This window comes from Mustela nigripes, chromosome 7 (assembly GCF_022355385.1).
Source record: "Mustela nigripes isolate SB6536 chromosome 7, MUSNIG.SB6536, whole genome shotgun sequence".
Classification (NCBI taxonomy): domain Eukaryota; kingdom Metazoa; phylum Chordata; class Mammalia; order Carnivora; family Mustelidae; genus Mustela; species Mustela nigripes.
Window position 1 is genome coordinate 122,749,121 of NC_081563.1, and position 132,256 is coordinate 122,881,376.

At 45.7% G+C, this 132,256-nt stretch overlaps 1 long non-coding RNA gene across 2 annotated transcripts; it reads left to right on the forward strand.

Moving 5' to 3' along the window:
- The first annotated feature begins 14,027 nt into the window (after window positions 1-14,027).
- Window positions 14,028-117,139, forward strand: LOC132022758 (uncharacterized). 2 transcript variants are annotated; one of them, XR_009405697.1, is made up of 5 exons: window positions 14,028-14,325; window positions 16,696-16,829; window positions 24,494-24,553; window positions 25,230-25,295; window positions 115,497-117,139. It is a non-coding gene; the product is annotated as an uncharacterized LOC132022758 (long non-coding RNA). The 2 variants fall into 2 exon arrangements; XR_009405698.1 differs by having other exon boundaries at window positions 14,028-14,141.
- The last annotated feature ends 15,117 nt before the right edge of the window (window positions 117,140-132,256 follow it).

The window sequence follows — 132,256 nt, forward strand, 5'->3', positions numbered from 1 at the left end:
TCGTCTTCCCCTCCTGGTCTTCTGGTCTGCACTGCAGCATCGCTTTCCAAACAGCATTTTTTTTTTTTTTTTTTCCCACTAGATCGCCTGCTCCAGACATCACACCCACGGGGGTGGGAGGAAGCGGCGTGCGGAGCCTTCGTGGAAGGCTTGGTGCAACAGAGGTTTCCTATGGCTGTGCCGTTTGGGCCCTGCTGCTCAGGGCCTGCTGTGCCTCAAGCTCCCAGCCTCCTGTCCTCCGTGCCCTTCCGAAGCCCAGTTCTCTCGCTTCCACGTAAAGAAACAATTCTACAGCCTTCCCTCATCTAAGGTTTACCTTTCCACAACTGCGGCAAAGCCACTGTGCTTTCTAAACAAAGGGCTACCCCGTCTTTCCATTTTTAGTAGCGAACAAACAGTGAGGACTCTGAAATAGGAGAAACTCTCAGCTTGAGTTTCCAGAAGCAGACTTGGAGAAGAGGATTCATAGGAAAAAATTTTTTTTTAAGATTTTATTTATTTATTTGAGAGAGATCACGAGTCGGCAGAGAGGCAGGCAGAGAGAGAGAGAGAGAGAGGGAAGCAGGCTCCCTGCTGAGCAGAGAGCCCGATGCAGGTCTCGACCCCAGGACTCTGGGATCATGACCTGAGCTGAAAGCAGAGGCTTTAACCCACTGAGCCACCCAGGCGCACCTCATAGGAAAAATTATTTATTTAAGCATTCTCAGAAAAAACCGGGTGGTGGTGGGGGGGGGTGCAGGCCTGGAAAGGAAGCCGAGCCAAGACGTGACAGCAAGCAACCTCTAAGGAGGGTGGCCCTGGCTCGGTCCCTCACTCTGGGGACACCTTAACATTGCCCCCACCAGGGAGCTGGAGAGCAGGAGGACTATTCCCTGAGTTTGTCAGTCCGTGGGTGACGGCCGGGCCTAGGGGCACATGCATTCTCTGGCTCTCTACCAAGAGCTGCAGGTGCAGACGTGGGGAGAGAAAGCACAGGAGCGGGAGAGCCAGCCTGCATCAAACACAGCCCAGGGGCGCAGGCTCAGCGGGCAGAGCACCAGCAGCAGCTGCTGCCCAGCCTCTCCGCCCCTCCCTCACCCACCTGCATGCAGGGAGTTGTGTGGAGAATAATCTCCTCGCTGATGTGAGTCACCGCACCCGCACCCGGTGGAAAGCGGAAGCAGCTATCCCTGCAGACGAGGGATCAGCCCACATGCTGCCGTAAAAAATACATTTGGTCTCCATCCGCAGTTCCTTGCCCAGAGCTCCTAAAACTCTTGTAATTTCCTAAGAGATAGGTGTACCTTTTGTTATTTATAACAAGGCCTTTTTTTTCAAAAAAGATTTTATTTATTTATTTGAGAGAGAGAGACTGGGAGTGTGAGAGAGAGGGGGGGAGAGAGAGAGAGAGAGAGAGAGACCAAACACGAGCAGGGTGGGGGAAGGGCAGAGGAAAAAGGAGAAGCAGGTTCCCTGCCAAACAGAGAGCCCCACACAGGGCTGGATCCTAGACTCCAGGATCATGACCCAAGCCTAAGGCAGGTGATTAACTGGCTGAGCCATCTGGGTGCCCCTATGACAAGGCCTTTTAATCACAGCTGAGTTTATGCTAATAAGGTGACTTAGGGTGGGGCCTGTCCCTAGTGAACTTGTCACCAGAAAGACTGTGGATTACAGGACTGAAACTTTCAGCTCCGCCCACCGATTCAAGGAATGGGGTCGCTGCAAATTAAGTTTCATAAAAACTCTTCAACAGGGAGATTTGATGAGCTTCTGGGCTGGCGAACACATCCATGTGCCAGGAGGGTGTTGAACCCTAGATCCATGAGGACAGGAGTTCCTGAGCTCTGGAGGTTTCCTCAACTTGGCCCCGTGTACCTGTTCATGTGTATCCTTTGTCACATCCTTTACCATAAACTGGGAGACGTAAGTAGCTGTTCCCGGAGCTTTATGAGCTGTTCTAGCAAACCAGTCACACCCGGGGAGGAGGTTGTGGAAACTTTCAATTTATAGTCAGTTGGCCAGGAGTCCAGGTGACAGCCTGGACTTACAGTGTCTGAACTGGGGGACGTGTTGTCGGACTGAGCCGCTAGCCTGTGGGATCTGCTGCTCTCTCCACGTAGACAGCGTCAGAATTGAGTTCAAGGGTGGGAGGCCCAGTTAGTGTCCACTAAGTGGAGAACTGCTTGGTGGTGTTGGAAAACGGTCCAGAGCATGCTTTTTCTTCCAGGCCCTTCTCCCATTTTCCCACCTCTTTTAGGCCTTTCTTCACTTCAGCCTAACTGCAGGGCACTCACAGCCAGAAGACTAGAGTGAGCAATCACACCTTGTCCCGGGATCTGCCTGTTGGAATTTGCACCGGCAACTACTCAGCTGTCTCTGAGACAATGTCCCCACCCCAGGCTGCTGAGCCTGGGCCACAGGGGAGAGCTGCAATCCCCTCTTTCAGACTCACCCCCATCTGAATGCAAGGGGCAGGTTAGCATCTCTCTGGTCTGTGGCCATTTGTTTCATGTGGGAAGCAAGGTAGCCAGTGTTGTTACCCAGGTTCTGGGGTTCAGGGGTGCTCTGGGGATGAGAAAGGTGCTGTTTTCCCACTTTAGGGATCTGGCCTTGGGTGCTGGAGTCATACCAGTATTCCTTGGGTCTGAGCAGGGGCTGCTAGTGGCCTCGGCTCTCCTGGGCCATTCCTTACGAGCACCAAGTATTGCCTCCCCTGGAATGAACGCTCCTGACACGGAGCACGGGATGGGGGAGATTCATCCAGATCTGGCCGTCTGTACTTTTCCAGTGGACTTTTGCTCCTGCTGAGTCTGATTCCATGTCTTCAGTTCAGCATCTCCTTTCTCTGCGGCCCTTTGCAAGAAATGCCACTGGTCTGAACATACCTGTGGAGAATTCCTCTCTATTCATCATACAACTGAATATCGCGTCTGGCAGTCAGCTAGCCATGGGGAGGCCTCTGAAACCCAGAGTCTCGTATCTAAGAAAACAGAAGAGTAAGCTATAAAAAGAAACATCCAGAGAATAAGAACTTTTAAAAATTCAGAATATGAGGGGTGCCTGGGTGGCTCAGTGGGTTAAAGCCTCTGCCTTCAGCTCAGGTCATGATCTCAGGGTCCTGGGATTGAGCCCCCGAGTTGGGCTCTCTGCTCAGCAGGGAGCCTGCTTCCCCCTCTCTCTCTGCCTGCCTCTCTGCCTACTTGTGATCTCCGTCTGTCAAATAAATAAATAAAATCTTTTTTAAAAAATTCAGAATATGATAGTAGAAATGTAAGAAGTTCGATAGATGAATTAGGATACAATTTGAAGAATTCTCTGAGACTGTGTAAAAAAAAAATACAAAGCAACAGAAAACAGGAAAGAAGAGGTAAAAATATTTAAGGCTCAGCCCAGAGGATCCCACAATTAATGTAAATTTCAGAGAGAAAATGAGGGAAAGAAATGATCACACCAGAGACATGATAGAAAATAAAAACAAACACAAATAAACCAACAAAAGGAAATAACCTAATGTCTATACCTGGAGAAGAGAGAAAGAAACTGGGGTATCTTCACTCAAGAGAATGCTAGATTACAATGTCAAGTCAATGAACAATAGCCATGTGCATAAATGGCTCTTAGGAACAATGTTGAATGAGATGCAAGCCACAGAAGAATGTCATTTCTGTGTGTGATGTCATTTCTACGGTGTTCCAAAGTCAGCAAAAGTAAGCAAGGTGTAGTTTAGCAACACATACATATACAGTAAACAATAAAGAAAAGTGAATTAGAAAAAAAAGCACATGAGATTGGTTCTGTGGTTGGTGAGCAGTGAGAGCATGGGGGCGGCAGAGGAAGGTAGGGACTGGCATCAGAGGAGAACATCCTCTATGCTCTCTTCTGAGGTTCAAAAAAGTGGGAATATTCTATTTCCTGAATTGGATGGTGAGTTTATGGGTATTCTTTTTCACTACTATGTTTCATGGTTTATATCAGTCATATTCTTTTATATAGTTCTCTTTTTCATAGGCACACACACACACACAAGATATGAGAAAATTTCCCTGAACTAACAATATGAGTTTCCCAATTAAAAGGCCTAACAGTCCAGGGACACCTGGCCATCTAAGCATCCAGATGTTGGTTTCAGCTCAGGTCATGATCTTGGGGTGGCAAGGTCGAACCTTGTGTCAGGCTCCCTGCTCAGCGAGGAGTCTGCTTTTCTCCCTCTCCCTCTGCCCCTCCCCACCTTGTGCTCTCTCTCTCACTCTCTCTAAAATAAATAAACAAAATTTTTTTAAAGGCCCTTGCAGTCCAATGCAACAAGGGGAATAATCTATATCAAAGCATGTTTTTATGAAATTTCGGAGCATCAGAAGTGAAGAGACTATCACAAAAGCAGTAAGACAGGGAAAAACACCTCATGTACAAAAAAACTGAGAATCAGAACTGTTTGGTCTTCTCATTGACAAGACTGAAAGTAAAAGACTACGTAGCTTCTAGCTTCTGAAGGAAGATGATTCCTATTTAGAATTCCACACCAATCCATGCAAGAAATGAGAGAGCAGAATTAAGATAAACTCAGACAAGTTAGGCCTCAAAAGTTTATCTTCCATGTACCCCATCTCTAAATGAAAGATTGTGTTCCACCAAAATGAGCCAGTAAATCAAGAAAGAGGAAACCTTGGAAACCAGGACACAGGATTCTATTTTATTTTATTTACTTTTTTAAAAGTAGGCTTCATTCCCAGGAAGAATCCCAGTGTGGGGTTTGAACTCACGATCCTAAGATTAAGAGACCTGAGCCAAGATCGAGAGTTGGATGCTTAATCACCTGAGCCACTCAGGCGCCCCCAGGATACAAGGATTCTAATACAGAAATAAGACAAAAAGAGTATAAAGGGGGTTAGTCCCCAAAACAGCCGGGAGCAGGCACAGAGGACAGGGCAGTTTAGAGCAAAAGAATAAGAGAACTCCAGGAGATCTCCAGGAGAACAAAAAACATGCAATTGTTCACTTACCTAATATTTAGGTGAATTGAGAGATTTGCAGTACTATGCAATAGTTTCGGGAAGGATTATTGATTGGCACATAGAAAACTAAGCCAAAACAAACAAACAGGCAAAAAGAAGCCATTTATTTACTCTAGGGAAAACAAAAAGTTGTATAGGAAAGGATAAGTAAATATAATCTACACAGCTCATTAGTATATAATATTTACATAATCCTGATAATGCTGAATATTGACTGGACCAAAAATTATGATATAATTATATAGGGAGGATGAGGGCAGTAGAAGTGTTTTTGTAGGCAAGCGTGTATGGAATTTAAGAAAAGTGAATCTCTATCTTTTGTAGTTGTACATAAATGCTTGATTTCCAAAATAAAAAGAATCAACCAAAATAAGAGGATAGGGAACATTCCCAACTCAATTTGTGAGCATATCGAACCCTGAACCAAAACCAGACAAGGATAGCAGAAGGTAGGAATTTAAAGCCAATTTCACTCATAAGCATAGATGCAAAAATTTTGGTTAAAATGTTGGCAATGGATGGGAACCAAGCTGGTTCTGTCTCAGTAAAGCGAAGTTGATCTAACTTAAAAAAAAAAAAAAAGTGTTCAAGTGTTCATCTAAATCATCACAATAATAGATTAAGGAGAAAATCTACATGATTACCTTGATAGGCACAGAAAAAACACTTGATAACATTTGGCACTCATTTATGTTAAAGATAATCTTAGCCAAGGGTCCCTGGGTGGCTCAGTTGGTTAAGTGTTCATCTCATGATGTCAGCTCAGGTCTTGACCTCAGGGTAGTGAGTTCAAGGCCCACACTGGGTTCCACAGTAAGTGCGGCGCCTACTTAAAAAATAATAATCTTAGGGCGCCTGGGTGGCTCAGTGGGTTAGGCCGCTGCCTTCGGCTCAGGTCATGATCTCAGGATCCTGGGATCGAGTCCCGCATGGGGCTCTCTGCTCGGCGGGGAGCCTGCTTCCTCCTCTCTCTCTCTCTGTCTGCCTCTCCAACTACTTGTGATTTCTCTCTGTCAAATAAATAAATAAAATCTTTAAAAAAAAATCTTAGCCAATGGGGAGAAGGAAATGTCTTTAATTTGATGAAACTCTCTACCAATATTTTATAGCAAATACTTTTTTCCCCCAATAGAATACTTTTATGGTGAAGTATTAGAAATATTCCCTTTAAAATCAGCAAGATGTGGGGCATGTGGCTGGCACAGTCAGTGGAGCCTGCTATTCTTGATCTCAGGGTCATGAGTTTGAGCCCCATGTTAGGTGTAGAGATTACTTTAAAAAATATATCATTTAGGGGCGCCTGGTGGCTCAGTCGGTTAAATGTCTGCCTTCAGCTCAGGTCATCATCTCAGGGTCCTGGGATCAAGTCCCACATTGGACTTCCCTACTCAGTGGGGAGTCTGCTTGTCCCTCCTCCTCTGTCCCTTGCCCTACTCATGCTCTCTTCTCTCTCTCAAATAAATAGAATCTTTAAAAATATATTATTTAAAATCAGGAAGATGACAAGGGGGTCCTCTAACACCTTTCTGTTCAGCATTGTATCTGGGGAGACTTCCCAGGCAGAAAAGGAAGAAAAGAGAAAGAAATAAATGATACAAAGATTGTAAAGGGAGAAAAGAGCTTCTGTCTTGTTCTGAGGAACCAAGATTCCTGTTTACAGGTCTAAAACCACCAAACTCACACATGACAGAACAGAATTAGAATGAGTTCAGACCAGATAGGTCTCATAAAGTTTATCTCTGACACGTCTGTATTAGTTTCTCTGTTGCTGCTGTAACAAATTGCCGTAAACATTGAAGCTTGAAACAACACAGATTTATTCTCTTGCAGTCTGGATATCTGAAGTTAGTCTTAGGGGGTTAAAAATCAAGGTGTCAGAGGGGCTGTGTTCCCTCTGGAGGCTCTAGAGAGTCTGTTTCTTTGTTTTTTCAGCTTCTGGGCACAGCCCACATTTTTTTTTTTTTTTTTTTTTGGCCAGGGGCCCCGTCCTCCATCATCAAGGTGCATCACTGCAACATTTGTTTCCACCGTCACATGGTCTCTCTCCACCACTGTCATCACATAGCCTTCACCTTCCTTCTGCCTCCCTCTCAGAAGGACCCTTGTGAGGACTTTGGGCCCACCTGGGTAATTCAGGCAACTCTCCCATCTCAAGACACTTACTTCAGTCACCTTTACGAAGTACATTTTGTCATGTGAGGTAGTATATTCGCAGGTTTGGGGGGTTGGGATGTGGACAGCTTTGCGAGCTCAATATTCTGTCAATTGCATATCACTTCCATATAATCATTTGCAGGTTATGTGATTGTTTACATTGAAAAAGCCAAGATAATTTACAGATCATTAGGATTAATATGAGACTTTAGCAAGGCAGTTCTATGGTTTTACTATGGTTTAGACACAAAGAGTTGGAAAGTATAATTTTAAAAAGATGTCATTTACCAAAAAAAAAAAAAAAAAGATGTCATTTACAACTTTAAAAAAGAAATTATACCTCAACAAATCTAGAAAAAATTGAATTCTAAAGAAAATAACATTTAAAAGGACTCTAATAAAAAGTATAAAATACTTTCCAATAAATCTACAAAATGTTTAAAACCTTATGAAGAAAATTATAAAAATGATAGAAAAAATCTTAAAGATGAATTAAATAAACAGGAAAATATATTGGGACATGGGCAGAAAAAGTGAATATGATAAAGAGGTCAATTCTCCACAGGAACATGTGGATTTTCTTGAACTCCAGTAGAAATCCTGACACGTTTCTTCGGGAATGGGATAGGACAAGCTGAATCTAAAACGGGAGCGGAGGGGCGCCTGGGTGTCTCAGTTGGTTGAGCACCTGCCTTCAGCTCAGGTCATGATCTTGGACTCCCGGGATCAAGTCCCGCATCAGGCTCCCTGCTTGGCGGGGAATCTGCTTCTCCCTCTGACCTCTCGCCTCTCATTCTCTCTCTCAAGTAAATGAATAAAATCTTTAAAAAAAATAAATAAAATGGGAATGGAAGGGTCCAAGAATAGTAAAACACACAAACACACATGAAAAAGCAGCAGAGGATGGCAGACTCATTGTAGCACACAAGACTTATAACATGTGGCCATTAAGACTGTGGCATTGAAACTGGGGCAGAAATTGAGACCACTGGAGCAGAACAGAGCTCAGGAACACAGCCATAGATGGACCGCAGATACAAATGACAGAGTGGCTTTGCAGATCAGTGGAGAAAAGACAGTTAAAACAATGGTAATGAGTGATTGGTTATTCACAGAGGAAAGAATAAAACAAAATTGGAACTCTTGGGGCACCTGGGTGGCTCGGTTGGGTGTCTGCTTTTGGCTTGGGTCTTGGTCCCAGGGTCCCGGGATTGGGACCCACGTTGGGCTGCCTGCTGGGGGTGGGTTGCTGCTTCTCCCTCTCCCTCTGTCCCTCTCTGCATTCATTCTCTGTATCTCTCTGTCTCTCAAGTAAATAAATGGAATCTTTACAAATAAAATAAAATAAAATTGGAGCTCTTTTTGAGTGAAATTAAGAAAAAGAAAAAAAAAACCCAAGTGGAATTCAAGAACCTAGAAAGAAAGGAAAACTTCTAGAAGAAAATATGAGAGCATATCATATGATCTTTGGCTACAGCACAGATGTAATAAAATACAAAAGGCACAACCTTAAAAAAAAAAAAAAAGAAGCACAACCTAGGGAAGGAAAAATAAAATAAGATGAAAACAGAAAGGGACAGGACGGGAGGCAAACCATAAGAGACTCTTAAGCCTCAGAAACAAACTGAGGGTTGCTGGAGGGGAGGCAGGTGAGGGGATTGGGTGATAGGCATTAAGGAGGGCACTTGAAGTAATGAGCACCGGGTGTCGTATGCAACTGATGAGTCACTAAATTCTATCTCTGAAACTAATAATACAGTATATGCTAATTAAATTGAATTTTTTAAAAAAGTACAACCTATACAGAAAAAAGCCGATAAAGTCAACATTATTTAAAATTAAAAATGTCCGAGTTTGAGAGGGAAAGTGGGGGTTTGGGGGGATAGGGAAGGAAAAAATGAAACAAGATGGGATTGGGAGGGAGACAAACCATAAGAGACTCCTCATCTCACAAAACAAACTGAGGGTTGCTGGTGGGGCAGAGGGAGAGGGTGGTTGGGTTATGGACATTGGGGAGGGTATGTGCTATGGTGAGTGCTACGAAGTGTGTAAGCCTGATGATTCACAGACCTGTACCCCTGGGGCTAATAATACATTAAATGTTAATAAACGTAAGTCCTTATACAAGCAGAAAAAAAATTAAAAATGCCCAGGTATCAAAAGACATTATGAAAAAGGTGAAAAGACAAAGTGCAGACTGGGGGGAAATTTTTTGCAAAAATACATAATTGACAAAGGATTCAAATACAGAATATAAAAATAGCTAATAAGTCAATAATTTAAAAATTCAATAGAAAAATGAATAAAAAATAAACAGGTAAATCACAGAATAAGACACCAGAATGGCTAATACATGCATGAAAGGTTGCTCAACCTCATCATTAATCAGAGAAATGCAAACAAAACCATAATGAGGTACCATTTCAAATCCATCAGGTTGGGAAATTAAAGTCGACAGTTTCAAATGTCGGTGGTCTTATGGAGAAATGGGAACTCTCCGACCCTGATGAAATAAGTGTGAATTGGACAAGCACTTCAGAGACCAAGTAGACAATATTTAAAGGTGGAGATGTATAAAGATGCATATACCCTTCGACTCAGGATTTCACTCACCAGTATATGAATCACATAGGTTGACATAGGTCTATATCCTAGGTTCCCGCACTTGTGTTTGAGGAGATATTTATAAGAATGTTCATTGCAACCCTGTAATGATGAAAATGGGAAACAATCTAAATTTCTATCAACAAGAACAGGGGTAGATACATTTAGGTATATTCAAATAATGAGCTCCAGGACATCAGAAGAAATTAATGAACTGCAGCAGTGCATGTTATTGTGGACGATTTTTTAAAAAGAATTTTTAAAATTTTTATTTATTTGACAGAGAGAGATCACAAGTAGGCAGAGAGGCAGGCAGAGAGAAAGGGGGAATCAGGCTCCCCGCTGAGCGGAGAGCCAGATACAGGGCTTGCTCACAGGACCCCGAGGTTATGACCTGAGCAGAAGGCAGAGGCTTTAACCTACTAAGCCAACCCAGGCGCCCCTGTGGATGATTTCCAAAAACATAATCTTACGAAAAAAAGTTTTAGGAAGTATTGTGCCATTTTTATAAAACTTAAAAACATGAGAAGGCAATATATTTGGGAATACTAGATATGTCTATATCTAGTAACAATATTAAAAAATGCATGGGAATAATAAACACTGATAAAAAACACATATGTTGGGGTGCCTAAGTGGCTCAGTGGGTTAAAGCCTCTGCCTTCGGCTCAGGTCATGATTCCAGAGTCCTGGGATTGAGCCCCCCATTGGGCTCTCTGCTCAGCAGGGAGCCTGCTTCCCTTCCTCTCTCTCTGCCTGCCTCTCTGCCTACTTGGGATCTCTGTCTGTCAAATAAATAAATAAATAAATAATCTTTAAAAAAATGTTTTTTCTCTGGCAGGGGAAGTGAAATCAGGGAAGGTAACACAGAGCTTCAGCTGTAAATGCGATGCTTTATTTCTTAAGGTGGGTGATGGCTATTCACTATCAGTTATCTTAGATTGAAATACGTCACTTAAGTAGCACTGTATGCTTACTGTTCAGAAATATGGACAAAGAGGGAACAGGAATTGGGAGGAGGAGGTGAAGGAAGGTACAGAAGACTTGTTTTTTTTTTTTAAACCTTGCACTCCTGGTTGACCTTTTAAACCATACACAGTTGTGGCTTCTATAAGAGTTGACATTAAAAAATAAAAACAGTTTGAGTCAGGGAGTGATATGTGATATATCTCTGTAAGATTTTCATTTGTAGATGCTTTATCTCAGTGCTATTCAAATATGGTCCTTAGACAAGTGTGGGTTGGTGATCTAGTCTGCCATGAACTAAATATAAAATCAAGCCTAAGTATTTGGAAGCTATTACAGCAATTTTATTTTGTTTTATTTTTATTTTTTATTTTGTTTCATTTTTTAAAGTAGGCTCCATACTCAGTGTGGAGCCCAATGTGGGGCTTGAACTCATGACCCTGAGATCAAAACCTGAGCTGAGATCAAGTGTCAGATACTTAACTGACTGAGCTACCCAGGTGCCAGCTTTTACATCAATTTTACGGAGATTTTATGTATGTTAAATATAATGATTAAAAATGGGATTATATTCTATATTGCACTATAATTTCTTTTTTTATTTCTAGAAATAAACTCTTATTTTACAGAAGTGTTGGAGGGCAGTGAAGTGAAAACAAACCGGTCCTGCACAAATAATTGAAGATCCATTGCTCTGCCTTAATGAAAATTGATATCTACATGATTTCTTTTTCTATAATGTGTAACTTTTCTTGTTCATTGGGGATCTTGTGCTCTCCTCGTGAAATATTAATGTTCAGTGTGGGAGTCCAGAATTGTTTGGTTTGGTTCTGGATATGTGCCTTGCATATAAAGATGTGGCTATTCTCTGCATGCATTTCCCCCAGAGGCACACATATATATAGTTGTAACTTCCTGTTAGTAAACAGTAAGTCTTTAAATTTAGAATTAGGTGGGGAGGCTGGCAGGCAGAAGGGTAACAAACTGGATGGCTTTCAAAGTCGTGTCTTTTCTGGTTAATTGTTAACTCCCCCCTGGGCTGCTTTTCTTTTATCAAATATCACACGGTGTGTGAAAACACTACAGATAGGGTTTATGGCAGTTCATGGAGTTTTTGCATGACAAATGGACCTTATACTACAGGGGAATGAAAGATATACATTAATAAAACATTATCAGAAGAGAACAACACGAAACCAAATCTCTTCACCAGTGCTTGACAGCAAACCTCCAGAGAACTTTCAGGCTGTGTGTGGCCTCTAGCCTGGGATCCAAAATCTGCATAATGGCTTGTGTAGACAATAGGAATCCAGTCTCCATGGGATTCTGTCTGCAAGGTGCGGCCGGGAGTCCGGGGTGGGGTTGTGAAATGTCCAAATATACCTGGTTTAGATCTCCTTTTCCCCTCAAGAAAGACTCCTTTTTTAAAAAATTACTTTTTCTGAAGCCAGATTACTCACTTCCAGGGTTCTCTTACACCTGCCACCTTCCAAGGGAATTTTTTGGGTATAAGCCCTTAATCTTTCTGGAAGGCTAACAAAACATTGCATACAACTGACTTTCGCCTCCGAAACACCCTATTCTTTTCCATCATAAGGGTTTTTAAAGGACATTATTGTTCTGAGTTCATTTAACTCTATTAACATATCCATTTAGCATCTTTGCTCTGTTTTCTTGTTATTTCTCATTGCATTCTTTACATGTTACTTAGGACTTCAGTGTGAGTATAATATCTTCCACTCTCATACCAAAGTGCCATTCTAGGATTCTCATAATTAATATTTAGCTTGGCTTTGCATTTCATTCTCATGCTCTCTTAATTTTTTCCTAAAGCTCATTTGTTTGTTCCTACACCCAAGGTGGGACTTAAACTTGGGACCCCAGCTCAAGAGTCGCATGCTCCACGGACTGAGCCAGCCAGGCACCCCTTTCTCCCCCTTTTAGAAGGAGGAAAATAAGGTGGAAATCAACAAAGATAGACCATCGAAAGCTTTGTACTACCAGAGGTCTCGGCAGCAGATTCCCTGCTTCTGCTTTTTCAAAGCCTCCTCCCCTCAGGGCTATCCCAACCCACGGAGTTTAGAGTTTAACTGAGATGGGAGACGTTGATGATGGTGTCACCAACCCGAAAGGTTAGGGGATGTAGCCCCCCTCCCACATCATGTTTCTGAGGCGACACGGTCATGGGTGAGGACCAGGTGGCAGAGGGAGAACAGGTAGTGGAAAACGTTCCCAAAGATGATGAGTTCCAATAGCCGATTCATGGCTTATTCACTAAAGCTCTGGAGCAACTCGAGTGGCTCAGCTGGGCGGCTGCAGAGGCCAGGGTAGAAGAGCAGGATGACGTCCTACAGCGCCTGCAAGTTGACACGAGGTCACGGAGAGCCAGGACGAGTTTAAGTATATGCAAACATGCTGGCGGCGCCGCGTCGGGCCAACGAGGACAGCTCAGGACCTGAGGAAGCCAGTCCAGAGGTCGAGACCAGGGGCTAGCAGGAAAGCCTGCCCACAGCTCGGAATCCCTCCTCGAGCAGGTGAGAAACGAAGCCCCAGAACGGCTGACAGCAAAGGTCACGTGACGGACCCCAGTTCGACTCTAATTGGCTGTAGTGGCTCACGGCTTCTCCCGCGGCTGTCACGGTCCCTTCGGAAACTACATTTCCCAGAAGGCCCCGCAGGGCTTAGCTCTCCCTAGCTGGTTAGATGCGGGCCGTACCCGGTGTGCCCAGCCTCTACGGGGCTTTGAGAGGCAAGGAAGAAGGAGCCCGGGAGGCGAAACCTTTTGGATTAGAAGAGCCCGCACGCTGGAGGCAGGGAGCAGAGTCGCGGCTCGGCCCCCCTCCTTTTGCGCACAGACCTTTGGGAAATGTAGTAACACCTAGGTTTCTGGGGCTTGTGGCTCTCCCCTCTCCCCGGGGTCGTTCCTAATGGAGCGGAAACCAGTGGGGAAGCGGAGGGTCGCGGCGAGCCTTCCACACTGGCTCTTCCTTCTCCACCAGGTGGCACAGCGCGCGAACGTCTGCCCATCCACCTCCTGGTTATCCCATGCTGGGATACCCTTCTACACTATCGCCCTGAGAATTCTGCAAGCTTAGATTCCCACGAAGTACTGTTTAGAGGGATCTGCTGAGCAATGGGAAGACTATTTTAAAAAGAAACAAATGATGGCGGTCCTACATTACTCCCCCCCCTCTGTGTTGCTCCCCGGACGCTTTATGAGGGGACGCTGAACCATGGCGCTTCGCGTATGGGGGATCCATTTTATGTTTGGACTTCCCATCGGGCGCTGATTTCCGCTCCCCGGGGAGGGTCAGCTGGTCCTGCCGGTGTTCTCAACTCCGGGCTGCCCTCTTTTGGGCCACCACGACCGTCGGCTGTAGCCCAAGCCTGCCTTGGAGGGCATTCGTTCTGCCAGCTGCGGGGGTGACGGTCTTATTTTACTGAAGGGAAGCCTGAGGGTGTGGTGGGTAAAAGGTCGTTGACGGGTCCGTACGGCGAGTCGTGCCGTCCGCTCGCTGCGGCTGGAACGAATTCTGACTCCTGCCTCACGCCTGTCCTGTCCGCCTCGCGTGGTGGTGATCCCCTTTTCTCGGTTTTGCTGCCTCAGGTTAAGTCATAATCACGCCGGCCATTCGAACGGTCCCATCCCGCCAGTGTTTATTGGGAGTGTGCTTAGTGCCGGGCATTGCGCCTGGGGACCCGGGGTTGAAAGGGGGTGGGGTGGGGTGGGGTGGGGGGTCGCGGCCCCACCGATGGGGGAGGGGGACACGCGGCCCCACCCTCACGGAGTTTACCGTCTAATGGGGAAGACACTGGTCACAGCACACAGATAGGAGTAAAATGTCAAATTGTGGTAAGTAGAAAAAAGAAACAGGGTGCTACAAGAGAGAATGATGGAGGGAGCCCTAAGTCAGACTGGGAGATTCCGGAGAGGAAGAAATACCCGATCTGAGACCTGGAAGCCGAGAAACAGGAAGCTCTGTGACACCCAAGGGACGAGTAATGTAGGCGGAGGGAACTGCAAGTGCAAAGGCCCTGGGGTAGAACTTAGTGTTTTGTGATTTGGGGAACTGAGAGGGGGGCACCTCTCAGTTGGCTTAGTTGGTTAAGCATCTGCCTTTGGCTCAGGTCATGATCCCAGGGTCCAGGGATGGGGCCACGGGGGGGGGGGGGGGCTGGGTGTGGGGTCTCTGCTCAGGGAGGAGCCCATTTCTTCCCTATTTTTGCCCCTCCCTCCTTCCCCTCCGTCTGCTCTCTCTCTCAAATAAATTATAAAAATAAAATCTTTTTAAAAAGGGACGAGAGAAGCCTTTTGTGACTGGAGCACCGTGAAGTAGGGAGCGAGTAGAGCAAATAAAGGCTGGCCTCCCTTCCTCCAGTCTTGCCTCTTTGAAGGCAAGCATTGGCAATATAGAAAAATTCTCAAAATTCAAATACGGTTTTACTCCCTTTTGGAGGCTTCATTTCCCCTGCAAGTCAAACTCCTTGGGCCCGGTGCTCAAGGACCCGCATCACTAGATCTACCTTGCTCTCCAGTCTCCCTTTTTTGTCTCTGCTTGGTATGGTTCTCCCACGTGCTTGCTGAGCAGGCTGACTTCCATTCGCCCTTCCTGTCCTGGTCACAGAATTGCTTCCTCCATGCTCTTCTCTGGTGCGTGCCCCACACTAGCTATCTAGTGACTGGTTTGCCTACTAATCTCTAAGCTGCTGCTCTCAGGAACTTGTTTTCTTTGTCTGTATGAAGCAGAAGATGAGGCCAAGCAGTTGGCATTTTTATAACAAATTTCCACGGAGAGACTGAGTGGGACAGGTAGCCATCACTAGCCTCCACGTGATACCCGATGAGAAGGCGATGTGGGGCTCCTGTCCACAGCAGAGTAGAAAGCATCCAAAGGGGGCAGAAGACATGAGTAAGAAATCTGCACGTTTCATGGCCAGGCACTGTCTCATCCACTGTCTCATTTAACCCTCAGACAATTGTGGGTCTTAGATTCTTTTTGCAGGCAAGAAAGCTGGTGAGCAGAGGCTTGCCCAGAGTTCACCCAACTGGTAATGAGGAACCTTGGATAGCACCCTAGATCTTTCTGACCTCAAAACTTGAGGCCCTTCATGCTCCCTTTTCTTCTTTTGCCCCTATTCTGGGTCCTTTCACCAGCACAGGAGCCTGAGAAGTTTTGTTTTTTTTTTTTTTAAGATTTTATTTATTTATTTGACAGATAGAGATTGCAAGTAGGCAGAGAGGCAGGCATAGAGAGAGAGAGAGAGAAGGAAGCAGGCTCCCTGCTGAGCAGAGAGCCCGATGTGGGGGGCTCGATCCCAGGACCTCGGGATCATGACTCGAGCTGAAGGCAGAGGCATTAACCCACTGAGCCACCCAGGTGCCCCTAGGAGCCTGAGAAGTTCAAGGAACTGACCTCCAGGTGTCTTCTATCTTAAGTAAGTCATTTTCCCCCAAGAATATCAGATCTGGAACAGCCATTGCAGTGGGGCTCCAGCCCTTCCAGAAACCAGTGACTCATTTCAGTCTCTGCTTTTATTAGTATTTACAGGGCTTAGAAGAACTGGTAAGACTCAGATGCAGAAAATCCAGGAAAGAACACTCTTGGATTTGCTATCCTGTAGAATTCTGCCCTGTGGAATTCTCTGAGATGATTAAAATGTTCTACAACTATGCTGTCCAGTGTGATAGGGTTCCTACTTAGATAGTAGCTCGATGTCCTCACTCCCCTGGAAGTCTCTGACTCCAGGGTGTCCGAGACAGCTCAGTCTGAGACTACAGACCCATGGGCTAGATCTCCAAGGGCCCTCCAGATCCAAGCTCTCTACCTTAGCTGTCATGTCTAAGAACACACATCGGGGTACAAATGGATATGGCCAGTGCATTGTTGATCTCGCCACTGCAGCATCCTCCAAGAGACTGGCCCAGAGCGGATGCCAGGTTTACACTGGATGAATGAATTTACTTTCTCTGCCCCAGGCTTCTACAATCCCTCCCTATTATGTGGACGAAGGGCTTCCGCCTTCCAGGGAAGGTGAATGAAACCAGTGTTTCATCACCATCTCCTCCATCCTGACTTCCTGGGGTGTGTGCCAAGGTGCAGCTGAAAACCAGTGAGTAATAATTCCTTGGAAACCTGCTGGATGCAGCATTTTTATGTGACCATCTGATTTTTATTTTGAAACTATGCAAAATGAAAGCCCATATAAGCATCTGCTTTGTATGATTAGAGGCAGTGTGGTTCTGGGGAAAGAGGGCTAATCTCAGAATCACCCAGGACCTAACAGGCTCTGTTGAACAAGGGGCTCAGTGCCTCTTGAGCCCCAGTTTTCTCATGAGTAAAACCAAAACATCAGACTTGACTCTTCTTCCTACTGTTAATGTGAAGGCTTAAAAAATGGCTCACGCCCGCAGTGAGCCCACATGAAGTACCTTTCAAGTGATCATTTGCCTGAATCCGGTCTATTTTCATGGTTTCGTTTTTCTAACACCTTTCGCTTAACCCTTCTACCACCGGTGCCTTTCTCATTTGCAACGTTTTCACTAGTTTTTGGCTTCTTTGGATTCCAGTAGATCGTATTGGATGCTAGCCATTGAATCACCTGCTCCTTTGCCCTACCTGGAGCCTCTTAAATGCCCAGCATTCTGAACTCCCCGACAAAGCACTGAGAGAGGTTTCCGGTTTCCTTCCTCTTCCATTCCTCCCATTCCTACTTCCCCGGAAAAAAACCCCAACAAATCAGGAAAAATCCCTGTTTCTATTTTGGCAGTTAGCACTCTTACCACTAGATGGCGCATGTGTGCAAGTCATCAGTCTTAAGACAAAGACCTTTTTTTTTTTTAATGTTTTTATACTCCACCTCAATCCACAAAAGCTTTGAGAGGAATTATACAAGTACAAAATATGCAAAAGGATAAAATGAAAAGTTGAAGGGATTGGAGAAAACAGAGAAGAAGTGGGAGAGGTAACTCCAGGATGGGTCCTCGGAGGAAGGAGGACACTGAACAGCGAAACAAAACCCAGTGACTTCCCTGGATCTGTTTCCGTGGGTCCTTCCATGCAGGCCTATGATGGGATGGCACATGAGGGAACACAGTTCTCTGCGACGCGGACACCAGGTTACCAGGACCCGGTGAATTGACTGCTGCATGCCTTTGTATTTTCAAAAAGTGAAATCTGTACTTGTCCCCCACTGAGGTTTGGGTGGAGTTTGGGACCAGGAGGCTCTCCTTGAGGCTGTGGTCACAGTCCCCAGGATGGCACCCCATGACCACCCTGGCCTCCTGGTTTTCACACCCGGTGGGAGTCCTGTCCTCTTCCCCTCCGCCGGCCACATACCAGGGGGTGGTTTGTGTGACCAAAAGAATATAAGAGGAGTGATGGCATGTTGTTTCTGAGGTTGGGTTATAGAAGACATCAGACATCTCTTGGTGTCTCTGTGTCTTTCTTTGTCTCTGTCTTTCTATCAGATCATTTGCTCTGGGGAAAGCTAGCTGGTATGTCATGAGGAGCTCTCTGGAGAGACCCACGTAGCAAAGAACTGAGGCCTTCTGGCAATAGCCAGCATTCATTCGCTAGTCATGTGTGCAAGCCACCTTGGAAGCAGATCCTTCAGCCCAACAGACACCTTGACTGAAATCCTATGAGAGACCCCGAGCCAGACCATCTGGCTAAATCCATCCTTAGTTCTGCGAGATCTTAAGTGTCCTTTTCAAGGGCTAAGTTTTAGTGGTAGTTTGTTACACAGCAATAGCTAACTAATGCAGAGGCCCATGGAAACCCAAGGTTGCACTGGAGGTAATTTTGCATGGGTGGGTCAACTTGGTTTTAGAGGCAAGGAAATATTTCAGAAGCAATGTGTATGGGCTTTAAATCTGATAGACGTGGGCACCAATTCAGGCTGTGTCTGTGGAAAGACAGAAGTAGAAGTCCCCACGTGAAATGTCTGCAAAGGTTTCTTTGCAGGGTGATAAGGGCAAGGACCTCAATTGTCTTATTCACTGGGGCACCGTCATGGCCTAGTGCAGGGCCTGGCACGTGATGGTCATCCTACAAAGAAATTTTTTTTAAGATTTTATTTATTTATCAGAGAGAGAGACAGAGAGGGCATATGTGCAGAGGGAGAGGGAGAAGCGGATTCCCTGCCAAGCCGGGAGCCTGATATGGGGCTCAATCCCAGAACACTGGGATCATGACCTGGGCCGAAGGCAGACGCTTAACAACTGAGCCACCCAGGTGCCCCTCTATGACTCTTTCTTTAATGGATACATGAATGGTGAGCTATAACTCTGACTGAGCCATTTAATTTTCTGGAAGACTCATTCATTAAGCTCCTACTGTGTGCAAAGTACATAATGTTGGTTAAGCTTCCATGGAACTTTTGTGTCCTCTGCAGATGACATGCACTTTTCCCTCCATCATGTCTCCCCTCACTCTGTATTTTCTCCTCGGAATTCTTTATTATTTTTGTAGAGCCTTGCATGGGCTTTGGATTGCACTCTAAAAACATTCTCATGAGAGTAGTGTTCTTAGGCCGTCATGACAAGTAATTTCTGGTTAGGAGAAATTTTTCCAACAGGAGATATATCAACCCAAGTTACTGGATTTATTTTGTGTAGTTGTGTTTTAGGGCCTGCCCTAATTTTTTTCTTCTTCCTCCCACCCCTTTCTTAAAAAAAAAAAGGATCTGAAATGGCTAATGCTAAGTTATAGTAGTTCAGTTTCCCTGTAATAACTTTCTAGAGTCTATTTTCCCCCTTTCATCTGACTTGGGCACTGATTTTAACCGGATCTTCCCGTAACAGAAACATTCTGGGGGTGAAGGAGAATCAGTGATTTGCCTCAGACCCGTGTCCACCCTGCCCCCTCCCAAGTATAAACAGTCCTTCCTCGGTAGCTAGCTCTGCAGGACTTCCCTGTGCCCCCTCCGCCGCCCCCGCCCTGTCCCCACACAGCTATTATTTATTGAGTGCCCGCCACACGCCCATTCCTGTGTCATGCAGGTGTTACAAGCCTTATTGAATCTGCGCTGGAGACTGTGAATTGCCTTGCCGGTTTTGTTAGTCCAGGTCCTTCGAGGAGCAGACACCAGGATGGGATTAATTGTGTAAGGATTTTACTAGGGGAAAAAAATGCCTTTCAAAGGAAATAGCGAGACGGCTTAAAGGCCAAGAGAGCCATCAGACCCCAAAGGAAGGGGGCACAGGGAGACAATTGGGTACAAGTGTCCCAGTGTACCCTGCATTTTCAGGAAAATTCGGTCTCACGAAGTTCTGGGAAAGCTGTCAGGGAGTCCTTGAGCCAAAGCCAGTCAGCAAAGGAGTCGGGGCCTTGTGTCTCGAGACTGGGTCTGACTTTGCCGCCAACCATATTCAGTCACCGGTGGGGTACAGTGCATGGGAGGTGTGGCCAATGAATGTCAAAGCACAACAGCTGGTGTCCTCAGCTCCAAGCAGTAGAAGTCTGTGGGAGCCCACTTCTGTGGCTGCCCCCTCTCCCCGCACTTATTCTCCTTTCTTTTTAAGTAACAGAAGCCTGATTTGTTTGGGTGGCCAAGATGTGATGCCGAACTGGGAGATCTTAGGTCTCTGCCTTCCTTGCAACAGGTTGTGGCTCTATGAGTGTATATACGAGCAGCAGTGTTGGGATGACCTACCAGTAACGCTCCTCGAGGGGATCTGAGTCAGCCGGGAGGTGCCTGCCATCTCCCCTTCTCTCTGCCAGGACTAATGACAGAATGGCTGCTGCCTCGGCGGTCATTTTGTGCCAAGAGGCAGTTTGTTAATAATGGAAGGACAAATACACAAATAGCAAGAGTCTATGTCGCTAACGAATAGAGACCTCACGCGCACTCTGGATGGCCTGGTTCCAGACTTTAGCCTGAGAGAAACACCCCCCTTTTTAAAGGTCATTGTTACCTTGTGTTATAAGCAGGTAAATCTAATCCCAGTTGGTACAGTATCTAATCTTCACCATGCCTCTGCCATGCAGGCATATTTATGCCCATTTTACAGATGAGGAAAATGAAGTTTAGAATGAGTAAGTGTTAGATTTAGAGCCCGGGGTGGTATTGAGGATCCTTTGAGCTGCGAATAACAGAACAGTGTTGGTCGGTCTTTCCAGAAGACAAGAACTGCCTGGGAACTTGCTGAACACACAGATAGCCAGTCCTCTCCCCTGGACGTCCTCGTTCGACAGGTCCAGGTTAAGGTCTGAGAAGCTATTTTATCTGCGATGGACAGCCCGGCCCATCATTACCCTCTGGCAACAGGGTGAATCCCCTTGTGGGTGAGGACCGACACCAGGTAGCTCAAACAGCGAGGAGGCAAACGCTTCCTGTAAGAAGACTTCTGTGAGCCCAAGAGTTGTGTGGGGAGCTTGACAGAAATACAGATTCTGGGTTTTCCTTTCATAGGCTGGGAATCAGTAGATCTTTGTGGAACCTGGGAGCTGGCCCTTTTCAGATGCTTCCCCAGGGGATCCTGATGCTTCTGGTCCAGGGACTCTGGTTTCACTGCCGGGAGCACAGCCCTGGAGTAGGATGGGGCTGGGTTTGAGTCCTGAGGCTGCCCTTTATTGGCTGGGTGACCTGTGTGTCATTGGTTTTGTCATTTTGGATTTGAAGAAAATGGTAAGGGATACCTCACCGGCTGGTTGTGAGGACTCAGTGACATTGAATTCCAGTCTGTTAACTTGCAGTGTTATAGAAATTGACAGAGGGTTCAGTTATGGTGGGCAAGTTACACAAATCCCCAGGGAACCAAGGTTCCCAGGAGGGTGATCCTGGAGCTGGGACTCCCCCTTTCTCTGTGCAGCTACTTCTGGCCTTGAGAGCGACCGTTGTGCCTGTGTATGAAGAAGCTGAGTAAAGGTCTTCTAGAACATGCTCCTGTGTTCCCCCGGCTGCCACCTCCCTCCCTCTGGTCCCCTTCTCTGAAAGTCTGCCCAAGAGTCATCTGCACTCAATGGATCTGTCTTCTCCCCTCTGGCTCCCTCCTCAGCCCACTTCAATCCAGATGCTGACATCACTGCTCTGCTGAAGTGGTTCTCAGGGCTTCTGTGTTGCCAAATCGGAAGACAATTTTCATTAATTTTTTTTAAAGATTTGTTTATTTATTTTAGAGAGAGCAAGCGAGCACACCTGTGAGTCAGGGAGGGGGCAGAGGGACAAGAAGAGAATCTCAAGCAGACTCTGCACTGAGCACCAGAGTCTGAAGTGGGGCTCCACCCCATGACTCCGAGATCACGACCTGAGCCAAAACCAAGAGTCGGCCGCTCAGCCCTCCCAGCCACCTGGGCACCCCCACCAGTGGACATTTTAAAGTCCTCATGTCATTTGAGCATTTATTGCTGCTGTGTCCTTGTTCCTTCTTGGAACTTTGCTTTCTTGGCTCCTGGCACTTTCTTGTTCTATTTCTCCTTCTGTTTTGTGGTTAGTGCTTCTAGCTTCTGGGGAGCTCTGCCTCAGTCTTTGTCTTACACGCTCTACTCTTTGCTCTTTTAATCCTCTATTTGCCTCTAATTCTTTCCCTGGTATTCTTTCCCTGATCAGAGCCCAGTCATTGAGTTCTTCTAAGTCCCAGTGAGTCATCTCCCTTCATGGTCTCATGTAACCGTTTCCTTCCTTTCTCCACGGGATGGCTAAAATCAGGCCCAAAGAGTGCTCCCAGGTCTCCTTCACATATCATCCTACAAGGCCTAGTAATATCCTGGAAAATGGAAAAATGAGACCGGATTTGTTGTGGATCAGGACCCAGGAGGACCCTGAGATACACTTAATTGTTCCAACTTATACTGGTATTAGAGACAGAATCACTCTGCAGGCTGAGTACATAACCCTTCATGGCCTTAGCTGGGATTCTGAGGCTTTCTGTCCAGGTCATTACTCCTTTCAGGAATGGGAGCCATTCCCTTCTATCAGGGACTTGTTTGACTTTGGACCTAGCTTGTACCTTTCTGGTTTCAGTTTTCTCATCAAAGAAATGCAGGAGATGGACTAATTTTCTCCGAGGTTTCTTCCAACCACTAGCACCATCACAACCAGCTTTTTTATTTCACTCTCAGGAATCTATACAGAAAAAGTCTTCCAAGGGCTTAAAGACGTATGTATGCTCCCTCGTAATAACCCAAGGGCCTATCAAGAAGGGATTGTTTGGGCGCCTGGGTGGCTCAGTCTGTTGAGCGTCTGTCTTTTGATTTCGGCTCAGGTCATCATCTAGGGTCGTGAGATCCAGCCTCTCTTTGAGCCCTCTGCTCTTTCCCTCTTTTCCCTCCCCGACTTGTGCTCTCTCTCTCTCTCAAAGTAAATAAATGAATCTTTCAAAAAACCAAGGGATTGGTTAAATAACTTATGGTGTATACACTCAACGATGGCATTGCTCAAAGTAGGCATTCTGTTTGTTATTAGTCTCCTGGGAGATAAGGCGTGTGAGCCAGAATGTCAAGCAATGACTTTTATCAAGAAGGTCTTACTAACAATAACAATATGTATATATGTAAAGGCAGCTGAAGTGAATAGTGTGTTTAGAGACATAGTTGCTTTGCATTCTGGTACAAGGTCTCCCTTACTTTTCTCAGGCCAGAACACATAGGTCCTGGATTAGCACTGGTACACAGACCACACACTGAGTAGTGCTGGGGAGAAAAAAAAATTCCCCTCAAGTCTTCTAAGTTCTTTGACTGGTTTACTAATTAAATCGACACAGGGCAGACTAACAGAGCAAAATGAACCAAAAAGTGTTATAATGTGCATACCTCCTCTATCCGTGGAAGAGACTCAGCAAGACTGAGTAATCTGCTGAAATGTCCAAAGCCATCGTCTTAAATACCATCTTCAGTTAGAGACAAAAGAAGATGATGGGGTTGGGGAGTCAGATATGGGAGGTCACCAAGAGAAGTAGAGTGAGTAAGGGTAGGGTTGTCATCCAGATTTAAATCCATGTCTTCTCCATTGATAAGAGCTTCTAGAGATCTAGGCTCACTGCCTGTCCCCCACCCCCCATTTCTTGGTACAGCTAGGGAGCCATCCTTACAAAAGGAGGTTTCCCTTATATAAAAAGGTAACTTCTATTTGGTTTCAGAACTTCTCTTGTGTCTGCATTTTCTTAAAAATAACCAGTTTAGGGCACCTGGGTGGCTCAGTGGGTTAAGCCTCTGCCTTTAGCTCAGGTCATGATCTTGGGGTCCTGGGATTGAGCCCCGCATTGGGCTCTCTGCTCAGCGGGGAGCCTGCTTCCTCCTCTCCCTCTGCCTGCCTCTCTGCCTACTTGTGATCTGTCTCTGTCAAATAAATAAATAAATAAACAAATCTTTAGAAAAAATAACCAGCTTAAAATAATCAGTATGCTAAAGAGACAGATCTTGGGGTGACAAAATTTGCTCCCCTGCAGCATCATCACTCAAGCTTCACAAAAATAAAGTAGCCCCACTTTTGCAGGTACATAAAGATGTCTCAGATGCATTGTTTAAAAAAATATGCTGCAGAGCAGTATGGTGTTTTCAGAAACAGGGATCTATACAAAAAGGGATACCTAAGTGCACAGATGGGCCAATAGATGCATAAAGCATTTCTGAAAGAAGTTTTGAGGAATTAACTGTACTTCCATCTGAGGAGTGAAGCTGGGATTCTGGGGTGAAAAATCTCTTTTTTGTCATATATCCAGACTGCTCTTTAGTGGGTCATCTCTGGTACAGTGTCTAGAATCTGTTCCGATTGTTCTGTGCCCTTCTTGACACAGTTGTTAAACATTTTTGTCTTTTATCTTTTTTTTTTTTAAGTGAAATCTACACCCAGCGTGGGGCTCAAACTTACAAACCTGAGATCAAGCTTTCTACCAAGTGAGTCAGCCAGCCACCCCAGTTGTCAAACATTTTGAATGTAAATCCTCTTTTACCCTTTTTTTTAACCTATGTGTGTATCACTATCATATTTTTAAAAGATTTTATTTATTTATTTACGTATTTATGTCTTTATTGAGAGAGTGTGTGCATGAGTGGGGGGAGGGGCAGAGGAAGAGGGAGCGAGGATCTCAAGCAGACTCCTTGCTGACCATGGAGCCCCATGTGGGACTTGATCTCATAACCCCAAGATCATGACCTGAGCCAGAATCAAGAGTTGGTCCCTTAACCGAGCCTCCCAAGTACCCTTCACTTTCACATTTTTTTTTTTATTTTTATAGATTGATTTATTTATTTTGTGTGAGAGAGAAAGAGCACATGGTGAGGGAGTGTGGAGAGAGAAAGTGAGAGAATCTCGAGCAGACCCCCCCGATCCCCGCCACTGAGTGTGGCGCTCAGCTCGGGGTTCATCCTCACGACCCTGACATCATGACCTGACCTGAAAGCAAGAGTCGGTGCTTTAACCAACTAAGCCACCCAGGCGCTCCCCTCACTTTTGTACTTTTAAAACAAATTAGTTACAGAGCAAATCCAGATGCTTCTTGAGTCTCTATTTGCTGATGACAAGTCTCCATTTTTCATTTTTTATGAACATTCTATCTGTTCTCACCACTAGGCCCATGAACAAGGCAGTTCTCTCCGTCCTGTGCCTCGGAGCTCTTCTCCCACAGCTATGTTCACAGTAAGTCATTTTGGTTCACAGCTTAGAGATGAAGATGGCCCAGGGGCCAGAGAACTGATTACAGTTCTAATTTACAATTATACAGTGATTTTTCACACTGCTCATGGAAGTCTTACTTCCTCTCTGTTTGCGTTGGATAGTTAGAAGGGTCCGATTTGATTGAAGTAGTCTAGGCTGTGATTAGCGCAAGACTGTGGCAGCTTCAGTTGAACTGGGAAGGATGGGGCAACAAATGCAAATTATTTCCTCAACCCACACAACTGTGTACTTACTGTGTGCAGCCGACCCTGTGTGGAAAAGGGAACTGACTTTTCCTTTCCTTTGGAATGGGAACTGTTGGGACATCTAAGTGGCCTCATTAAACTCAAGATGCAAACAGCCGGTGCCGCTGTAGGAGTCTGGGGGGACCTGAGACAATGTCCCTGGAGTCTGAGAGTTTTTGATTCAAATGCTCAAGGCCTGTTTACTGTGGTTTTTGATGGAATTAAAAAAAAAAAAAAAGGTTTGCTTTTAAATATATTTTGTCTTATTTCTGTGTTAGAGAGAATGTGGTTGGCTCTTGCCCCTGGTTCCTGGGGAACAGCCTCTCAATCCTTAGAAAGTCCTCTGAGTAATGAAAGACCCTTTGTTATCTGTTGTAGGTCCTGGGAATTTATACTTGTAAGGTGACTCAGAGTGGGGACGGGCCAACCCAGAAAGACCAATGCTGTGATTAGAGGGTGGGGCTTTGAGCCCTGTGATATCAGCTTGACCCAGGGAAGAAAAAAGGGGTGTGGCCAATGAGCCAAACAATCATGGCTACGTAATGGAACAGGACACTGAATTTTGGCTGAACGTCCCTGGTGGAAATGCTCTGTGTATGGTCACACATACACAGAGTGTAGGAGAGGGGTAACGGGTCCTGACTCCAGGGGGAGAGAACATGCGATCCTCCCAGAGGCACCCCCTCTCCTGTATGTTTCTTCCTTTGGCTGGTTCTGATTTATCCTTCTCCTGTATAAAACTACTTATAACTATGGAAGTTTCCCGAGTTTTGTGAGATGTTCTAGTGAGTTATCAGATCTGAGGGTGTAGTGGGAGCTCCTGAATTTGTAGCCAGCAGGTTAAGATGTGAGGGTGGCCTGAGGACCCCCAAACTTGTGGTTGGTTCTGAAGTGAAGGCAGTCTTATGGAGCGCTGTGCCCTTGTAAATTCTGGCCCAAGTCTGGTAGTGGGCCTTAGAAGTCATTGCAATTTTCCTATGTATTTTAAGAAATTTAAAAATTAAGATTTGTAAGAGTAGTGCAATGAATACTCATAAAGCCTTCACTTAGAGTCTCCAGTTGGTTTTTCATTCCAATATTTGCTTTATTTCTCTCCCTTCTTACATTAAACTTACCCCCCCCCATCAACCAGTAAAAAGTTATAGACATAACATCCCCAGACACTTCGTGGCATATACTTCCTGAGAACCAGGATATTGTCCCACATAACTCCAGTGTCATGATCACACTTAAGAAATTTAGCATTGATATCATAAATACTCTCTAATATATCGTATTTGTTTTCCTATTGTCCCCCAAATATTATAATAATGCTTTTTCTCCAGACTTATGATCCTATCAAGGGTACATATTATATTTGATTGTCATTTTTCCCTCCTTTAATCTAGATTCTAGAACTGCCCTCTAGATGTATTTTATTTTTGTCTTTCAGGACATATTTTTGAAGGGGCCAGGCTACTTGTCTTGTATATTATCCCATGATCTTGATCAGTCTGACTGTTTCCTCATGATTAGACTCAGACTATATATCCTTGGCAAGAATACAAACTTGGTGCGGGCCGGGTGTGCCCAACGACCCAGAGGGTGTCCCATAGGATGAGCCAAGAGGGTCCTTGGCTTTGCACAGGATAGAAAGCAAACATGAGCCAAGAGGAAGTGGGAGCAGAGTTTACTGAAGATTGAGAGAGAGAGCAGATACAGACAAAGCATCTGGGAGACTTGGAAAGGATAGACGAGTGGGTGTCATCTTTGCTTGGGACCTGGGGTTTTTGTTGAGGATGGTGGTCTGATACACCTGTCCTTTCAGGCATCTAGGAACTGGTCAAAACACAGACAAGTGCTCGGATGTCCTCCTTAACTCACACCCTGCAACCAGGAGTTGTAGTGTCCAGGTGTCTGGAGTTGGTGGTAGAATGTTCAGGATGACCTCAACCAGTTGCTCCTTAGTTGTTATCTACTGGGCTGGAAGACTCCAAAGAGATCGGTAACTCCTTGACCTTTCCGAGGAGAACCTACATCATAGGTGTGATAAGGCATGTGTGAGATGCGGGTGCATGTCCTGGCAAGAATAGAGGCAGGAAAACGAGCAAGAAGTAGTCCTTTGTGGGGTCCCTTCAGTTTTCCTGTCTCAAAGTTACGTAGATGATGAAAGGTTTGGGCTGGAAAAGGGATAAAGTACATCAGCAGATATGCCCCACCGGGCACGTGGGAGAGCTGCGTGGGCCCAGTGGTGCGGATGTCACGGAGCAGGAATGTTGGGCGGTCGCCGGAAGCTCCTCCTGTCTTCTCACTCTTCTGACATCATCTCATCCCTGCCCACCCCACGGTTTAGCAGGTTCTCACATGTCCACCTCCAGCACAGACCGCCTCCCCAAACCCAGTCCCCTGTGTTCATCTCAAAGCTGTCTCTAAGGTCCCTCAAACCCAACATGTTCAACACCGAACTCTAGAGTTTGTACACCAGCCCCTCACTACGTGTGCTCCTTCTCTGCTCTCTGCTGTCTCCAGGAACGGCCGCACCCCCACTCAGTTACCTGAGGTGGAAACCTGAGCCTTGTCCATGACGCACGCTTCTCTTTCCCCTCCTCCTGTAGCCAGCCCAGCGCCCACTCCTGCTGTTTTGGCCACTTAAATTCCTGTCTGATCCATCCACTCTCTCTGTCTTCTGTGCCACTGCCTTAGTCTGAGCCCCTACCCCCCTACAGTCCCCTAACTGCTTCTCAGGTTTCCACTGAGGCTCCCTTCTGAATTTGCTCTCCACAGAGCAGCCAGAGTATCTTATTAAAATGTAAATTAAAAAAAAGACTTTATTTATTTGAGAGAGAGAGAGGTAGAGAGAGAGCATGAGAGCGCACGCACAAGCGCACAAGTGCGTGGGGGCGAGGGAGAACTAGAATCCCCACTGAGCGGGGGGCACCCTTGGGGCTCCATCCCAGGACCCCAAGATCATGATCTGACCCGAAGTCAGATGCCTAACCCACTGAGCCACCCAGGCGCCCCAAAATGTAAATTTTCTGATTCATTCCCTTGCTTAGAATCCTTCATTGTGTTGAAGAACAAAAATTCAACCCAGTGAATTTGAAGATGTAATTGGCTTTATTAAGTGGTTCATGAACGATCTCCTCTAGCAAGTACGGCCTTGTTTCAAGGAGTCGTACAAAAGGAACCTTTTCATAGATAGGAGGATGGGGCAAGAAGGTTATTAGCCAAAGAAAAGAAAGGATTATTTCTGATGAGCACATCTTTTGAGGGAGAGGGGAAGGGCATGACCGGGTTGTTTATCCTGCAGTTGACCTCACTGGTACTGATCAGGAAATTTCCCATTGAGGCTAGAAGGTCTCATTCCTGGGATGGGTTGAAACTGTAATGAAGTCTTGGCTTGCTTTTGGGAGGTGGGGGCCTGGGTGGGCACAGATGAACCCACTTGAGCTTGTTTCTTTTTTGAACCAAATGGATCCTCATTGCTCTTTCAACAAAGACCGAAATCTTTGCTAAGCCCTCTGGCCCCTATGTGCCCTGTTCTTCCTGGTGCTCTCTGCTCTGTGGCCGTACTGCCCCCCTTTTCAGTCTCTTTGACCCCAAACAACTTGTCTCCTGTTCCCTGGGATGCACACCCATGTGTCTCACATGTGTTTTCCCTTCACATCTTGTCTCATTAGCCCTTTCCCTCTGGGAGTCTTCCCTGTTATACAATCTTAGAGCACTCTGTTTTTCTCCCCTTTTAGCCCGCATTATAGATCGTGTTTCTGCGGTCCTTCCGTGTTTCTTTAGGATCTGTCTTCCCCACTGCCAAGTGCTCACGGGCAATGCCCGTATCTGACCTCTCGGTCGCCCCAGCATGGAGGGCACAGTGCTGCAGTCGATAAACACCTGGGTGTGCGGGTGTGCAACCGGCCTGCCAGTGGGCCTCCCGAGAATTCCAAAGGGTATGCGTGCTCATGCAAATGCGAGAGAATTCATTCCACACTCTCTTACAGTCTTGGTAAGTTTGATAAAATATTATCTATTTTATCTGCTCAGCCTGACTTCAAATGTCCATGGGGAAATTTTTATTTCAAAGCAGTTCCTATATTTAAACTTTGAAAAGGAAGAACGAAGAGCGTTTCTCCCATCTTCCCACTACGTCTTGAGCCATCTAAGCTCGGAGGGGGGCCAAGGCAGCAAACGAAGTAAGAGGCCATTGATATGCAAATATGCCATTAAGATCGGAGGCCCCACCCCAGAACTCCATCTCCGTTCTTTCCAAGTCAAAGCCAATTTGCATTTAAAAAAAATGAATCTCCCAAATTTGAAATTATTCTTCAAAGCTAAAATGCATGGAAATTAAACTATTGAAAATATTGAGCTTTCAATATAACACATTGCTATTTTGGGGGGAGAAAGCTGACTGTCTTTCAGAAATTAGGTTCTCTCTTGGCTTGTGATGGGCTACTGGGTTAGGGATGGACACTCTTGACCTAGGACGGCCCACAGTTTCTCTGGAGCATAGACACACCGAGCAGTTAAGGGAGGGGCTGCTGGAGACATGGTCACACTGGACTCTTCTCTTTCGAGTTATGGAAACTGAGACTCAGAAGATCACTTGATGTATTTGAAATACAATCTAGTCTTCAGATCACACGTACCGAGCACCTCTCTCAACGCTTCTTAAGCTGTCAAAGGGCTGTCATTCTCTGTAGAGCAGAGACCAGACCTGCCAAGGCTACTCAGGCCCGCTCTGCCCAACAGATTTCACAGGAGCTTTGGAATGTATTTCTAATCTCATAGAAAGGAAGCAAAGCAAATTCCTTCCAGGTAATAGCAAGAAGGTGGGGGAGCCCTTCATCTGTCCGGGTGCCGAAACCGGGCTTTACACAAAAGCCCCCAGGTGCCATAAAATCACTCCGGTGGCTGGACGCCAGGGTCAGAATTGATGACTTGAGAGTCAGAGGAGTAAGTAGAGCTGCTGTGATGAGCTTAGAAAAATGGGATGTGGCCGCGGAAGCCCAGAGCCTGCTCACTGCAAACCTCCGCTCTGGTCGCCAGCACTTTCCCCTCCTGCTGACGGATGATGGGCCGGGGGCTCCCACACCAGCGGACAGCTCCCATCTCTGCTTTGAGCTTGAAGCCATGTCACTTTTGGGATTAGAATGTTGTTCTCTGATTCAAATGATTGCTTTCTTCTCTGCAACAGGCTCACGGCAAGGAAGCATGTGGTAGGCAGGACAGTAAGTTATGCTGTGCACCAGCTCTGTGGTCTTTAGCAAAAGACTCCTCTGACCCTCAGTTTCCCCATCTGTAACCACAGACCCTATCTCATAGGGTTCCCATGAGAATCAAAATGAAATACTGTAATGGGAAATCTTTAGCTTGGTACCTGGTGTCAAAGATGAACAAAGCTGGGCACTGGTTGAAAGTGGTGGGCGCCTGGGTGACTCAGTGGGTTAAGCCTCTGCCTTCAGCTCAGGTCATGATCTCAGGGTCCTGGGATCGAGCCCCGCATCGGGCTCTCTGCTCATCAGGGAGTCTGTTTCTCTCTCTCTCTGCCTGCCTCTCTGCCTACTTGTGATCTCTCTCTCTCTCTGTCAAATAAATAAATAAAATCTAAAAAAAAAAAAAAAAAAAGTGGTAAGGACTGATTTTAATCAGTAACATACTATTGCAAAAGAGAAGAGTCCAGTGTGACCTAAACTCAAACTTTGGTTTGTGCAACCATGACTGGGTGTTTTCAAGGGAGAATGAGGGGTTAAGGAGAGGGATAAGCAGGGGTGGGGTGGGGGGCTCAGTAGAGTAAAGACAGTGAAAATTTACAAAAAGTTGGGGGTGGGGTTGATCCATGTGAAACCTGTTTGCTCCTCCACTCCAACTAAGGCTGGAGACCAGAGCCCTGTCTTCAGGTGTCCTCTGGAAGAAAGGGTCATTTCTTTTTGAAGCCTTGGATTTTCTCAGGCAGGCAGTTTAAGGGGATCTAGGGTCATCTCAGGGCTGCAGCCCTGATGGTGTTAGTGTTTGCTCAAGTCTTTATAGGCCCAGCCAAGGGCCTCGCCGACAAGAGGGCTCAGCTGGAGTTGGGTCGGGGAGAGAGTCTGTCACTGCTGGGCAGCGGTAAAGAGAGAAGGTAGTTATTATTCATCTGTAAGTAAGTTAGAAGAGGGACCACGTGCGGGAACACTGAATGGGGACACTGCATGGGACAGGGTCTGGAGATGCTGTGTGAGTCACTGCATGTCGCTGTGGGGGACACCGCGTGGAGACACAGTGTGGACTTTTGCCCGAGGGTGCTGTGCGGGGAACGCTGCCTAGGGATGGTTTGTGGCAAACAGCACCTTGAAAGTAGAAGCCCAAGAAGCTGGGGCCGACTCTGCTTTTGTAACCTCGGGGAAAATGTTCAAGCAAAAATATGAAAGGGACCAACGTTACAGGACAGCTTCTGATGGCCTGTCCACATCCTGGCTGAGCGGGCTCTCGGATCCAGGTGTGGCTGACTCCAGGGCTAGTGAGCGACCATCGCCGCAGTCCTGCGGGACGTCCTTCACAGTGGAAGGTGGGAAGTCCTGGGCAGTCCAGGGATACACTTCCTGATTCAGCGGAGGAGTGGGCAGGGGAGAGTTAAGGTGAAGGAGTTCTGGCCCAAGCTATGGCAGTTGCTCTGAAGGCACATGCCGCTTCCCGGGAGTGGCTCTGACTCTTCACTGTGCCCAGGCTACCAAGCACTGGGACCCAGGAAAGCCTGCATTCGAGCTTTAGAAATAAATAGATGCACACATTGTCCTACCCAAAATCTCTCTACCCCATGGTCAGCAATTTTCGGCCACTGCTTCTAGTCCTTCTTCGGAAAGCCTGATATCCTCTGGGAGGAGCATAATGAAGTCCTTTTATAGCTCTTTCCATGTCCCAGGCCCTGTTCCAAGAGAATTATATTTATTAACCCATTAACTCCCCCCAGGAGTCCCAGAGCTGAGAGCGGTTGGTATCTTTGTCTTAAGAGTGTGGCAACAGAGGCACAGGGAGGCCTACTAACCTGGCCAGGGTCACACCTTTGTGACAGGAAGTCAGCTCCTTATCCCTGCTTTAGGCCATGGTGTGCATGACGGCTGTTGTTCTCCCCATCATGAAGTCGAAGGGTCCCAGCCCTTCTGTGAGCCAAACCCTGCCCCTCGAATCCCTGTAGAGCCAGAGTGGGCAGGTGGTGCCAGTTAGCCAAGGGACTCTAACCTAGGATGTGGGGCAGAGAGGATGTGAGGTTGTGGCCACGGGCTGCCCTCTTGGAACCCGGAGGGTCAGGTGTGCCTGGGAAGGCAGCTGGAAGGGGCAGGTGAATAGAGCCCAGCAGGGGTGACCATGAGAGGTGGGTCCTGACTGTATTCTTTCCCTGTGGGTCCAGGTGTGGCTGACTCCAGGGCTAGTGAGCGACCATCGCCGCAATCCTGCGGGACATCTTTCACAGTGGAAGGTGGGAAGTCCTTGTAACCAGTCTCCATAAGCTTCGTGGCTTTAATCAACACGAATCCATGGTCTGAGAGTCGTGGAGATCAGAAGTCCAAAATGAGTTTCACGTCGCTGAAACTGAGGTGTTGGCAGGGTTATACTCCCTCTGGAGGCTCTGGGGAGGGTGACCCTTTCAGCTTCTAGAATTCCATGCCAGGGCTCCTGGCTCCTTCTGTCTTCAAAGCCAGAAGCGTAGCATCTTCAGCTCTCTCTCTGCTTCCCCCTGTGCCCTGCTTTCTTCTCTGACTCAGAGCCTCCCATGAACCTCTTTCTGAGGTCTGTTGTGATTACCCTGGGCCCACCCAGCTAACCCCGAATAACCTCCCCATCTCAAGAGCTTACACTCAGTCCCAGCTCTATCAGGTAACATCCATAGGTTCCAGGGTTTGGGATGCAGATGCATTTGGGGGGGCCCTTATTCAGCCTCCCACACTGACTGTCTCCTTGGTGGGCCATGCCCGGCTGGCAGGGCGGCCGCCCTGGGGAGGAGACGTTCTCATCCAGCGTCCCCTCCTTGTGCTGGGGCCATGCGGTGGAACACACAGCAGGGATGACAGTGATGCAATTGACTACAAATTCTGGAGTCCTGGCTACCGTTCAAGGACAGGCGTTGCCCTGAGAGCCACCTCCATCTGCTGGAGTCATCGTGTTGCCACATTCCCAGCCCCTCTAAGCCTAACCTCACACCTTCTCCTGAGAGGCGGTCCGGGCTATGCTGGCTTGCAGACTGTGGCCAGGTGGAACTGTTTTTGTTGCACAGAATTGAAAACGGGAATTTGGTCTCCATAGTTTCCTGATTCTCCTGCTCCTTACAGAAATGGGGTGAGGGCAAGGAGGTAGGATACAGGCTTTTCAAGGGAGCCAGAGGCAGAAAACTGGTTAGCCCAAAGAAATCAGTACTAATGCATTACAATAACATTCTCCACAACGACATAATACTGAACACTCATTGGTATTGAGTGATAAGCCCTTTATTTACATTGTTACTTATTTTCTCAAAACTGATGAAGGTAAAATTGAAACAGGACAAGAAAATATACAGTAAAATATAAGTTCCTCTCCCACCTGTCTTTGTTTCCTTCCTTAGAAGCAAACGTTGTTTCTTATATGTTGCGTCTAGAATTTTTTTAAATCCGGGAGCAACCACACGTGGGCACGCCCTTCAAATAACAAAAAATGGTTGCATCTCATACATTTTCTACAGCTCCTTGCTTTTTTGCATGTAACAGTATATCTTGGTGATTTGTCCATGTTAGCCCAAATAGATTTATTTTATTTATTTATTTTTAGAGCTGCATGGCATTCCGTTTTATGGATGCGTCATAATTTCTTAAATCACTTTCCTTTTAAGGGATTTTTATGTCGTTCCCAAGTCTTTTGTTCTTACAGAGAACAGGGCAATGAAAACCTTTCTGTGTATTTCTTTGGGTGCAAGTGTGAGTTTATCTGTAGAAGAAATTCCTTAAAGTAAAATTGCGACGTCTTGTCTCTTTAGTCCTCACAGCAACCCTGGGAAGCAGGCACTCTTGTTATTTGCACTTAATATACAGGGAATCAGACATACAGAGAAGTTAAGTAACTTGTTCAATAAATTACTAGCAGAGATCAGATTAAAACTAATTCTGTTGAGCACTGTGGAGACTACAAAAGGTATCAAGAACCTGAGTCTTCTAGAGACTCTAGACTTTTCTCTCCTTTTTTTAAAAGTAAGCTCAACACCCATCGTGGGACTTGAACTCACAACCCTGATTTGCATGCTCTACTGACTAAGCCAGTCAGGCGTCCCTAGACTTTTTGATATTAGAAATTTGTCTTTTTTTTTTCTTTATTTTTTTAAAAAAAGATTTATTTATTTGACACAGAGAGAAAGAGATCACAAGTAGGCAGAGAGGCAGGCAGAAGGAGAGGGGGAAGCAGGCTCCCTGCTGAGCAGAGAGCCCAGTGTGGGGCTTGATCCCATGACCCTGGGATCATCACCTGAGCCAAAGGCAGAGGGTTAACCCACTGAGCCAACCAGGCGCTCCTAGAATTTTTTTTTTTTTTTTAAAGAAAGCATTCTATTTTCTTTGCTTAGGACCATATTAATTATATTAATCATGATAGGAGAGGTTATGCTGCTATAACAAATCAGTTTTCAAATCTGAGTATTTTAACGAGACAAAAGTTTATTTTTTGCTCTTGCAAAGTCTGATGGAGCCTATGGTTGCTGTCCTGCATCGGATGATTCAGGGACCCAGGCTCTCTGAAATATTCCCAAATCCACATACAACTGTCAGTTTCCCTCAGGAGGGAAAGAAAACTAAGAGGTATGTAGGAGGCACACCAGCTCCCACTTACCTACGGGCTTCAAGTGATGCAAGTCACATTTGTTCATGTTCCATTTACTAAAACCATTCATATGGCCCCAACCCAACTGCAAGGGAGACTGGGAAGTAGTCTTCCCTTGTGTCCAGGAAGAAGAAAAGGTACGGTGAGCCTTAGTTCAATCATATTTGTAAATAACCCATCCACCTTGAACAAGGAATTAAGGAATTTTAAGATGCTTTGCTGTACAATGTGCATAAAACTCCCATTTCCGTTTCCTAAGGAAACTTAAGGAAGGATTCATTTGTCTTTCAATGTCTTGAGAATCAGAACCATAGACATAAATTTTTTTCTGATGTGACACGGGTCTGAGACTAGAAAAAAATGTCCTAGCATCATTTGAGTTTCATTAACAATATTAAAAATATCAACGTATTAAGTGATTTACTTAAATTGGGACAGACTCAAGATTATTCATCCAATGTGTTTCTCACTTACTTGATCCCACAATGCTTTTTTAAGAAGGAGGCAAAGAAAGTGAGGTAACTGCAGGAGTTCTAGCTTCCTTTGTGCCTAATTCGCTTCCATCTTGTTTTTGCTATAATCATACTAAATGAGGTACTTACAGGTTCTTAATCAATAGCTTTGGAAATTACAAATTATTTTAGTGTTTTGGTTCTCTGAAAATTGTTTGTTGCTAACATTTCAGGGTCTAGCCTTCGGAGTGTGTTGGAAATGTGCATGTCTCCCATGGGACCAAGGATAGTGCAAATGGTTCCCAGGAAGCTGGGAATCTGTTGCTTGAGGGATGTATTGTTTCTTTCAGTTGCATTGTGTTCTCTGGGAGGATGAGTGAGCAAAGATGAGAGTTGAACTGAGATGAGAGTTGAACTGATTGAAGGCTGGGGTTCTCTTGGGTAGAAGAACTAAGGGGGTAGATGTTAAAGAGTTAGCAAGGATGGAGGAAGGCATGCTTCAAGGGGTCCAGACTGAAGAGGGAAGAAGATGAGGTGGAAATTTTGTAAGAAAAGCAGGAGTCCTGGGGCCAAGGAGTGTCAGTGAGATTCAAGAAGAAGTATCATGGGGATAGGGAATGGGGTGAGAATGGAACATGGGCAAATATTGTTGAAGTCAAGGAGCAGAGTCAACATGGAGGGCTCGATGGGTCTTCTCTGCGAATATTGAATTCTCCCAAGATTTTTTCAGGAGCGCTAAAGATAACCAAACTGTAGAGGCATGAGCCTCAAAGCAGAATAGTGAAAATGTGGTGATCTGCTAAACTGTTCACAGTGGGGTTTTTTTTTTTGTTTGTTTGTTTGGTGGGCAGAGAGCTATTGTTGGCTATTTATTTATATACTTCTCCATTAATTGGCTTGTCATAATGACCAGAATTAGCTTTTGTGGTCTGAAAGCAAATCTATAAAGGTCTAGAAAAAAAAAATTGAAGATGACTAGAAAAAATTAAAAAAGAAAATTGATGGTCTGAAAGAAGTGCTTGCCACATCGTAATTGGTAATTAGCAACATTACCACTATTGTCTTGGTTAATGGCAACACTCTTCCTGCTAGCATCTAGAGCAGACTCCGTCTCCTGATAGAATTCCTGCAGCACCTTCTCCTCTGTCTCCCAAATTCCATGCTGGTGGTGGGGAACGGAACTCCGCCATGCAAGTGTTCCCCCTCCATGCTCGCTTCATCACGCTTCGTACTGAGTTGTGCGCCTGTACTGTGCAGTGATAAGATCCTGATATTTGGATCTGGGCTCGGGGGAGAGAGAAGACGCCCTGTAGGTCCCATAAGCAGCTGTCCCTCCTCTTCGTTAGCAGACGTGTGTTGTCACTGGTAGATAGCCCTGGTTTTCTACCCAATGTCCGTTCTCTGATTCTTCTCTGCTAACAGAGTCTTGATTTTGATCAGGTGGCAATGTGCCCAGGTTCTGTCCTCTTACCTTCTGACAGGGATTGGTCTGGAGGTGGACCCTGGGACTCAGCTCTGGTGAATGAGATAAAGGGATGTCTGCCCAGGCTTCTGGAAAACTACCTCTCTGGTGAGATAGAGCGGGCATTTAGCTGTGAGCCCCCTGGGTTCTTGCTTTTGTGCTTTAGCCTGAGAGGATGATGAGGATGTGATGGCTTGTCGCAGCCCTCCCAATAGCATGACTCGAGGATGGCAGAGTGGAAGGATTCCAGGAGCATTGCTTCTTGGGGACATTGAGTTGCCCCTCCTCCAAACCACTTTTGAATTCCTTTAGTAAACCATAAACATTCTCATGGTTTAAGCTATTGTTGGGTGGGCTTTCTGTTCCTGCAGCTGAAAACATTTCCAGTGGTGCGGGACCCTGTGCTGGAGGGGCTGGAGGGGAGGTATCCAGCTGAACTGGATACTCCTCCTGCCCTCCGGGAGCTCACGTTCCAGTGGAGAAGCACCTCTTTGTGCTGCATCTGGTCCTGAATGGAGCGCATGGTCAGTGCTGAGCAGGGAGGTTTGCTGGTGCAGAAGGGTCAGGCGCCTGGCCAGTGGGACATGCAGGGGCCCACTCACCCTTGTGTCCCATCACTTGTAATCCTACCCGACTCTCAGGACGCGAGCCGTGATTGCCAAGAACTAGGTAGCTCTCTTTTTGAAGGCAGACGTTCAGTTTTCAGAGAAACATTCAGATTACACTAGGGCTACAAATTAACACATTATTTTAGGCCATTTCTGGGCCATAATTTTATCCTCCCCTTAGCTATTTACTGCAAGCAAATTTTCCACTCCATGCAAATCACTCACTTTATGCAAATCTTTTACCGTATGTTCCCCAGCCCCAGCACCTGCGCCGGGCAGAATCGAATGCTTCAGGCCTTGGAGCATTAAAGTGCAAACACTTAACTCAAGTAATCTCTCAGGGGGTGCGGTGGGGGGAGAGTCATTGAGCATCGGAGGCTGGGGACAGCAACCTTTGCAAACAGCCTGCTTCCCTTCCAGGGTGTGCTGAACTCTGCTGCCTCCCCCACTGCCTCCCCTAGTTATCTGCAAGCCCATTCCAGGTGGTAATGACTATTTGGAGTAAATATTTTGATGTGAATGGAATGATTAAGTCCCGGCTGGCTCTGCACAAACCTTAAGGCAATTAGGTTTCCCAATCAGTGCAGGCGAGAGCATCATTGTGCCTGGCTGGGCTCAGCGAGGTGCATGGGGGAGACAGCTGCTCTGCGGAAGGCCTCCTGGGGGAGGGCGTCACGCAGTGACCACCTAACCTTGGATGCATGTTGCAATCACGTAGGGAGCGTGAGAAAATACTCCTGCCTGGGTCCCATCTTTAAGAATTCTGATTGAATTGATCTAAGTTGTTATTATGCCTTAGGTTTTATTTTCTGTGGCCGCATCATACAGGACACAGGAAAACGTCACCCAAGACACTTGACTGTTGTTTCTCTGGTGTTCCTCCCTGCCCTCCAGTGGCCCCAGCACACAGAGCCTCACAATGTTGGCCCCTTCTGTGGGCACTGGGCAGGAAGAACTCCCGAAACTCTTCTGTACAGCCTGTAATTTATTCACCCCAAGGAAGATAGTTTCATTTTATTGGTGAGGAGATGGGCTCAGGAAAGTGGCTCACCTCAAGCATCCCAGCTAGCAAGCTGCAAAGACGCGTCTGGCAGTCAGAATTCCTGCTCCCATGTAGACATTCTGTCCGTCAGTCCGGAGACTCTGCTTTTTCTAAGATTTAAACCCCGTGACAGCCTTCCTAGGCATGTTGCACATTAAAATCTTGCTTCTCAGGCTGTTGCCTTGACTCTCTGTAGATGGGGGTTCTGGGGCTCCTCTCCCCGGTCCTGCGGCCATCAGGAGGCTCAGCAGTACCTGAGGGCCAAGCCAGTGGGACGGAAAATGCCTTCCCATCAGCCCCAGGAACGGTTCCTGCAAACAGCAGAGCTGCCCGCCCGAGGAAAGGCCATGGAATCAAGGGGTCCTGTTATTGGGGGGGGGGTGCTCTGAGTTGAGGGGATTAACAAAGACAGTGGAGGAGGACGACCTTGGAAAGAGAGTTCCAATCCTTCGTATGACCCTGGAGAAGTCTCTTTACCTCTCTGAGCTTCAGGTTCCTAACTGGTAAGGTGAGGATTATGACTGCATCTTCCCTTCGGGACTGTGGGAGGTTAACCCAAGACTATGGATGTTATGCCCCTAGAATAGCACCTGGTGCCCAGTAGGTGTTCACCTTATGTTAATTGCCTTCTCTTCCTCTTTCCCCTTTCCCTTGATTTCCTTCGGTACAGATGACACAGACTATAATTTTTAGAAAGCTTATAACTATGTAGCAAGCAGGACACAAAGGACGTAATCACAGAGAAGCTGAAATGGGGACATTATTGATTTAATTCTTTAATGTTAAAAAAATTAAGCTCCTAAAAGAGCCTTTCAATCAAGCACATTGTACGGTTCTGAAAACCCCAGCAGGATGAGCACAGTGCCTGCTGTTCCATCCCACATCACAAATCTGCCTCCGCTGTGTTGTTCTTAGGACAGCAGTGAGCGAGCAGCTCAGGAAACCCCCAGCTAGGCATCGCCCCACCCCCAGGAGGCCCCACAGCCCCTTTCTTCTTTGCCTGTCCTGGGGTGTGGCCTGTGAACGTTTTGTGACCATGCTGGTGGTGGCCACTGAAAGGCCTCCGCAAGCCTGACCTCACAATACTGGCTCCAGGAAGGGATGATGGAGGGAATGCATGCTTCTCAGGTCTTGGAGCCAGAGGGGCGTTTCCCCATTTCCAGAAAGACTAGGGTCCGGTGGTTTTCCGATCACAGGGACTGGCTGGGTTTGCTAAGCGTTGACATGTTCTGTGTGGGATGCAGAGGGCAGCCCCTCTCAGCCAGCCTGTGCTGGGGCCGTGCAAACAGGAGCTGCTCTCAATCCTTGCCTTCTCCAGATTCCTCTAGTCTACAGTCCTTTGTCTGTCTGGTCTTACTTGTATTTCCTTGAGCACACAGAAGTCCCTTAGGGCCCTACATCTTCCCAAATGGCCCAAGTGCCCCAGTGGCAGATCTCTAAATGACATTCTCCAGGGGCCCAGGAAATACTCGCCTGACTCTGATTTACATTGCAAGGCCAACTTTGCTTTCCTCTGTAGAGATGGGTGCCATTTGGGCAACTTCTCCGAGGCTTTGGCATTTTCCGATGACTGGGAACGGTCACCCGGGTGTTATGGGGTGGTCATGTAGCCAGGAATTGCCACAGCCATTTGCCCCCGTGAAGGCAACAGTCTCAAAATAAAGCCAACGTACAGACGTGGGCGTGGTTTAGGGGGTTATGAAGGAATATAGCTTCAGCACCACATTAAGCTGGTCCTGGATTTCTTCATCGACCAGGCCAGCTTGAGCTGGTTTTTCTGTAACATGCAGCCGAAGGCATTCTAAATGACACAATGATGAGGAACTTCTGGCTAAGGACAGTGGATTCTTGATCTGTATTTATCTCTTTTCCCTTCGGGAACCCCATTATGGAAAAAGGAATAAAGTTCCAATGACTCAAAGAATGGGAGAAAGGGCATTCATTGGGAAGAGATTTCAAGAAAGTTCTAGTAGTTGGGAAGGAGATGGCGAATGGTGCCTCAAGCTGTTGCTTGAGTCCGTGAGCCCTGAGCATGCCAGCTACAGTGGAGGGTAAGAAGGTGTGTGGCTGAAAATAGGAATTAAGCAAAATTTCATATATATGGAAATACACTCTCCTCCCTCTACTCAGAAAGGCCAAGGGGCAAAATGGATGTTCTTTTCTTGAAAAACTGGATGGTCTCAGAGAGACGGCCACTGGCATCTGGGTTGGGTAGGCTTATCCCCTAGGCATAGTGTCTAGAGCTATAGAAAAATATTATGTTAATATTTTTAGAGGTTCCCAGAAATGTTTTATTTTAAAAATCAGAAAAAAATAAGTATAAAAAGAATGACTACAAAAATAATGAATCCATTAAATAATAAATCCACCAAAATAAAGATGAATTATTTTATCTTTATACCAACATAGTCATACATTTTAAAATAATATTTTATGGAGGAAGAGACTGGGTAGGCAAAAGTGCCTAAGGCCCATGAAAATCATAATGTGGCCCCGATCCTGGGTCCCCTTGCCTGAGGACCAGTTCCCAACCCATCACTCAAAACTAAGCCCACGCCGATGTTTCATGTCACACTATTGAAAACTGAGATCAAAGTCTCAGTGCACAGTGATGCACAGTGACACGCAATGCATCAGCACAAATAGTAGTCACTGTGGACAAGGCTGGGTTCAAAGTCTTCAAGAAAAAAATAGTCAAAGTACTATTTTCAGGATTAATAAAATATGCATCCTGGAATAAAAGAAGTGCTGTATAAATGTTACCTATAATTATTAGCTCCACGTGTTTGGACTATGGACGGCCGTTTCTTCCACCTCCACTGGTGAGCTGTGAGCTATGCCCCTCTCGCCTCTGTGTCTCCCAGGACCTTACACCATGTAGGTGCTCACTAAAGGCATATTGGATTGCACAGACCTCTGAAAGGATGGTACATATAATCAGTTAGGCATTTTCTTTTCTTGGTTCTGAGAGAAGGAAATTGAGTTCCTTCCCTGGGGTGATGTCTCTTGTTGCCTGAGATGCAGGTGAGATGAAGATGAGCAGTATCTGCAGAGTTCTTCCTGGGGCCTGGTCCCCTTGCTAGGTACAGTCACACCCCTGTTTCATTTGCTCCTCCCTATAGAAGAGTGGCAGAAGTTTTCATATCCACTTAATAAAGAAGGAAACTGGGGCTCAGAGAAGCGGAGAGACTTGCCTGAGGTCACTGAGTTAAGTGGCAGAGTCAGAATTCAAATTCTAGGCTTATCTATTCCAAAGCCTGTGGGCCTCTGTGGTGGGACCTAGTATTCAAAGGCTATTCGTGGGCACAGCTTCAGTAGTCCTTCTTGTTCTTGCTTCATCTGTGCTCAAAAGACCGTGTTTAAAGATGGTCTCAGAGCTCATCAGCCCATCAGCTCTGGTCCTTTCTCAAGCTGATGAGTGTCCACTGTGGTTCACATTCCTTTCGGCCACGTTTGTTGGGCTGTCCATCTTCTCTCGACTGTGGCTTGGTTTAATTACTGCAGACTGAAAGTGGACAGGGGGCATTAGTTGTGTGCATTGTTATATGCAGATGGGATGAGGCTGCCTGGGTCGGCTGAGTCTTTATGCCCACCGGGACTATGTTAGTCAAGAGCCTCCTGGGTTTGGGGGCGCCTGGGTGGCTCAGTGGGTTAAGCCACTGCCTTCGGCTCAGGTCATGATCTCAGGGTCCTGGGATCGAGTCCCGCATCGGGCTCTCTGCTCAGCAGGGAGCCTGCTTCCCTCTCTGCCTGCCTCTCCGACTACTTGTGATTTCTCTCTGTCAAATAAATAAATAAAATCTTAAAAAAAAAAAAGAGCCTCCTGGGTTTGGATGGAGAGATTGTTGGGATTAATAGCTCTGGACATAGTTATGGAAAAAGGAACAAATACAGGGACAGAGGCTCCTCCACCTACCAGGAGAAGTGTCCTCAGGGAGTAGGGAAGCGTGGCTGGAGACAAGACAAAGGCTCCAACCTGGCTGGCCGCTCGACTAAAGAATAATTGTGAGAAAGACTCAGAATGGTGTCTATTAAAAACATTCTTTTTTTCTTCCATGGCAATCCACCCAAGTTCTTTGGCATGGAGGATTAAACAGAAAGAACCCCCGTCACTCCTTTGGAAAGTGAGACAAAATTGCCAATGCAATTTCTGGAGGGACACAGCCCTATCCCTTTGAACGTTGCCGTTCTGTGGGGAAGCTGCAGTTTCCGACGATAGCCACCAGATGGCAGAGTGAAGAGTAGCGCTGGTTACAGGATAGATGGAATTCACCTGTAAAAGAAAAGGGGCGGGGCTTGGGCTTCCAGGGACGCTCTACTGAGGCCCCAAGTGTGGTCTGCTGGCCGAGTGTGGTCTGCTCAAGCAGAGAGGAGCACTTAGTTGTTCCTCTGTCCCCGGATCAGGGACTTGCCTCAGAATTCCGGGGGTTGGATTCTGGGAGACCAGCATCCCTGGGAATTTCATGGGTCCTGGTTGCCCTCCCTTCTCCCACCTCCACTGGGCTCAGTCCATTCACCAGAAGCCTCAATCGGATGAGAAAGGAGGAGCAGTTTAGCTTTGGATATGTGTGTCCACGTTGCTTGGAAACGTGTACCAGCATCTACACTCAGGCCAGCCTGTCCCTCAGCTGTCCACTAGCTCACGACTAGGGGTCTCAATTAACTGCTTTCTGATCTCTCAGAGAAGGGTTTGGCAGCCCTCTGAAGACCAGATCAACCAGACTATTTGCTTTTGTAATTTCATCAAATAAAAGGGCACGGGATGCACAGCAACAAAATTCACTCTTTCTTTCATTCGTAGAATAATGTGTCTGGAAATGAATTAGAAACTGATTTGACATGGATTTTGAAGGGAAAGGTCAAAGGCATCGCAACACAAAACTTTTCCCTGTTTAGTCAGGCCTGACAGTCTGTGTCTCGAGGGCTTCCTGCCAAGAGGGAGGAGGAGACACTGGTGCTTATGGGTCAGGCAGGGGGCAGGTGTTTCATCTGTTTTTCTCTCTGTGAAGTGGGCATTATTATTATGATCATTCCTGGAGAGTGGGGCCCGGAGAGTGTATTAGTTATCTATTGCTGTGTAACAAATCACCCTGAAACTTAGTAAGTATTTATTATCTCATACAGTTTCTGAGCATCAGGAATCTGAGAGTGGTTTACTTGCATAGTTCTAATTTAGGGTCTCTTCTGAGGTTGTAGTCAAGATCTTGGCTTGGACAGCAGTCATTTGAATGCCTGACTGGGGCTCGATAATCTGCTGTCACGATGGCTCTTCACATGGCTGTTGGCAGGAGGCCTTAACTCCTTGTCATGCGAGACGGATGAGTCTTCTGTAGAGATCCTGAGTCTTGGTTTAACATGGCAGTGGGCTTCCACCAGGGCTAATGCCTTTTTATGAATGAATCTCAGAAACCACATCCTGTCACTTCTACCATATTCAATTGGTCGTGCAGACCAACCATAGTACAGTGTGGGAGGGACCCTACAAGGACTTGTATGCCAATAGACAGGGATTGTTGGGGGCCATCCTGGAGACTGAGAACTTAAGTAACTCGGCCACTGAGTGTAGAGGCTGAACGTTACTCAAGTTCTTCAAAGTTCCCTCTCCAGTATGAGCAGAGGTCTTAGAATGGCATTCAGATGGGCTAAAGATTTAATAACTCATGTTTTGTCCATTCTAAAGAAAAAATTGAAAAATGTTAGTAGTTCTTATTTGTCAGGATGTGGGTAAATGGTCACTTTCATTCACTGTTGGCAGAAATATGATCAAAACGTGAACTTTCCGTGTCCTTTGACTCAACTACCCTCCTTCTAAGACTATATTTGTCTATTTCAGAACCTATCGACCGATCGATTGATCTATGGCAGGATGCCACACATACAACACACAAGTTTTTATAAAGGTATCATTTATAATAGGGAAAAATTGGAGACAAATCTGGTATTGGTTAGATAAATATTTGTATATTATTATAATGGAATGTCATAACCACTAATGTCCTTTTTGGACTCAGACTCAGAATCCAACCTAGGACCCTGCATTTAGTTGTCATGTTTTCTGAATCTTCTCTAGTCTATGAGAGGGTTGTTTTTTTTTCCCTCTTTTTTGCCTTTTATAACTTTGATACTTTTGAAAAGTACTGGCCAATTATTTTGTAGAAACAGACCCTTAATTTGGGTTTTGTCTAGTGTTTTCTCATTGAAGTTATGCTTTTCTGGCAAGAATACTGCGCAAGTGCTGTGCCCCCTTCTCAAGGCATCCTATCACTGATGTTGATATGTCTTATTATTTGGGGTATTAACGTGGGTCTGCCAGGTTTCTTCACTGCAAAGTTACCATTTTCCTGTTTGTATTTAATAAGCATCTCGTAGGGGAGATACTTTGAAGTTATGCTCATATACTATTTCTGATTGTACTTCCAGTGGTACTTGCATGTGACTGTTGTTTTTTTAAATTTAATTTAATTTTTTCAGTGTTCCAAGATTTTTATGTGCTACACCTAGTGCTCCATGCAATATGTGCCCTCCTTAATACCCACCCCCGGGCTCACCAAAGCTCCCATTCACCTCTGCTTTCAAAACCCTCAGTTTATTTCTCAGAGTCCACAGTCTCTCAAGGTTCATATCCCCCTCCAATTTCCCTCCCTTCACTTTCCCCTTCCTTCTCCTAATGTCCTCCATGTTATTCCTTATGCTCCATGAGTAAGTGAAACTGTATGATAATTGACTCTCTCTGCTTGACTTATTTCACTCAGCATAATCTCCAGTCCTGTCTATGTTGTCATAGAAGTTGGGTATTCATCCTTTCTGATGAAGGCATAATCCTCCATTGTATATATGGACCATATCTTTTTTTTTTTTTACCATATCTTCTTCTTTTTTTTTTTTTAAGATTTTATTTATTTATTTGACAGACAGAGATTATAAGTAGACAAAGAGGCAGGCAGAGAGAGAAAGAGAGAGAGGAAGAGAAGCAGGCTCCCTGCCGAGCAGAGAGACTGATGTGGGGCTCGATCCCAGGACCCTGGGATCATAACCTGAGCCGAAGGCAGAGGCTTTAACCCACTGAGCCACCCAGGCGCCCCTGACCATATCTTCTTTATCCATTCATCTGCTAAAGGGCATCTTGGCTCTTTCCACAGTTTGGCAACCATAGCCATTGCTGCTATGAACATTGGGGTACAGATGGCCCTTCTTGTGTGACCATTATCACCATGAAGTTTGCCTACTGGTGAATTTCTCTCTCTCTCTCTCTCTCTTTTTTTTTTTTAAATTTTATTTGTTTATTTGACAGAGATCACAAGTAGGCAGAGAGGCAGGCAGAGAGAGAGGAGGAAACCGGCTTCCTGCTGAGCAGAGAGCCCGATGCGGGGCTTGATCCCAGGACCCTGGGATCATGACCTGAGCCAAAGGCAGAGGCTTTAACCCACTGAGCCATCCAGGTGCCCCTACTGGTGAATTTCTATTTCCATCATTCCTTCTATATTTACTAACTAGTATTCTTCAGTAAAGAAGAGCTCTTTCCCCTAATTTATTTATTCAGTGATGTACTTATGCCAATATGGAAAAGAAACATGTTTTAAAAATCTATTCTCGTGACACTTGGCTGGCTCAGTCAGTAGAGTATGTGACTCTTGATCTTGAGGACATGAGTTCAAGCCCCACACTGGACATAGAGTACAGTTAAAAAAATCTATCTTTGTAACATTAGTACAAATTTCAAATCTTGAATTTTGAGTTTCTAGAACCAATAATATTTGGTAAAGCAATCCCCTGTCATCCAGGGCAAGACAGAGCAGGGGCTTTGGGTAAGAGTCTAGCCCTGAGGGCCAGAACAGAGCACGGGCCTCCTTCCAGCATACCGATTCTTAATTTCATTTTACAGATCTTCAAATCTGTAGAAGTTAATTTGGAAACCATGCTGGAGCCAGGGTTAGAACCCATGTCTGTCTGATTCCAAGACTCTCACCCTTTCCACTATCCTCCTGTAAACATCAGAAGGAGGTGAGCTGGAAGGTCCCCAAATTTCTGCACCTGGGAAGTCTCCCAGCTATGTTTGCTGTAACCCCTTCTCTTCCGCAAGAGACTCAGGCTAAAGACTCACCATTTAGCTGTTGTTCCTTTTTTTTTTTTTTTTAAAGATTTTATTTATTTGAGAAAAAGAGAGAGCATTTGCATGAATGAGGGAAGGGGCAGAGGGAGAGGGAGAAGCAGACTCTCTGCTGAGCAGGGAGCCCACATGGAGCTCCATCCCAGGACCCTGAGATCATGACCTGAGCTGAAGGCAGAAGCCAAACTCACTGAGCTACTCAGGCGGCCCGTCCAGTTGTTGTTCTATGGACTTACCTTGTCTTAACCTCAGAGACTGGTTTCTTTCAAACAGCTTTTCCATTCTTCCACCTGAGCATGACTCCATCCAACTGCAGTTCTCATCCACACATAAATTAATTCCTCTTCAACACCAGGAGGTGAGAAATCAATTGCGCACCATGTGTGCAGGTGCATTGCATATGTGTGTGTTGTGTGGCGGTTATGGTGGCGGGGGTGGGTGGGGGACAGGGAATCAGACAAAACACCCCCCAGTATGGAGGGCAGTTCAAATCCTCTTGTGCCCAGCAGTCATCGCCCATCAGGCTTGTTGAAATAATGCACAGAAAGCTTATGTCCTCTCTGCGTTTCCTGGAAGCCAATGCAGACTTCCAGTCCTTGGCTTGGACATCATAGAGGAAGCCTCACTTGGGCCCCCAGGATGACATCGCTCTCCCCACCCCGTCACACTGGCTCATGGTGCCGGTGTCCTTCTTCACAGCACTGTCACAGGGAACTGTTTCAGGGATTGACTTCAGCCTGACATCCCTATGAGACAATAAGCTTCACGGAGGACAACTACCGTATTTCCTCTTTATGAGCAAGAAACGCGTGCCTCCACAAGCAGAGAATGCACGACTTGAGAAGCGCCGTCTTTCTCTGGATCGCACCTGAGAATTGCATCCCAGTGAGCTCAGCGAATGTGGATTTACTGTGGGAAGCTCTGAAAATTTTCTGGAAACACAATGGTCACGTGGCATCGAATCCACACCAAATTCGGAGATTTTTTGTTTTGTTTTGATTTTTTTTTTTGATATTTGCAAAGGGTGAGAAGTGGGTCAGATTGTTAAATAGCAGGGCAGACATTCTTATGGAGAGATCCCAAAGCGGTAAATTCTCAGAAACCTTGTGTTTGACACACCCAGACAGGTGAAGGGACTGGAACAGCCCTGGAGCATTCTCAAAAGAGCCACAAGATGGCACTGCGGTTGCTCCTCAGACCTGACCGAGAGAGAGACCCAGCAAGTCGCCGCCGCAATAATTATAGTGAAGAGTGCTCTACAAGTTAGAAGTGATTGCCTAATGGAAAGCCTGCTTGATTGGCCTTGAAGTTTGACTAGTGATGGAGACATCCTCACGATGAAGACTTTTGGAGAAGGTTTCAGTGAAAGGCCAGTCTTGGCTGTTTGCTAAAGCCTGAGTCTTTGGTAAGAGGAGATGCATGGCTGTCTCCCCTGGAACCGTTAGGAGCAGCGAGCCTTCTAGCAATGGAGCTCCCTCCTGTTCTCTCCAGCCCAAACCTGTATCCAATGTGTTTGCCCACCCTGGCTCTTTGCATCTTCTGCTGTGGGTCCCACTTGCGTGTTAGGGGTTGTAACACTGGGCAGGGTCCCGTTGGTGCTGTGAGGGTCTGCTCTCATGTCTGAAGTCTGCATGCCTGTGTCCATTCATTCATTCTTTCATTCAGTTTGCACTGAGTTCTTGCTGTGTGCTGGGCACCATCCTAGAAACCAGAGTTACAGCTGCAAATAAGACAGCCAGGGGTTGGGACTGAAGGCTCCCCTTTGGCTCCTGCCCTTCCCCGGTCCAGCCTGATTTGGCCAACCCTTGCCCATAGGGGAGACTCCTTTCTCTCGGCTCCAGTTTCTAGCTGGGGTCTTGCTGTGCCTGAATGGATGTCTTGCCCAGTTTGATCATCTGAATGAGAGCTTTAATCTTGTCTTTGAGCTAATCCCCAGGGGCCTTGCCTATCCTTGGGCACTCATCTGGTAGACAAGAAAGCTGACCTGAGCTAGGGAGATTATGTGACCCCATTGCTCGGGACTGGGAGTGGGTATTCCAAGATGTAGAACTTTCATTTTTAAAACAAGGACTGAGGGGTTTCCTGGGATGTGAGACTTCCAGGGCTAAAACCTGGAAAGTCCTGGGTAAATTCTGGTGAGTCGGTCACCCTACACCAGTTTACCCAGTCATGGCTGGCAGGGCGGCCTTCCCTTTCCTCCTACCAGACAGGGTTTCCGAGGTCCCAGCTACTAGGCTGGGAGAAGCATGTTAGACCATGGTGGAAGGCTTAAGGGAGCTGAGAGAGTGGCCTAGACTGTGGGAAGGCCCCTGCCTTCCCTGAACTGCAGTCTCTCTCCATCAGGCGAGCCCTGAGCACATGCCTTGTTGATCATTGGTCCCGAGACTCTAGAACACCCCCCAACCTCTGCTTCTGAGTCCTGCTCTTCCACGTTTTTGATGATGATCCCTGCTCCAGGACATGCTCCTGGGGTCCGACCTGGGGACTACAGTGGGAAAAAGATAGTTCTAGCAGTGGGGTGGGGCACGGGTACACTCAGACATTGGGACACTCCAGGCGGAGTCAAGGGCTTATACTTCCTGTCCCCGGTGCCCCCTGCTCCTGTCACCAAACCCTGGCTCTGTCCTGACAGCTGGCAGGTCTCTCCCATGCCTCCTACGCCCACTGGCCCATGAAACATGGGTGATGTCTGTGGCCTGTACTCAGTCTCCCCGCCTCCTTCCCTGCTCTGACCTGGTTCTGTTCCTTCCACTTCCTCTTTGTTTCCATGACCCTGCCTTGAGTGCAGACCAGGGTTTGTTTGTATTTGCCACCCCCCCAGTGTTTGAACCTCCAGATGTCTTTTATTCCTCCTGCTGTCTTGGATAGGGCTTGCTGCTCAAGATCTGTTCCTGGTGGCTGGTGGTCACCTAGGACAGCCAGTTCCATGTAATCTATATGTGTGTATGGGAAGGGGTCTTGGGGTGTTTGTGGGCAGCACAGGACTTGGTAGAAGCAGAATCAAGGTTGGGTCAGGTCAGCATGAGGGGTCCTGGTGGAGAGCCAAGCTATAATTAATCTCTGACTGTCAGCCCAGGGAAAACTGGTGGGGCGAGGATCCTAGCAGGAATTTATCCCACAAGGGCACTCCAGGGCCAGTCAGAAACTCCCAAGTTCAAGATTTAGCCAAGTTAGGAAGCAGTGAGATGCCTGGCTGTCAGCGGTGAGGGTAGGTGACTAGTTAAAGTGACGCAGTGAGCAGGGAGGGATTTTATCAAATGCTTTGGTTCAACAGCATCTTTTCCCCTTGGACATGATGCTGGAAGGATATTAAATGGTGCCAACTCCAAAGTCCTACCTGACCCAGCTGCAAGGAATGAACGAATACTCTTGTTGTTTGAGCCTAATGAGAGAGCCGTAGCCTCAGTGGGGAGAAGCCCCAGTCTACAGCCATAAACAAAGCTCCGGGGTGCAGCTGCATGGGGCCCCTGGGAGGGGCAGCAGGGGTCAGCATCACTTTGAGATGAGATCAGGGATGATTAATGTGGAGAGCTTGAGAGCTGCCGTCAGTGGCCTGCCAGGGAGAGGGACGGACGGAGGGGCTATTTGCTGCTGGAAGGAAATGGAGAACAGAGAACCACAGAGAGGAAGGCGGGAGCTTGCGGTCCCCCACCCCCCGGATGCGCCGCCTGCTAGCCAGACCCACTCCCACCAGGCAGCCTGCGACCCCTGGGTGGGCTGCAGCCAGGCGGAGCTGCTGTGGTCATATTTCTATGGAACCACAGCTCTGCCCTTTCAGATGCTGAATGTTATGCATTATTGGAAAAGGACAGAAGTCAGCGTGGGTCCCCCGGATTCCCACCGAGGAGGCTAATTAACCTCCAAGAGCCTCAAATGTTCTCATCTGCAAAGTCCTTTCTTTTCTTTTCTTTCTTTCTTTCTTTCTTTCTTTTTTTTTTTTTAAATAAAAATGTCCTTGCAAGTTTGCTCTGAGGGTTAAATGAGATAATAGGTCTAATAGGTCTGGCCCAGTGTCTGGCTCACAGCGAGTGCCCAGATTCTAGATGTGCTGAGCTCACAACTCCCAGATTGGTTTCATCAACCTTAGGGTCACACTCATGTTGGCCTGCTGGGCAGAGTCAGCCTCACTGCCCCTCTACCCCACCCCGCCCAGCACCACAGACTCAGTCTCTGAACTCACAGGTGTTTGTGAAGGTGTCGGTGCTAACAATGGATGGGAATATCTCACATCTCTGGGGGCTTTCCAGGGTTTCCACATCTTTGATTTTAACTTAAGAAGCATTAAATCTTTTTTTTTTTTTTTTTTTTTTGGAACAAGGATGGGGTATAAGTGAACTTTAAAGCAACCCCACTTATATCATCTTTGGAAAAACCTGATTTGGTACTATTCTCATTTTATGTATAAAAAAACATTTACCTAGTTGTAAGACTGGGGGTGGTTTTGTATATCCCCCCCGCCCCCCACTCCCCTTAGTTTCTCTTCCTGAGAACAAGATTCTCTGCTCCCCTTGCCACTGCTGGGTCAGTCGTCCTTGCCTCTCCTTTGGAGCATTTTATAGTCTCTGTTCTCCCAACTTCAGATTTTCATCCCTCCATCCTACTGCCCCCCGCCCCCCGCCTCCTGCCAAGCATTTGCCCCGGAGTAAAAAGTAATCACGTAACTCCTGTTCGCAGAGACACAAACCAGTCCCAAACACCCACTGGACAGAATCCACATTCTTTTTTTTTTTTTTTTAAGATATTATTTATTTATTTTACAGACAGAGATCACAAGTAGGCAGAGAGGAGGAAGCAGGCTCCCTGCTGAGCAGAGAGCCCAATGCGGGGCTCGATCCTAGGACCTGAACCGAAGGCAGAGGCTTTAACCCACTGAGCCACCCAGGCGCCCCCAGAATCCACATTCTTTAGTATGGCACACAAGACTCTCCATGATATGGCACCTGGCTACCTTTCCAGCCTTATCTCTCATCACACCTTGCCTGGCTGCCCATTTCATCCTAGATGCTAGGGTAGACTCTGCACAGCCTGGTAGCATACTGGTTTATCTATTTTATTATTAATGACTTTTGAAATAGGAGCTCTTACAGCTTTTAAAATATAACTAGTTGAGCTCTCTGTTTTCAAGTGAATTAATTCCTGTTATCTTTAGTTATTTCTCCTGTCCCCTCTAGTTAGGATTTCTTGGCTGTGTCTGCTCTCTGTTCTGCTCCCTACTTCAGGTGGGCTCGGTTTCCCTTGGCAACAGTGGGAGTGGGAAGGGCATCCTAGTAGAAGTCTTCTCTCCTTGTTTTGATCTTAGTGTTTGCCCCCCCTGTGCATGGTTACTTCTCTGCAACCACAATGCCAGGTAGAACGTCACAGCTGTGTTTATGTGAATTTTTACGTGCTTTGACTGGTGGGAGCCAGTAAGACAAAGTCCGTATGTAGTGTCCCCAGAGTTCTGAAACCTATAGATTTGGCTTCACACATTTATAAAACCCCAAATCTTCCCATTCCCCCCCTCCATTCAGGTCTCCATTTGTATTGCTCTTGGGGAGTTTTCCGTTGCCACTTATCCTGAAACCATATTAGGCAGGTCCTTCTGGTTTCTCTTATCTTGCTATTTTTGAAATGGGGTTTGTGGTCCTAGACAACATTATTTGTGGCTCTTGGCAACCTTGTTTGGCATCTGTACAACAACAATGAGAATGCTCTAAATCCTATTTGTGTAGGATTTGGTAACAATATGGTAACAATATGGTAAAATATATGGTAACAATAACTTGGACAGGTGTACAGGGATGCATGCTTGAGAATGTTCCTTGGAGCAGGGTCTGTCATACCTGAGGGTGGAAGCAACTGAAACATCAGTGGCTAGTTGACTTCTTAAATGCATATGACTGCACCCTAACATTATGTCACCACTGAGAACAGCCTATATTCATTAATAGGGAAAATTGTTATTTACGTGATTAAGTGAAAACAATGAATTTTATGTCAAGTATGAAAATGTGATTCCATTTCAGTTAACAGAAGATTATTACATACATACATACTCTTGTGACTAGCCTAGAAAAAACTGGAAGGAATGTTTAAACTGTAACATTAGTTAAGGGAGTGGGAGGTGTGGTGGGGGTGGAATTACAGATAGAGGACTTTCTCATCTAACTCATACATTATGGAATGTATACTTTTTTACTTATAAAATATAATATGTTGCTTTCAAAATCAGGAAAAAAGTTTTAGGTCTTCAGGAATGCAACCAAAGCTATTATTAGTGGAAAATTCATTGCCTTTAATAGTAGAATTACTAAGCAGAAAGAATGAAAACAAGTTCTAGATAAATAAACACAATATAAAAGTAGGACTCACAGTGGAAATGAATGGACACAAGGGGCTCCTGGAGGGCTCCGTTCGTTGAGAGTCCCACTTTTTATTTTGGTTCAGGACATGATCGCGGGGTCATCAGATAAGAGTCCTGTGTCAGGCTGCACACTTGTTGGGGAATCTGCTTGAGATTCTCTCCCTCTCCTTCTACCCCTCCCTCCCACTTTCTCTTTCTCAAGTAAATAAATACATCTTTAGAAAAGAGAAGTAGGTGGACATAAGCAAAAGGCAATAAAGAAAGTGCAATTACACATATGAGGACAAGTAAAAGGACCCGGGAGAAACTAGAGTCCGCAACACAAAACAAGAAGGAAATCTCACATCTATCTAGTTATGCTGCTGTGCAAAAAAGGGGTTTGTAATAGACTTAAGAGGAACAAGCAGGTCTTAGAATTTGTGGAGCATATAGCCTAGCTTGCACCACTGCAGTTAAAGAAAAACAATCTGAGGGTCTTGAAGGGGCGGGGGGTGGGAGGTTGGGGTACCAGGTGGTGGGTATTAGAGAGGGCACAGATTGCATGGAGCACTGGGTGTGGTGCAAAAATAATGAATACTGTTATGCTGAAAAAAAATTATTTATTTATTTGGGGAGAGAGAGAGTGGGGAAAGGGGCAGAGGGAGAGAATATCCACACAGACTCCCACTGAGTGTGGAGCCTGACCCAGGGCTCAATCTCATGAGCCATGGGATCATTACCTAAGTTGCATCCAAGAGTCTGATGCTCAACTGACTGAGCCACCCTGGTACCCCAGCACAATTTCAGTTTTGATTTTTGTTTGAAATAAAAATTTTCTGAGAGAGTTTATTTCTTAATTATTTGGCTTTTTTTCTTTGCTTTGCTTGTGTCAACTTTTGTGTTAGTTTTTATTAGGTTTTACTGTATTATATGTGAAAAATATGCCAAGTGCAATTTCTACTTTTGTGAATTTACTAAGATTTTTTTTTTTTTTTTTTTTTTTTTTAGAATTCTGTAAATGCTCCATGTACTTAAAAAAAGAATATGCTTGTTTGGAGGGTGTAGAGTTTGAAACTTACCAATGGATCCATCTTACCAATTTGGTTAATCGGGTTGTGTATAGTTCCACATTTTTTAGTTCCTCTGATCTGTCTTAGGATAAACACTCTGAGTCCCTTTTCTCCCACCAGGTTCTCCTTGTATTTACAACAATTTCTGTGTTGTGTATTTTGATGACACCTGCTACTTAGTATGTAAAATTTCAAAATGTCTACATTTTCATTACTGGATAAAACTCATTATAATTGGCCTCATTCTTACAGCTTCTTATCTTTTAACTTTGGATTAAATTTTGATCTTATTATGGACAGCATTGATTTTTGAAAAAATATCACAGCCTCACTGAGATATACTTCATGCACTATACAATCCACCCATGAAAAGTATAAAACTTGATGGGGTTTAGTGTATCTAGAGAGTCATGTAACCATCGTCACAATCCGTTTTAGAATATTTTCTTCACCCCAAAAAGAAACCCTGAACCCTAATTAGCAGTCACTCTTCCTTTTCCCCAATCCTTGAAGCCTTATGCAATCACTAATCTGTTTTTTGCCTCTATAGATTTGTTCATTCTGTACATTTCATGTAAATGGAATAATACAAGATGTGGTCTTCTGTGATTTTTCACTTAGGATGATCTCAAGGTCTATCCCTGTTAGAGTCATAAAGTGATGACACTTTATTTTCTTACTGATGAACAATGTTCCATTGTATGCATATATCACATTGTGTTTATAGACACTTGGGTTGTGCCCACTCTTGGGCCATCAGAAACAATCCAGCTAAGAGCATTCTTGGACAGGTTTTTGTGTGGACATATGTTTTCTTTTCTCTTGGATATATACCTAGGAATGAAATGTGAAATGCTAGGTCATGTGGAACTCCTTTTTTTTTTTTTTCCTGGTGTTGTTCATTCTCCCCCTTACTTTTGGATAAGAGTTTTCTGTCTTTATGAGTAATGGTAACCTTTTTTCTGTAACACATGTTGAAAGTATTTTTCTAAGTTTATTTATTGGTCACACAGAAGGTTTACATTTTTATGTAGTACAATCTGCCAGTCTTTCCTGTTTGGTTTCTGTTCTTGATTTGATGTTTGAAAAAAATGCCCTCGCCATCCTGGAGCCATAAAACTATTTATCTAAATGTTCTTCTGGTTTTCTTCTGCATACCCTTTCTATGTTTATGTCTTTGATTCATTTGGTTTCTATTTCGGTGTACGAGTGGGATCGGCATCCAGCTTAATTTTTTCCCCAAAGGACTAGTCAGCTGGGAGAATTTTAGCAAAGCTGTTTTCCTTTATCTTTTCCTGCATCTTGGTCCTGTGATGGTAGCAGCTTTAGCTCATTTCTGGCTGCTCTTTCTTGCATCCTGGGGCCTGAGGAATCACCCCAGATGCAGATTGGAGTGCCCTAAAATGTTCACAACCCCCTAGCTGGGCAGTGAGCCTAGCTTGTCAAGGAGGGTGCACCAAGGTTTGGCAAACCCTCTAGGGTACTTGGGTTTCAGTGGGCAGGTGACAGTGGGGCTGTCAGTATCCTACTTCCTCTCTGCCTGGATCAAGGTGAGATGGGACTGGGTGGCACTTGTATTCCATTGTGTAAATTTCAGAGAGGTCTATCAGCACCTTGCTTTTTTATTTCTTTTTATATCAATTTTTTTTTCTTGCCTTCCACAAGGCCACAGATCTCAGCATCGCCTCCCTGCCCCACATCTTTCCAGACCTCTAGTAAGGTCTGCACAGCCTGCTAACACCTGTTTCCTGCCTCAGACTATAGGGGGAATATTAGACTGTTCAATACAATGAGGCCGGGTGACTGCCAGAGAGAGGAAGTGACTTATCTACAGTCATTCAGCAAATGTGTGGCAGACATAGGGATACAGCTTAGATGCATAAATTCCTGCAGACCTAGGGCTAAAGGTTGGGTGCTTTAACTCCTAGATAAAGGGTTTCTTCTACCATGTGACACAAGCCACCATTTATGAACACACATTCTAGAACAAGTGTGCCTGGGTTCATATTCCATCTCTGTTGCTTCCTAGCTATGTGAATTTAAGTAAGTTACTTCCCTTTCCTGAGCCCCATTTTTTTTTTTTAATCTGTCTAGTGAGGGTAAAATAGTACCCATAGTATTGTTGTGAGGATTATAAACTACCTGGAAGTCACTTAGAACATTGCCTGTCCATGATCGATGTAAGTGTTAGCTCCCCCCTCTTTTTTTTAAGATTTTATTTATTTATTTGACAGAGATTACAATCAGGCAGAGAGCAGGCAGAGAGAGAGAGGGGGAAGCAGACTCCCTGCTGAGCAGGGAGCCTGATGCAGGGCTCAATCCCAGGACCCTGGGACCATGACCTGAGCCGAAGGCAGAGGCTTTAACCCACTGAGCCACCCAGGCACCACAAATGTTAGCCCTTTTATTATGTGGCTCTGGATACAAAGTATACAGCAGTGGGAGTTCTTGTCTTCCTCCTGTCCATTGTTATGAAGTTTTGATGGTTTGCAGAGTTCCTTAATTAAAAATCAACAAATATTTGTATAACTTTGAATGCCCTCAAAACAAACAAATAAAAAAAAAAAGAGTAGACACTGGCTATTTCACATGCCCATCTGGAAATATTGGGAGCAAGAGATATGGATCTACACGGTTCCCTTGACTATAAATTGCAAAAGCCAAGAGAACTCATGAATAGATCCAATCAACACTACTCCTTGCTCAATTCCAAATGCAAATTGCGAAAAGAACTGGGTTGGAAAACCCTCAAGCATATGCTCAGATAATTTTCAAAGTTTGTTTTCGGTCTGCCTCCTAGAGGACTAAGCTTGACAAGAGAGGGAATACATTCCAGAGGGGTGGGGGTGGTGGGAGGGTTGGGGGTGTGTCTTCAGGGATTAGAGGTGTCGATGTTTCCTTTTTTGTACATATGCAGCCTACTGACTGTTTAATAATTGATTATTCAACACACTTCCTATTGGCTTCCTTTCATTTTGAAATGTCCCCAATTTCGTGCGTGAACACACGCTTCCTACCTCAAAGAGCCGAATCTGTCACTCTCCTATTAATGTCACACTGAAGTTAAGACAGAGTTCATCTTCTTACCACAGTGTAAGATCAGCTCAGGGAGAGGGGGCTGGTCTTTGTAGTATGTTTTAGGGTAATTCTAAGACAGTCAGGGGTTCTCTTCCCATTGAGGCAGGAATGGATACGGTGCAGTAGAGCCTGCCTCAGCCTGGAACTGGAGGGGCCTGTTGTAAGTGAGTTGGCATGGCGTTCCCTTACCAACGTGTATTGTGGTTGTGTACTGTGAGTCCCCAGTGAAGATGCTGTAAAGAGGTGTGATGTGAGCTGGAGGCTGGGAGGAAATGGGGGATGTGGTTTGTGTACAAATAAAGAGAGAGGTTGATAAACAGGGGAATGATAAATGATAAAACAAACAAATGGCAAGAGGAAGTCAAGGTTCTAGGAGTTAGTCTAGCGTGGACGAGTGGGGGCAGGGTGTGGGGACGGTGGGGCTCAAGAACCCTGTGTGGGTATAGGTACAAGGGCAGCCTGGGTCAAGGGTGCGGACTCTTAGAACGCTCTTCTTTCCTTCCTTCTCCAGGACCTGAGGGGAATGGGTATTGACTGGGTCAATATGGGATTATGGTAGGGACTCTTTTTTTTTTTTTAATTTTAATTTTTTTTTTTTTTAAAGATTTTATTTATTTATTTGACAGAGAGAGATCACAAGTAGGTAGAAAGGCAGGCAGAGAGAGAGAGGAGGAGGAAACAGGCTCCCTGCCGAGCAGAGAGCCCGATGTGGGACTCGATCCCAGGACCCTGAGATCATGACCCGAGCCGAAGGCAGCGGCTTAACCCACTGAGCCACCCAGGCGCCCTTAATTTTAATTTTTTAAAAGATTTTATTTTTATTTATTTGAGACAGAGAAAGCATGAGACAGAGCATGAGAGAGACAGAGACAGAGAGAGAGCACAAGCAGGGGGGAGAAGTAGAGGGAGAAGAAGACCCTGGGATCATCACCTGAGCCAAAGGCAGATGCTTAACCAACTGAGCCACCCAGGTGCCCTCTTTTTTTTTTTAAAGATAGAAAGAAAGAGAGAGTGTATATGTATGGGGGTGGTGGGGGTGGTGATGAGGAGGGGCAGAGGGAGAGAGAGAGAATCTTTTTTTTTTTTTTTTTTCAAAGATTTTATTTATTTATTTGACAGACAGAGATTGCAAGTAGGCAGAGAGGCAGGCAGAGAGAGACAGAGAAGGAAGCAGGCTCCCCGCCGAACAGAGAGCCTGATGCAGGACTCGATCCCAGTACCCTGAGATCATGACCTGAGCCAAAGGCAGAGGCTTAACCCACTGAGCCACCCAGGTGCCCAGAGAGAGAGAATCTTAAGCAGACTCTGAGCTGAGTGTGGAGTCTGATATGGAGCTCGATCTCATAACCCTGAGATCATGACCTGAGCCGAAATCAAGAGTTGGATGCTTAAGTCACAGGATAGGGGTCCTTAACTTGGTGTTCACCAAAGGTTCTTAGATAAACCTAATGGGAATCTGTGAACATATGTGGGATAAAACATTTTTGTTTTCACTAACATCTAAATGAAATTTACCATTTCCTTCAATTACTGAATATAGACAACAAACTTCCATAGTATTAGCACTATTTGTGACTTTGCTACCAAAAATAATCTCTGATATCTTAATTTAATTTCACATTGAAGCTGTTACAGATGTCTCAAACATTATTCATGCTCATCACTACTTTCAAATTATTTAAGTTATTAGATAGATCTCATTGTTTAATGCATTAATAAAGGAACACATACATTTCTACACCCAATTTTAAAAATACATTGATAACTGTATTTCAACATCTTTGGATTTTTTTTTTATTCACTGTGTTTTATTTTATGCATTTAAAGATATTATTCTGAGGGGCACCTGGGTGGCTTAGTTGGTTAAGTGACTGCCTTCGGCTCAGGTCATGATCCCGGAGTCCTGGGATCGAGTCCCACATCGGGCTCCCAGTTCCATGGGGAGTCTGCTTGTCCCTCTGACCTTCTCCCCTCTCATGCTCTCTCTCTCTCACTCTCTCTCTCAAATAAATAAATAAAAAATATTAAAAAAAAGATATTATTCTGAGAAATAATGTACAGGCTTCAACAGATTGCCAACATAGTCTTTGGACAGAAAAGGTCAAGGAAGTGTGTTAGGTGGTTCAGAAAGGGGGCAGATCTGGAGTTACTGTTACTGTTACAGATACTTACTGTTGAGCCTGGGGGGAGAGGTTCTGGTCAGAGAGAAAAACAAGAATCCACCCTGGGATGCTACAACCCACGTGTCTGCACACTGGACCAGCCACTGCTGGTACACTCTGTTCCTGGGTACCCCTCAGGCCTGCCCTAGCCCCCCGAGCAGAAGATGGAGCTGGAAGGATGTAGGTCCTGGGGCCGTTGTTCAAGGCTGGTGGGCCTGGGTCTGGGAGACTGAGCTGGGGTGCTGACTATCTCATTGGTCCCAGAGTCTCCTTTTGGTGATTGAGCTGGCAAGTCTGAGATCAGAGCCAGGCTTTGGCCTGGACTGACTGCATCCCAGCTGTGGGACTCCTGAGCCTGGATTGCTATCTCTGGATTGCCATTCATTCAACTCACTTTGATTAAGCTCCACGCACTGTGTAGGAGGACAATGCCTCTTTCGTCGCCGAGGCGATTAGATGAGATGCCACGTCTGACAGCACTCTGAAAATGGATCTTCTCCTTGAAGAAGTTTTCCTAAAAAAAATTATCCATCTCTTTTCATTCTCAGTCAAGTCGCCCTTTGAAGAGAAGAGACTTGAGCCCATCCAAAAAGGGTCCAGGCTTGGGAGTTTGGTGCGCTGCTGGGCTGACCCTTCCAGTCTTTCTGATGGTGCAGTGTCAAGTGTCAGGACCAAATTCCAGTGGTTTCTACCAGATGAGACCAGTCTGCTGGATTCAATTAGGGCTGTCAGCCTGGCTAACAGGGTGTGCATTTTTATTTATGCACTGAAGTACCCTGATAATTAAACTCATTCAAAGTCATGATGATTGGTTACTTAAGAGGCCCGAGTGATCACAAGTGAGGACTGTAATTTGAATGTACATCACACTGTTTGGCTTAGCAGTGCAGCACGGTTTGTCTATTGCAAAAAGGACAAAGGGAAAAAAACGTTCACATGTAGGAGGCCGAGCAGGAATGTTAGGGCAAGTGGGGCAAACCCTGCTGTGATCCAAAAGTCACCTCGAAGCATAAAGATAGCTCATTCTCTTGGTAGAACAAAGAGGGCACACCAACCCCTAAGAGCCAATAGAGTTCCAGCTCCCCTAGGCGAAGACCTCCAGGAGCCTAGATGCTAGGACATCGCTGATGATGGAAACCCTTGCTGGACAGCACCTCTTACGCGCCTACCTTCCAGCCCTGGCCACCAGCCCCACCAGCTGTGGAGATGGACGAAGGTGATGCTCTGGGACCAGATTCCTCAGATCCCACCTCTTCCACTGGCTGGGTCACCAATGGCTAGTTGCTTAGCCTCTCTGGGCCTCAGTTTCTTTATCTGCAAAAATGGGGATATCAGGTCAATTTTATTGAAAATTAAGAAAGGGAATGATGATAAAGCACCTGGCCTACAGCAAATGCTAAATCTGTCTGAGTGGTTATTGATGTCATTGGAGGGGGTTGTAGGGTGAAAGCAAACTCATCAGGCCCTCTCTGGTTGGGCGATAGTCCCCTTCCTCTTTCTTCTCAGGCAGCCCATCTTCTGCACCTATTGGCTCCCTCTCTCCATTCATGGCAAAATTTGAGCACATTCCTTTCTTGCCCGTCAGCTTAAAAACTTGGCTTCCATCCTCCCCAGGAACAGAACAAATAGATCTCTGCTTATGAGCGCTACAGGATTCTGATAGGAAAGTTGTCGGAATCTTGGGGCAAGATCAGGAAATGCCACCTACTTATCTCAGTGCTTGGAAATTAGCATCAGTGAGAACAGGGGAGAGGAGGGACTTGGCCACTTTTTAAATTGAAGGGACCGTTGTACCTCTTGTGAGTGGTGAAGTTCTTGGATGACATGGCTAAACCTTTCTGAGCCCTGGGCTGACGTGGTTGGGCTAGCTCTTTGTCCACCACAAACTCACTGTCCCCTTTCCACAGTGTGTCACTGAGCGGTGCCTGTCCAGCCAGAAATTCCTCATCCCAGTGTACTTATATGGAAATGGAGCCATATGACTCCTTCTCTCCAAAGGATTTTGAGTGGTAGTGAGGTGTGTCCCTTCTGAGCTGACGCTCTCTTTCTGCTTCTCCTGGCAGGAGACAAAGGACTCCCAGGCCCCGAGGGATGACGGGGCCACAAAACAGAAGGTACCTGGGTCCCTAATCAACGAGTAAAGGAAAGCCATCTGTCAACTGGGAACACTTGCGTTGGCCTTTTAGGTGAGGGAGGAGTACCTTCCTAGTGGGCAAAGATGGTGACAATGTTGGGTTTGTTTGTTATAGCAGCTGGTGTCACAAGGACTAATAAAGCTGTCACGGGTAAGGTGGTTGTCCTGGTTTGAAGCGCTCCACAAACTCAGGCTGCAAATACCCTATTCGTTGATTTGTTCACCTGCCCATTTGTATAAATGAATATTTATCGAGCACCTATTCTCAGGCCCTGTTCTGAGAGCTGGCAGGTGCAATGATGGACAAGACCAACAATGACGAGGAGCAGGGCAGACAAAGGCCCTGCCCTTATAAGGAATTTATAGGCTGTTCAGAGAGAATGCAAACAAATAAACTCATGGAAGTCACTTTAGAAAATGTTCAGGGCAACGAAGAAAGCCAAAGAGGGCAAGGTGATAGGAAATGGCCATATTTTGGTAGCAGGTCAGGGAAGGGCTGTTGGAGGAGGTGGCATTGGAGCTGGGACCTGGCTGGGGGGAAGCATCTCCTTCCTCTCTTCCCATCCTGATGATGCTTCAGCCTCAGCAAATTACTTGCTCTTCTAGACCTTCCCTGGCACTTCCCTGCCTCCATGCTACTGGACCATCCTTCTCATACTGTGAACTGCGCCAGCTCATAGGCCCTACTCCCCTTCGGCAGCTCCCAAGAAGAGGGGGACTCCTCTGGCAGAAGTAACAGCTCCCATCTGTGTGCCTACCTCTACGACAACCCCTGTGTTGTCTTCTATTTTTTTTTTATTCATCAATTCCTCCTAGCAGCCTGTGACCTCTTACTCATTTGTCTTTGTATTCTAGACTGTTGCACAGTGCTGGGCACACAGTGGGGGCTCACTGAGTATTCGTGGTGTTGATTTGACAGGAAACCCACCAGAAATGATTATTTAGTTCTATCAGGAGCCTGTGCAATGCACTGTGTTTTGAAAGTGGCTTTTGTTCAGACTCGGTGTCTAGAACAGCAGCCCCTTTAACTGTGTGCATATGGCGGCTGAGCCAATTTCAATTAGTATGTGCATAAATACTCATATTTCTCAGACACAAGGCAGAATCTCTGTTTTCTTGTTTCTTTCATTTTCTTTTTTTCTGGTTGCAAAATACATCCTCTCTAGTTCATGGTAAACCTGACAACACTTCTTCAGGTTGATTAAACCATCCATTAGATCCTCTACAAGGGGGGGTGGGCGTGAGGGTTTGGGATAGAGGTAGGATGAGATGCATTTCTATCTGTGAAGGCCTAGCCTTCCCCCCGCCCCCGTTAAGTTTCTAAAAATTCTGGTTAACATACAGTGCACTATTGGTTTCTGGAGTAGAATTCAGTGATTTGTCACTTACATAGAACTCCCAGGGCTCAGCATAACAAGTGCCCTCCTTAATGCCCATCCCCCATCCACCTCCAGCCGTCACCCCTCAGTTTATTCTTTATCATTAAGAGTCTGTCATGGTTTGTTTTCCTCTTTCTTTTTCCTTCCTCCTCGTCTCATATGTTCATCTGTTTTGTTTCTTGAATTCCACATGTAAGTGGAATCATATGGTATTTGTCTTTCTCTGACTTGTTTTGCTTAGCCTAATATACTGTAGCTCCATCCATGTCATTGCAAATGGCAAGGTTTCCTTCTTTTTGATGGCTAAGTAATATTCCCTTGTAGATGTACACACCACATCTTCTTTATCCATTCTTCTCTCAAAGGATATTTGGGCTCTCTCCACAGTTTGGTTATAGTGGACATTGCTGCTATAAACATCAGGGTGCATGTGCCCTTTCAAATCTGTATTTTTGTATCCTTCTGGTAAATACCCAGTAGTGCAATTGCCGGATCACAGAGTAGCTCTAATTTCAACTTTCTGAGGAACCTCCATGCTGTTTTCCAGAGTGGCTGCACCAGTTTGTGTTCCTATCAACAGTGTAAGAGGGTTCCCCTTTCTGCTTGTCCTTGAAGGCCTAAACTTTGATCTTCCCTCTTCAGACTCAAGTCAGACCGGCAACCAGAGGTACATGGGTGAAGATAAAATCATACTTGAGAAATCTTCTCTTTTTCTGATAAAGATCGATCTGTTGTCATTGCCTGGGGAACCTGCTGCAGGAAGGTGGGGAGGAAGAAGTGGGAGCTCTTATCTGGTGAGAACTCCAATCTCTAAAACTTCCCAGGTGTACAGAATGTCAACAAGATAGGTCACTGCTGTGGTGTAATTTATGCTTCTAGCCCCCATGGATCAGGGCAAGGCTAGACTTGACCCCAAACCCTATCTTTCCTGGGGTCTTCTTCTTCCCTCTCTGCCTTCCAGGTTTCTCCTGAGTGCATTCCCTCAATGGGTCCTATTCATCTGAATCCCTGGCATGGGTCCCACTCCCAGGGGCACTCACCCCCAGATATCTGCTTTGTGCCAGGTGCCATGGTAGGTCCTCACAGCCAAGGCTTAAGGAGGGAATGCCCCCCCTTGCCTCCTGGCCACAGAGAGGGCTTCCAGGCTCCTCTGAACCCCTTCGATGGTTTGGAAACTCAACTTGCCAGACTTAATATTCACTGGGCTATCTCTTGCTAGTGAGTGAGCTTACTGCGTGGCAGTGAGTCAGGTCTCTGCTTTGCCTGCGATGGGCAGGTAGGGACTGGTCATCCAGGCCCATATGACTGCCTGGTGGGTTTCATGGCCCTGGGTCTGTTCTGAAGACTTGGTCATGTAGCTTTCTTCCTATGGGAAGCATACTCATTCCAAGATAGAAATCTGGGTGCAGGAGGTAGGGGGTCTTACTTGGAACTCTGGACTTCTCTGTGTTCTCCAGTATCTCCTTTTCTAGAGATCTTTGCCCTGGACTCTACACGTTTATTGCAGCCAGGACTCTGTCTCTTGCCTGTTTGTGGATTCTCTAGCAGTTTGTGGATTTCTCAGCAGAAAGCCAGAGGGAGAAGAGGAATGAGTGGTAGGGTTTAAGCAACCAAGCCCTATCCTGAACGCCTAACAAAACCCTACAAAATAAATATGATTTCCCATTTGATGGCCAATAAGCCTGACTCACTGAAGCTTAGGAAGTTTAGATGGCCCAAGGACGCAATTAATATTGTCTGAGCTGGGATTTGAACCTTGGATGGTCTGACTCCTAAGTTCAGGCTTTTTCACCCACCACAGAGGCTGACAAATTACAGGTAAAATTCTGAGTTATTAGATGACAGCCCTGCTTCCTCAGTTTATGTTGTGTTATGGCCGTCCATGTGCTGTGGCAGTGGAGATGAGAGGTGCGACAGGGACCATTTGGCTTATGAAGCCTAAAGTATCTGCTACCAGGAACATTCCAGATTGCTGACCCCTCGTCGACACTCTACTCCCTTAGGGAGTGTTCTTTTTATAATCCAGGGACCTCAAGACAATGAGGGATGGAAAGATATGTGATCTTAAAATCAGAAGACCTGGGTACCATTCTGGCTGTGCAACCCTAGTCAGGTCTTGATCATCTCTTAACCTTGACTTATTCGTGGAGATAAGAATAGCTGTGATATAGTTTCGTCTTGAGGGTCAAATCAACTAACAATGATAATGATTTCAGTTAAGGCTTACTGAGTGCTTACTATATGCCAACAGTGTACATGGCGGACACACAGCAAGAACTTGTTGGACAGATAAGTACTGTTATTTCCACTTCTCAGATGAGGAAGCTGAGGTCCAGAGAAATGAAGTGACTTCCTCAGAGCTTGGCTGCTTGTGACAGTAGAAGCTTGGGTTCACAACAGGCATGAGGCAGGAAGGATCATGAAGGGCCGTGTTTTTGTGCTGGGGACAGGGTTTTTCCTCCTCCTGAGAAGACCTGTGACTTGGGGGAGGGCTGGTTTCCACTGGAGGTGATGAAGATTGCTTCCTCTCAGCTTCTCCTCCTTGGTGGAAATTCCGCAACTTAATCAGATTCTATTCTGTCCTCTCAGTTCCCCCTGCATTTTCTAGTGACTGGGCTTGTCAGCAAACCCATCATCTTCTTGTTGATGTGCGTCAGCAAAACAAAGATTAGCTGCTTCAGAAAAGTGAACACTTGGGAGTCATAATTACGAGACTCGCTTTTAGTTTTGGGTCCGTTTGAATGAGTTTGAGCCACATGCATGACAGACAGCGGCTTGAAAACCTTTCTCGTTGAGGCACTGGTTCTTTTGGTCATAGGAAACGAGGTGGAACAGTGACTCCACCTTCACAGGGCAGGCAAAGCCACCCCTACTCACCTGCTGCCCCTTACCTCTGTGGACACTTAGAGATAGATAAGCTGAATTCCCGAGAACGGCTCAGGAATGTTGTCACTTCCATGAGAAAAGCATTTTGGTTCTAGGAGAAGGGGAAAGAATTGAGTTGATTGGGGGAAAGATCATTGCCTTGGTCTCCCTGGAAGCAGGCTCTGAGACATGGGTTGGAAAGCAAGTGCCCTGTTTGGGATGGGATTCCAGGAAACACTGGCAGGAAACAGTGGGAAGTGAGACAGGAGGGAAGGAAGCCTATAGAGGGTGCCTTCTCAAGCACATTATCACCTTGGGCAAATGAAGATGAATTCCACTGGGAGCTCGGAAAGCCGGAGCAGAAACACATTTCAGAGTTACCTTCTCAAAGGATGAGGGAGCTGGGGTTTTCACAGACTAAATCCCATCAGTCACTAGTTGAGGTCTGACATTTTTAGGTTGCTTTGCTGGTAGACCACAAAGATAGAAGTTGGTTGCTATGTCCTAAGAGGGTAGAGCTCAAGGAGATGTGGTGGGCCACCTACAGAATCTGCCACAATGTCTGGATCTGAAATCAGACTGCCTGAGTTCTGACCTCAGATTCTCCTTCCTATTTGCTGTGTGACCTTGGGCAAGTTACTTAACCTCTCTAGTCTTTATCTGTGAGTTAAGAAATATTCATTTGCGGGGTGCCTGGGTGGCTCAGTGGGTTAAAGCCTCAGCCTTTGGCTCAGGTCATGATCCCAGGGTCCTGGGATTAAGCCCTACATCGGGCTCTCTGCTCAGCGGGGAGCCGGCTTCCTCCTCTCTCTCTCTCTGCCTGCCTCTCTGCCTACTTGTGATCTCTGTCTGTCAAATAAATAAATAAAATCTTAAAAAAATATATTCATTTGCTAGGTTATGGTGAAGATGGAAGGAGATAAGGCATGCAAAACACAGGGCACGTGGCATAAAGCAAACACCCAATAGATCTTAGCTATTATTATTATTAATTAGTATATTTGTTCTATGAAAATTGGTTGAGGATCCTTCAGGCCTAGAAGATGTTATTGGGTGAAAGGGTCAAGGAACAATGACCAAGAGCTATGTGATGTGATATAGAATAAAACCATGAATAGATAAAGCCCCTGGGGGTCAGTCCTTATAGAAGTAGGTTGTTTTGAGAATGGTAAACAGGAAGCAGCCATGGAAGAAAGGGTAGTGGAGGCAGGCCACATTCAGCTCAAATGTATTTTCTTTCCTGCCTACAGTGTGGAGATCTATGCACCCCCTTCTTTCATAGGGATGAAGAACCCCACCTCTGGAATCTTTTGGGTTGCAAGGAGCCACAGTGGTAGTTAGGGATAGAATTAGTTGCAGTAGCAATTGGAACATAGAAGTCATATTACTCAAGATATGAAATTGAACTCCAAAGACAACGATCTGTCGGCGGGAGCTAGCATTGCCTATTGAGGGTGAACTTGTAAACTCTTGAGCTGCCTTTCAGATCTTAGCTTGCTCGTAGTCTTCTATACAGTTAATGGTGCCCATTTAGCTTGCATTAAGAGCTTCTGTACCCATGGGCTGAACTTGTAGGTGTAGCAAACTGAGTCGTGTACTAGGGCGTGATGTTCAAGATGAGGGAAAAGAGCTGGGACGAAGGTCATTACCATGGTAACAATGGGTCACACTTACTGAAAGCTTTCTAGGTGCCAAACCACATGCAAAATGCTTCACAAAATTTTTCCTTCTCTTCATAATCAAAGGAGGTGTCTCTACTATGACACTCTGCATGTCTTCCTTCCACAGGGCATATTAAAATGCCCTTTCTTTGTACCCAGTGGCTTTCTCAAGGGCCTTTTCTCCAGCTGGCCTTTCATCACAGACCCCCCAGGAGCATTCAGAGGTGCTAGGCTGGAGAAGGAGGAGGCATTCTCTTCACCCAGCTTTGGGTCCTGCTCTCTTTCCCAAAGAGTCAATGTGCCCTACCGGGGTGGGAAGCACTAACTCATTGTCATGGGCAAATCTGAGGCAGGGGGAGGGCCGTTTTGTTTCTGGGTTCAGCAACCCTCCTAGTGGTTAGCAGACAGCAGCATAATGGCCAGCCAGTGTGAAACTGTGCAAATTGCTTCATAAATAACTCGTAATGCACAGGCAACAGGGAGAGACCATAGCTTATGGATAAATGACTCCCTGCCATTTCGGGGTATTAAACCAGGGCTAATCCAGACCTCTCCATGGGGATTCATTAACTGCTATGGGTTTCCTGCATGCAGACCTGCTGGGACGTGGGCACCTCACTTGGCACTTCTCTCGGCATTGCGGTGGGGGCAACAGACTTCTGATCGGGGCCATTAGGAGGGGAGAGTAAGTACCTTTAACAAACAAGCTGGGGGGAGCCCTGCGGGAGCAGCACATTTTCTCCAGAGAACTCACTTTCTGAGGAAGTCTCTTTGTGGGGTAGAGGAAAACATAACAATAACAGCTAACATTTATTGGGTGCTTACTCTGTGCCAGACACTGTACTAAGTCTTCTCACACATTAGCTCATGTAATTCCCACAAAAATCCCATTAAGTAGATACTATTATTTGTCTGTTTTTATAGAGGAAGGAGCTAAGGCTCGAGGAGGCTTAGTTAACTCGCTTTAGGTAATGCAGCCAGTGTCTGGTGGGTGGGTTAGTTAGCTTTGCTATGTTGTGTTAACAAATGAGCCTTAAAGCTCAGTGGTTTAAAATAATAGGATTTTTTTTTCACTCCAGTCCTAATGCCACTCATAGATCAGGTGTCCTACTCTATATGTCTTTGTCCTAGCATTTAGGCTGAAAGTGTAGCCCCTTTTTGGGACCAGCTATTACTGTGGGAGATGAAAAGCAAAAGAAAACTGGTAGAGCCAGCCGGGGGCTGTTAACGCTTCTGCTCAGAATGGACACAAATCACGTCTCCCATTTCATTGGCTACAGAAGGTCACGTGACCCTGGACGTTTACTCCTCCCATGGGGAGGTACTGCTTAATGAGGAGGGGGGAGATACTTGATTCTCTTACAGGGAGGCAGAGAATAGAGAATCATGTAATCCACACAGGTGGTTGAATTGGGATCTCTGTGAGTATTTATTTTGTGCTTTTTAAAAGAATTAAAAAAAATTTTTTTAAAATTTCTTTTCAGTGTTCCAGAATTCATTTTTTATGCACCACATCCAGGGCTCCATGCAATACGTACCCCCCATAATACCCCCCACCAGGCTCACCCAACCTCCCACCCTCCCCTCCCCTCCAAAAACCTCAGCGAGCTTGTAATCTCTGACTTCATGGATTTGGAGTTGAGAGGCCTGGACTTGGGTTGTGGCTCAGCACTGAGAAGCTGTGTGACTAAGAGCAGGTCTCCTCCCCTCGCTGGTGTCCCTGTTAGTTAGACACCTTCAGAAGTAGACCCGGAGACAAAGACTTGAGTGCCAGTAGTTTATTTGGGGAGGTCCCAAATAAGGTCCCAGAAAGCCCCAGTGAGGGTGGGAAAGTAAGACAGGAAAAGAAGGGAAGTCAGTAAGGGTGTGTTATGGAGCAGGCGACCCTCAGAGCAGCCGAGACCCAATTCTGCTGAGAGACACACACCTGGTGGGTGGGTGAGGGAACTCATTCCTCTGAGTTATCTCACCTGAGGCGGGGAGAGCTGGGCTGTTGATGGGCTAGCTCCCCGGCTGTCATTGGTTGAGGGCTATTTCTGGGGGGCATTTTGGCTCTCCTGCCACCTGAATAAAGCCTTTGGGCAGAATTCTGTGTTTGGAATAAGCATCCCTTTGTGTGCCGAGGTGAGCTAAAATCCCTGTCTAAACAGTGAGCAGTGGTGCCTAGAAAAGCTTTAAGGTTTTTGCTTTTAGTCACCTGTGCGCACAGCCCTGTCCAGCCCTGGTCCAGGACCTTGGTGGTCTGGCTGAATGTGGGGGCGATGGGCATCTGCATTTCCCCTGCAGCCTCCCGCGACTTACCCTGACCCCCTAGGGCTCTCCTTCTCCCCTTTCCACTGTGAAACACTCTTTGCTTGGCAGGATGCTCTGTCTCCTGCCCTTCTGTCACCCTGTGTGCTGCGACTCTTGGTGCCTCCTTGCGCGGAGGGAGCTCTTTTCCCCCACATACCATGCTTTCCGTGGTCACAGGGAGGCAGCAGCCATGATCTGCCTGGTTCCGGCTGCCCGCTTGCAAACCAGGCTCTCCCATTCTATGCAAGATGCCCTTTGGCTTTGAAGCCCTTGGGTAGCACTCTCCCACCCCTTTGGCTCTCCTCCTCCATTAGCCAACCCCCCTCTCCTGCCCCCAAGCTCCATCCACCTAAGGCTGGCTCCCAGCCTTTCTTCCCCATCTGAACCATCACCCTGGGCATCCCCGGTCTACAAGGTTAATGCCTTCCACACTTGGAGTTTTTGCACCCATGCCCTGCCTAGCTCAGGCCGCCTACACCTCCCACCAGGACGACGCAAATAGCCCCCTTACCGGTCTCCTTCTGCATGAAGCCCTGCCTCAGTGTTTGCCTTCCTGTTCATCCCCACTTTGGTTAGAATGACCTCTCTAAAAGTAGGTAGGGAAGTGAGCAAAGGATAGTGGTTAAGAGTGGGGACTCCAGAGATGGACTGACTGGGTTAAAATCCTCTATCTGCCACTTAGGGAGTTTGGGCAAGCCACTGACCCAGTCTGTGCCTCAGTTTCCTCATCTGCCAGCTGGACCTACTTACAGGATTGTTGCAGTCATAGGTGACTTGACATCCCTTACGTGCTTAGACCACCACTGGGCTTGCTAAATAAATCAAGTCTGAGGATGATGCCTTCTCCCTGCCTCAAAGCCTCCAGCCTCCCTCCCAGTCACCACAGAGCAGAGTCTGAGCTGACCAGACTCTTGGGGCTCTGGGTGATCGGCCTCCCTTTTCAAAATCAACCCCCTCAGTGCTTTAAACCCACATTTTATGATCTAACTGTTTATCATGTAAGTCTTTGGGCATGCTGATCCCTGCCTTGTCCACTTGCCCATTTCCTACACTCTCAGACCCACCTCAGGCTTTGTCTCCCTTAGAAAGCTACCAAGTATGTTCTAATAGAGAGATAATTGCTTTCCTCCTGGTAGTGACTGGGCCATACCCCTATTTTAGGGCCAGGACCAGGGCAAGGAAGGTGGGAAACTTGCCTCACGGGAAAAATTGAAGGGAGTTTCAAAAAACTCAATAATCAAGATAGAGAATATTTGAATATTGGACAAAAATTGAAATGGCTGCCGTAGATCTATGTTGAACAAAATATCAAAATTTAAAATAAATAAATGATTTTTAAAAAAGATTTTAGTTATTTATTTGACAGAGAGCACATGCGGCAGGCAGAGGGAGAGGGAGAAGCAGGCTCTTGGCTGAGCAGGGAGCCTGATACGGGGCTCGATCCCAGGATCCTGGGATCATGACCTGAGCCAAAGGCAGATGTTTAATTGACTGAGCCACCCAGGTGTCCCTTGAATTTTTTTTTTTTTTTTTAATATAGCATTCAAGAGGGCCTCGTGATTTCTCTGGTTTTTTTTTCTCCCCCCTATGGTATAGCAGGTAAAACAGACCGTGATGCACAGGCTAATGCCCCTCTTCTGGGCCCCCCTCAGTCTTGTGGCCCTGGAGGCCTTGTGGGTATCTCCCTGAGCATGGGATCTGCTCCTGGTTTCCTGACTTCACAGACTGTGATGGCTAACTCGTTCTTAATTCTCAGTCTGGCAAGGCAGTATAGGTGAAGACGGCTGCCAGGGTTCAAATCCCAGGGGTATCTCTCACTTGCCACACAACTTTGGGCAAGGAACTTAACCTCTCTGTGCCTCGGTTCTCCGGTTGTAAGATGGGCCTGGAGCTAGGTTGGTAGAGGGCTGCACTGGGCCAGAGCGCAGGAAGGCACGGTGGTGTGTGCTGCACGTGAGCGCGGTATCAGTGTTCTTCTCCTTCCTTTCATTTTGGCTGCCCGAGGCCCTGATGCGAGGCTGGCTGTCGCAGCACCTGCACCCAGGCTGAGCCTCCTGCTTCTTGTCCGCGAGCACCGTGCAGCTCCCAGCTCCTTCTCTGTTCTTCAAAGGGCTTGCTGTGCTGGAGAAATGTCCTCGGGCAGGAAGCAGGTCTGCCGACTCCATCCCCCATGCTCTGCCCTCCCCCCTGACCAGGGCTCTCTCTGAGCCTTTCGCTCCTCGTTCAGCCTCATCAACGCTGTATTATAAAATCCTTCTCCAGCTCTCTGTCCAGAGTCATCATAATTATAATCACTGCTGTAATCACATCCAACTTCTTAGCCCCCTACCGAGGTGTGAAAGCATCGTCACCGGCCTAAGAGGCCCGTCTGTCCCACCTCGGCACCCTGGGAACAGTATGGCTGTCCCCTGCCCCCTATCCTTCCTCCTGTGGTCGTGTTTGTGGGGCCTTGCCCTCACCCTCCGAGATGCCTCCTTTCTTCACATTCTCTGTCCCCAACCTCGGTCCCCTGGGACAGCAGTGCCCGTAGGGCCTGGCGCTGCACTGTCAAACCCTCTGCCCTCTGGGTGGGCCTGCGCTGAGGAATGTGGACGGGTGTCACACCAGGTTTTCTCATCCTTCTGTGACGATCTTAGGGCGTTTCTCCTGCTGTTCCTGACATGGGTGCTGACTGGAGATGTGAAAAGCAGACAGGGCTGCTGATGGGGGGGATAGGGTGGGTCTCCCTTGGGTCCCGGGGTGGAGGTGAGATCCCTGTGGCGGGAGAACATGTTCTGCCTTCACGCCACAGAATGGGGTGTGCTGGCATTTCCGGGGTGTCCGGACAGTGCTGCATCTCCAGGGTCTCTGCCCTTTGAAGGACTTTGCCTGCTATTAGGGGCTGAACTGTGTCCCCTCCCAATTCATGTGCTGAATTCCAGACTCCCAGGACCTCAGAATGTGGCTGTTTGGAGATAGGGCCTTAAAGAGGTAACGGAGTTAAAATATGGCTCATGGCGGGGGGGGGGGGCCCTCCTCTGGGGACTGGTGTGTTTATAAGAGGCAGTTAGGACACGGCACCAAAACACTTGGCCTTCATTTCAGACTCCTAGTGCCCAGAACTGGCTGGAACACAGATTTCTATTGTGTAAGCCCCCTGGTCTCTGGTACATTGTAATGGCAGCCCTAGTGACAAATACACCTGCTTTTTGCCCATTTCCCTTTGGGCAGGTAGGAGCAAGGGGCCAAGTGGGTTAAGTGTTGGCTGCAGGGAGATTTTTCCACTGGCCGGCCCACCCACACCACTCAGGATGCCCTCTTGTGGCAGAGGGTTATCTGGGAGGCAAATCAGCCATTTCTTGCTTGTAGAGCTCATTAGCAATTCTTTTTCAATTCTATTCTTTGTGCAGGGCACTGGCGCCCTCCTGACCAGCGTTGTCTGTTTCATATTAACGATCCAGTGAGGCAAGTTCTATTTACGGCCTCATTTTCTGGAGAAGGTAACTGAAGCTTACAGAGATTCAATAGCATCCCCAAGACCACCTTGGCAGGGAGTGGCAGGGCTGGTATGTGAAGCCAGCGTTGTGTCCTGCTGAGCAGGGACTACATTATTGGCACTTGGAGAAGTCCTGGAGGTCACTCCTGCTTCCCACAAAAAACTCCTTTCTGATGTTCTGTCTATGTAACTTTGCTTTTCTTTCACGGGCCCCCTGAAGGGGAAATCTCACCGAAACCCTGGAAGATGCTGGGAACAAGAGGTGGGTGGCTCAGGGGCCTGTGTATTGGCATGTGGCCAGCGGTCAGGGACCAAGGTTCTCCCCCATTTGTAGACCGTGCTATGCTGGTGGCTTTAGCTGTGTGGGGCCCTTCCATATGCAGTGGCTCGAATCCAGTGTGGCTTCTGGCCAAGGACAGAGGTCAGTGTCCGTGGCTTTGCCAGCCTAGAAGTCTCTAGAGCAGACCCTGTCCTGCGGCTGGGACAGAGGCAGGAGGTCACTGGGACAGCTGGGTGTGATGTCCGGGGTGGTGAGATTGTCACCCATTTTTATGCTTAGCCTGCTGTGGCCTGGAATTTTGGCAAATATTAATAACGCTGTAAAAACAGCTCCTTGAGCATTTGCTCCGTACTTAGCATGCCCCCAGGCAATGTGTTAATGTTTCTGGTACTAAGTCATTTAATCCTAACAGTGCTGTGCTGGGAGAGTTATTACCAGCCTCCTTTCAGAGGAGCTTAGAGAGATTTAAGTAACTTGTACAAGGTCACTGACCCGAGAAGTGAGGAAACGTCCCCATAAAACCAGTGTCTATCCTGAAAGTTCATGGGTGCAGCTGCCGGCCACACCTGTCTGTGACTATGAACCTGAATGCTGGACTCCGGGTGTGGGTGGGCTCATGGCTCCAACGATAGGAATACACCTACTGTGGGCCATATCATGCGGTTCATGCAGTCTAATCATTATAACAAGGCTCACAAAAGCTAACGAGAGGCAGGTAGTGACAGCCTCATTTTGCAGAGGAAGAAACTAAGACAGGACGCGCCACTTGCTCATAATTACGTGCGGTGACCAGCACAGCTGGCGTTCTGACTCAAAAGCCTCTTTTCCTCTCAGCCTCATGTGATGGAAACAGCAGGGAGGGCATCCTCGGGGAGGTTTGCCAGGAGCCCCCCATCACCCGATTTCTTTCAGCTGCTTTCTAAAAGACCCAAGGCAGGGTCCGGGCATCCTGCCTGTGCCGTGGGCAGAGGGCTTCCCATGGCAGCCCTGAGCCCCTACACCCAGCCCACACGTGGGAGGGCTGAGCTGCTTCCCTCTCCGCTTTATTGATGTGGAGTGAGTTGAAGGTTATTGCAATGAATAATAAATGAGCTATCATAGCGAAGCCGATTATTCCGAAGTGTTACCGATGTTTGTGCTGATAAAAATGAATAAATGGCTAAGTGTTTGCAGGGAATGGAAGAGAAAAGGCATAAAGAGGAAATTCATATGTGCCTCTGATAGTTAGAAACAATGAGTCTTGAAACAGAGGCAATCAAGGAATGGGATAAAGCAGCTTTGTGATTTGTTATGTAGGGAAAATAATGACAGAATCTTTCATCTTTGGCCATGTTGGCTGCAAAGTGGAAATAGACATTGGCTTTGAACAGAGAAGATAAGAGACCAAGAGGAAAATAAAGTTCAGAACAGTGAACACGAGAGCCAAATTGTTGCTTCGTTTTTCTCATAGACCAAAGACATATAGAGGAAGGACACAGATGTGGCCGTGACGTCTTTGCACATAGAGAAGAGGGCTCCTCTGGCCCTGAATGTGACGGAGGGTTACTTTCAGGTTGAGGAGCCAAGGTCCTCCATAAGGCAGGGGGATTGTGAGAAGTCAGACTCAGTGGATGGGGTCAGTCAGCCACGGAAAGTCTTTTTGTACTGATCGCCCTTGTCCAACTGTTTGCACCTTTTCCCTCTACTGAGACACCTTCCCGGGGTCACTCCTGTCAAGCTGGCCACAGCTCTTTTTCTTTCTTTACCGCTCAGAAAAGCGTACCAGAATCTAGGAGAGTGTGGATGGGGCTATGTCTGCAGTCCCCAAACTGTGTGCCAAGGTGCCACGGAGCCCCACCGCAAGCCCAGAGGGGTGTCTGGTGGATATTTTAAACATGTTGAGGGAAACTTCAGTGTCCTTTGGACATCGTGCTACCAGCTCAAGGTAATTCACAGTTTCAACAATAGGTCGCGCTACTCTCCTTTTGATGACATCATATCTTTGCAAAACTGGGTTTGCAGTTATTACTGTGATAAGAATCGGGTCTGGTGTGGAAATCAGTGTGAGTGGTCAATGAGGGTGGTGGGTGTCCAGTTTGATCCCAAGGTTGGAGAAGTCATACAGTGCTCAACAGGTACACACACCCCGTTGCTAAATAATTATAGTTATTTAGAGTAAAATAAAAAATGTGTTTTCTGTCCATTTTTGTGGATTATTAAAAAAAAAAATTACTTACTGGGGTGCATGGGTGGCTCCGTGGGTTAAAGCCTCTGCCTTTGGCTCAGGTCATGATTCCGGGGTCCTGGGATCAGGCCTCACATCTGGCTCTCTGCTCAGGGGGAGCCTGCTTCCCTCCACCACCACTCCCCCCACCCCCCCGCCTGCCTCTCTGCCTACTTGTGATCTTTGTCAAATAAATAATAAAATTTAAAAAATCTTAAAAAAATCACTTACTAACACAGTAACGTGAGGACATAAATACTTATTAATTTATTAGAACCTAACTACTCGGTAAACTTGATTGGTAGGTACTTCTGTTGGCTTGGCCGTCTCATGGAAAAGACTGCAGAGACACTAAGAATTCTGCAGACAGACACTTTGGGGACATGTGTGTTAAGTATCAGTCAGGTCCTAGTGGGAAGCCAATGGTACCCTCCAGCTGGGTAATTTGAAGAGTTTAAGAAAATAATTCTTTCTGGGGCGCCTGGGTGGCTCAGTGGGTTAAGCCGCTGCCTTCAGCTCAGGTCATGATCCCAGAGTTCTGGGATCGAGTCCCACATCGGGCTCTCTGCTCAGTAGGGAGCCTGCTTCCTCCTCCTCTCTCTCTGCCTGCCTCTCTGCCTACATGTAATCTCTCTCTGACAAATAAATAAATAAAATTTAAAAAATAAAAAAGAAAATAATTCTTTCTGAAGGTGTGGACAACATATGGAGAGATCACAAGGAAGAGGCCGTATCTTGGGGTTAGTGTGGGGGGGGGGGAAGGGGGGGGGGTGAAGGTGTAGGAGGAAGAACTACAACCTGTAGAGAGAGCTGTGGGGACAGTGAACATGAACTTCAGCCGAGCAACATGGTCAGCTTCAGCCCTCTGCGTGGAGGAACCACCAATGTGCTACGTCTCACAGAACTCAATCGGTAATGCTGGTCTGGCAAAGCCTCCTTGTGCCAGCGGTCCTCAAACTATGCCTGTAGGGAATCTCAGCTGATCACATCCTTTTGACACTAAAATCACCTCACAGTGGTCTTTTCTAAGCTCACCAATAACATCAAGGTCTCGGACTAGAACTTGCTCCGTTTTAAGTTTTTCCTCCCATACATTTTCTATAAACTGAGCCCCAAATGAATGAACAATAAATATTAATGAGAAATTTTAAAATGGGTTTTTTTAAAGGAGCATTTTATGTATTGTTATTTTTTTGAGATGCAGAAACCTGCATGCATATAATATAGTCATATTTTCTGCCAGTAAAATTGTTCCTGACTCGTGTGACAGAATTAAGTACATCCGTTTTTTGTTTTTTTTTTTTTTCCATGGGGTTATGCAGAAAGCATACCCTCTTCCCCATGTCTGGATGAATGTGAAACTGTTTTGATAGAAAATGTGCATATGGTATAAGATTTAAGTTCTAGAACACTGTATCACTACTAACGTTGTCTTCCCCCTCCTCATCATTATTGTATCATCTCTTTGCAAGGGAATCCTTATGTGTCCTCTCCATATTCTTCATTACATTAGTTTAAACGGTGGTTTTTATAGTGAGGCCCCTGGACCAGGAGCAAATGCAAAAGCATTCCTTGCTTGCAGGCTATAAAAAAAACAGGTGGCAGGACAGATTGGGCCTGTGAGCTTTTGTTTTCTGACCCCTGTACTAGACCATGACCTCTTGAAGGCAGAGGGAATCTGTTTTGCTCACTAGTATACACTCAGCACCCAGCACAGTGCCTGATACATGGTGGCCACACAAAAAAAAAAAGATCTGTTGAGGGGTGCCTGGTGGCTCAGTTGGTTAAGCCTCTGACTCTCGATTTCGGCTCGGGTCATGATCTCAGGGTGGTGGGGTCCAGCCCCATGTTGGACTCCGTGCTCAGGGTGGAGTCTGAGGCTTTCTCTCCCTCTCTCTCTGTCCCCCCCCCTCCCTGCCCCATTCTCTCTCTCTCTAAAGTAAATAAATAAATCTTAAAAAAATGTCTGTCGAATGTTTGAAAAATGGCTAAATGAATATGATCTGTTCTCCTTTGTTTCCTCTTTTCTAAATTTGTGCAGAAAAACTGAAGCAAGGAAGTTAAGAAGGTGTAATCAGAAGGTATTCAATGCCTTCTCTTATCTACATTTTAAGTAGAAACTTAATTTTAATTCTTCTTATTTTAGTGAAAGGAAAGATTAAATAGGAGTTTCCTATAAGGGAGCGCCTGGGTGGCTCAGTTGGTTAAGTGTCTGTCTTCAGCTCAGGTGATGATCACAGGATCCTGGGATCAAGTCCTGTGTTGGGCTCCCTGCTCAGCAGGGAGTCTGCTTCTCCCTCTCCCTCTGCCCCTCCCTCCACTTGTGCTCTCTCTCACTCTCTCTCAAATAAATGAAATCTTTAAAAAAGTTTCCTGTAAAGATTTTATTGTCAATCTGCTTAGGAAGCTCTGAAACGCTAGATCCAGAGCTCAAATATGCCAGTGTCTTTAAAAACCTAATAGTGCATCCAAAATTATAAAATTGTTTTGTATTTAAACCCAGAGGCAATTTTAAGGTTAGATTAAGCATGATGGTTTATCTTTGAAAGTTTGTAAAAGTGTGTTCATAATACTAAGAATTCTGTGGTTTTACATGTTCTAAGTTGTGAATTTTTTTTTTTTTAAGATTTTTATTTATTTGAGAGAGAGACGGTGAGAGAGAGAGCAGGAGAGGCAAGAAGATCAGAGGGAGAAGCAGACACCCCGTGGAGCTGGGACTCCCCCATGGATGCGGGACTTGATCCCAGGACTCCGGGACGGTGACCTGAGCAGAAAGCAGTTGCTTAACCAACTGAGCCACCCAGGCGCCCTGTGAATTATTTTTTAAGTGTATGATAACTCGATATGAGTAGTTGGTATTGGGATGGGATTGCAGTTTCCCTAAAAGGTTATTTTAGGCTGTGCACTCCAGCCGTAAAAGGAAATAGTGGCCGGGCTGGAGGCTAGAGCTGAGCTGGTGCTGAGCCTTCTGGGAGCGAGTGACATCAATGAGCTCTAACCAATGAAGCATCCTGGAGAGGCATTTCTGAGAAATTGAAAAAAAAAAAGAGAGAGAGAGAGAGAGTTTCAAAGAGTGATTACAGACATGGGAAGAGTAAATAGGAAAGAGCCTCAAATGTTGATTTCCTTCCTGGGATAGGACCCGTGTCCTAACTCACCTATGGGAAGGGAACAGAACAACCATGGCCCCTGAGATCAGGGTTGTGGGTGTTAATAAATGTGTGCTTGTTGTAGCTTCCCACTGCTCCATGCTTTCCCTTTCTGGCTCATTCTTTTTTTTATTTTTTAAAAGATTTTATTTATTTACTTGACAGAGATCACAAGTAGGCAGAGAGGCAGGCAGAGAGAGAGGGGGAAGCAGGCTCCCTGCTGAACAAAGAGCCCATTGGGGGGCTCCTTGCAGGGCTCGATGCTGGGCTCGATGCCGGGCTGGATACGGGGCTCGATAGGGGGCTGGATACAGGGCTGGATACAGGTCTCCATTCCAGGATCCTGGGATCATGACCCCAGACGAAGGCAGAGGCTTTAACCCACTGAGCCACCCAGGCGCCCCATTTTTGGAGGCTCATTTCTTAACTACTATTATTACATTTAAAAAAAAAAAAAGATTTTATTTATTTGAGAGGACGTGCACAAGCAGGGGGAGGGGGAAAGGCAGAGGGAGAGGGAGAGGGAGAAAGGACCCTGGGATCATGATCTGAGCCAAAGGCAAGACAGACATTTAACCAACTGAGCCACCCAGGCGCCCTTACTATTACATTTTAATAATTCAATGCCGTGTGTGTGTAGAAAGAGCTTAGCCAGGCAGAAGAAGGAGATAGTCACGGTGCTTATGGGATTCCCTTCTGTTCAGATCATCATTCCGCAATCCAAGGGCAGTGGGAATCCTGACTCTTTCTCCAGCACCGCCCCCTTCCTCCCTCATGTAACTGAGGGGGCTCCCACCCCCTGGGCCAGGCCAGGACACATGATCTGGCTTAGCCAATCAAAGCGTTTCACCGTCCTGGCCCTAGTGATTGGTTTAAGGGTGAGCATGTGACCTCGGCTTGACCAATGAGCACCATTCCCAGGGCTTTGGCGCACAGACTGAGGAAGCGGGGTTCATTCAGCGGCTGGGGTGGTGAGAGGATGGGGCTGCTGATAGGAGATGGTACGCCGGTGGTCTTGCGGTGATGGGGGAAGGGCCTCCTGAGAGAGGGGGCACCCCTGACGGTGGTCGTTGTCAATTTGTTTTACCACGTGGAGCTTTCCCTTCCCAGTCTTTAAAGTGGCGGAGGATACAGCCTGTTTCACAGAGTGGTTTTGTGGATCAAATACCAAATACTGAGTAGCGGAAAGGCGTTTCTGTCTTCCTTTCCATCCCCTTCTCTCTTCCTCCTCCCCTCTCCTTCCTCGCCTCCTTCCTCTTTTCTTTCTTCCTTCCCTCCCTACCCGCCTCCTTCTGTTTGACCCGGAAAGGGAGGTTATGGGGGCACAGACTCAACACCTTTTCTTAGTCACTGCTCTCCCATGGGGCCGGGGCAGCCGTGGAACTGTCACTTTGGAGGCCTCGGCGAAGGGGGCGTTTGCAGGGCTGGCGTGGCCACCCCGAGGGTGCGTGGCTGAAATAGGTGCAGGGTGGAGGTTAAGGGGAGTCTTTGTTGATCAGAGGGAAGAAACTTCTAGCCTAAGGGCTTTACAATAAAGACACGGGCATCTTGGAGGTGGTGAGTTTCCGTTCCCGGGGGCATCCAGCGGAAGCCGGTTGGCCCTTTATCAGCGATGCAACCGAGGGGACTTAGGCGAAAGGGGCTGTTCGGACTAAGTTTCCAAGATGTCTTATGAGTTGTGAACTGTCATGTATGACTTCCTCATCTAATGTTGGAACAAGGTGTTCCCTTCAAGCTGGATTGAGAAAAATTCAGGTGGTAAGGGTATTATTTCCCTACGGGCAGTGCTGCCCAGACTCTACAGGGCATCAGAGTCACCTGGAAGACTTGTTAAGACACAAACGGTTGGACTAGGACCCCAGGATTTCTGATTTAGCAACTCTGTGCTAAAGTTGCGGGGGCGGGGGGGAGGGAGAGATGCAAATTTGAATTCCTAACAGGTTCCCTGGGGATGTTCATGCTGCTGGTCCAGGGACCACACTTTGAGAGTTACTCTCCCGTGGGGTCACTAGTTTTATGGATGAAAGCTGGTGAATTATTGAGAGAGCACCAGGCTAGAAGTAGGAGGAATAAGTTCTTGCAGCTTGCTTCTCCATCTGTCTGTGCATCTTTGGGCAAGTCACCTGCTCTCTCTGGGCCTCACTTTGCTCGTCGCTGAAAATGAGACTTGTTCATCTAGGTCATTGGTGTCCACCTTTTCAGTACAGTGTGCCTCCTGCAGCGAGCTTTCCTTTTTTGTGGGCACCACGGGTTCACAGAAGATTTTTCCCCCAGAAAAATGTAATGTGTAATTAAAGAACAGCGTGGTTAACCTTATTTCTTGGCAAATCTGATTTTTTTTTAGGGGGGGACCTTTTTGACCAAAGACAGTTCCTCTTGGATAGTAGCTCAGGCATCTGTGTCCATAACACTGAGTTAAATGACATTTCTAGTTTCTTCTCACAGTTCCAAGTGTGACATTCCAGAATCTTCAGGACACAATGCCAAATCTTGAGTTCCCTTTTGGGAGGGTAGTGAGCCTCGCTCTGGCTGTTGGCCCACTGCTGGTTGAGAATATAGCTGGAAACTTTCAGGCATTAGTGGGAAGTATGAGTGGTTGGCTTCGAAAGCCTCCTCCGCTGTTCTCAGGCTGTGGTTTTAGGTCCCCCATGACCTCTTACGGGTCATCTTTTGAGGTCCCACAATTGAGAGCTTGGGACTGGTACAGATGCAAAGGTTTTTGGGTTCATGAGCTGAGCCTGTTCTCCAGGAAAGCTGCTAGTTTTCAAAAGTGATGAAAGAATTAAATGGGGTTAGATGTTTTCTGTGAGGGTTGATTTTGCTTCTTGTTAATGTGAATGAGAGCAGACGTGTCTTATGTTGATAAGCATATCACCTGTGCCTTCACACACCCGGAAGGGATGGCTGCTGAACACGGCGGCCTCTGCTAGCTCTGCAAACCCTGACTCCACCACTTGGCAACACCTCCATACCCACATCTTTTCCAGCTAAGTGAACTGTTAGCTTACGCGGAAAACATGTGCGAGCCTGGTCATTTGCATGCAGGGCTTGGAGCCGAACTGCTACTCTCTGTTGGTAGAGAGAGGGAGGGCTTCTGCTCTGAATATCTTTCTCTCTTTGGGAGCGTGTAAGACCAGATGTGTCTGTGAACTGGCTTCCAGGCATTCCCCATACACTCGAATTGGTAAGATTCTTTTTTATGCCCTGGTTTCCTAAGCACTAACTCCCTCCCAGGCTCTGTGTGAGGTCTTGAGAAGAGCCTGTTCCCTCCTCCACGCTATGCGGCCATCCCTCAGAGCTGAGCAGGGCAGCCAGTCTCTAAGCAGACATAAGGGAAAGGCTAAGCAGGGCCTGATGAAGAGCATGGCCTCCCCGGGGCTCTCAGGAAAGGCTGCTCCTCAGATAAGCAGAGGAGCGAACTTGGACGATGATGCGAGCAAAGTAGAATGTTGGCTCTTCTCATGGGAAAATGAATTGACACCTTAATGCTGCATCTTTGAAGGAGGTGGCGTTCGCCAAGCAAGAAGCGGGAGGCTTTCCCAGCGGAGGGAGTGGCCTGGGCAAACCCACAGTCTGCTCCAAGTGGGTCAGAAGGCTGCGTGCTGGGGTGCAGATGGAAGGCGGGGAGGTGGGAGTGTGGGTGCAAAGCTCAGGACCAGACTGCAACGTTTCCTTTGTGGCATATGCCTTAGAGCAGCGGTTCTCAAACTTGAATGGGCCTCAGAATCACCTAGAGGTTAAAACTCAGATTGATGGGCCCCTCCTCGAGAGGTTCTGATTCAGTAGGGCTGGGTGGGGCCTGGAAACGTGCATTTCTAACAAGTGCCCGGGTAAGGCTCTTGGTCTAGGGGCCTCACTTTTGAAAATCGCTGCTATAGAGTTTGCATCTTTGAGCAGTTGGATGCTTCTAGAAATGTAGGGAGTGCAACCATGGGAGACTCGCATTTTAGAAGGGGCATTCTGACAGCAATTGTGGAGGCCATGTTGAGTGGGTGGTTAGGGGACAAGAAGATCAATGAGATGGTGATGGAGGTAGTTGAAGCAACAGATGAAGGGTGAGGCCTGAGGTCGGCTTCAGGGAGTGGACATGGGGAGGTGGGATGGGGCTCTCAGCTTGGAATTCGGGATCTTGCTGGCATCCAGTTTACTTCCTTGCTGGTGAGTCATTCTGCAGATGGGATCATTGAGGCTCTGAGTCGTGTACCGGGTCCATGAAGGGCTGCACGGAGGGCACAGCACTGCCTCTCAGTGACAGGAAATAGATATTATTTTTAGCCAAAATCTGCAGGATGATCTATTGAGGTTTTCATTTTCTCAGCACATTTTATTCAATTTTATTAGGTCATTTAACAAATAATTTTAATTTTCTGCTTAGATCAGAATTTCAGAAAGTAATGTACTGTTGTACTGTTAATGAGTCCCCTAATAGGCTCTAGGAGAATGCGATTTGCAAATCATTCTCGAATATAACTGTCACTCAGCCTGGTTGCCAATTAGCACAGTCCTCAGCCGTTCTCCCTGAGAGGGCCTGGAGAGTTCTGGAAGATTCTTATACCTGACTGAGCCTCCCAGGAGGCCTCTGCAGGAGGGGAAGCAGATAAGGGAGCTGGAGCTTACTTCAGTGCTGAGCTGTGACACCTGCTGTATTCTTGTTCCCTCCACAGACACTTGGTTCATAATATCAAAACTGAATGGCACTCCGGCTTTGGGGGGATCAAGTAATTGTAACAGCTTGGCAGGTTAACCATGAAGGCATCCTGGGATTTTAGCTGCGGGATGATGGTGGACAGAAAAAGGGACAAGACATAAAACATATTGAACACTGTTTTATGCTGGATGCTGGTGTGGGATACTCTGTTGACTAATATTATTTTAAATGAAAATAATACATAAAAATGTTTTTTTGCTGTAAATGATTTTTAGCAGTAAACGATTCATTTCTCACTCTGCTAACAGGGTTAAGAGGAGCAAGGTCGGCAAACTATAGCCCACCGGCCAAATCTATTCTGCAGACATTTTTTGTGAATTAAGTTTTATTGGAACACAGCCGCACCCATTCGGTTATATATTGTCTGTAGCAGTTTTCATGGTCCAAGGGTAGAGTTGAATGGTTGTGGCAAAGACTGGATGGCCCACAGCTGAAAATATTTCCTATCTGGCCCTAATAGAATTTTGTTCAATTCCTACTTTAAAATATGGACTCCCTGCTTTTCTCTATTGATTTATATGCCGGGTATGTTAATAAACTCTATTTAATTGTGCATATAGGGGCGCCTGGGTGGATCATCAGTCTGTTAAGCGTCTGCCTTTGGCTCAGATGGTGATCCCAGGGTCCTGGGATTGAGTCCCTCTTTGGACTCCCGGCTGCACGGGGGAGCCTGCTTCTTCCTCTGCCTCTCTCTTTCTCTGTCTCTCATGAATAAATGAGTAAAAGCTTAAAAAAATAATTGTCCACATAACTGAGGTTGTACCATAGGCATTGTTATGATACTTGACTTTTTTTTTCCTTGATTATGTATCTTGGGAATCATTTCATGGCAGAATATCATTTTATTGATTTGAATTTTGTGGCTGCATAGTAATCTATAATAAAAATATCTTGTAATTTATTTACACTTTCTTTTTTTTTTTTTTTTGTATTTCAGGCAATTATCTTCACCAGTTTTCTTAAATATACTTTATTTTGGAACAATTTTAGATTTTCCGGAAAAGTTGCAAAGATAGTACAGAGCTCCTGTATACTTGTTACCTGGCTTCCCCTCTTGTTAGCATCTTATACTACCCTGGTATATTTGTCAAAATAAGAAATCACCAGTGGTACTATTTTTTGTTTTTTGTTTTTTTTTTGAAGTTAAGTTGACACACAATGTTATGTTAGGTATACAACATAGCGAATCCACAACTCAGAGCTTAACGCGGTTCTCCCCACAAGTATAGATACCATCTGTTGCCACACAATACTATTACAATAGCAACACTGGTACTATTTTTTTCAATTTTAATCCAATTGCCTTTTAATTTTTAATCTTTTATTCTGCTCAGTTAGCCAGCAGGTAGTACATCATTAGTTTTTTTTGTCGTGTTCAGCAATTCATTAGAGACTCTGGACTCCGGGAAACAAACTGAGGGTTACAGAAGGGAGGGGGGTGGGGAGATGGGGTAACCAACATTGGTCTTATTTATTAATTTTTAGTTACACCAGTAATGCATCAAACCCCTTCTTGTTATAAAATAAAACAGGATAGGTTAGGCTAAAGTTCTCTTTGACCTTCATCCTAACCTCAGGACCCTCACCCCATTCTCTGCGGCAACCCTGGTGTTTATCCTTGAAGACTTCTCTATGCAGTCACTATACACACAAACACATGGGTGATATTGAAGTGCAATACTGCTTTGTGGTTTAAAAATAGAAATAGTATCATGTGCCTGCTTATCATTCGCCAACCTTTATTTTCTCGAAAGGTCTTAGACATCTGTTCATGGTCATGTACAGAGATTGGCCTCCTTCTTTTACTGGCTGCATAATATGAATACAACATAGCCTGTTGAGCCATTTTCCTATTGATAGCCATTTGGGCTGTTTCTTTTTTCTTTCTCTCTCTTTTTTTTTTAACTGTTATGAACAATGCTGCAATCAGCATCCTGTACATTCAGCTTTTTTTTGCACGTGTGTAATTATTTTTTTTTGAGGGATAGATTCCTGTAATTAAAATTACTGGGTCAATGGGCATGTATGTACATTTTTCAGTAGATACTACAAAATTGTCATCTGAAAAGCTTTAGTTTCATGTATCTCCACCACTATGTGTTTAGGGTACCTTCTTCTAATAATTGTCACCAATTAAAAAAATTTTTTTTCCAGGTTGAGTGATGCTATATTAGTAATACAGGTAAATTAGACTTCAGAATGAAGAAAATTACCAGAGGCGGGGAGGGACATTACAGAATGGTACAAGGGTCAGTCCAATGAGAACACATAGCAGAGGGCACAGTCATGTTATATGGACAGAGGGCACAGTCATGTATATGGAAAATTTACAAAAATGTAAATTTTCCAAGCCTGGATAGAGACCTCAGAGAGATGGGTGTGTACGTCCACCATACACCAAAGGCAAAGACACGTAGGAGTATGTTCACAGCAGCACTCTTTACAATAGCCAGAAAACAAAAAATCACCCAACACTGAATGGATATATAGACCACAGAATTTTCATGCATTGGAATACTACATAATGATGAAAAAGAATGAATCACCATTACACACAGTGACACGGTCGGATATCAGATGTTACGCTGATGAAAAATGCTAGTACCAAAGGGCATATACCAAAGAGTAATTTTGAACTTATGCGAAAGCTTATGCGAAAACTTATGCAAAAACAAGGCAGGAATATTAATCTATGGTGTAAAAGCCAGTATGGTGGTTCCTTTGTTTTTTTAAAGGTTTTATTTATTTATCTGGCAGAGCGAGAGAGGGAACACAAGCAGGGGGAGTGGGAAAGGGAGAAGCAGGCTTCCTACTGATCAGGGGCCCCATGTGGAGCTGGATCCCAGGACCCTGGCATCATGACCTGAGCTGAAGGCAGACTCTTAACCAACTGAGCCAGCCAGGTGTCCCAACATTGTTAATTATTTACTTTATGCAGACAGTCCTGACCTATAGTCCTCTGCATTTCATCTCCTGAGTGGCAGTTTCCCCTCCTCCATAACCCTGAGCACACCTGCCTCAGTTTCTTTTCTGCATTCTAACTCCTTGCTGGATCTGAGTGTGTTTCTGAATTTCAGCCACGTGACTGGGCTCAGATACTCAGCCCCTGGCAGTGTCCCAAACCTGGGAGGCTCTTTGTGTCTGCATGTCCAGTCATTGCTTGGTCAGTGCTTCGAGGACATCCCATTTGTTCCTGTCTGACCATGAACATTCTTTCTGTTTGAGAGGCTTGCTGCTGATCACAGCTGTGGAAGGAGGCTTCTCAGCAATCCACTAGCTTGCATATAACACCTGGTCTAAGAGGAACTGGCCCCTTTGCTGAGGACCCCCAGCCCAGCTTACTGTTCCCACCATCTCTGCTCTCCACCTTCTCTGCTGCTGGACCCTCTCTGCCCAGTGCCTGCACACACCGTTGCAGGACGCCGCTCTCAGTGATGATAAACCCCTCTCCGTGGTGCTTCACAGAGCTGCTATCTCAGTCACAGGCGTCAGCTCGAGTACAGCTGAGAGCTAAGATGGTCCCACTCATGTCCCCACTAACGTCCCTTCTAATGAGCCTCCTGATTTTAGGGGCGCTGTTTCCTGTGGGGCTAAAGAAAGATGAGATCTTTACCAAGAGATGTGCCTGAGCCTTATCATTGCTAGGGAAGCCCCCTGGGAGTCTTTGCTGCAAATGTGCCCATTGGTTATTTCACACCTTTCTTGGAGCCCCAGCTTTGCTGCCGGGAATGATCAAATCTCTTCTTGCAAAGCTGTTGCTGGAACAGGTAGCTGGAGAAATGACCCCACTGACAGCCCATTACTGTACAAATTAAAAAATGAGGGGCGCCTGGGTGGCTCAGTGGGTTGGGCCGCTGCCTTCGGCTCAGGTCATGATCTCAGAGTCCTGGGATCGAGTCCCGCATCGGGCTCTCTGCTCAGCAGAGAGCCTGCTTCCCTCTCTCTCTCTCTCTGCCTGCCTCTCCATCTACTTGTGATTTCTCTCTGTCAAATAAATAAATAAAATCTTAAAAAAAAAAAAAGATTCAGCAGTTTGGGGATGAGAGCTCCATGGGGGCACAAAGTGTTTTCGGCCTTGGCTGTGGGGTGGGGTGGGAACCTTGGTCACTGGCAGGTAGTGCCAGGTGCTTTATTCCCGTGTTCCCAATGTCCAACAAAAGACTAGCCGGGGGACCCCTGGGTGGCTCAGTGGGTTAAGCCTCTGCCTTCAGCTCGGGTCATGATCTCAGGGTCCTGGGATCGAGCCCCGCATGGGGCTCTCTGCTTGGCAGGGAGCCTGCTTTCTTCTCTCTCCCTGCCTGCCTCTCTGTCTATCAAATAAATAAATAAAATGTAAAAAAAAAAAAAAAAAAGACTAGCCAGACCCACATGCGGGCCAGCCCTGCTGTCTCTGGGCTGGTGGACCCAGGTTCCTTGTTCTTAATTGCTTTCTCTTGCTTTTTTCTTGGGAAGAGGAGTGGTTTAGTAGCTAGTTCATTTTGACCAGTTTCCTTTTCTTCACTACCCTGCAATAATGTGTAGTATTTCTGGAACAGAAGCAGCAGAGGGCTCCTCTGGAATGACTACTGGTGAATCAAGTTTCCAAAACAGAATGGTTATCAGTGAGGCAGGGTAAGAGGTACGTCTGTGTGCTACAGGACGTTGGTTATGCAGAGCTGTCTTTGCGGGGTGGGGGTGGCCAATGAATGCCTATATCCTGGCAGTAATCTGCCACCAAGACACCAGTGTGCTGGGCCTGGCTGGACAAGACCAGGGGACCAATTTCTAGCCTTTCAATCTTCAGTAAGTCACAGAAAGACATGTTTGCTGAGCTGGAAGGGCTCAGCTATGGCTCGTCCCTTCTGCATTTGCTTTGCTTCTCCATCTTATATCTATTTGGGTGTTTCTAAGACTGGAGCCCTCATTACCTCTTTAGAGGAGCCTAATTCTATGGCCAGAAAGTCTGAATATTACACATAATGGAGTTCATTCATTCCTCTGTTGAGTGGGTGTTGACTGCTTTTGCAACCACATCTCTAGGTTCACTGACTTGATTTGAGAACATGGGTGGGCATGAGATTTGAGGAGGAGGAGGGCTCACGTTCCTGGTAGCTCCAGCCTACCTTGTTCCCAGCAAAGGCAGCAGATGGAACAACTGGCCAAGATCAGTTCACGCCCCAGCTCTGCCCGACACTCCCCGCCGGTTCTCATCTTCTCTCTAGAAACTACCATTTCCAAATCTGAGTCCAGGAAGAATGAAACTCAAATCCATCCCAAGAGACTGAGGAGACTGGCGTCATGGACGACGTGGCATGGGACCACGCAGTGGGCACAGATGGGATAATCTGGGGCTTGTCGACTCCACGGAAGGAATCAAACTCTGCTGGCCTCGTGCCCTCCTCCATTCCACCGCACTCCTCCATTCTTGTTCACCTTGTTGTTAAAGTCCGGGTCAGGACTCCTAGAGGCACTGGCCACAGGTGGCCAGGAGGCTGTGGGACTTATTCAAGGGGATCCTAAAGCAGAGATGCCAGAGAGAGAATCTGAAGGTTAGATAGAGAGGAGGCAGAGCCTGTGGCTGGGAGAGAGGGTGCAGGTCAAGTGGCCAGAATTTGGCAGACTTGAAAGCAGGCTGGGCAGTGGGGGACAGAGCTTGTCGGGACGAGCAGTCCAGGACTCAGAACAGCAAAGAGGGCAAGGTTGTGTTGGAGGCTTCTTGTCATGCTCTGTGACCGGGAGTCTGGGTTGGCCTGAATGGTAACTAGAGCCACGGAGGGATGGACGCTTTCATTCGATAACGTACCAATCTGTCGGGTTTGATTTTGTATGTTTCTAAAGATCAGTGGGACATCCCCACACATACATCCCATATCCCTACATAACCATGTCTCCGCATAGCCCCTTCAGTCTCACATTCCAACAGAAGCCATTACTCCCTTCCTCGCGTTTCCTGCCCTGGGAAGGGCACTGCCATTTACCTAATTCCCCAAGGTGGGAATCTTTTCCTTTCTTACTTCTTGTGATCTCTTGCTAAGTCTGTTTTCCCTCCTAAATATCCTTTGAAGACCATCTCCTGCCCTCCCTGCTTTGTGTCCTCCACTTCCAATGTTTCTCTCCTGGGGCAAATCAACCCCTGAGATTTTTCTGTTCCTGCTGTCTCTCTTGCAGATCTGCCTTTTAGGTGGTCACCTTTCTGTGCCCAAACCTTAAGCATGTCACTTTCGCACCCAGGATGAATCCTTGCTGGTAACATCCAGACCTTGCAGGACTCACGAAACACTCCCAGAGTTGCCAAAGTCTCTGGCTCCATCTGCCTCAACGTCCCCCTAAGCACTCCTATTCCTCCTCCCCGCTAAAATTTATTGAGCACTTTATGCCTGTGGAGTCCTGTGCTGAGAACTCTACATACATTTTATCACTGACATCAGTAGGTCTGCCTGAGCCTGACCACCGCAGGGCGTGGCTTCCTCTCTGGCTCAGACTCCTCCCAATAAGCCATGTCTTTTGGAAAGCAAACATGGACACAGACTTTATACCAGGCCGAGTGGATTTGAATCCTGCCTTTTTCACTTAGAAGCTGGGTTACCGTGTGCATGGGATTTAATTTACCAGTGTCTCCGTTTCTCCATCTGTGTGATAGGACCGATGGTGGTCCCTTCCTTGGAATGGAGCGCCCAGCACAGTACTGTCGTGAGGACTGAAGGAGAACATACCTGCAAAGTGCTTAGCACGATGCCTGGAACACCAGAAGGACCCAGCAAATGCTAGGTGTGACTCTGTGTGCTCTCTAGACCCATTCCTCCTTCGGGGCATCATAGGCCCCCTGGCCAGTGTGGTTCACTTTCTGCTCATTCCTCAAACCCATTCCCTTCCCTTGAAGACCTTGTGCAACCTCCTTAATGGCCTCAGAGGGTCCTGTGCTTACCTCCTGCACCATACTTCTTTCCCTGGGGCAGCTGTGGTTTTTTTGGTTTCTCTGATGTTTGAGTCTCTCGAGGGTAGGTTCTGTCCTTGGTCATTGCATGCCAGGGGGCCAAGCACAGAGCCTGACACAGAGCAGGCCTTGGAGAGTGCTTGCCAATGGACAGAAGGAACTAGCAAGCACTCTCCAGACTGCAGACAGAGGAGGAATGCCTTCTGTGTCCGCTGTTTCATTGAGTGCCTTGTCCTACAAACTGACGTGTGACAAAACTTGAGAGGCCTGTCACACCTCTTATTGTCAAATGTAAGGTAAGTTTAGGGCTGTCTTTATCCTGGATCCCCCCCCCCCCCACCCACCCAGCTCCTAGATGTCGAGCCACATTTGCATACTGCAGCCATGATCAAGTTAAAAGAATAGTGGAGATGAAAGGAGCCAAAAGCCAGGTCTCTTGGGCAATTTCCCTGGTAATGCAGGAACAGAATTATCCAAGGAGTGATTGACAAATTAGAAGCACTTTGCACCTAATTTTAATGCATTTGGCTCCTTGAGAGGAGGAATATGTTAAACTTAAAATTATTCACCTTGCAGTAGCTTCTGTCTTTCAAATCAAAATCAATCTTCATGTGGGGTACTAAATCTTAAGGAAACAAATTGCTTTCTATGGTACATTGCACTCTTTAAATGGCTTTATTTGGAGGGCCAGCTGAACAAGTTAATTTCAGCAGCACAGCTGGCTGGCGATTGTGGAGTGGGCACATTCACATGTCGTTGGAGAGGGCCTGGTCTGGTGCTCATTAACCACCCTTGGATTAAAGAAACCATGAGAGTAATTGGCACATGCACTGGACCATGGGGTGGAGGTTAAGATGGAGTTTCAAGACCCAAGTCGGCGTGTTGATATACAAGATTGTGAACTTGATCTTCAGGACATCTCTTTGCTCTCCAGTTCTGTGGCTCCTGGACATGGCTGCTTTCCTAGCTCAGGACCGTTTTATTCCCCCATGTCAATCACCGCGGAAACCCATCCTTGGGAAAGGATCTGGTAGACGCATTCACATGAAGTTGATTATATCTGATAACAGCTTTAAGGATCTTTTAAAAAAAATATCAGTTGATAATTTAGTATCGTAAGAAGATGAAACCAGAGGAGTTCATCTCTAATTTCTCTAATTAGGGAATTTTTGGCAAGAATTGGTGAGTAGAGACTGGTGCTAGCTCCTGTGGGGTTCTCTACTGCAGAATCATTTTTGAGTAGGAAGGAAACATCAGGGTTTTTCTAGTCCAATTTCCCACAGAATGCAGAAATTCCATTATAGAATACTTCAATAGTTACCTATTTTTTGTTTGAATGTCTTCAGTGATGGATAACTCACGGCGGCATAAGATAGCCTATTCCGCTGTTGGGTAGTCTTAATTAAAAAAAAAAAAAAACCCACCTTCTTTTCAACTAAATTTGGTCTCCCCCAAACTTCCACCCATTTGATCTAGTTCTGCACTCTGGGCCAAATGTCTTCTGAATGACAGTCCTTCAGATGTTTAAGGGTGATTTCCGTGTCCCTTTCCCATCCCTCACTTGTCACCTCTCTGGGTAAAACACCCCCTTTCCTCCAGCCGTCTCTCTCACTACACATCTCCCAGCTGTCTTTGGGTCCTGGCCCTTTTCCTTAGGACACATTCCAGTGTGTTCCTGTTCTCCGTCAAATGCAGTTAATGTAATTTCTGTAACTGTAGCCCGACTTGGGGGGCGATCATCACATCCACGAAGCTTTGAAGCTGAGCCTGCCCATTCTGGAACAGGGCAGATAGGTTTCATGGTAGATCTTTGTCCTTATGCCTGTTATTTTTTGATTCGGTCTGTCCTGGTCATCATTCCCTGCCACTCCATGACTGCTCTTCCTCTCAGCGACTTGCCATCCTCACGGTTGATGAGCTTTCTTCCTGCCAGTCTCTCTGATGAAATATGAAAGGCCATTAAGGATAATTTACTTGGTAATAGGAGGAGGTGGCAGCTGCAGCAGCAATTAAAAAAAAAAAACCAACAAACCTTCTTTTAAAAGTCATGTATGTTTACTTAAAACAGAAACACAAAGAAAATAACAATTATAAAAAAGCCATTTCTGTGCATATCCTTTCATAACACATTCATCCAATGGGTTTGTATATATTTTGCTTTTTCACTGAATCGTGACTATTTTCCCCATGTTGTATGTATATGTGTTTTTAATGATTTTATTTATTTATTTGAGAGAGAGAGAGAGAGAGAGAAAGAGCACGAGCTGGGGGAGCTACAGAGGGAGAGGGGGAAGCAGACTTCTAGCCGAGCCCAGAGCCTGACGCCCTGCCATTATGACCTGAGCTGAAGGCAGATATTTAACCGACTGAGCCAGCCAGGGGCCCCTTTTCCCATGTTGTTAAGCAATCTTCTACAAGACCATTTTAAACGCCCTCATTGTATGGGTACACTATAATTTAATGAATCCCCTATTGCTGGGCACTTAGGTTGTTTTATAATTTGTCCCTCTTGTGACCTGTGTGCTGCTAGGGTCTTTCACTCATCTGCGATAAATTCCTAGAAACAAAATCGCCAAGGACGATGGGTAGGCAAAATTTTTGACACCTGTTGCCAAACTGAACTTCAGAAATATTGTTTAAAAGTACTATTTTATATTCCAAGAAGGAGGAGCAGAACTAAACGCTCATCCTAAAATTCTTGCTTTAAGTATATATATTTTACTTTGTTCTAGAATATCTTTAGTATTTTAGGCTGCCATTTTAGTAAAGTTTATTTCTTTAAAATGAAAAAAGACGGTGGGGACTTTAGAACTAACATTTGAAGATAACGTTTCTCCTTCAGGCCACATGGATGTGATGGGCAATGATACGATCAGTATTTCAATCTTCAGACCCTGGATCCTAGGGGTTTTGAGGAAGTAACCTGGAAGATTCACCTTTTCTAAAACAAACCAAAATATCCAGTTTTACTCAAAATGGGTCGTACTAATTTCTGGGTCCTCCAAACTGGAATCCGCTTTTTTATCACTTTTGCAAAACACAGGGAATACAGTGATTCCAACTAAATATAGTAGATCTAATCTTTCAAAGAATGAGTATAAGGTAGTCAGACAGCTGCTGATGGTCCAGGGAACTGGAATTTCTCAAGTTCCAAAGTAAGTTGCTAAAATGCAAATCACTTCTTTACACACATATGAAAACTATTAAATTCCACAGGGAAACAAATCTTTGTTTTAGCCATAAAACTCAGAAGATGTTTCTAACTTGTGGTCCATCTGACCACAGAGAGCATGGTCCAGCAGCTGGGATTGCCGGTGGCATGTAACAGAACCCTGGTCAGAGTGGTTTAACCAGCTGGAGTTCATTTTGTTCCCAAGGCAAGAAGTCTGGGGCTGGTATAGCTGGCTGAAGAGGTTGCCAGGAATCTAAACGCCACCTAACTGTTTGGTCCACCCTCTCTGCTGGGAGATTTTTATCATCTGGGTTGCAAGATGTCAGGAGAATGGGGAAAAGTCAAAACTGTGAGTAAGCTAGTTATGTCTCTTTGGATTAGAAAACTAATCTGTTTCTGGGGCACTTGGATAGCTCGGTGGGTTAAGCAACTGACTCTTGATTTCCGCTCAGGTCATGATTTCAGGGTTGTGAGACTGAGCCCTGCTTTGGACTCCACACTGGGCGTGAAGCCTACTTATGCTTCTCTATCTCCCTCTGCCCCTCCCCACCACCTGCCCCCCCATGCTCTCTCTCTCTCTCTTTCTCTAAAAGAAAGAAAAAGAAAAAGAAAAATGATCAAATAATCTGTTCCATCTCATTGCCTCAAATAGGGTCTACATGGCCACTCTCTAGCTGCAAGGGAGTCTGGAAATAAGAAATGGGTCTCCCTTGTGTTATGTCCTTCTCTGTTTCTCTCTGCCTTTCCTTTGTGATTTTTTCCCCCTTCTCAGCTCCTTCTTTCAGTGACCATGTTAGGAAATTTAGAAACCAATCTATTTGCTAAGATTATACACCAGACTTCTGTGTTTCTCATTGTAAAATGACATTGACGTGTTTTTATTTTTTATTTTTATTTTGTATTTATTTTTTGACATGTTTTTAAATCTGAATATGTAAAACACAAACCCATTCCTTTTTTTTCTACTATTACAAGTTGACTTTTACTCAAGTACAATTCTGAATCACTTTTTCTTGTCTAGTGCTTTAAAAAAACCATGAAGAACAACTTTTAATGATCTGCTAATCAACAACTCAATTAGATACTTTTTCAATCTCGTTAAAAGTACAGTATTGGAAACTGTGACTTACCAAAGGATCAGTTTCTACTCATTAGAGTCATTCACTTTTTTATTGTGGGTTTTTAAAATTAAGCCTTTTATTTTGACATGATTATAGATTCACATTCATTTGTAAGAAATAATACAGAGAAATAGAGTTTTAGGAATAATACAGGGTTACTATAGTACAATATCATAACAAAGATATTGACAATGGCATTCCTAATGCATTGAAAAATTTCAGCCAGATATCCAACATTTCATAGCTTTTTTTTTAGATATGAAGGGGAGGATACTTTTTCCATTATTAAAGTTAAGGAAACAGTTATTGGGCCCAAAGCAGATATGAGAATCCCTGCCAATTCCTGTTTCTCTTTAAATCTGTCCCCACCTTTTGTCTTCCTAGCACTTCCACAGCTGGGTCCTTTCTTTTTCTTTCTTTCTTTCTTTCTTTTTTTTTTTTTTTTAAAGATTTTATTTATTTATTTGACAGACAGAGATGGCAAGCAGGCAGAGAAGCAGGCAGAGAGAGGAGGAAGCAGACTTTCCACTGAGCAGAGAGCCTGACGTGCGGCTCGATCCCAGGACCCTGGGATCATGACCTGAGCTGAAGGCAGATGCTTTAACCCACTGAGCCACCCAGGTGCCCCAGTTGGGTCGTTTCTTGTTTGAGTAGAATGAAAAAGACAAGGAAGGTCTAATATCTTGCTCCTCAAAAATGTGGTTTTTGAACTATCAACACGGGTATCACCATGGAGCATGTTCAAAAAGCTGGGCCATGAGAGGCCCCTGGGTGGCCTGATGTGTGGGACAACCTGGCTGAGCCCTGAAAACGCTTTGTGAAACAATGAAAAAAGCCAACTACTACAGACCCCATGTTGTATGATTCCATTTATAGGAAATGTCCATTCTAGGCAAAATAGACCCAGAAAGTAGATTAGTGGAAGGAGCATTGGGAAGAGTGAGGGAGAGTGAACGCTAAGAGATGTAGGTTTTGTTGTTGTTGTTTTGGGGGGGGGGTGGGTTGGATAATGAAATGTTCTTTAAAACTGACTGTGGTGATGGTGGCATGTAGTGAAAGTCATTGAATTATATATTGTAAGTGAGCAATTTTTATGGCAAGTGAATGTCTCTACAAAACTGTAAAAAAACAGGGGTGCCTGTGTGGCTCATTCAGTTAAGTGGCTGCCTCTTGCTTGATTTCAGCTGAGGTCCAGATCTCTGGGTCCTGGGATCGAGCCCCGCATCAGGCTCCCTGCTCAGCACGGAGTCTGCTTGAGTATTCTTTCTCTCCCTTGCCCTCTGCCCCTCCTCCCTGCCTCGCTCAACTCTCTTTCTCTCTAAAAAGAAATAAATCTTTAAAAAACTGTAAAAAACACACAAAACAAATAAAAGAAACCTACAAACCTATGTGAGCTAGTCAGCAGTCCAAAGCAGGCATTCCCTGTGTAGGTTCTGTACCACCTTCTGCCACGCCCCACCAAACTTTGAAATCAGAGGCTCTCACCACAGGCTCTGATGCCCAGCACCCCACACCAGTTACGTTCGGTGCTCTGGAGTGGCGCTGGGCATCAGCGGATTGTAAAGCTCCCAAGTGATTCCCAGTGTGCGGCCATGTTTTGGATGGAGAAACTTTTCCCAGGCTTGGCTCTGTGGGCTCTGCTGCCACGTATCTCTGGTCACAGGCTGTGATCTACGTGGAGCCTAAAAGATTTGGCATGAAATTTTGATCAAAGCAATTACCTATATGCTTTTCCAGGGGAGGTTGTCTGAGGCGTAGCAGTCAGAGAAATTGAACTGTCAGAAACTAATATAAGAGTAATAAGGGAATATTTCTTCTTCATTGGACACCCAAGATGAATAGCAGGTAAAATAAAAATTTAAATTAAATTGAATATGTATATGACTTTACTTTTTTGTTAAAGGACTATAACATGAATAATGAACATATTAAAAGGAGACGACCAGACCCTCAATTTCTTTCAATAATGTTAGTGTTGTATATCCTAGCTTGAATAAAACACATTTCATACAACACCTACACAGTTCTGCAATGCATTATGGACGGCCTCTCTGGAGAAATCTTACATGCCTTTCGATTTTGACATAGTGATATGGTAATAATAGAAGTCTTTGGCATATAATTCTGGAGGCATTTTTATAACTTTTAGCTTTACTGATTGAAAGCTACGGCTTACTTCACCTTCACCTGGGTACTCACCTGCAGTCGTTTTGGAGAGGTGAATGGAGTAGAAATGACCCTCTTCTGCTCCCCGTATTGGTGGGATTGTGGTCAAAAGCTAAATGGAAATGTATTTGAAATCGTACTAGTCGGGTTGGAGTTTCAGCTGATTGAAGAGAAACCCAGAAAGGCAGTGGCTTAATAAATGAGTTTATTTTTCTGTCACGTGAAAAGCCACGATGGTGTGGCTGCTTTGTCCTTTTCTAGTGCTCAGGGACTCAGGCTGCTTCGACACTTGCTGCTCCTCCATTTCTAGGAAATTGCTTGTCTTTGTATGATCTAATGTAACCCCCCCCGCTCCCCCACTGTCTGCTGAGGGAGGCAAGCTAGGACAGAGCACAGGTGCCTCTTCCTTCTGCACAGGGAGAGGGACTGGAAGTCGCATACACTTCTGCTCACGTCCTGTGGGTTAGAACGTAAGCATCTTAGCCCTATGTCTACATCTAGCTACAAGATGGGCTAGGAATTGTCATATTTATTTTGGTTGGCCAATTATATGTCCAGCTGATTCCAGGGTTTCTATTACTATATAAAAAAAGAGAAAATGGATATTAGGGCATAACTAGCAGTTTCTGATAAAGGGAGACTTCAGGGCTTGAAATCATTTTGTAAGGGTACCACGAGTCATCTAGTGTCATCTCTCCATCATCAAAGGAGGAAAAGGATCCAGTTAGCTCCCTCCTTTCTCCACTCCCCTCACTGAAAACCTGTTGAGGGCACAGTCTGTGATGTGCCCTTAGGACAATTCCTTAGGACAATTCCATGAAATCGTTGTTATATCTGTGGGCCAACAAAGGGCGGGTGATGTTCCCAAAGTCACACAGCTGGCTGAGATTCTAACTGGAGCATCTAGGTTAGGGAGTTCCTAACTTGCTCTGAGGCAGGAGGAGGACTGGGAAGGGCTTCCCAGATGAGAATGAGGTCGATCTTTAAGGAGACCACAACTGGGGGGTTGGGGGAACATGGGGTTCCAGAAGAGGTACTAAGAGCAGGGGTAGTAAGACAGCAGAGCTAAAAGAACTTCCATAGAGCAGACATCTAGGGTGTGTGTGTGAGAGCAATGGGATATGAAGCAGGACACCCAGATGGCCTTTTAGAAACCCGCTTGAGGAGCCAGGAGGCCATATGGGACCTGGAGAAAAAAACCTGAGCAAGATATGATCTAACAGCTTACCAGCACAAGTGGAAACTTAGGGATGAGGCGACAGATACCAAAGAGGTCAGATTACAGCGCTGATGTAATGCAGGGGTGAGGGAGGAAGAGAATTGCAGGATGCGTAGTAGGATGACCTAGGTCTATGGTGTGGATGACTGGGCTAGGGGTGGTTCCATTCATGAAGAAGGCTTCACTGGTTTGTCTCCAGCTGCAAAAATCATGGTTCCAAACCCCCTCCTGGCAGGACATTATACAATTATACAATTATACATTATACATTATACAATTGAGAAACTCATGGGAAAAATAGGACCAGGGACCGGGGCAGAGGCCAATTTAGGAAAACGCCTATGAATGCCTTTTCTTCTCACAAAATGAAGGCAATAATAGCACCCTGAATAAAGGTGACATCAATGACATTTTTCGCATCTCGAGTCGGTCACATAGCCACGATAGGTACCGTACCATTGAGTCCCATTTAGCGCAGCTCCCTGGAAATCTTCGGTACCGTCCTTCCCTGCCGTTTGAGCGGAATGTGTGCCCATCCGTTTTGCTGCATTGGAGATAATAAGCATATTCAAAGACATCTTCTTTTAGTGTCCAATCCTCTATTCCAATGCTTAAAGAGCTTCTGATTTTATGATTTGGACTAAGTCTGCCTATCTAGCTGAAGAGACTCAGAGGTAACGACTAGTAATTCGTGCGCAAACTTGATCCAGATATCTTTTTTTTTTTAATAAATTAATTTATTTTCAGAAAAACAGTATTCATTATTTTTTGACCACACCCAGTGCTCCATGCAATCCGTGCCCTCTCTCACCCCCCCGCCACTTCAAATATCTTACAGCCACAGTAGAGGCCTATAGAAAGAAGTCCATCTACAAAGGCCAGGATTTGGAGTAAGGGAGGGATTGTCACATTTTGAAGATTGTTCAGAGGACCCTAGCCCGTCCAAGTAGGCATCATTTGTTTGTTCCCCTCTGGTTCCTTGCCCTTCAGGCACCTGCTTCTGTCCCCTTGACTCCAGCTGCGGGCTCAGCCTTAGTGCAGTCCTTCAACAAGGCATTGGGAGATTGCTGGCCTGAGATCCACGTTCTGGGTTTCCACTGCCAATCCTATTACAGCCAAGCTGCCCTTGACTTTACAATCAAGCTCTGATAATGGCTTGTCTGCCTTGTTCCTGAGAAAGAGAGAGAAGAACTCAGGCTCTGCCCTCTGTTGACCTGGGGACCCTGAGTAAGCTGTCCACCACCACAAAGTCTCAGTTTAGGGGGGTCAGGGAGAGCTGTAACTGCAGCATCTCTATTAAGTCAGGGATGAAATCTGCTGGAAGCTTGGGCACAGGGAAGAGTGGGCTCGTCTTGGAGCTGCATTGATGTGGTGAACTCTCTGTTTTTAGTTTCCTTATATGTTCAGCTCAGATAAAACCACCGAAGTTTTCTAAAGGTGCATTTGTTCATACTTCATATAAGACTGAGAAACATACATTTGTCTGTACCCAACAATGAGAAAATCATATGAAATTATATCAATAGACAATTCAGCAAAATAGCGATGTTCATCTCGGTTCCCTGATGGAATGATACATGGTGATAAATACCATATATTTATCTCACCTTCAAAAGGCCCACAGAGGCTGAAAAGTTGCAAAAGTGTGATGCTTCAGTTATGGTTGGAAGCAAATGCTTCAGTGATCCCTGTGCAAGCTCTTCTCTCTTTTTGAATTTATAACTACATCAGTTTGTTCTGGCATGACTACTGCTACCCTTTAAGAAATTTTCTCATAATCGCAGGCAGGAAGAAAATGGTTTCACGTGCCGTGGAAGTAATTGACAAAGTCACGCCAATGCAGGATGGCAGAAAGGAGGTGAAGTGGGGTGGGTGCATGGGGGAACACTCATCCCGAACAAGATGATGCCTGTGGAATGTCCAACATCATACACAGTAGTGGCTCATCTAATCTATAATTAGAATTAATTTTCATGACCCGTTCCTCACTCATTCCCCAATTCAGTACTTACTCTTGTCTCATATTGATAGAAATAGACATCCCCAAGATCCCAAACCCCACATTCTTGACCAATTTCTTAGGAAACCATGCTTCATCTGAATCATAAAGGCTCTGAGAAGTCCCGCAGGAAAGAAAATCATGGATCTTTGTTTAACGCAGTGTTTTCCAATCTTTTTGGACCCCAAATCCATCTATCATGTCTTATTGTTTTGTGATGCACCCCTGGTTAGGTTAGCATTTTCTAGGAGAAGAGTTCTATGGAACATTTGATGGCAAAATAATAATTTTACCATCAGCAGTTCATCAACCTAGGGAATCCTAGGGAATGAGTCATTGTAAACTTTTTACGAGAAAAATTAAGTTCTCTTTTCTTCATCAATCAAATGAAGGTCGCCTGACTTTGTGAATTGTATTTTATGACAGATGAAGTGGCGTAGTCTGACTTGATGGATGGTACTGATTTCCAGCCCTGGAGGTCAAGGGGGGAGGCAAGGTGATGAAACAGCAGGCTGCACGTTGGTCTTGGCATTGCTCTGCAATTATCCTCTCATCATCCTTCACACCTGAACAGAGTTCCAAGGTTCTCAGTCCCATTTACTCTGATTCATCTTCTTTGACCCTAACAACAGCCTTAGGGAGGAGGAAGGTGTTAGGTCCTGAATGTTTGTGTCCTCTCAAAATTCATGTAGTGAAGACTTAACTCCCAGTTTTATGGTATTTGGAAGTGGGGCCTTTGGGATTTAGCTGAGGTCATCAGGGTGCAGCCCTCATGATGCAATTGGTACTCTTAAAAGAAGAGGAAGACAGATCTTGCTCTCTCCCGGTCTACACACTGAGATGAGGCCAAGTGAGCGCACCATGAGAAGACATCCATCTACAAACTAGCAGGAGAACTCTTACCAGGAGCTGAATCTGCTGGCACACTGATCTTGGACTTCCCAGTGTCCAGACCTGTGAGGCAGAGTGTGTGTTAAACCATCCAGCCTATGGTATTTTGTAATAACAGCCAGAGATGACGAAGATAGCCGGGTAGGAAATGGTTGATCGCTTCTTCTACGCAAGGAAGCTGAGATGCCAGGAGAGGAAGCTATGGAAGGTTAAAGAGCTAGAACCAGAACCTAAGTAAGCCCCTTGATTCAGTTGAAGTTGACAAGCATTTATTTAGTACCTACTGTGTGCCAGGTGCTGTGCTAGGTTCTGGGAGTACAGAATGACAAAGTCAGAGACTCCGCGGAGTTTAGAAGGAATAGATGTGAATAAAAGTACAAGAATAGACTCAGAGGGGATGAGACGGTTGGGGGAAAACACAAAGAAAAAGCAGCTTATGAATTGGGTTTTGAAGGATAAATAAGAGTTTTTTCAAGGGACACAAGCAGGGAGAGGCTATTTCTATAATTTTGCTATAGTCTTCCTCCTCTCCACCAACCACACCAGGGGGCTGGGTCTCAGGGGGTGTGGGTTGTGTCTGTGTTGCTGGGTGGGTGTGTTGTATGTGGAGTCTCTGAGATAAAATTCAGAGGATTTCTTCATTCCTTTCTACTTATTTTTGGACAAAATTGGAGGCCTGAGTGCTTTGTGAGAGTCACAACCCATTAAAGCATGATGACGGATGGGGGAAATTCATCAATGTTGGCTGAGAAATTCATCTATGAGGTTAAAGTTTAAAAACTTTAATAAATCAAATCTCGTAAACCTGGGATTGAAAAGCCAGTGAAAGGGACAGATTCTGACTCTGGGCTGTGCACGGTTCCACTTCATTTGGTGAGGGGCAGGCCTTTTCCTTGGGGCTGACTTTGCTGTTCCAAAGTTCCAGCTTCTGGAACTTTCCATCCAAAGCCCCCATTTCCTTGCTTAAAGTGATTATCTTGTTTTCTTGGTAACTCAGGACCAGTATGGAACAATGGTCTGCGAAAACACCCCCTGCAGCGCTTTTTGACAGGGACCTCGTTGGGACAGACCAGCTAACTGTGGCTGGCACTCAGGGAGGCCACTTTTAACAGCAGCCATGGCAGCCGCCACGGCAGCTGGTAGCATCTCCACCTGCCCTTCTGACAACACGGGAGGCCATACAAACTCAGGGTGGCTGGACCAGACAGACCCAGATGGTCCTGGGCCTGAGTGGCATGGCTTTTGTAAGCCTACATGGAAAGGGCCTGATTTTAAGGATGCCTCCTGGGTGGAGTCAGAGAAGGTCCAGACACTGGGAAAATGATCAGTGGATCTAGGGATGAATAAAGGTGATGCGTGCAAGCTTGAGTTGCTCACGGATATTTCTGTTTCTTCCCCCAAGGAGGCAGGAGGGTGGGTAAGAAGAGGTCTGCAGGTACCAGGTGGCATGAGCCGTGATTTGCTTCCCTATGAGTGGAAGGCATTCTGTGACTCGGGGAGGCAGCCAGAGACCAAAGGACTGGTTGAAGCCTGCCAGTGGCCCGGGAAGAACTGCTTTTAATTAAAGCTCTTTCTGTTTCATTGCAGTGGCTAAGAAGTCAACTTCTAAGAATTCCCACCATCTAGCTTGTTAGGACTCTGTCTCGGCTGGCTATAAGAAATGTTTCCTTCCAAGAACCTCTTCCTTTGCAAACTTTGGAAGGGGGGGATTTGTTCCACCTTTGAAAGAAACTGGTCACAATTTGGTCAGACCTTGTCGGCCAGCCTGGATGTGCTGGTTATTCCGTGTTTGTCTCACCCCCCCCCTTCTCTCCCCCTCACAGTCCACCTTGCACACATTTCAATCCTGCTCTGGGCCATGTGAGGCTATGTGACCTGTAGGTTGTACTTTCCGGCTTCTGCTTGGCTTTGGCCAATGAGACGAGATCAGAGGGAGGTGAGGCAGACACCTGGGTCTTTGTGGTCCCTTGGTGTGTGGGTGCCATGGCTTTGATGTTAGCTGCCCCTTTCGTGTCTGTGGCTCATGGGCCATCCCTCCTCCATGGTTCTGTTTCTTACTGGGCTTTACTGCTGCTATACCTGTACCCTCCCCTTCTGTCTTCAGGCCTTGGGTAGTGAGACTTCCTGGGATGCTGGTTGCTGGGTGTCTTTCCATCCTCTTCCCCCTCCCTCCCTTTTGGTTGGCATGAAAGCCACGTAACATATAATGAGCCATTTAGAAGTATACAATTCAGTGGCCTTTAGTGCATTCGCAAGGTGGGGCAAACACCACCTCTCTCTAGTTTCAAAACCTTCTCATCACCAGAAGAATACCCATGAATTAATCACTCCCCATTCCATTCAGCATTTCCCCATCTCCTGGTAACCATGAGTCTGCTTTCGGTCCTTATAGATTTTCCCATTTGGATATTCCATTGGATATGAAAGGAATCTTCTGGTATATGACCTTTTCTGTCCGGTTTCTTTCCCTTTGCATAATGTCTTCAGTATTCACCTACATTGTAGCATGTGTCAGCACCCTGTTTGTTTTTACTGCTGAATAATATTCCATCGTGTAGGGAGACCACAGTCCCTGAATTCTGAGCTCTGTGAACCGGGGGTTGCCAAAATGTAGTCCCCGGACAGGCAGCATCAGCATCCTGTGGAATTTGAGGGGAGAGCAAATTCTCAGGCCCCACCCTATCGGGGAAGCCAGCAACCTAGTTTTTAATAAGTCCTCCAGGTTTTTCTGATGGTGTTTCTGAGCCCTGCTGCTGTAAATGGTCTCTTTACTGAGGTCTTCATTTGAATGGTCTGGGGGTGCGTCCATGTCCTGGGGAGACCCTGACTGATAGACTCTTCTCCCTCAGCTGGGGTCACTGGCAGCATTCCTTATGTTTGGTTCTGGGGACCTCCTGAGCATGGCAATGAGGTATCAACAACCTCGGTCTTAGAAGTAGACTTGAGCCACTTGGATTTCCTCTTCCTGTTGGGTGTGTTCAGGGGGCCCATGGGCCTCTGTTTGCCCAAGACCAGCCCCTCCAGGTGGTAAGCTGTAGGCATTGCTCTGGGGATTCCCTTGTTTTCAGGGCCCAGAAGCACAAGCCAGAGCCAACCATATGGCCAGATGCTGGACTTGATGCCTGGAGAGGGAAGACCCTCCTTCCCTAGAGACCAAAAGGAGGCTGGAGTGGGAGGATGGAGGTCAGGGTTTCTGCCTGGTCAGAAAAACTACCCTGAAGAAAACTGCTCTTATGCGATGGGCAACAATTCACAGAGAAACCACCTCCTCTGCTCATGCATTTTGGAGTAACCGTGGCCCCAGCTCTATCAGAGCTGAGGCTGAAACATCATAGACTTGCAGAAATAAGGATCCAAGACCATTCTACACTCTCTTGTACTCATCTCCACTGAGGTAGATTTCAGGAGTCTCCTGCAAAAGAAAGTGAACATGGTTCACATTTGGGGTTCAAGTGCATCGAATGATCCTGAGGCAGGACCATCAGAAGCTGAATTTTCCCAGCAGGGACATCTGGTCTCCTGGGAGAGAACTCATCATGGGAGGAGAAAGCACAGAGCAAATGTGGTAGTCTCTGCCATAGGACAGGGAACTGGGGACCTCAGTCCCAACACTCTCCCAATCACACTGTGAGCATGTATGTTTTCTGGAAGAGGAGAAGGCTATGCGTGTAAAAAAAACATACTTAGAAGAATGCTAGCCCCTCAGAGTCCAACTGACTCTGGTGTGGGATACCAATAAGAGGAGGGAATAAAGAAAGAGAAAGAGTGTCCCTGCTGGCAGGTTGAAGGAGGGGCACCCATGAAACCCGAAACATCAGAGAAATCTGGGGTCATGTCTGCAGCAGGCAAATGTGACCTGAGCGTCATTCAAGTCAGTGTCTAGGCTAAAGCCAGGGGGCAGAAGGGGCAGGTGGGGATCTAGGATGACATGGGACTTTTTGTGAGATGCTCCTTGGGAAGTGTCCAAGAGGGATGTCATTGTGTGTGTATGTTTGTGTGTGTGTGTGTGTGTGTGTGTGTGTGTGTGTAAGGGTGGGGATAAGGGCCTGATTTCATATAGGGGAGGACAGTGGAATTCTGAGTTTGCTGCTACAGTGACCTCCTTTGTACCCTCCAAATGTGGAGGAGTGGAGAGCATTTGAATTACACATGAAATAATATATAACCTCACTAGAAATCAATGAAATGCAGGTTAAAGCAAGTGTGAGATGTTTGTACATTGGACTGGCAAATAGTAAAAGAATCATGTATTAATTAAAGTAATGCCACCTGCTGTAACAAACACACCAAACACCTCTCATGGCTCAGAAATTAGTTTCAGTTCTGGGTGTCACAAAGACCAGAATGGGCATTCCCAGTGGGTGGGGAGTTCTTCTTTTTTTTTTTTTTTTTTTTTTTTTTTTTGATTTTTATTTATTTATTTGTCAGAGAGCGAGCATAGGCAGACAGAGTGGAAGGCAGAGTCAGGGAGAAGCAGGCTCCCCGCGGAGCAAGGAGCCCGATGTGGGACTCGATCCCAGGACGCTGGGATCATGACCTGAGCCGAAGGCAGCTGCTTAACCAACTGAGCCACCCAGGCGTCCCGGGGAGTTCTTCTTTAACAAACAATTCGGGGAGCCCAGGTTCCTTTCATCTTGAGGTTCTTCCTTCTTCAACTTACGACCTCTGTGATCACTGGGAATTACTTTCCTTTGAGACACCTGGAGAAGAGAAAGTGTGCGGAGAATAGTCCGTGTGAGGAGTTCATGGGCTGAGCTGGAAATGATGCGCGTCTCTTGCTCCCACTTTACCGGCTAGAAGGTAGTGTGGAAGTGCCAAGGAATTAGCAGCCCTTAGGAGAGCCCTCACCCATGACTCAGAGTTGCTGGATGAATATCCCAGCCCCCTTGCTCCTTGGGCAGGACAGCTCTGTTATCTGCACTTGTCCAAAGGGGCTTCTGGAGCTCCCCGGTGGGACTGTGATCCAGTTGCCCAGAGTGGAAACTTGCCTTAAGACACACTGTCCAGTAGCCCCCGGTCCTGATTTCCTTCTTAGCGCCTCTGCCCCTAGCACATTCCTTGCACTTGAATCCTTACCTCAGGGTCAGCTTCTGGGGGACTCCAACCAAGACCTCAGGTAATTGGCCATTCTTTCAGGATATGGGTAAGAGATCTTAGGAGTCAGATAACACTCATGCTCTTGCAACCCTGAACTGATGGAAGAAGGTGGTCTTTGGGGTAAACTGGGTTAACAATGGAGTTTAATCCTGTTAAATAACTGTCTGCTCCTAGCTTCTTGGCGAAGGCAACCACATGGCCCTGTTTGGGATTCACCTTGAACGTGTGTCTAATTTTGCTTGTTCTGGGTTGCTACCATAGTAACAAGAGTAATTAACTTTAATTACTACATCTCTCTGTTTTTGCTCACCCCCTCCTTCCACTCCAGTTCATTCTGAACTTGCTTTGAAGAATTTTAGTGAAGCAGTCAGAACTCCTAACTACCTTCACTGGCACATTGATAATATCCCCTTTCTGATTTTTTTCAGGCTACATCATCCTGTTGTACGTGCATCTATTTCTTTGGTGATAAATCATGTATTTATTGCAGCTTAGGCCTTTCAAAAGGGTTCAGCAATTAGCAAACACAGAAGTGATAGCATCTGGGGCAGCGTTTGGTCTCCCCCTCCTTGTCAACTCAGAACATCTGTTTGGCCAATGGGGGCCCCTTGGTTTATTGCTGCCATTAGGAACCGTCAGCCAGAAGAACTGAGACCCGCATTTCCCACGGAGGTGTTGCATCTTAAACACCTACGTTTCCTACAAACAGTTCAGTCTTCCTTCACATTTTTTTTTTTAAAGATTTTATTTATTTATTTTACAGAGAGAGATCACAAGTAGGCAGAGAGGCAGGCAGAGAGAGAGAGAGGAGGAAGCAGGCTCCTGCTGAGCAGAGAGCCCGATGCGGGACTCGATCCCAGGACCCTGAGATCATGACCTGAGCCGAAGGCAGCGGCTTAACCCACTGAGCCACCCAGGCGCCCTTCCTTCACATTTTTTGAAGAAGAAGATTCTCAGTTTGTGTTCCTAAGTGTGCATTGAGTTCTAGGAGTCATTCAATAGGCAAATGATGGTCTTTTTTAAAAAAGATTTTATTTATTTATCTGAAAGAGAACACAACAGGGGATGGGAGGGGCTGATGGAGAGGGATAAGCAGACTTGTGCTGAGCACAGAACCCGATGCGGGGCTTGATCCCAGGACCTTGAGATCATAACCTGAGCCAAAGGTAGATGCTTAACCATCTGAGCCACCCAGGCGCCCCAGTGATGGTCCTTCTGGATAGACACCTCCCACCAAAAAGAAATAGACATGATAAATTACAGCAGGTTCTCCTGGTACTCTCCTCCTGCTACAGACCCTCAGCCTACTTGATTTCAGAGCTGTTGGGGTTCCATGCTGGTCCATTTGTATCATGGAAGAGAGTTCTATGTTAGTACATCCATACCATGGAATATGATGCGAGTTAAAGATATAGGTAAGTCTGCTCGTCCACCCGTTAGCATCTGACCACGTGATAGGCTCTTGGAGATAAAAATGAGTCAGGCATCATGCCTCATATGGTGTAGTTACAGTCTCATGGGGGTTGATGAACACAGAAAAGGATAATTAAAATATACTCTGACAAGTTCAAGGGTATATAGGAATTACGGCATGTTGGGATGATGGGCACATTTTGGGCAGACAGCCCAGATCACAGTATGTAAGTTGTGGCAAATATCATCAGAGACCAGACCCGAAGTGTTAAAAGATTCAGCCTCAGAGGAGACAAATGAGCTGCCTGTTGTCCATGGGGCTTTTAGCTTCAAGAGACCTTCAGCTGGTCTGAACTTCGCTTGGCTCCTCTCCACAGAATCTCTGCGAGGTCATCATCCAGCCTTGCTTGGTGTCCCCTAGCGCGGTGTATGGTGATGGTGTGTCCTCTGACTGGAGAGGACATATAGGATAAAGCACTTCCTTGTGACTTTGCCCCGGGACTCTGGGTTCTCCTAAGTGCACCTGCTTCTTCCACATAGAAACCCTTGGTATTTGGGCTGGCACGTTGCCCCTTTAGAATGAATAAACCCTGGTTTCTTGAGCAGTTTATCAAATGACATTTTGCAGGGCATTCAATTCTTCCTCCTACATATCTCTTGAGTCTGGTTTCTTAACTTCACCTCCATAGTGCATTCGTGTAGAAAATAAGACAAAAGCCATCTGGCCTTTATTATCAGTCCCTTGGTTTTGGACTTCCCGCTTCTCTGGCTTAGACAAATACGGCCGTCTCCTAACTGGCCTCCCAGCTTCCTTTTTACTATAGGCAGAGCGATTCTTCCAAAAGGAAACAGGAATATACCATTTCCCTGTTTAAAATCAGTCAGTGAGGGGCATGTGGGTGGCTCAGTCAGCTGAGTGGCTGCCTTCGGCTCAGGTCATGATTTCAGGGTCTTGGGATCGAGACCTGCATCCGGCTCCCTGCTCAGCAGGGAGTCTGCTTCTCCTTTTGCCCCTCCCTTTCCCCCTGCTTGTGCTCTCTCTCTTTATTATAAACAAACAAACAAATAAATAAATAAATAAAATCTTTATTTTAAAAAACCAGTCGGTGGATTCCTGTGGTTTTCACATTAAATACTGAAAACCTAAACTGGCTCTCAGTGTTTGCAGTGTGGGTCCTCTCCAGTCACACTTCTCAGTGCTCCTTCCAGCAGCAAACATGGTGGCCATTTAGCAAGTATTTTAGCATCTTGATCATGCCATCATGCACAAAGATGTGTCCCTTCCAGATAGCTTCTGCTCCCTTTTTCAGGTCTGAGTTTATAATAATTTCCTCTGGCAAGCCTTTACCGAGAGGACCCTCTCTCTTCAGGTTAGAGGTCTATGGCAAACACTTTTTCTTTTTTTAGTAAGAAAACTTGCATATACTTAAGTGGACCCATTTTAAGAATATAGCCGTTCAGGTAAAGTGGTAATATATCCGCAGCACCTCAAAGGCCCCCATATGTTTCCTTTAGAAGCTATTTTTCAAAAGCACCTGCCATTCTGACTTTGATCACCATGGATGAATATTGCTTTATTTTGAACTTCATATAAATGGAAGCATGCTTCTTGTAGGTGGATGAAGGTAGATGAAGCATTCCGTCTTGTAGGTGGCTCCTGTGCTCATCTATGTTGTTGAATGGGATGGTAGCTCATTCTTTTGTTTTTTTTCTCTGTGTTACTCCTTTATATGACCCATTGTATGAATATGCCACCATTGTTGGATCTAGTCTACTCTTTGTGGGCATTTGAATTATGTCCAGTTTTTGTTTGTTATGAATATCGCTGCCATGAACAATTAGCATCTCTTGCTAAATTTATGCATCAATTTTTAAAAATTTTTATTTTATTTTTACTTTTTAAAGATTTTATTTATTTATTTGACAGATGGAGATCACAAGTAGGCAGAGAAGCAGGCAGAGAGAGAGGAGGAAGCAGGCTCCCCACTGAGCAGAAAGCCCGATGCGGGGCTTGATCCCAGGACCCTGGGATCATGACCCGAGCTGAAGGCAGAGGCCCCAACCCACTGAGCCACCTAGGCGCCCCTTAATTTTTATTTTTAAATTTTTATTTTTTTATTAACATATAATGTATTGTTAGGGGTACAGGTCTGTGAATCATCAGGCTTACACACTTCACCACACTCACCATAGCACATACCCTCCCCAATGTCCGTAATATGCATCCACTTTTTCTTATCTGTATATATTCTTATATCTTTCCTAAGTATATTCTTATATATTTCTTTCTTATATTTTTATTTTTTCAAAATATTTTCTGGCCGCTTCTTTCTGGGCTTTTCCGAATTAGACCCATTCTGGGAGGAGGATGTTAGTTTCCACCAGTCACCAGGGCTGGCCCTATGACCTGTTTTGTCCAATGAAATGGGATAGAATATATGCCACTTCTGATTAGAAGCTTTAAGAGCCACTGCATGGTTTTGCTACTGTGCTTTTCCCTCTGATAATGTGATTGGCAGAGAGACTGATCTTCCATTCTGGGTCCTAGAATAAAGGGCAGGTAGAACAGAGAGCCACTGTTAGCCCACAATGGACATCAATGAGAGTGTGAAGTAAACCTTTACAGTTATAAGCAGTTGGCACCTAGGGATTGTTTGTTACTACAGCAAAATATAGCCTAAGCTGACTGATACAATGCCTCTCCTGCTCCGTCAGCACCTTATGAATTAAAAATGGGATACATTCTAATGAGGCATTGTTTAACTTTCTCCCATTTGCACCTTTCTTTCACACCCAGTCAGTAAGAGTGGAGACTCTGCATGTCTTTTTTAAAAAAAATTTTAAAAAGATTTTTATTTATTTATTTGACAGACAGAAATCACAAGTAGGCAGAGAGAGAGATTGGAGGAAGCAGGCTCCCCAAAGAGCAGACAGCCCGATGCAGGGCTCGATCCCAGGACCGTGGGATCATGACCCAAGCTGAAGGCAGAGGCTTTATCCCACTGAGCCACCCAGGTGCCCCTGCATGTCTTGATCATTATTGTAAACCCTGCACCTAGTACTCTGATGAACAAAGAGTGGGTTTACAGTACATATTCACTCAATGGGAATAGCTTTTAACTTTTTGTTAATGGGAAAGTAAATTTTCCTAGGTGTTCTTGCCATTGTGGGAGGCCTGAAATAGAGTACCTTTTCCAAGTGTGGTCTGATTAACGAGTTTAAGATAATAGGTCTAACCTCCTTTCCTGTGAACATGCTACTCCTAATAATATGGCTAAGTGGCTTTAGCCTGTACGATAGTGATATCCCACTGTTGGTTCATACTGACTTCACCGTTGACTCCAATTCTAGAATTTCTTCTATAGCAGTGCAGCTAAGACAGTTTCCCCATCCTGCATTTGGGCAGATACCCCTGATAAACTTATTGATCTTTATTCACTCTGTCAGTAAGCTTACTTCCTCATTTTTCCCTGGGGCTCGAGCTTACTTGTTTGTTTATTTATTTTAACCATACCTTCCTCACTGTTTTCTCATTTTCTGTATCTGGTTGTTCTATCTCACCCTGTCCTCCAGCAACACCAAATCACTCCATTTCAAATCTTATCACTAACCTCTGTCCACTTCTGATTGATGTGGGCATTTATCAGCTCCTAGCAAACTGAAATTCATTGTTTTGGAGTGTAGAGGTGGTGGAGTAAGAAAGAGCTTGGTAAAAAATTAGCTCTTGCTATTTTGGGCACCTGCTATTGTAATTTTTCTTTTTTTTAAAGATTTTATTTATTCATTTGGGAGAGAGAGTGTGAGAGTGGGCACACAGGCAGGCGGAGCAGCAGAGGCAGAGGGAAAAGCAGGCTCCCCACTGAGCAGGGACCCGATGAGGAACTCAGTCTCAGGACCCCAGGATCATGGCCTGAGCCTAAGGCAGATGCTTAACCAACTGAGCCACCCAGGCGCCCCTGCTATTGTAACTTACGATTCAGGGATCTACTTGAACACTGTATTTTCCTATTGATTCGTAGATGTTCTTTACATAGTCTTGGTATTAATTCTTGGCTGGCCGTATGCATCATAAACAGCTGATCTCACTTTGTCTAGTCTCTTCATTTTTGTTTATAGTATCTTTTTTTTTTCACAGAGAAGGTTTTAACTTTAATTTGTCAATCTTTCCTTTATGGCTTATGCGTTTTAATCTCTTATTTAAGAAATTCTTACCAACCATGAGTTCACAAAGAAAATGTCCACTTTCTTCTAAAAATACTTTTTCACATTTAGGTCCTTGATCCACTTGCAATTTTTAAAAATTATACATGACATAAATGCAAAGGTTTAATTTTCATTTTTATTTCTGCACGCAGACGTCAAACTGTTCCCAAACTGTCGAATGGCTGTATCAATATGCAATGTTCTCATATACTTTGTTCACATACATGGGTAGGTCTGCTTTTCTCTCTCTGTTCTGTTCCAGGGGACTAAGGTTTTATTCCTGCCCCAATACAATTTACTGCCCCAGTTACTCTCCGTTCATCATATCTTTCCCTATCTTTTAAGATAAACTACTTCCCTCACTTCTTCCTTCTCTGAATTGCCTTGGCTAGTCTTAGCTAACTGTTCTTAACATGTGAATTTTGGAATTAGCAGAAGTTCCATGAAAAGCTCTACTTGGATTTTGATTAGAACCGTTTGGAATTTATGAATTAGTTTGTGGAGAACTGGCATCCTTACGGTATGTCTTCCTTCCTATTCATAATAGAACCTGCCATTTAGTCAGACCTTCACAATGGGTTGTAATAGGTTTTGTAATTTTCTTCATAAAGTTTCCCACTTCTTGGTTTACAGTTACTCCCAGTTACCTTATGATTTTTGACTCACATGACGACTATTTTTTTTTTTAAATTCTATATACATTTTCTAATTTGGCTGTATTTAGTGTATAAAAATAACTTGGGATTTTAAAAATTTTGAATTTCTTTTATTTTTTCAGGGTTCCAAGATTCATTGTTCATGCACCACACCCAGTGCTCCATGCAATCTGTGCCCTCCTTAATACCCACCACCAGGCTCACCACCCCCAAACCCTCAGATTGTTTCTCAGACTCCACCATCTCTCATGGTTCATTTCCCCCTCCCGATTTCCCCCAATTCACTTCTCTCCATCTCCTAATGTCCTCCATGATATTCCTTATGGTCCAGAAATCAGTTGCTTTCTTATACACGAACATGGAAAATATAGAAAGGGGAATTAGAGAATTGATTCCATTTACTATAGCACCAAGAACCATAAGATTCCTGGGAATAAACCTAAACAAAGAGGTAAAGGATCTGTACTCGAGGAACTACAGAACACTCATGAAAGAACTTGAAGAAGACACAAAAAGATGGAAAAGCATTCCATGCTCATGGATCAGAAGAATAAACATTGTTAAAATGTCTATACTGCCTAGAGCCATCTATACTTTCAATGCTGTCCTGATCAAAATTCCACTGGCATTTTTCAAAGAGCTGGGACAAAAAAATCCTAAAATTTGTATGGAATGAGAAGGGACACTGAATTGCTAAGGAAATGTTGAAAAAGAAAAACAAAACTAGGGGTATCATGTTACCCGATTTCAAGCTTTACTGCAAAGCTGTGATCACCAGGATAGCAGAAGAACAGACATATAGACCAGTGGAACAGGGTAGAAAGCCCAGATACGGACCCGCAACTCTATGGTTAAATAGTCTTTGACAAAGCAGGACAAAATATCCAGTGGAAAAAATTTTGAATTTAAATGAAGCCACTGAACTCAAATATCTCATTAGTTTTAGTAGTTTTTAGATTTTCTGGGATTTTCAGAGCAGCAATCAAATTGTAGGCAAAGCATGACAATAATGACAACTTTTGCTTTCCAAACCTTGTGCCACATACTGCTGTTTACTTGCCTACTGAAGTGACAAAAACCTTCAGAAGAACAGAAGGGGAAATACCAGGCATTTGCATGTTGTTGCTAATTTTAATGGAAATTTCCTTGACATTTAACCATGAAGTATTATGTTTATTATGGCTTTTATTATCATTATTTTAGGTATATATTTAGGTTTAAAAAAACCCTATTTCTCATTTGCTTAAACTGTGCGAATGTTGAGTTTTATTGAATACTTTTTCTGCAACTATTGAGATAATAATATAGTTTTATCTCCTAACATACCAATGTGGTGCATCACTTCATCAAGTTTTCTGACTTTTAACCACTCTATTTTTTTTTTAAAAGATTTTTATTTATTCATTTGACAGAGAGAAATTACAAGTAGACAGAGTGGCAGACAGAGAGGAGGAAGCAAGTTCCCTACCAAGCAGAGAGCCCAATGTGGGGCTCGATCCCAAGACCCTGGGATCATGGCCTGAGCCAAAGGCAGAGACTTTAACTCACTGAGCCACCCAGGGGCCCCATAACCACTCTTGCATAAACAACTTGGCATAAGTTCTATTTGAGCATGTTTTGTAATTTTTTAAAAAATTAGATTCGATTGACTTTTGTTTAAGACATTCAGGTTAATATTTATAAAGGGAAATTGGTCTATAATTTGCCCATGCTATCTGTGGAGGATTGTGTTCTTGTTAACCATGCTTGGACTCTACCTACCCTGTAAGAGGATTACATGTTTTCAGTGTGAATGTGTTGCACCCTTGTAGCTGGAACTTCCCTGCAAAATGAGCCTTTTTCTTGCAGGGGACATGCCTTCAGCCTGTGCCCCTGAACGTGAAAACACGTGGAACAGAGATGCAGACTAGGGCATGGCTCAGCTGACCTAGAGGTCACATGCAATATGAATTCAGAATAAATCTTTTTCTTTATAAGTCACAGAGAGTTTTGGATTTTCTCTGCATTAGTAAAGCTGACTAATTAATTATCCATATCTGGTTTTAGAATCAAGGCTAATCTAACTTCATAAAATTGGCTAGTACCCTTCTTTTCTCTTCCCTAAAAGAGTTTGTATAATACAGAAATATTTTGTTCCATGAATGCTGGTAAAATTCAATTATAAAACTGTCTGGGCCTGGTATTTCTTTTGGGATGTAGAAGAATTTTGACAAATGATTCCATTTTAAAAATAGTTATTGATATAATCCAGGTTTTCCATTTTTTTGTGTGTCAATCTTGATGTTTTTTATTTTTATAGAAAATTTCTCATTGTATTTATGTCTTATGTCAACATATAGTTGCTTATAACAATCTCATGATTAAAAAACAAACCTTTTCTGTGTTTTAATTATGATCAAATGAGAATATTATTTATGCCTTATCTCTTTTTTGATTAATCTTTTAATAAGTTTGCCTACGTAATTAGTATTTTCAGAGAACCAGTTTGTTCTTTGTCAAAACTTTCTGTCAAGATTGTCAAAAACTTTTTGTCAAAACTTTTTTTTTCTATATCATTAATTTTTGCTTTTATTTTTATTTTCTTCTGTTCTGCTTTTTAAAAAAGTTTTCCTTCTGGCTTTAAAAGTGAATGCATAATTCATTTATTCTCCATATTACATATACTAGAGCATTATAGCATTAGCTGCAAAGAGCAGAGACCCAAAATAACAGTAGCTTAAATAAAATGATAGTTAATTTTTCTCACACATGAAAATTTAGAAGGTAGGAAATTCAGGGCTGGCATGGTAACTGTGCTTTGCAAAAGCCTCTGGGACTCAAGAGCATTCTATTTTGTTGTTTTAGGGCATTGCTCGTGTCTGTCTGATGCAAGAGAATTCATCTCTATGTCTGTGTTCCAGCCAGAAAGAAGGACGAAGAGGATAAAAAAGGATTTTTCCCCTTGAAGAAATGACCTGGAAGTTACAGACATCACTTCTCTTCATACCCCATTGTCAAGAACTCAGAGTTATGGCTGCACAAGAGAGACTGGAAAATTTGATGTTTATTTTGAGAAGACCTATGTCCAGCTAAAAATTATGGGATTTATTACTATGGTGAAAAGGATAATGCATATGGGAACAACTGGCAACTGCTGCCACAGTCCAGCCTTTGTTACCCGAGCATCTGCATGTACCCATCTTCCCAACCATCCCAACACCAGAGGGGACAATGCTACTGCCCATTGTCGTTACTGAATCCAACTCAGAGTTCAGAATTGCTGGGTAATGCACTGTCCTCTCTGTTGGGTCTAGATGTGGTTCATGCTCGGGCAGGGACTTAAAAAGTACATTGCACCGCTAGGTATTATTCAAAGGACACAAAAATAGTGATTCGAAGGGGCACATGCACCCCAGTGTTTATAGCAGCAATGTCCACTACAGCCAAACTTTAGAAAAATCCCAGATACCCATTGAGAGATGAATGGATAAAGAAGATGTGGTGTGTACACACACACACACACACACACACACACAAACACACACACACACACACACAATGGAATATTACTCAGCCATCAAAAGGATGAACTCTTGCCATTTGCAACGATGTAAATGGAGATAGAGGGCATTATGCAAAGCTAAGTAACTCAGTCAGAGAAAGACAAATACCATATGGTTTTATTCCTGTGTGGAATTTAAGAAACAAAACAGATAAACAGAGGGGAAGGAAAGGAAAAATAAGATAAGGTGAAAACAGAGAAGGATGCAAACCATAAGAGACTCTTAGCCCTAAGGAACAAACTGAGGGTTGCTGGACGAGAGATGGGGGGATGGGGTGACTGGGTGATGGGCATTAAGGAGGGCACGTGATGGAATGAGCACTGGGTGTTATGTGCAACTGAAGAATCACTAAATTCTACCTCTGAAACTAATAATACACGATATGTTAACTAAGTTAAATTTAAATAAAACTTCTGTAAAGGAAGGTCCATTATCAACCTTTCACATAGGCAATATACCACGATGAAGTAGGATGAGGAAAACAAAACAAAAAAAATCCCATTTGGATAGAGGAGAAGGTCAGACACCCAATGGCTGCTGCTCCGTGACCATGACTATACCCCACCCCCTATCCGGCAGCCCCTGATTCTCACTCTTGGAGGAACTCTTCATTTCTTCATCCTCAATGTCTCCTGGTGTTACCTTTTTGGATGTTCTTCTCTGTCCTTTATCCTTCTTGGCCACATCCAAGGTGGGCCTTGCAGAACACATTCTCCTGGAGGATGAGAAAGCTCTTGGAGCTCACTTCTGGCTAGTATGTGTCAAGTTGATTCCCTGGCAAACATCCCCAACCAACTCTTTTGTTTATTTATTTTTAGTATTTAAAAGAATTTATTTAAATTCAATTTGTCAACATCTAGTAGTCCATCATTAATTTTTGATGCAGCTCTCTTGTTTAGAAGTAGATTTTCATTCTAAGTGGTGTAAGGTGGTATCTCAATGTGGTTTTAATTTGAATCTCCCTGATGGCTAGTGATGATGAACATTTTTTCATGTGTCTGATAGCCATTTGTATGTCTTCAATTGGAGAAGTGTCTGTTCATATCTTCTGACCACTTTTTGATATGATTGTCTGTTTTGTATGTGTTGAGTTATATATCCTGGATATCAACCTTTTGTCTGTACTGTCATTTGCAAATATCTTCTCCCATTCCGTGGGTTGCCTCTTTGTTTTGTTGACTGTTTCCTTTGCTGTGCAAAAGCTTTTGATTTCAAAACCTGAAAATTCTTGTGTTACTTTTTAAATTTTTCTTTTAAAGGTGCCTTGCTTATTGCTCTATCCCCTCAATGGAGTGGGCACTAACAGGTGCATCTAACACAGAGACTTGGGTGGAAAAGACATCTCCATTAACATCTTTTTAAAAGAAGGTGTTGATAAAACTTTGGGACCATGATATTATTTCCTGCTAAGTCTGGTAGTACACAGAGCTCTCATCCTTAATAGCTTTATTGTGGAGGTATAAAAGAAATTGACCTTTTCCATCCTGAAAAGTCCCAAATGGCCAGACTCCTGGTCAAGTTAGATTGTAAACCACAGGCAGAGAGGGCTTCAGGGCTGCATTTCCTTCCATTTTTGTAACACACTGGCTAGCTTTATCTTGGATTTCTATCCATTCATTAGGATTTCGCTGAAATCCACAAGAAGCAGAAACACAGACCAAGATTCTTTCTATATTACGTATGTATTTCCCCTAGTGCTACAGGCTCAGTGAACACATGGCCTGTCTTGCAAAGTAGAGCATTACTATTCTTCCAAGTATATAATCACTGCATAACAAGAATTACTAATTTTCTAACCTGTGCTATCTGAGTCAGCCATTCCTATCGCCCAGCCAGTAGTCTAAAGCCACGTAGATGTTTGCTCCTGATACATTCAGCCCTCTACTTTCAGGTATCCAAATTAGGTGGATCTCTGTTTAACAGAAGTCATGGCTTTCACAAGATAAATGTTTATTTCTCATAGAAAACACTAGAGGTGGCGGTCCAGCCCTATGCGGAGGAGGTTCTGCTCCATGAAATCCTTAGGTACTCAAGATTTTCCTGTCTTTTCCTTCACCAACCCTTAGGGCATCGTCCTTGTCCCCTGTCACTACAGAAGCTACACAACAGAGAGGGATCTTGTCCTGGTTTGCTTGGGACTTTCTGGTGGCACTGAAGGTCCCATGTCCCAGGAAAACTGGTAGGGTTGTTTGCACTACTGTATTTCCATGACAACTGGATGTATCTCAGTTCCATTCTGATGCTTACCAGCCCAAGTCAGCATCAGAGCTCCTAACTTAAGAGCTCATTCTTCCCCAAGACCACCCCCACTTTAGGCAGGTGGTGTTCCCAGGCCATCCCGAGTTTCTGACCAATTGCTTACCAATCCAGGAGGTTCCTATAACACCTTGTGGGTGGGATAATTGGCTCTCATGATCCACAGAACTCAAAGCTCTCAAAGTGAAATACTTATGATGGCACTTTTCTCCTGAAGGGAACACACAGGAGGAAGTAGGAGGATCCTGAATGCAGGGCTTCCAGGCCCTTTCCCTGTGGAGTCAGGGTGTACTACCACTCCCCACATCATGGTGGACGCCATGAGGAGGCTCCTCTGGGCTTAGAGTCCAGGGTATTTAATTGGGTTTAATTTACGTAAGCACCATTGATTGAGTTATTGGCCACAGGATTAAACTCAATATCCAGATCTCCCTTCCCTTCCCCAGAGGGTAAGTGGCTGAAAGTCTCAGCTCTAGTGACTAGGTCTCTCCCCCCCCCCCCCCCCCTATCCTGAATGATCTAGGGCTTACCTAGCTTCACTTATCTTGCATCAAAGAGCAGCTCTCTGGGGCGCCTGGGTGGCTCAGTCCATTGAGTGACTGCCTTCAGCTCAGGTCCTGATCCCGGACTTCCAGGATCGAGTCCCGCATCGGGCTCCCAGCTCCTTGGGGGATTCTGCTTCTCCCTCTGACCTTTTCTTCTCTCATGCTCTCTCTCAATAAATTCTCTCTCAAGTAAATAAATAAAATAAAATCTTAAAAAAAAAAAAAAAAAAAAAGAGCCGCTCTCTATCGCTTGGGACATCCCCAGGGTTTTGGAAGCTCTGTGCTTAGACAGAGCCAGGCAAGTTATTTATTACATCACAGCAAACCCACTGCTGCCATGTATATATTTTGGTCAGCAGGAAGGTGAGAAGCATCAAGGAGTCAGGCTGGGGGACACGATCAGAAAACTGTATGTATTACCTCTTTTCACAATCCTTTGACCAGAACTTCAATCCTGATCATTCTGACTGTGAGGCAGGCTGGGAAATAGGGTCTGTATGGCCTGTATGGCCTGTATTCTGAAGCTATGTGCCTGCCTAGAAATCAGAGGTTTAATTACTATAGGAAAGAAGAAAGATAGATATTGAGGTATATTTACTAGTCTGAACCACAGGTTTTTTTTGGTTAAGATTTTATTTAATTATTAGAGAGCGTGCCCAAGAGGGGGTGGGGAGTGGCAAGGGGTAGAGGGAGAGGAAGAGGCCGACTCCGTGCTGAGCAGGGATCCCAATGTGGGGCTCCATTCCAGGATCCTGGGATCATGACTTGAGCCCAAGGCAGACGCTTAATTGACTGAACCACCCAGGTGCCCCTAAACCACATATCTTTCTTTGATAATGTATTAAGCCTACACAGTTTCTTTGATGTCCTGCCTTAGCTCTAGCCAACAAGATTGGTGTGCAGTATTTTCATTGCTTCTCAGTTCTAAATATTTTATAATTTCCCTTGTGACAATATGATCTCTCACCACTATGTTGATCAAAACTCTGTATGTTTTTCACAAAAAGTAGAATCCTATTGTGTATATGTTATCTTGCAAATTTCTTTTTAAATTGTAATAATGTCTTATAAAAATTTCTCCATGTAAGTGCATGCGACTTGGGGCACACCCTGAATTATTTTATTAAGATAAATTCGATGCATGGGATTGCTCCTTCAAAGACATGGTCTTTAAAAAATGAATGACTTGGCTGACGGTCAGACCAAGTCCTTTCCCTCGAGAACAGAGAGAAACTTGAAAATGTCCAGCAGCCGGCACAATAAAGCAGAAGGAACTCCAGGAGTGGATCCTGACTCTCATTTCCTGCCCAGGACGGACAGTGGAAAAATGACGAAATCCGGCTGTGCCTCTCTTTCACAACCAGAATTTTAAATTCTAAAATTCTTTTGCTCTGTCTAGCTCCAACTGGGCTGAAATTCTGTGGAAAGGATGTCCTTCTCCTGAGGAACGAATCACCCCTGCTAACATCTGTGCCTCACCCAGGACGCCGGGCTCGACAAATACTCTTTTTAGCCAAGTGTGTTGTCTTAGCTGGAAGCTGGAGAACCATCAAGTCTCTCCTTTGCTGATGTGCAGCTCAGCTGGGTCCTTATCCCTCTTGTCTCTGCCCAAATGCTTTTATGACTTCCCTTCCAAAGCTGGCAGCACCGGGGCCACCCATCTATCCCAGTTAGGGTTATTGGTCCTTTGGAAGGAGAAATGTAGCCAAAATAACAATTGAACTTCTATACTCCTGATCCCATTTGAGCCTCGCACCACCCCGTGAGCTAAGAAGGATTATTGTTTCCCTTTGGTCGATGAGTGCACTGAGGGATAAAAAAGCCTAGGGAAATTTTGTTGGCTTATGCAGTCAGAAAGAGGCCTTCCCTGACTGCTTTTGCTGTGGAACCTGTGCATTCTGTCACTATCTATATTACTCTATTTGAACATTCCGGATCGCAGTGTGATTTTGGTCTTCTTTACTTGTTTCCTTATTGTGGTAGACAGTCTCCGAGATGGCGCCCAGGGATCCTCACCTCCCAGTATTTCTGTCATTGCGTATCTCCTCCCACTCTGAATCATGCTGGGTTGTGCACCTACTGGAGTCTAGCAGAAATGACATAGGACTTTTCAAGGTCAAATAGGGGATAGCTTTGCCCTGCTTTGGGAAGACATCTGCCTTGTGATAGGGATTCCAAAGCATCCCATGGAGAGGCCACATGCAGAGTGATGGGGGCCTCCTACTCACAGCCAGTGTCAGCTTGCCAGCCACATAAACAGGCCATCTTGGAAATGGATCCATCGACCCAGTCCAGATTCCCAGAAGGCCTTCCAGCAGAATTGCCCTGTCAAGTGGCTCCTGATTTCCTGACCCCTCGTGTCCCCCTTTGAAATATTGGAATTGAAGTGTGAGATATAATGGATGTTTAATGTCATTGGAAGCAAGGGATGGGTAATTTGTTATGGGGCAATAGATAGGGAAGACACTATTTGTCTATTTCTCCTGGTAGGACTAGACACTCTGCGAGGGCAGGGCTCATGTCTCTCTGATTCACTTGCCCTCACACCTGGAACAATGCCAAGCACATAACAGCAACTTCATATTTAGTGGATAAACGAAACCCTGAAAGTGGTGGCAAGAGGATTAAAATCTTTATGCTCTAGTCTCACCTTCTCGCCCTTTCCCATGATGCTTCTCTGTTGATTCTCCCTCCTCATCGAGGTTGAGCCACACAGCCCTACATGGCGGGGTGGGTGGGCTTTTTCCTGTTGCCTACGCAGCAATTCATAGTTAATTAAACCTTTGCATAAACAGTAGAAGGAAGGATGTAAAAGTAATGAGCTGACAGCCCAGTGTGTATTATGTGGGGCTGAGAAGAGAAGTTAATTTAGAGAAGAATTATGCACAGGCGGAAGAGAAGTCCATTAAAACAAACCAACTGTCTGGAAAAGAAATAAAGCAAAAATGGATTCTGCATCCTGTGAAGTAAATGGCAAAGCTGCACATTTAGGGCGCTTTGGAATCTTTGGAGCTGAGGCCCACGATGAGTGGGAAAGGGGAACGTTAGGTTACTTAGGCGGGAGTGCAGAGGGAGCTCCTCCACTTCTGGTGGGGTGGGGTGTGAGAGGTGTCTTGCGGGAACATAGTTCTTGTTCTAGAATTGCTTTGCTCACAACCCTTGTGTCTTAGCATGGGGTTCCCCCGGAGAGGATTCTGAGCCAAAGACTAGAGTACAACCCCTTCAGTGGGAGGTGCAAGGAACACGAGTAGATGAGGAGAGAGGTAATCCAAGGCAGGAAAGGCAGCAAATAAAGAATGAGTTACTAATCCCCTAGGGGAAATTTGGAGGGACCTCAAAAACCCCTTACCTCAGGTTTCTTTTAAAGGGTGAGGGAGCTGGGATAATTATACCACAGTACACATCATGGGGATATTAAGTTTCAGAACCAGGTAAATCAGTTCATTGGCGAAGCATGAAGGTTCAGGCTTCTGACAAAAATGTCAGTGTGGCTACTAGTAGTAAGGCTGATTTGGACAGAAACAATAAGGGCACCTGGGGATTATAGCTACAGCATTAGAGAGAATTGTCTAGACCTTTCCTAAATCCTAAAGAACGTGCAGATTTTGTTCCTGGGCTCTCAGATTCCAAAGACCCCAAAGACCTTTTTTTGACTTTTTTTTTCTTCTAGAACTTCTTCATTATCCAACTATGTCCCAATAATAAATCAGTTCCAGGTGCTGGCATTTCCCTTGTTATTTTTCATATTCTCTCCATTCTTGTGACCTTAATTCGTTTTACCTAGGTCACTCATTCATTCCACAGAGATTTATTTCCAGCCCACTGATCCAGGTGCTGGGGACATGGTGTGCAAACAGATGTGGAGGGAACAGTCTGGGTTCCACCATCTACAGTAACTCTTTAACAGGCTCCCAGAAGAAACAAGTTGGATTACAGGTTTACCCAAAGCCACTCAACTGTGCAGGGCTCCTAAATTCATGCTATAGACCCAGAACATGCCAGAAGAGAACTAGCTCCTGAATCGGCCATTCTGTCAGAAGTACTTGCAATAATCATGGTTTGGGGAAACCCAGTCTCTCCTTTTCCCAATGTGTCTGTAGCCTGAGCCTTCTTCCACCTTTAATACTGAAGTATTTATTGCAAAGAGACGCTACGATGCTATTACCTTTCCAGGAACCTTATGGGGCAGATAGCCAATTAATACCTTAAAATAAAGCCTAATTCGCAATGACATCTGTTGCTGCTACAATGGCTTAAACATTTTTTAAGTTCCCAGACTTTGTGGGGAGAGATGTAGAAGCATCTATGATATATGCTGAAACTGAGAAGAAATTTTAAAAAATGTTGAATTTTTTAGAGACAAATTAACTCCTAATTAAAGAGCCCATATGTATCAAAGGAAGAAGACAATGTTACATTCATTTATTCATTTAATGAAGAAATATTTATTGTGCACTTACATGCCAAGCCTATGTTAAGCCCTGAAAATTAGCACTCAACAAAGCAAAGGGACATTTGAAAGGTCAGTAGGGTTCGATCACCTAGGCTATGGTGAGGTTCTTGGATTTTATTCTATATGAGATATTGTTTGGTTGATCATATTGGTATTAATGACCCTGATGAAAATTAATGATTCACATTAATGATCCCAATTCTTCACTCCTCCTTCTATCCATGATTGTTGCCATGTGACATAGCACTGCCGTTTCATCTGATCCTGGGTTTGGCCATTGGGTTTCCATCTGATCCACTAGATTTTGCTTTGACGAATGGTATGTTAGCAAACAAGATTCAAGGGGAGGCTCACAACACACTTGCATGATCGGGCTTATTCATTCCGCTCCTCTGCCTTGGTCATGAGAACCTGCCTGGGCTAGGGTGCAGGAGGGTGGAACCGTGGAACCGTGCTGAGGCAATCCACATTATCCCAGCGGAGGCCATCCTAGACCAAACAGCATGCAGCCGGCCCCCCACACGTTGAGCGAGCCCAACCAAGAGCATCTGAGTCCAGCCCAATGCACAGAACCCCACATAGTCATGGTTCCATGCTCTTCCAGTTCGGTTTGCTAGCTCCTGAAGCAATAGATAGCAGATACAGATGGGAAGTGCCTGGAAGGTTTTAAGCAGAGAGACCTATGGTCTTATCAGTGTGTTCAACAGGGTCCTCTGGTTGCAGCATAAATAATAAGTTATCAAGAGGCAAGGATAGAATCTGGAATTTTAAAGATTATTCAGATATCAATGGCAATCCTTGGGTGGACTCCTATACACATTCAGAGTTTCTTATCATTTTTTAAAAAAGATTTTATTTATTTGACAGAAAGAGATCACAAGTAGGCAGAGAGGCAGGCAGAGAGAGAGGAAGGGAAACAGGCTCTCTGCTCAGCAGGGCTCGATGCAGTCCTCAATGCAGGGCTCAATCCCAGGACCCTGGGATCATGATCTGAGCCAAAGGCAGAGGCTTTAACCCACTGAGCCACTCACGCACCCCTAGAGTTTCTTATCATTTTCACAAGAAAATAATAGTTTGTTTAGGGGATGTCTAAAACATAGAAAAGAACCTGATAGGATATCAAACACTTAAGCACAACCATTTTGGTTGTGATCTGTCTTTCTACCTGAGATAAATTTCTTGAGCTGTTAAATGCCAGTTCTTTGGAGAAACCCTTCCTGAAACCCTGACACACCCAGATGAGGTTAGATCACCCTGTTATAAACCCTTCCCCAGTATTTACCATAGTTGGGATGAAAAATTATATAATTTGTTTACTATCTACCATATCTCACTGGGAGCTCCTGGAGGACAGAGACCGTGCTGGTCTTCTGTCCAAAAAATCTGACACAGCCTCTGGCACACAGAACCCATTCAATAAAGATTTATGCTAATGATAGATTCTAACTCTTTCCTGGGACAAAATAGTTACATATTGATCAGAATAGGCAAGGCAGCAGTAACAGCCAAATATTTGATGGAACACAAGAGAACGTTTTTAAAAAATTTTAACTCCAGTGTCGTTAACACACAATGCTGTATTAGTTTCAAGTGTGCAGTACAGTGATTTGACAATTCTATGTATTACTCAGTACTCACCATGATAAGTGCTCTCTTAATCCCCTTCCCCTAGCTCACCCCTCCCCTACCCACCTCCCCGCTGGAAACCATCTCTTTGTTCTTTAATGAAGAGTCTGATTTTTTGGTTTCTCTCTCCCCCTCCCCTTTGTTTTTTTTGTTTTTTTTTTGTTTTGTTTTGTTTCTTAAATACCACATATGAAATCATATGGTATTTGTCTTGCTCTGACTGGCTTATTTCATGTGTCATTATACTTCTAGCTCAGCCATGTTGCAAATGGCAAGATTTCATTTGTTTTTATGCTTAAGTATATTCCTTTGTGTGTATATACAGTATCTTGTGTATGAGTGTATATATCTACATAAGAGATATATACTGTATCTTGTGTGTGTGTATATGTAATGTATGCATATATATGTAAGTATATATGTATGTGTGAATATCTATACATACAAATATATATATATATATCCATTCATCAATCGATGGACACTCGAGCTGCTTCTATAATTTGGCTATTGTAAATAATGCTGCCATAAACCTAAGGGGACATGTACCCCTTCAAATTAGTGTTTTTGTATTCTTTGGATAAATATCCAGTAGCGTGATTACTACATGGTAGTTCTCGTTTCAACTTTTTGAGGACCCTCCATACTGTTTTCCACAGTGGCTGCCTCAGTCTGCATTCCCAGCAACAGTGCACGAGGGTTCCTTTTCCTCCACATCCCTGCCAGCACCCATTATTTCTTGTGTTTTTACTTTAGCCACAAACACAATGTCTTTGTAATTTTTTAAAATAATCTAAAATTTATAGACAATTTGCAAAACTTGAACAAAGGATTCCTGTATGCTCGTAAATTCTCCAATTGCTAACATTTTCCCATATTTGCCTCAAAATTCTTTCCCTATCTGTCTCTCGCTCTGCGTGCTTTTTCTGAACCATCTGACAGTAAGCTGCAGATACGGCTAACTACCTCTAAACACTTCAGCGGTATTTTCCCCAAACAAAGGTGCTCTTTTACATCAGCTCAGTACAACTATAAATAAGGACATCAACACCGAGGCAGGAACACCACCCAGTCCACAGAACCATTCAGATCTCACCTTGGGTAACTGTCCGTTACCAGCACCCTCACTTTCTGGTCCGGGATTTACCCAGGATCCTGCACGGCACTTACTAATCATGACTCCTTGATCCTCTTCAGTCTGGATGAGTGCGTCGGTTTTTCCATCCTTCCGTGACCTTGGCATTTTTGAAATGTATGGGCCAGATTTTTTCTAGAATCTTTCTCAGTTTGACTCTGTCTGAGGTTTCATGATTAAATCCTGGGGATGCAGTCATCTGTGTATATTAAAAACTGAGTCCCCTCCCCAGGTGTCTCCAGTTCTAAACGAACTCCTCGCCTCCCTGTCCAGCAGGAGAAACCTGGCTCCCCTTATGCTTGGCTGGTCACATCTTTTCCCAATGTGCTTTAAGCAATCTCCTGATTATGCAGACTGGCTCCCTGCCTTGAACTACTCCGCTCCCTACTCATCAGAATCATGGGCTATGTCCTCCCTGATTTCACCAAGGCTTTGCTGGACAAACCCCCACACCCCTGCAGGCACGATGAACCCAGACCCCAATTTCTCCGGGATGTGCCATCTAAATGAGCATTCTCCCGGATCCAGGCCCCATGGCTGTTACTACTAAGCGTTCATTTTTTGTTCAAGTAACAACCTTGGGCAAATAAAGAGTTCTCAGGTGTTGGAGGAGGTCATTAAGAGGACATGACCACCCGTTGACCCCAGGGCAATCAGAGGCTCCTCCCCCCCTTCCTTGTCCTTGGAATATAGCTCCACCCACCATTCCCACAGTGGGAGTTATTTTCAAGGTTGTACCCTTGGGGGATCGAGGTGTTGTTGAGGTCCTCTGGTGGGTACGTGTGACTGAGCCCTGTTAAGGCCTCTGTGAACTGTTAAGGTCCCGGCAGTCAGGTGCTGAGATCTGCTGGCTTCAGGACCCCAAGACAAGCATCGTGTGTAAGTTCCCTTGCTTTTTACACCTGCTACCTGCTGATGGGGAGCAGCCTCCTCCCTGGATCCCCGCCCTGCCCTCCAGGTCTGGGCCAGCTTCAGATTTCACTCCAAGCTCCCGAGGTGAGTCCCCAGAAGTTCCACATAGAGCTTAGATCCGACAGGCGGGATGATGGTATACCGCTCCCTCCCCAGCCTGAACTCCCCTGGCCATCCTCTCATTCCCATGAGAGAAGTTCTGCCCCTGCGCGTCTGAGGCGTCTTGGTGACCCCCGTCACTTTTCCTTGCAAACTTGCTACGCCTCCCCTCACCGACTCCACGATCCCATGACGCCCCTGTCCTGGATGGTGGCACACGGAGGGCTGCCTTGGGAATTGGCTTTTTATTTTCTCTTGCAGGCTCAAGGGGTGAGGAAGAGCAGTAACGAGGAGGGATTTGGCATCCCAGAGTTCTCGTTTCAAATCCCAGCCGCGAGGCTTACTGGCCGTGGGACTCTGGGTGAGTAACTTCACTTTGTGGGATCTTGTTTCCCTCCCCGTAGAACCAGTCCTCCCTCCCGGGGTCATGGTGAGGCTCGCATAACCGGATACCCGGAGCGGGCTTCATGGGGTTCTTGGCACTCACTGAGCACTTACTAGGCCCGCTCCTTTTTCAGTCCACTTTTTTTTTTTTTCTTTAAAGTTGTATTTAAGGGATTGCTACCCCTGATGTGGGGCTCGAACTCACAACTCCGAGATCAAGAGTTGGAGGCTCTGCTGATGGAGCCAAGCCAGTGCCCCTGGTTCACTTGATTTAATATGGGTGTTGAAATGGGCTGTCCACATAGTAAGCATTTTATCATGTTCTCCAAGTGCAGCAGATTAAAAGTTGTGCTGGAAGCCATCTCCTAGCTGCCTCTGGCTGGCAGTAAAGGGCCTTTACTGTTCACACCGATGGCACACGTGAGCGTGAGCTCGCCGGGACGCGGGCGGACACCTGCCCCTGCCCCAGGCTCTTCTTCTCCATGTCCCACCTGAAGGCCTCCCAGGCTTCAGCTGTGAGCGGTCGAGCGGGCATTTCTAGGGCTTCCTTGCAGGGCCAGCGTCGGACATGAAGGCTCTTCTAATTCAGCTTCAGGCCATGAAGAGGCCCTGGTTGTCCATCCAGAGGGCTAGCTCCTTCTAGGGGAGGTCTTTGGGGAAGCAGGAGAGGGCTCAGGCAGGGGCAGAACCTTCCAACTGGGCAGACCACTGTTGCCCTGCAGGACTGCGCTCTGGCAGACCCCAAAGAGGTTGTCAAAACTCCCTCTGAATGGGGAAGGGAACATGGGGAACACAGTGCTTCCTGACAACCAGCCACTATGGGGGTCCCCTCTTCCCAGACTCCCCCCTTGGAGCTGGTGTCTATGTCTCCCCTTCCTGTCCACCACCCTGAACCTGGGGGTGGCGCTGAGAGAGGGCTCAGTGAGCACCAGTGCCTGCTGCAGGTTGTATCGGCAGGTGCTGGCTTGTCCTGGGAGTCTCCATGGCCCTCCAGGCCCGGGACCTGTCCAGAGATTGTGCGTGGATTAGCAGACCATGTACTCTTTAACTGGGCCAGCTTCCTCGGGTTTGAGAGGGGAAACCCAGGACCCCTGGATTTGGTCTGGGATTACTAGTGTGGTTTGGGCTGATGGCTTTTCTTCCATGCTGGGGGCTTCTGTGCAAAGAGAGAGCTACAGGCAAATTAACCTCATAGGCTGACCAAATTGCCTTGGCCACTGACAGTTATAATGGAGCTGACTGGGAAGGCAAGACCTTGTTGCCTTGTGAACCTGGCCATGTTGCTATGGGAACCAAGGTTCTACTCTCCCTCTGGCTCCCTGGAGTTAGGAAGTATCCCTCTGGGAGCAGAAGAGCCAAGGTGGACAGGGGTGTGGGTAAGAGGGTAGGAAGCAGGAGGTTTGGGAGGTGAGATTAGGAAATAGGATGGGGAAAATGCCACTAACCGAGGTGGGGACTGGGTCCCCATTCTTGGCTGGGCTCAGAATTGAGTCCCAGGAACCTTTCCTTCTGGAAACATTCCCTGCCCCGGGGCTTCAGAACAGTGTCTTGGTATTCCCTTAGCCAAGGAAACTCCTAGCAGAATGGGGTCCTGGCTGACTTCCACTCTCAGATAAGCCCTCAGACAACACAGACCAACCAGAAGACTTGCGCGAGGTCTCGCCTGACTTGTACTAATTTGGACCTCTCTGTGCCTCTTTCCTTCCATGAAAAATGGCATGAATGATAAGATTCTTCCCATTTACCTCTAAGGCTCTTGCGGAGGTGAAAATACTTTACAAACTTTGCCGCCTTCAGACCCTGGAGGGTTGGTGACTCTTCACTTCAGGAAACCCTGGTTCTTGGTGGCCACCGCCTTTGCTGGGAATCCAGGTGCCTAATCTGGAGACTCAAGCCTGGCTTGATGCCTCTTTCATTCTGCATTTCTGTCTCTCTTTCCCCTTGTTTTTGTGGGCCACCTTCTCTACCCCTAACTAAACGCTCAGCTCTGTCCAAGCGGGGGGGCACAGCTGCAGGAACTCATGAGATGGGTTCCCTCCCCACTCTGTGCACCTCCAGCTTCCCTGCCCTGTGCCCTTTCTGGGCTAGCACCAAAGCTGATCCCTACTAGGAATGCAATAATTGTGACTCACATACATGGCACTTAAAAATCAAACCGATATTTATCATTATCTCAATGTCTCCCTCCCAGGAGAGGACCCCAAGACAAAGATTCTGGGGCAGGTGGTGTTTATAGGAGTTGATGCCCGGAAGCACCAGTAGGGGAGGCGAAGTGGGTCAGGGAGGGGAGGGAATGGAGTCAAGAGGGTGTGGTCGAGAAAGCAACATGGGAACATTGGGGGCTGGTGTAGAGCCTACCTCAGTGTTACCCCACCCAAGGAACAAGGGAGCCAGGGTAGACCCTCTCTCATAGCCCCCAGTGTTGGAGGTCATCAAGAGCATGTGAGCATTGGTTGACCCTAGACCTGGACCCAGGCAATGGGAGGTTCCACGTGCCCTCTCCATTCTTGGAATGTGTGTTTTACCCACCCTTTCCACGGTGGGAGCCCTTTTCCAGGACAGAAACTTGAGGGAGAAATGTGTTGTTGAGACCAGCTGGAGGGCATAAATGTTGGAGCCCCACTAAGCTCTGTCAATGATCAGGATTTGGCAGGTGGGGGCTGGCCCCGTGGCTGCCCGGGATAAGCCTGCGGTGTAAGTTCCCTTGCTTTGTGAACCTGCCACTTACCACCCGAGTGGCCTCTTCTCTTGGCCTCTTCCTGCCCTCTGTCCCCAGGTGGCCAGTTTTAGATTTCCTCTGGGAAGCTCCTGAGTTCTCAATCCAACAGATTGAGGGCTCTTGGGGACAGTAAGTCCCTCAGTGAGGTGCTGTAGTTCATAAACTTAACTACCACTATTTGACCATCAGAAGCATGTGGTAGTGGTGCTGGTGGTGAGGAGTGTCTGTCGACATTCGGTTCCTGGGTGGCTCAGTTGATTAAGGGTCTGCTTTTGGCTTGAGTCCTGATCTCAGGATCCTGGGATAGAGCTTCCCATCAGGCTCCCTGGTCAGCGGGAAGCCTGCTTCTCACTCTCCATCTATCGTCTACTCACGTTCTCTCTGTCTCTCTTTCAAATAAATAAAATCTTTTTAAAAAATTCAGATTCAGGCCTCTACTTGGAAGAGTCTAGCTTGGTAGGCATTTTAGCCTAGAGGACTTAAAAATAGGGCTTAGTAAATGTGCAATTCAAACAAAATATTTTGAAACATCTAACTTTAAACAAAATAACTTTCTAGGGAAACTTCCAAGGTAAGCTGATTTCAAAAAATGTAAATATGTTGACTTTCGTCAGTTACCATTTAGTATGTAACAAAGCAGCCAAAACCTCAGTGTGAATGCACAGCTGTTTACTAAGCTCACAATTGGCAGGGATGCAGGGCGACACTGGGTGTTTCTTATGGTCTCCCCTGGGCTCAGTCCCAGCCTGGGGTGGCCCGCCTGCCAGGTTGGCGGGGAGCTGGCTGATGCCAGATGACTTCAGCTGGGATGGCTGGTCTTGTTTGACATGGTCTCTCCTCTCCCAGAAGGCTGGCCTGGGCTGTTCCCCTGGTGCCTGGGTAGAGTTGTGAAAAAGGAGCTGTGAAGGTTTCTTAAGATCTGGGCTTGGAATTGGCATGGCCTCATTTCTGTCTCCTGTTTTGTTCACTCTTTAAATGAAAATCTTGGTTTTGAGACCATTGTAGAGTCACACGCCATTGTAAGAAGTAACACAGAGTAATCCTGCGTACCCTTGACCCCCATTTCCTCCCGCAGTGTTACCTTAGGAAACTGTGGTCCAACACCGCAGCCAGGATCCAGGCACTGATCTGGTCAAGGCAGAGAACGTGTCCATCGGCATGAAGATGGTCCATTTTATAACCATACCTACTTGCCTCCTTTCTCACCCTCTCCTCCATCCCGGAGAACCACTTATCTGTTGTCTGTTTCGACAATTTTGTCATTTTAAGAATGTTCTAGAAACAGGATTGTTTTGTGTCTTTTGGGGATTGATTTGTCCTGCTCAGCGTAGTCTCTGAAGCTCAGCGCAGGTCATCGCACGGATTAGTAGTTTGTTCATTACTGTTGCACAGTATTGCATGATGTGGATGGACCCCAGTTGGTGGAACTCTCAGCCCACTGAAAGACGTTTCGGTTGCTTCCATTTGTTGGCCATTAGGAGTACAAACTCTATAAACATTGTATATTGCTTGCGTGAATGTTGAGTTCTCCTTTCTCTTGGATAAATGCGCGGAGCCTATGGACTCTGAAAAACAATCTGAGGGGTTTGAAGGGGCGGAGGGTGGGGGAGGTTGGGGGAACTAGGTGGTGGGTATTAGAGAGGGCACGGATTGCATGGAGCACTGGGTGTGGTGCAAAAATAACGAATACTGTTATGCTGAAAATAAATAAAAGAAAAAAAACACGCGGGAGCATAATCCTTGGGTTGTATGGCACCGGCGTGTTTAGATTACTTTTTTTTTTTTTTTAAGATTTTATTTATTTATTTGACAGAGAGAGATCACAAGTAGGCAGAGAGGCAGGCAGAGAGAGAGGAGGAAGCAGGCTCCCCGCTGAAAAGAGAGCCCGATGCGGGACTTGATCCCAGGACCCTGAGATCATGACCTGAGCCTT